This window comes from Kogia breviceps, chromosome 19, assembly GCF_026419965.1.
Source record: "Kogia breviceps isolate mKogBre1 chromosome 19, mKogBre1 haplotype 1, whole genome shotgun sequence".
NCBI classification, from domain to species: Eukaryota; Metazoa; Chordata; class Mammalia; order Artiodactyla; family Physeteridae; genus Kogia; species Kogia breviceps.
In genome coordinates this window covers 21,087,180-21,198,709 of record NC_081328.1, presented here as the reverse complement: position 1 = coordinate 21,198,709, position 111,530 = coordinate 21,087,180, and the positions used below count along the sequence as shown (strand labels likewise).

Below are 111,530 nucleotides of genomic sequence, written 5' to 3'. Positions count from 1 at the left end.
CTGCTAGGGATGATAAGCAAACATTTCCTGATATCTTGGAGCCTGCAATCTAATGGGGGAAACACATTAAACAACTGTTATAAACTGTGTTAAGTCATGAAGTATAGGTTGCCAAGAGTGTCAAATTAAAAATTGACTTTACAGTACAGTCAAGAAAGTTTTCCCCACAGATGGTATTTTTTGAGCTAGAGCTGATGGATGGGATGAGGAGTTAGTGTTTGTGTGTCTGCGGAGTAGAGGGGCATATGCTGGTAAGAAAGGGGGTAAACAGCAAATATGACTATTTTACTTATTAGTTTACTTCGATTTGTTATATTGATGATGGCTAATTTGGTATTTATGTGGCATTTTATCCTTGCTAACTACAATCAGTTATATTTGGAGGTAATCTATTATTGAAAGAAGTTTCCCCCTAAAAAAATCAGTCTATTGAATAGTTATATAGCTATAAAAACAAAAGTCAGATTTTATTTTCAATTAAAAAGGAAGACTTGATGGACTTCCCTGGTGGTCCGGGCGGTTAAGGCTTCAACTTTCAATGCAGTGGGTGTGGGTTCAATCCCTGGTCGGGGAGTTAGGATCCCACATGCCTCAAGGCCAAAAGAACAAAAATGTAAAACAGAAGCAATATTGTAACAAATTCAATAAAGACTGAAAAAAAAACCTTGAAATTTAACCAATAAGATTATAGTATGTAAATTAAGCATGACTAGGAAAGGTGATTGGTTTTCCTGCTATGTCACAGTGCTAATCCTACAACTTACCTGTTCAAAGCATTCATAGGAGGCTGAGAGGCTCTAACCATATTGTCCTCTCATTTAAAAAATAGTAATTTAGGGCTTCCCTGGTGACGCAGTGGTTGAGAGTCCGCCTGCCGATGCTGGGGACGCGGGTTTGTGCCCCGGTCCGGGAAGATCCCACATGCCGCGGAGCGGCTGGGCCCGTGAGCCATGGCCGCTGAGTCTGCGCATCCGGAGCCTCTGCTCCGCAGCGGGAGAGGCCGCAGCGGTGAGAGGCCCGCGTATCAAAAAAAAAAAAAAGTAATTTAAAGTATTTGATGACTTAGTGAGCATGTGTCTAATTGGTCTGCTGCTTCTTGTCCTAGGTCTTAAATATCTCTGTTAAGTTTGTCTCCCAGTTACAGACATTGAATCATAACTAAGAACGAAATGTACTGTGTGTTTATTCCACCTCCTCATTAGGAAAGTGATGTAACAGAAAGCTAATAAAATTGCATTAATAAAAACAGAGAAATTAATAAGAAAAAAGACCATTCTGACTTGATTTTAGTTTATAGAAGAGAAAGAGATCATTCAGTAAAGATTTACTGAGTTCCAGTGTGCCAGATATAGGTCCCAGGGGAAACAAAAGAAAATAAGACCCAACCCTCAAGGAGCTTACATTTTAACTTGTGGATCTTATTTTTCCTTTAAAATTTTTTTTAGTGGGGAAAATATACCTCTGTTTTTGACAGAACACAACTTCCCACTGTCAGGTCATGAAAAAGAAAACCCAATTCACAGATACTCAAATCTGGACAACTGTGGCAATTTAAATAACATCCTGCTGTTGATTTTGCTACCACATAAAACTATGTGTTTATTATAGTGAAAACAACAGTATGTATTCTAATGAATTTTCAACTGTCAATTTTGAGGACAGAGAAATGAGGGGGAAAGAGAAGAAAGGAAAAATATAATCTAGTCTAGGACCTTATCCTGTGACCTTCAGAAAGTGACTCATTCCCATGCCTTTAATTTTACACAATCAGAAACTGGGGATGTCTACCACATATATATTAATAGCTTTGTGTTCAGAAAATGACAATTTTTATTGAGCACCTTGTCCAATAGGTTGTATAAATTATACAAAAACATACTTTGCTCCTTAGGAATTTGTATATAGTCTATGAAGATAGGCGTGTAAGGAACAAGTCAATATTCTTTTCTTTTAAACCCCGGTAGCTTGGAGACCAGTCATATCTCATTTATGTCTGAGTTTTGTGCTTGGCTTGTCACACATTGTGGACCTCCCAGAGAAGAAAAAGAATGGTATTTTGCTGATAATTTACCACATCTCCATCACACCAACTGTTCTTTATGAGGTACCAGCAAAATGTCTTCTGCTGTTGATTGCCTGCTCTTTCTTGGCCTTTAAAATTCTTTAGCCTTGCCCTTCACATTGCCAATATCGAAATTTTAAAAAGGCAACAACTGGCTTTTTTATGCAATCTTTTATTTTGTCAATTAAAGGTAAGCTTTCTGAGGCAGATACTTAGTCATGAAATATTTGCTGCAGCACTAAATATTATATTTGCTTAGTTGAAGATAGACCAATAGCGAAAAAGAGTGCCTGCTCTAAAATGAAGATACATACTTAAAACATCTAAAAATTGTTTTACAGGGAAATAATTTTCAAAGCAGTTTCCCCTCAAATGTTGGTTTTATCACATTTGTAGTGCCCAGGCTACCTCCTTGAAAAAGAGCAATTTATCAAGCAAAATTAGCTTTTTAGCCTTACAATAAGTACTTATTAAATACCTATAGTATGTGAAACATTGTCCAAAGATACTAAGCAGTGTGCTCAGTGGATCTAAAAGACAAATCCAAATCAGGGAAAGTAATCTCAGATGGAAAGAGACCGTTGTGGTCTCCTCATTTTGTTACGTTTTATATCTGGGTTTTAATGCCTTTTCTAACTTAGATTTAAACCCTCAGGGTGAATACTCTTTGCTAGTACCCAGTGTGTACTCAGTAATGAAAGTTATTAAAGTCAGCACCTATATATTGAACTTGTCATTTTCAATGTCCTTTACCAACCGTCATCCAAAGTAAGTTTAAAAGGTATAAAGTAGGCACATTAACTGACATAGTCTTTAGAGGAGCACCTACAGATCTTAAAAGCCACAGTATTCTTTTTTTCCTTAGAAGCGTTTTACATAAAACACAAGATTCTCTAAAAATGTGCAGATTTTGGCTATGTAGTCTAACTTGTCAGAACCTATATGCACATCCTATATGCCTGTTGAATTTAAGCTAAGGACCATACACCGTTCTGCTCTCCTAACATGGCCAAACACATAAATACTTACTGGATAATCACACCTTTGGGACTAAACAATGGTTCTTCCAGTTTATTATGTCACCTAACAGTGACCACACAATGTCGAAAGTCAACATGGCTAAGGGGTTGCATTCGCACTATTTGTTGCAAATCTCTACGGTTTCATGTGGTGACCAAAATACTTTTTAAAGATCAGTATCACAGCTCTAGCCTATCCTACCAGGATTAGTTAGTTGTAAGAGCAGCAAATGTATTGATCCTTAAAATCGTGACGACTTTCATAGGCACAATACTTTCCAACAACTATATTGGCCTCCAAAGCCTTCAGGGTAGGAACCGAGTTCATGATGGCACGCCAGTGTCTTGACAGCAGCTCTGCTTCTCAGGAGAGGGTCAGAGGGAAGGGCCTTTGGCCAGCACCAGCACTTTGCCCAAGAGAATCGGTGTCCTTTCTGAGCCTCTAAGTTAATATTAACCCAGTCCAAGAAGTTTCTCTGCCCAGGACGCTATACACAAGCCACTCTCCACGTAGTATTCTATTTGTCTCTAGTGTAACAACGACAACAAAAAGCTGTCAGCACTTAAATATTTTCTGCCCCCTCGGCGGGATCGCGACTCGAGTCTGGGAAGCAGTAATGCAGGGGGCTCCTGGTAGATCAGGGGTCAGGGAAAGCGGCGTCAAGGACCCTGAGTTTGTCCCTTAGCCCCCAGATGCACGTCTCCACTCCCTCACTCCCACCTTTTGCTCTCACTGATTTGGAAAGCCTCAGCTCCTGCCCACTTACCCAAGTCCTCATTGGGCCCCGACCCTCGGATCGGCCCGGAGAGCGGTTTCCAGGCCCGCGCAGCGGAGGACTGAGTTTAGGCCTACTCATCCCTCCTAGCAGCCCTATTTCGTATTTATTTGAGTAGCTTGACTCGGTGGAGGGTGCCGGTCACGCGTTGGACACAGCCTGGGGAGCACCCCACCGGGGAGCACCCCACCCCCTCCGCTAGGGCTTCGAAAAAGGCGACTCAGGAGCGTGGGTCTGGAGTCTCGCGAGAGGAGGCGGGGCCCCCGCCCGGCACTCTCGGCCCCTCCCTGCCCCACCCTCCCCACGTCCCCCGCCTTCCCTCCCCCACTCCCCGTGGCGCCAGCGGCTGACTGAGCCTGGAGACGAAACGGCATTCGGAGCCGCGCTCCCGCCCAGGCCGGCCCTGACGCGGGCCTTGTCAGCCGGTAACGGGGAGCCGAGGTGGGGGTCAGGGAGGCGATCACGAAAACGGAGAAGGTCAGAACCGGGAGGCCTCCTCCGAGAAGGGCTAAGAAAGGGTCTGAGCCTCCCACCTCGGACTCCGCAGAGCTGAGGCGGGGTCGACCCCTCCCAGGGGCGGGGTCGCGCTGGGCAACTGCAGCCCAGGGGACTCACTGGGCGGGGCGCGCCCTAAAAGGGGGAGAAGGGGTCAGCTGGGGGCTGAGGGCCCCCGGGCAGCGGGCTGCGGGCAGTGGAGCGGAGGCCGGGGGTGGGGTCCTAGAGCCAGGACTCCGCTGACGGGCTAGGGAAGCCCCGGGGCCGGCGGGTCCCCTTCGCCTCTCCTTTGGACCGAGACTGGAGGCCGGCGGGGTGGGGGTGGGGGGTGGGGAGGGAGAGCGGCGCGACGGGGCGGGTCCCGGCGTTGCTCGGCGCTGATTGGCTGAGCGCGTGTGGAATCGGGTGATGGGAAACGCAGTTCAGATCTCCCGTCTCTCCTGCTCCTCTCCCTCCTCCCCGTGGCGAATGTGCTGCGCGGCGGCGGGTGCTTACGCTCGCGGGGTTTGGCTGTTGCAGGCAGGAGCTGGGAGGAGGCGGCAGCGGCAGGAGCGGCGGCGGCGGCAGCAGCTGGGAGGAGGTGGTGACGGTGGCAACGGCAGCGTCGGGGACGATGGCGCGACTTGTGGCAGTGTGCAGGGACGGGGAGGAGGAGTTCCCCTTCGAGAGGAGACAGATTCCCCTCTACATAGACGACACCCTCACGGTGAGCGGGCCGGGCCGGGCCAGGCTCGCCGCTCCCCTGGCAGCTGTTTCCCCTCCTCCCCCTCCCCCAGGCCGAGCGCTGCGCACTGGAGAAAGAGTGTGTTGCAACTCCTAGGCGAGGCCTTCTCTCCGGCAGGCCCCGCAAACTCGCCTTTGCAGTGGGTGGCTCGCTAACCTTTGCGGGGCCCCAGGCTAGCGCTCCGTACGCACTTTGAGCCCCTCTCCCCAGCTCCCCTTCCTTTTTCCACCCTCTAGCTTCACCCTTTGCCTTTAGCAGACGGTGCTTTTGCCAAAGCACGCGCCTCGGAGACGGGTTGAAGGATATTGGGCGTCAAGGGCCTATCCCTTACAGAAACCACCTACCCTCGGGGAGGCTTAATTATCTGGAAATGTCGCAGCTGCACTGCTACCTGTGTATTTTCTATCTTAATACTACAGCTCTTAATAAGCATAATTACTGAGGGCAAAGTGACATGCTCTTGCACAGTAAAGATTCCACTAAAATGATCTGATTTCGTTATAGTCTCAATATGCCCGTACATTAAAACTGTTCGAAACGATTGTATTGCTAGGCCATGACTCTTCAAAATGGGCTTTCTTGACATTAGTTATTCTTTACAGGGAGCCTTTTCTAAGGAAGCAAAGTGATTGAATGTGTAAGAGCATTGTAAAAAGCTGATTGCTCATCTTGAATGTCAAAAGCCATTTCTGAGTAGTTTTCCTTTTTAGCGTGGTACAGCATTACAGACCCTCTGCCCTGTGTTGCTGTAGTATTTCCTTTAAAAGGAAATGTTAGAAATTTGAATTGAATCTGAACAGGAAATGAGTGCAGTTGCTTGCCACAATTTCTTAAGAAATGAAATGAACCTTTTCTGAGTATCTTGAAATCTGCGTTTTGATGATGCTGAAGCTTTGGATTATACATTTGCCTGCTTTGATAAGGTGTCTTCATCGTAACACCTTTGGCTTTTTTCCTTTTCAAAGTCAGTTGATCTGTTTTGTTCCTGAATATCTTTTTTGCAAATATCTACTGAACTTTTTTCAAATTTTGTATAAAATGCAAGTCATTGTAGAGATGCCAGTCTGTGCCTTTCTGTTTGCCAGTCTCAGTTAAGACTTGATTGAGCTGCAGTACCTTTAAAAGGATTAGAAGAGCTATTGAATGACTTAATTTGTTAGAACTTTTTAAGTGAAAGCATCTATAATTATCCAAGTGCATTTTTTTTCATGGAAAAAGGTAGAATGATTTGGGCTGATATAAGGTAAATAGAATTTGTGTTGATGAATTAGAAAGTGTACTTGTATGCCTTGGTCATGATTTCTGCACTTTTTGCATTAAAAGTATAATGGACTTGTATTTCAAGTAGTTTTTAAAAAAAACTAACACTGATCAAATTAAATGATGCATTTCTCAGTTTGAAAACTAATATGAGTTCATGTGTTGATATTTTCTTTCTTCTCTCTCCCTCCAACACAGACACTTTTCTAGAGCACATAGTTTGGTATCAACCTTTTATTATTGTCCCAGAAAGCCTTTGAAGTTTAAAAAAAAAAAGTTCTGTGTGTTTGGACATAAGATTACTATTGAGTGTATACTGTCAAAACAGGGGAAATCAAACATAAGTTTGAGTATTAACAAAAATTTAAAAGACACTGATTCTCCTTATGCTCACATAATCACCTTTAATGTGAATGTAGCATTGATATATCCATCATGTAGTGCTTTAAAATAGTCAACTCTGGGGGTTTTATACTCTATTCTCTGTACAATGATGAATTTCCAAAATTTTCCAAAGAAAAAGAGGTAACCTGCCCTGTGATTTGTTATTGTACTTATTTCTCTAGAGAAGGTGGGATTGGACTGACCTGGTGGTTTAGTTTCTTTTTTATTATATTGTGGACTTGTGACCCAGGCAAATAAAATTTAGACTTACTCAACTTAAATATCTTAAAATAGCATTTTATTTAGGAAAAGGTGCAGTTTTTCTTTACTGTGGAAGGGTTTTTATCACTGGGGAATGAGTGGGACTATTTATTGCTTTGTTATGGAACTTATGCATGGTCATTGAATGCTGGTTAGTGAAAAATCTTGTCAAGAATGCATCATATTTAGGGAAACAAGTTTCAGAACCATTCTACCAAACACTACTTAAAGGAACAATGTAGAGCAAACACCTGTTGGGGAAGAGGGAGGGGAGAAGCCTGCAGCAGAGGGTTATGCACGGGTCCATTATTACTTTGATGGCATTGTCACCCTGAAGTTAACTTTTGGTTTGGTCTTTGTTCCTAGGGTCCATAGGTAATACACTGAGGAAACATTGTGTGATCATTATTTCAAGTAGTCTTAGAATCTTGTTAGCTTCTAGATGTTAAGTCTAGTTGTAATGTTTACAATCAGTTAACAAATATTTATCATTTTAGTAACAGAAGCTGAAACCTCTAGCCTTAGGTAAACTGGGCGATTTTAAGCTGGATTTGTAAAATGAAATTAACAAGCTTGTATGTGAGGAAGTAGCCTCCTCTTTTATGTGGTATGTTGTAGCCACATTTAAAAGACTCATATGGCAGTTTAGTGGGTTTGAATACTTGAGTACAATGCTGATGTAGGTGTATTTCAGAAAATCTCAAATAAGTAAACTGGTGGAATATTCAGGAAAGTGGTATGCTGTGTAGCCAAAATGCTTTTCAGTGTTATTAGAATTATAGAATGACAGGTGGACAGAATACAGATTTTATTTTAAAAACATCTTTGAAGAATTAAGATTTTTAAAGTATTTTTAAAGGAATTAATAGTCAAAATATATACTCCTTATAAAATAATCTTGAAAAATAATTGCAAAACAAATGAAACAAATTATCCTTAACCCTACTTCCCAGAGATAGCTAAGAGTATAGCAGCATTTGGTGTAGTTCCCATCATAGACACACACAGATGCAGAGTTGGGATGTATCGGTTTCTGTAACACTTTATATCTTGCTTTTTTTCTCACTAAATGTAATATTGAGAACATTTTCTCTTGCCATTCTTAAACAGCTTTAGTGGCCATGTAATACTTTGTTGTGTGACATTCCATAATGTAATCATTCTCCCTTTGTTGGACATAGAGGTGGTTCTAGTTTTTACTATAATACTCTTAAGAATATAAATCATAAATCTTTGCATTAACATTTTTTTTCAGGGTTTTGGAGGAAAATTACTGTATCAAAGGATAAAAACCTTTTATAAAATTCTTGATGCATACTGTCAGATTGCTACAGTATTTCTAGAACACAGTTTACCCTTCTAATTCAAACCAATCTAAAAGGGACTAGAAACTCTGATAAGGGTTTTTGATTGAGACTTAAAAAGATTTTAAAATGTAGCATATCCTTTTGGGGATTAGGTATTTAGCATCAGTTAGAAGTTTAGTATTTATTGTTTGCTTTCAACTCTTGATTAAATATTTAATTTACCAAAGGTGATAGATGTTGCAGGTGGCTGTGAGGATAAGGAAGTAAAAAAATAAAACTAAAGGGACAATGATTTTTAATAAATACAAGCTTAGTATTATTGGGTTAGAGCTTGTGAGAATATGCTAAGAACAGATTATTTGTGGTCAGGAGAAACCAGGACAGATACTTAAGAGTGAAAGTGGGTAGTGGATTCAATAAACTTTATAAAGCAGTAATTGCAGGACAATGACTTGTTCTATCTTTGGCTAGCTAGAGATAGGCAACCTCATCATGAAGCCAAACACTAATGATTCCTCTGTGAGACCACACCTGAATACTTTACATGACTCTCTTCCTTTAGGTAACCTAGAATCTGAAGACTAAGTCAAGGAAGTGGTTTTAAAGAATGGGGAAAAATAGTGCTGCTATCCTCTATCTTCCTCTTTCTTTTTTCCCTTTTTCTTATTGTGGTGTCATCATTGAAGAGCATATAGTGATTAGCCAGTAAACAGCAAGGTAAAAAGCCATTGTCCTAAGTGAAAGGCAAGGACAGTAATTAGTGTGAGTGCAAAGTTTCTAATCCGGTGGTATTGAGTATGTACAAGAGAAAATTTAGTGTTATCCAAGCCAGTGAAACCCAGGAAAGATGCAGTAATAGACCTGATCTTGACGTATATCTGTACTAGTTAGGTGAAAATAAAATGGCTGGAAATGAGGGGGTTTTTTGGTTTTTTTTAATATTTTAACCCTGTTTATAGAGGGTTTTTTTTTTTTTTTGGTACGCGGGCCTCTCACTGTTGTGGCCTCTCCCGTTGCGGAGCACAGGCTCCGGATGCGCAGGCTCAGCGGCCATGGCTCACAGGCCCTGCCGCTCCGCGGCATGTGGGATCCTTCCGAACCGGGGCACAAACCCGTGTCCCCTGCATCGGCAGGCGGACCCCCAACCACTGCACCACCAGGGGAGCCCCCTGTTTATAGACTTTTAAAAAATGATTCCTAAAGTAGGTATCCGTTAACTTTTATATATATATATATATATATATATATATATATATATATATATTTTTTTTTTTTTTTTTTTTTTTTTTTTTTTTTCGGTACGCGGGCCTCTCACTGTTGTGGCCTCTCCCGCTGCGGAGCACAGGCTCCGGACGCACAGGCTCAGCGGCCATGGCTCACGGGCCCAGTCGTTCCACGGCATGTGGGATCTTCCCGGACCAGGGCACGAACCCGTGTCCCCTGCACTGGCAGGCGGACTCCCAACCACTGTACCACCAGGGAAGCCCTGTAGACTTTTTAAAAAGGATTCCTAAAGTAGGTATTATCCATTAAATTTTATATACACACACATATATATATATATATATATTTTTTTTTTTGCGGTACACAGGCCTCTCACTGTTTTGGCCTCTCCCGTTGCGGAGCGCAGGCTCTGGACGCGCAGGCTCAGCCGCCATGGCTCACGGGCCCAGCCGCTCCGCAGCATGTGGGATCTTCCCGGACCAGGGCACGAACCCGTGTCCCCTGCATCGGCAGGCGGACTCTCAACCACTGCGCCACCAGGGAAGCCCTACATATATATTTTAAAGGTCAGCTGGTAGGCCTCAATATGTTAGGTGTATTCTTTGACCTCTGCTTTAATTTATTTCTTCTATAAATTTTATTTATTTATTTATTTTTGGCTCTGTTGGGTCTTCGTTGCTGTGCGCAGGCTTTCTCTAGTTGCGGTGAGCGAGGGCGGGCTATTCTTCATTGCGGTGCGCGGGCTTCTCATTGCGGTGGCTTCTCTTTGTTGCGGAGCACGGGCTCTAGGCGCACAGGCTCCAGTAGTTGTGGCTCGCGGGCTCTAGAGCTCAGGCTCAGTAGTTGTGGCGCACTGGCTTAGTTGCTCCGCGGCATGTGGGATCTTCCTGGACCAGGGCTCGAACCTGTGTCCCTTGCTTTGGCAGGCAGATTATTAACCACTGCGCCAACAGGGAAGCCCCTGCTTTAATTATTAAAACAATAAAATATAGTTGATCAGAATAAAAATAATTCACTTCCACAGAGTCAATTTAGGATTTCACCTGTGAACTGGACTGGAGAGACCTTGATTTGGTAAATTGAGTAGCTTTGATTTTAAAGTAGTATAGGTAATTGTCTCAGTTTTTTTTTATGGTGGCAACTAATATGTGGTGAAATGGTGTATATTTGTATCAAGCATGTGGAAATGCAAATCAAGGTATTAGTTGCTTAAATGGTAGATGTGGAGTGACTTGCAGTGTTCTGTTGAGCTATGTGGCTTTAAAAGTTTATCCTATACCTTTTTTATGACTTGACAGTTAATTTCTTTGTGTTTTAAACCATGTAGTGATTCCAGAGAACATAATGTGAGTTAATTGCACTATTCTTTTTTCAGTCTTCATGGGCCAGGATTTCTAATACCAGGATTATTAAGATGACTAGATGACCAGTTTTACTTTGTACTGTTGGCAAAGTTAATATATGACAGTGTTTAGAACAATGGCTAGTATGCATAAAGCTACATTAAATGTCTTTATTATTACCACCACCACTGTTTGGATATAAGACAACTCTGAGAGGGAAAACTGAAGAGAAGTTGATTAACCTGAAAACTGGATAATTGATCCTAAAATTGTGAGATAAGGACATGTAGTCTGTATGTATGGAAGAAGAAACTTCCAGAATAGTAAAAGCTATTGAAATGGAAGCATGCCTCTGAACATGGTATAATGAATATAGAATTGTAAACAAGGAACAGTAGCTCTTTCCCCGGTAATAAGTGGTATATGTGTATTATAATACATTTGGGAAAGATAGGAACATGTAAAGAAAAAAGTCATCTATCTTTTCACTGCCTAAAGATAGCCACATCTAATATATTATGTATTTTCTTTTTCTGTAAGAAAATATACACATAAAAATTTGAATCATATTGTACATGCAGTCTTTGAGTCTGTGAAATACAGCGAAGTCTTCTGGATTGTTGAATCGGTGTTGCATCATTGTCCATCCTTAGTATCCACTTGTCTTTCTAGTTCACATATCCAGTAGTCCCTTCTTAATAAATAAAGAAAAGGTCTTATATCTTTTGCTTACATTTGCCTTAGTTTGGTCCTCAGTTTACTGCTAGAACAAGCATGTTTTTAGGCTCTCATTTCTAATGTGGAGGGGAAAGAATGGTCACTTGATTAAAGAAGCAGGTCTTTGTGGTGCTGGTTGGTGAAGGGAGGAATCTTTCTAAGATCACATTCAGGTGGGTGGGGTTTTTTCGTTTTTTGTTTTTGCCTCAAATGGTCTCTATCCTGACTTCACTCTTTGGGTGTGTTAGAGTTTGTGGCCCTTGTCATCTGGAAATAGAAGTTTGTTCTAGCAGTATGTTTGATATGTTTAACAATGTTTTAGTTAAGATACAAATGTGTTACTTTATTTCATTGTTTTGAAGGCATACTTTTTTTCCACATTTAACATCTCTGAAATTGGTATGCTGCTTTCGTTTGGTGACATCTTCCAGTTATAATGGCTCTTTCCTTGTGGTACATAACTAAGGTACTTCGGTGGTGTCACAAATCAGTGAAATGTGCTGATTACTAATTCCCATTATCTGACATCCTGAGACATCCTTAAGCTTTATGTATCCCTCTTCCTCTGGTAGTGAATTTTGATAATTGAATATCTCAGTGTATTTTTTTCTGTTCACGATTAGAGCAAACATTTACTATGTGCTGGGTATATTCTGAGTGTGTGTGTGTGTTTGTGTGTGTGTGTATAGTGAAGTCATTATATATATAATCATTTACATGGTAAGATTTATTGTATTCTGTAGTTGAGGAATAACTGAAAATATCAGGATATTTAATGTAAGATATCAGGTTATTTCACTTATTAAGTGCTATTATTAGCCACTGCAACAGACATTTTAAAATATAATTTAATCCTCACAACCCATTTGATGAGAGATATGAAAAATTATTATTTAATCTCATTTTACAAATGAGGAAGCTGAAAATCAGACAGGTTAAATAACTTGCCCAGAATTATGACATAAATTGTAAGTGATAGAGCTGGGATTTGAATTCAAGTCTGCCTGACTTCAGTGCCCTTGCTTTTAATGACTATACCATTTCTAGCTTTAGATACTGTAACTTGGATTTTTTTTTTTCTTTTAACTTTTTGGTGCAGGTGGGAGGGAGCAAATCGGGCTTTAGGGGTCTATTTCTATCCTAGGAGACTATAAAATAGTCTGTATCATGTGCTCAAAGAGGATAAAATAATTAATTTTTATTCTTTTGCATATTAAGATGGTGATGGAATTTCCTGACAATGTGTTAAATCTCGATGGGCATCAAAATAATGGTGCACAACTAAAGCAGTTCATTCAGGTAATAGTTTTAAAAATTAATGTTTTAAATGGTGTGTGTGTGTGCGTGTGCGCATGTGTGTGTATGTATGTATGTGTGTTTTTAAAAGTCATTTAAAATTTTACCTGTAAGTATTAATTTTGTTTTACCTACGACTCTTTAGGTCTTAAGATTGCAGTGAGGTTGCTTTCTTTTACTATTGCTCCAGGTATATTTACATACCTGTGATGTGAAAGATTTGATGGTGGTGTGTTATCATTTTATGTCTGTAAGGCTTTAATTTCACCAGTTTAAATTTAGTTTAAATTTAATTTCCCTGTTTTTAGAAGGTAGGGCAGACAACTTTTCATTGAGAACTTCGTTTTCTTCTTTAGTAATTGTTTTGTTCAGTAAAAAAAAATTAATCTTGTATAGTGAATTTTCTGATTTTTATTTGTTTTTTAATTTAATTTAATTTTTTATTGAAGTATAGTTGATTTACAATGTTGTGCTAATTTCTGCTGTACAGCACAGTGACTCAGTTATACACATATATATGTTCTTTATATTCTTTTGCATTATGGTTTATCCCAGGAGATTGGATATAGTTCCCTGTGCTATACAGTAGGACCTTGTTGTTTATCCATTCTAAATGTAATAGTTTGCATCTACTAATCCAAAACTCCCAGTCTTATTTAATTCTTAAACAGTGTGATACTTTGTAAATACACTATATATGATCAAGATAAAGGAAGATAAATGGTTACTTTATTTCAAAATTCTATTTCAACTTTTGGAGAAAACTTTGAATTAAAGGTTAATAGTAAATGTGAGAATATCCTTTATGGGAGTTATCTTACTTTCTCATCTGTTTTTTTTTTTTTTGTAAATTGGAGGTATTACTTGTAGTATAACCCTAACTCCATCTAAATAGAAGTTATTTATGAGTTTTGCCCATTTCTCTGCAGCTTTGGTTTTCAGTCATTTCTCTTCCTTGTCATAACCAACAGATAACATTCATATGCACCAGCATTTTAGTTACTCACTGCAGGCTCCTACATAGGTAAGATAGGCCTTGTTCTCTCCTGCTAATCCATGACACACCTGCCCATACCTCCAGGTTGAGAATTGCTGCTCTACATGATCACTATCCTTACTTGACTTGTGTAGCTGAACGTAGTGTGTTGCTAAAGGTTGAGAAAAAGACATGGTAAAGCTGCTTTGTGTCTTTATTCTTTTCTCTTTTCTTTCTTTCCTTTCTAAAATTTTTTATTTTAAGTGAGAGTACTAAGCTTAATGCACATTTGACAGGCACTATATTTCCACATGCAGGGCTTCTTTTTGCTATGCTGGGTCACAGACTGCATAGCCCTGGCATCCTAAGTGGAGTTTTTTATACCCTAGATTCTAAAACAGGGGGATTTGTGGAGCAAACTCAGTACAGCATGGACAAGGCCGACTGCCTTGCCTTACTGACTCAGTTGCAGATAGAGATGGCAAGCCCTGCCCAGGCTGTACTCACTGCACAAGGATAGGAACCAGAAAGAGTGGTGAAAGAGTCATTTCATGTCTTTCTTACTAACTCCTCTTTATTTTTCTTTCCCTCTTCTCTCAGCGACATAGTATGCTTAAACAGCAAGATCTAAGTATTGCCATGGTGGTGACATCACGTGAAGTCTTGAGCGCACTTTCTCAGCTTGTCCCTTGTGTTGGTTGTCGTCGAAGTGTGGAGCGCCTCTTTTCCCAGCTTGTAGAGTCTGGAAATCCTGCCCTTGAACCCCTGACAGTGGGGCCCAAGGGAGTCCTATCTGTAACTCGAAGCTGCATGACTGATGCAAAGAAGCTTTATACATTATTTTATGTACATGGGTGAGTATAATCAATTAGGAAACAATGAGTTTGTTAAATTTTTAAACTTGGTGACAGTGGCAGCTTTTTTTCTAAATTTGGTTGGGGCAAAGCTTGAGTCCAGATTCAACACTTTTATTGAGTAACTTCTCTGTGCCAGTGACTGTAAAGTTTCTTTTCTCATGTGGGGAGAGGCAGGCAGTAAACAAATACATAATTTGTCAAGGATGTTAAGTTACAAAGACAAACCAGTAAGGGAGATAGACGTTGAGTGGGTAGAATTCATATGGAGAGTGGTCAGGGAAGGCCTCTCTGATAAAATGACATTGAATGTAGACTTGAATGAAGTGAGTGAGTGAACCATGTAGATATCTGGGGGAAGGCAAAGAAAAGCAGCAAGTGTAAAGGTTCAGAGGTTGGAGTTTTCCTGGAGTGTTTGAAGAACAGCAAGGGAGCCATTGTGGCTGGAGCCAGATGAATGAAGGGAATGGTAATAAAAGATGAGGTCACAGGAGTACTAAAAGGCCTAATTATGGAGTGCCATCTTGAGGCCTTTGGTTTTTTTATCTCTGAGATGGGAAGATTTGGGAAGGTTTTGAGCAGAGGAATACATGGTCTCCCTTGAAGTTTTGCTTACCATCACCTCTGTGTTGAGAATAAGTAGAAGGGTCATGGAAGGGTGGAGAAACAGGCTTGTTTAATAGTTCATGCAAGAAATAATAGTGACCAGTATAGTGGCCACGGAGATATTGAGAAATGGTTGGATCCTGGATATATTTTGAGGAATGAGCCAACAGGATTTTTGGGTAGATTGGATGTGGAGGAGGGCATCAATGATGATTCCCAGATTTGGGGTCTAAAGAGCAGGACAGATGGTTTCCATTTACTGAGGTGGGTATGACGGGAGGATGGAGGAGCAATTTTGCAGAACTCACTTTTGGATGTGTTAATTTGAGATAGCAGTTGGGCGTCCAGGTAGAGCTCAGAGAGTTCTGGCCTAGAGATATAAATTTGTGTCATCAACATATATATGGTATTTATATGTATATTTAAACCCGTGAGATGAGATGTGATCACCAAAGGGTAAGTGTAAATAGGAAAAGAGAAGAGGTCTGAAGACCAGACCTACTTAGAGGTGGTGGTAGAGACTTTGGATTTTTACTCTGCTTGAGAAAAGAAGCCTTGGAGGGTTTTTGAATAGAGAAATAACATAATGTGATTTTTGCTTTGAAAAGATGACTCCAGCTGCTAAGTGAAACAGTGTAAAGGCAAACTGTAGAAGCAAAGAGACCATTTGGGAGGCCAGCTGTTGCAGTTGACTAAGCTAGAGAGGCAAGTTGGACAAGGGTGGTAATGGTGGAGGTGATGAGAAGTGATTTGATTCTGAATATATTTAAAAGTTAGAGTTGACGAGCTTTGCTGATTGGATGGATGCAGGGTTTGGATAGTTAGCCTTATGTATTTCTATATTTGCATAAAATTTCTGTTGAAGGCTCCTTATCAAGGATAGTGTATGTTTATTTTATTTTATCTTTTATTGTTTCCTTTTTTTTTTGGCCGCACTACATGGCTTGTGGGATTTTATAATAGTTCCCCGAGCAGGGATTGAACCTGGGCTCTCAGCAGTGAGAGCACGGAGTCCTAACCACTGGACCGCCAGGGAATTCCCAAGGATAGTGTATGTTTAGATATCTAATGTTTGGACAAGGGAGTATGGCTGAGAGTCAGGTAGCAATCAGTCATAAAATATTTGAGTGCCAGGCACACTGCTAGATACAGTGCAGATGCAGGGATGAATGAGACACATGTAGTCTAGGGGCAAGAGTATGTCGAATCGGGCAGGTCTTCAACGTTTCGATAGGCTGGGAATGGAAAGGGAATATAAATGTACTGACTCTTGGGTTAGAGTTTGATGAGAAATTTTCAAAGTAAGTGATGTGTCTAATACTTTAAATATACTTTTCACTAAAAGGCATAGAGATTTTGAAAATTCTAAAGAAAAGTTAATATTAATCAAACCTTTAATGGTTTATTTTTAATTAGGTCCAAACTAAATGACATGATAGATGCTATTCCAAAAAGTAAAAAGAACAAGAGATGTCAGTTGCACTCCTTAGATACGCACAAACCAAAACCTTTGGGGTAAGTAGAATTGATTATCAGGATGCTTTGTCAGTGTTAAGATTATAAATGTTGATCACATTTGGTAAAAAGAAAATAAACCCTGCTAGTTTTATTTCATTAATTGTTTACACTATAACATAAGAACCATATAATTGGTCAAAATAAATATGTATTCTGGTTCTGTAGGCCTTTTTGCATTGGGACCATATAGGTTTGATTTATTTTTTAAGTTTTTTTTTCCTTGTATTAAATATATTTCAGAGAAAGGAGGTTGAGATCTTTGTGGAAATTTATGTAGCCAGTATTAAATTTTTCAAAGTTGTGGTATCATTTTTTTAATCTATGTAATAGTCATAATGTATAAATTATTTTTCTTGTCTTCCTTGTCTCTAGGTCTCCCTAATAATTTATCAAGAATTTTTAAAAAAATCTTGAATCAGTTATAGCAATGTGAATTTATGTAACTAACTTGCAGTTTTCTTCTTGGTTAGGAGCTACAGTGTCCAAGGCTGCTCTGCCCCCATCTCCTAGCACAGTGTCACAGCTGCCCCTTCAAAATAGCTTGGGGTTGGGGGCGGTAGGGAGAAGCAGTGGAATTTGAAGGGAGTTTCTTTTCTTTTTTTTTTTTTTTTTAACATCTTTATTGGAATATAATTGTTTTACAATGGTGTGTTAGTTTCTGCTTTACAACAAAGTGAATCAGTTATACTATACATATGTTCCCATATCTCTTCCCTCTTGCATCTCCCTCCCTCCCACCCTCCCTATGAAGGGAGTTTCTAAGAAGTAACTTTTGTTTGGGGGGAGAATGGGATGATGTAAAACTATACTTCTGAATTAACTTTAAAAATTAGTTTTTTTGGATATCTCAGTAGTGTTGACACCATTGTTAAATTGACATTTTCCACTCTGGTAAAAAGACCTGGATGACCAGGTGGTGGTGTGTTAATAGTTAATAATCCTTTTTTTTTTTTTTTTTCTGTACTCAGGAACAAAAAAGTGAACTTTTATTATGAAAACTGTCAAACACATAGAAAAGTAGAGAGACTATACAAGGACCCTCTTACCCCCAAATACCTTCACCCAGACTCAGTAGTTATCAAGATTTGCCACATTTATTTCATTTGTTCACCTTTTCCCTTGCTGAAGTATTTTAGTATATGTGCTGCTGAAGCGAGCACTGCTGAAGTATTTTAAAGCAAGTTCCAGGCATCATGTTATTTTACTACTACATATTTCCACATTCATCTCTAAATACAGTGATATTTTCTTTCATGACAGTGCCATTGTAACACCTAACAAAACTTTTAACTATAATAATCTAATACCCAGTTCATACTCAGATTTCCCCAACTCTCTCTAAAAGTGTCTTCTTACACTGATTTGTTAGAATCAAGATCTAAACAAGAACCACACATTATATGATTTCTAAGTGTGAGAACTCTGAACCCAGTAAAGCTCTACACAACCTAAAGTGCTTATCTAAGGATAATTATTTTATATACCTGATTTACCAATATCTTTAAAGAATTTCTGACTTTCTGAATGCAGAATCCATTCTGATTTTCTCATTAGACAGTAACCTTTTCTGAATAACCTGTTGACTAAAGCCACAGAGTAGTATGATATAATACAAAGGCTGCCTTCTGTGTTTTTGTTATGAATATTCTTCATTGAGCTGAAAAGCAACAGCTACCCCAACATCTTAAACATCTGTGCTCATTGCCACCTTCCTTCAAAGACCAGTCCTTCCACTTTTGCTCCGGATTCCAGCTCTTCTCTTTTTCTCCCTGACTTTGCTTCATCAATTATCTACTTTTATTAAAAATTGACATACAGCTATGTTTTCCTATATTTCAGCTTAAAAACAAAAAACAAACCTCCACAGACTTCACATCCTGCTTCAGCTCTAGCCCCACCACATGGGAATACAAATGTTTTGGAAGGTTGTTTGCTGAGTTATGCAGTCAGGGTGAATGGAGTTAGTTAAGCAACACCTCCTAAGGTAGCTTCAGTTATTCCCACATGCCATGTGGATAGCAGGCCAGAGAGTATAGTCTGCTTAGCCAAGACTTCTCCTTCACTTTGGATGGTCACTGCCATTCTATGCTACTACGACTTTTCTTTTTATATTTTCCCTGTGTTGTTCCCCCCTTTCTCTCTTTAGATTTTCTTCAGGGGAAAGTGTAATACAGTTAATTAGCTTTTAGCCTAATCAGTAGTAACAATCTAGTTCAGTCTTCTTGAGAGTATTCTCACATTCATGCAAGTAAACCCAAGTTATTGTCTGTCTGGGAGTAAGTGTGAGGTCTGAAAGAGAGGTCTAGGCTAGAGTTGTAGGTCTGTAGCTGATGAATGATATACGGTTGACTCTTTTTTAAAAAAAATTTATTTATTTATTTGGCTGCGTCGGGTCTTGGTTGTGGCGCATGGGATCTTCATTGGGGCATGTGGGATATTTTGTTGGGGCGTGTGGGATCTTCATTGTAGCACGCAGGCTTCAGAGTGCCTGGGCTCAGTAGTTGTGGTGCGCGGGCTTAGTTGCCTTGTGGCATGTGGGACTCTTAGTTCTCCAACCAGAGATCGAACCTGCATCCCCTGCATTGGAAAGCAGATTCTTAACCACTGGACCACCGGGGAAGTCCCTACAGTTGACTCTTGAACAGTGCAGGGGTTAGGAGCACCGACCCTCCACGCAATGGAAAATTTGAGTGTAACTTATAGTTGGCCCTTTGTATACGTGGTTCCTTACTATCCTCAGATTCCACGAACTGAAAATTGTGTAGTACTGTGGTATTTACTACTGAAAAAAATCCGTGCATAAGTGGATCTGCGCAATTCAGCCTCATGTTGTTCAACTGTATAAGATCACCTAGAGGAAGAGTAGAGTAGTAGAAAGGAATGCTGAGGAATTCAGTTTAATGGTAAAAAGAATAAGCCTAAAGAAACTCGAGAAAGAATCGCCAGAGAGATAGGAGGAAGCCAAGGGAAAAGAGTGTGGGGCGGTGGTTGGTAAGCTATGTTGAAGGTTGCTGAGTTATCAAGGACCCAAAAGTGTCTGTTGGATATAGCAACACTGAGATAATTGGTGATCTTGATGAGCATGTCTGTGGTTGAATGGAAACAATCTAGATCAGCATGGGTAGAAAAGTGCATGCAATGCAAGGTTGTAATGGGTTAAACTGTGAGTGGAAGGTGTGGGAATAGAACAAGGAAATGAAAAGACTTCCTTTTTTAGAGAGCTTGATCTTGAAAGGAAGGAGTGATATAAAGACATTTGGTCTGGAGAGATTATGGATAAAATGTTGGTTTGAGCTGTAGAATTTTTTTTCAAGCTTTTTTTAGAATAATGCTTTCACATTCTGATGGTATAATAATCATTCCCCAGCTCTGATTTCATGAACCTTTTCCTCAATAATGAGAACTTGAGTTTGAGAGTTACTCAGTTTTAGGTTACGGATCACTCAGGCATAGAAAATTGCAAATATGGGAGACGAGAATAGAAGGATATAACATGCAAGGCAGAGCAGGAGTTGAGGTTTTTGTTTCAAAAATCAGGAACATTGATCCTTGGCCTCAGCCCTTATGAGATGGGAGTAGGGAGCTGAATTGTACGTATGACCTTATAGGGTGGGCAGGGGGTTGAGAGATACTTACTTAGCTATATAGAGTAGGTTAAGTAAAGATTCAGAAGTTTTTCCATCTCAAGTATCCCAGGTAATGAATTTCTAGGACTGTAGTGAGACCCTGCAGAAGAGCAGGCAGGAGCCAGTTGTTCACAATCATGAAAAATCAAGAAGACTATCATTGAATGGAATATAGAAACATATTTCTCTTGGAATGCACATCTGCAACAAAGCAAAATGCATGACCAGCGCCACATTGCAACCTGTGGGGGAGGGAGAGTCTGGGAAGTTTTTAGTAAGTTTTTATAAAATTATTTGTATAGTACTTACTACTAATTTAGGCTGTGTAAAGTGTTCATCTTAGTATGCTATTTTTATTTTAGTAAATATAAAAATTTATTTACTATAATTAGATTAATCTGTGACTTTCCCAGTTACTTGTAAATGTGAAGGTAGATAAGAATTTTGTTGCCATGGGCTAGCTATAAAATCACATTAAGTAGATCAACACTTGTTAGTATTTTCAATTTGTGGAAGATTGATCCATGTTTATAGGTGAAAATATTTAATCTTTGTTTTTCAGCCCTTTTGACTTTAAAACATTCCAAGTAGATTTGCTCATAAAATGCTTAGTATGTTAACCAGTTACTATCTTGATAAGTGTAAATGTTGTTAAATTATATCAGGTAAACTTTATAGTTGAGCAGAAAGAAGTTTTTGTGTAAAGATATGAGCACCTGTCTAAGTAACATTTTAATATGGTTAAATATGTAATTATATACAAATTTGCAAACTTATCCTGCTAATATCTTAATGTATTAAAGAGTTTGTGATTTTAATTTAGACTATAGAAATTATTCCTTCAGATTATCTCAGTGTCACTAAGCTTTGTACTGTACTGTACTACAGTGAAGGGAGCAGTAGCAGTGTCAGTTCAGAGAAGTTAAGTACAGATAAGAGAAGTAGTGAAGACCACAGGAAGGACAGCAAGTGTAGGATCATTTTCCATTATGGACCTTTCCAGGGAACAGCCAGGTAAAATCAAGCAATCCTTTACTCACCTTTTTTGAATGTTTTACCCTTGTATATTCCTTCTTCTCACTAAGATTTGTTTCTTTCTGCAGAGGTTGTTGGATGGACGTATGGGAACTAATGTCCCAAGAATGCAGGGATGAAGTAGTTTTAATTGACTCTAGTTGTCTTTTAGAAACACTAGAAACGTATCTGCGAAAACACAGGTAAGTCCAAAGATCATCATGGTAGTTGGAAGGTGCCTTAGCTGTCAGTCTTCCAGACTGAGCTGTCACTGACCTTCTTCACATAATAGTACTCCAGCCTTCCCGTTAATACCTGACTTGAGGCGGAGTTTAATGTTAGGGTAGGCAGTTCCTTTATAGGATGACTCTCGGTGTTGGCCATCTTGTGTTAGGCCAGCATTTCCATTTTTTGTAATTTCTACCTGTTGGTTCCAGGCCAGCCTTTCAAGAAACGCAAAATAACTGTAAATCAAGTAAAGTGTACTTAATCACTGTGGAAATTCTAGTACTCCTTGTTTTTATGATAGAAGCATTTCATGATGTCATTTTTCAAAATTAAAGTTAAAATAGCAGCTATTACTTAGTAATATTTTGAATTATTTTTCTTTAATTGTCAAGACCTAAAAATAGAGTTGGAATTCATGTGCTTCCTGTACTATAAAAGTAACTTCAGATTTTTCTTTTTAGAATACTACTTTACAAAGGAATTTTCTAAGTGTCATTAACATTTGGAAATTCGTAGGGAGGGGAGAGTGCAGTAGGAAAGGAAACTGGTAAGGGAGCCATCTAGAGATGGCGTTCTTGGCGGGGGGAGTTGTACTGTTTTCATATAAATTTGTCACATGTCGGGTTTGTGGTTGTGTGTTCTTTGACTTTGGGAGAGATATACACAATTACTTTGGGGATACTTCTAGAAAACATATGTAAATAATAAAAACTGGCATTATCAAGATTGATGTTTATATGGCAATGAGCTAATGACTTTACCTGCATACTAAGTTTATTAAGTGTTTTTTTTTTTTTTTAGAATTACAAACTTTCTTGGTTTTTTGCCTTAGTTGATTATACCCAAGAGAGTAGAGAATATGTCAATTATTTGGAGTTTGGGAGGGGGATTTTTAACCGTAAAACATAAATGTATAGGTCTGTTGTAGATTCCTTTCTCTCAATATGAATTGATCCTTGTATTCAATATGAATTGGTCCACACAAGATAGCTTTTTTGGGTGATAAATTACTAGTTACTATAGCTAATGTTTTGGAATTTCCTATATTAGTTTTAGATATTTCCTGTGTTTAGGGGGCAGTAATTTATAAGAAAGGTGGAGTCCATTTTATAAATATGTTAAGAATGAGGGGAGAAGTATAGTTAAGAGAGCAATTAAGGGAGATTGCATTGAATCTGGGTTCTACTGATTATAACTTTGTACAAGTTACTTTTCTGTGCCTCAGTGTTTTTCTTCTTTAAGACACAAATAATGATAGAAATGATCTTAAAAGGATTTATTATAAGATTAAATTTGTCGTGAGGATTGATGATACATAATAAGGATCACTTAGAACAGTATCTGGCACACAGTAAGCACATCAGTGAACCTTTGCATGCCAGATTTGCAAGTCCTTGTTAATCTTGTGTATCTAGTTCTTGTTTTAGGTACAGGTTGAGTTTTTGAGGTACAGTGAGTTGAAAATGATTTCTAAACGTCTGAATAATGGACCTTCTTGGCACTTCTACTTTATTTAGGGGACTTCTCTGAGCACTTTATAATAAAGATTTTATAACATTATTTAGCCAGTTAAATATTATGATAGTACATTATTAGAAATGAGGTGTTAGGAAACTGAAACCTCTGAATTAAGAAAATGTTTTTTAAATTTGTGTTCAAGCTTACTTTTGAAAACAGGAAAAATCACTTTCATTCTTGTGGCTTACATATAAATTTTTAAATTGCTGTTTATTTATGCTTATGTTACTCATGATTACGTACAAACATATTAGACTGAAGATTTAAAGCAGTAAGATATGCGGAAAATATTTCAAGTTTCATTATTGGTACTGTATGACATTTAACCATTTATTTACTCAAAAATCTAAACTTACCATTATAGCTTGAAAATGTGGAAGTATTTTTATTTCTGTGTCCGTGACCATTTCTCCCACCAAGGGGAAGATTTTTTAAAATTGTGATAAAAAAACATAACTTATACTTGCCCTCTTAACAGTTTTTAAGTGTTCAGTACAGTATTGTTAACTGTTTGCTCATTGTTATACAGTGGATCTCTAGAATTTTTTCATGTAGCATGACTGAAGCTATACCACATCCATTGAACAATAATTCCTCATTTACCCCTCCCCTCACCCACTGCAAGCCACCATTCTGTTTTTTGTTACTTTCAGTTCAGTTACTTTATATAACTCATGTGAGTGGAATCATGCAGTATTTGTCTTTCTGTGTCTGACTTATTTCACTTAGCATAATGTCCATAAGGTTCATCCATGTTGTAACAGATGACAGAATTTTCTTCTTTTTTGAGGATGAATAATGTTCTATTGTATGTATATACCACATTCACCTGTCAGTGGACATTTAGGTTGTTCCCACATCTTGGCTATTGTGAACAGTGCTGCAGTGAACATGAGTGTGTGCAAAAAGCTCTTTGAGATCCTGTTTTTAATTCTTTTGTATATATTCCCAGAACTGGGATTGCTGGACTATATGATAGTTCTGTGTTTAATTTTTTGAAGAGATGCTATACTATTGGATTGGCCAAAAAGTTCATTCTGGTTTTTCTGTACAATGTCATGGAAAAACCCAAATGAACTTTTTGGCCAACCCAATATAATATTTGCCATGCTGGCAGCACCATTTTACAATCCCATCAACAGTGTGCAAGGGTTCCAGTTTGTCCAGATCCTTGCAAACACTTGTTATTTTCTAATTTTTTGATAGTGGCCATACAGTGGGTTTGAGGTGATATTGTGTGGTTTTGATTTGCATTTCCATGATGATTAGTGATGTTGAGCATTTTGTCATATGCTTATTAGTTATTTGTATATCTTCTTTGGAGAAATGTCTATTCATGTCCTTTGTCCATTTTTTAATCAGGTTCTTTTTTTGTTTGTTTTGTTATTGAGTTGTAAGAGTCCTTTATTTATTCTGGATGTTAACCCCTCATCCAGTATATGGTTTGTAAATATTTTCTCCACTCCATAGGTTGTCCTTCACTCTGTTCATTGTTTCCTTTGCTACACAGAAGTTTTTAAGTTTGATATAGTGTGATTTGTCTCTTTTTTCTTTTGTTCCCTGTGCTTTTTTTTTTTTTTTTTTTTTTCTGTATGCGGGCCTCTCACTGCTGTGGCCTCTCCCGTTGCGGAGCACAGGCTCCGGACGCGCAGGCCTAGCGGCCATGGCTCACGGGCTTAGTTGCTCCGCGGCATGTGGGATCTTCCCGGACCAGGGCACGAACCCGTGACCCCTGCATCGGCAGGCGGATTCTCAACCACTGCGCCACCAGGGAAGCCCTCCCTGTGCTTTTGATGCCATATCCAAGAAATCATCATCTATTCCATTATTATGTTTTCTTCTAGGGGTTTTATAGTTTCGGGTCTTAATGTTTAGGTCTTTAACCCGTTTTGAATTAATTTTTGTATATTTGTGTGTCTATTTTTTAAGCATTAGTGAAACATAATGATTTAACTTGTCAGCATTATTGCCTCTGTTTACAAAATGGGCTTAGAGCTTCCATTTTAACATATATTCATTTCATTTCACGTCCATCCTTAAAGAAGCCTTCTGCAATTCCCATAACTAGAATTCAACTTTCCTGTGTGCGTGCACACACCCACACACGCACACACGCACACAGTGGACTACTACTCAGCCATAGGAAAGAATGAAATGATGCCATTTGCAGCAACATGGATGGACCTAGAGATTATCATACTAAGTGAAGTAAATCAGAAAGGCAAATACCATATATATTACTTGTATGTGGAATCTAAAATATGATACAGTGAAACATTTACAAAACAGAAACAGGCTCACAGATGTAGAAAACAGAAACAGGCTCACAGACGTAGACAAATTTATGGTTACCAAAGGGTGAAGGGAATAGAGGAGGGAGGGATAAATTAGGAGTTTGGGATTAGCAGATACAAACTACTGTATATAAAATAGATAAACACAAGGTCCTGCTGTCTAGCACAGGGAACGATATTCAATATTCTATAATAAACCATAATGGAAAAGAATATGAAAAAGAATATATATATATTTATATATCTGAATCACTTTGCTGTACACCAGAAGCTAACACAACATTGTAAGTCAACTATACTTAAAGGAAAAAAAGTAGTCCATTATATATCTGGTGTGTATAGCGGGGGTGGAGTAGAGTAGAGGGACCATGGAGGGAGAGGTGAATCTTGGGAAATAAGGCTGGAAATAGTAGATTGGGTAAGAGAAGTCACTGAAGGCCTTAATGGGTTTGAACTTTATTCATAGACAGTGGGGAGGTTTTTAAGCTGAGAGTGAGGTAATGAGATTTGTTTAAAAAAATTATTTTGGTATGAGAGATGCATTAGAGCTAGTAAGAGTGGAAGCAGGGAAACCTGTTAAGAAGCATTTTTAAAAATTGTCTAGGCAATTGAAAAGAATTGACCTTCAAGAGAATTTTAGAAAGAATTGATACCAATTGGCTCCACCCCTAAAAGCAGGACCTAAGGAGGAGTTGGAATTGACTGAGGTTTCATCCTGGGTGACTGTGTGAATGGTGATTTCTTTTTTTTAAAATTTCATTTTATTTAATTTATTTTTTAACATCTTTATTGGAGTATAATTGCTTTACAATGGTGTGTTAGTTTCTGCTTTATAACAAAGTGAATCAGCTATACGTATACATATATCCCCATATTGAGTGGTGATTTCTTAACACGGATGGAAGGGAACATAGGAAGGGAACCGTGTTGCCCTTGGTTTTGGACAGCAAATTTAATGTGTTGCCTTTTGGACATCTGTGTTGCTGCCCATTTTTTTCTGTATGGGTCTGGCCCTCAGCCAAGGACAGAAACTTGGGCAGAGCTGTAGAGTTGAGAGACATGTTGACTGAAGCTATGGGAATAGATGAGCTCATCTGGGTAGATGAATCTAAATCAAAGAGAGCAAAATTTCCTCATTCCACGACAGCTGATCTTCTCAGAGTTATGAATATTGTGAGCCTGGCTTTTTCGCCAGACCGAATTCTTCCTTATTTCATAAATTTAAAAATAAAGAAACCAAGCTTTATTCTTTTTTCTTTTCTGATTGAATAGTGAATTGTATGTATATGATATGTTACTGTTGATTTTATTTGCATTTCTTTGATTACTATTGATGCTGTTTCTAGTGGAATATATTGCCCACCACCTTAAGTTACTTCTCTGTAAATTGCTCGGTTGTAGTCATAATTCTATTATTTGTGAGTTATTTTCAATTGTTTATAAAGTTGTATTTTTTAAAAAATGGTTTCTAAAAAGAAAACTTTTCTACATCCTTCTCCATTCACATGCTCTTCTGTACTTTTACCACATTATGTACAGTCAAGTTTAAACCACATTTCTACATATGTGTTGTCTATATTATGACTGAGTGTTGAGAAACATGCATTTTCTTTTGGAGGAAAGAATTTCACATTTTGGAAGTTACCAGTAAAGTAAAACTTACATGTACCACTTTCCCATTCTTTTTGGCCTTCCCACCCCACATACTTAGCTAGTGATGTATTAAAATGTAAAAATTTGAATCAGGGTTTACTGGCTGAAGATACCAACTATCTTCAGAGGCTGAAAGGAGAGGGATCCTAGAGTCATTGGTTGGTAGCGTTTCTTGTTTTATTTTCTGACCTGCACAAATAGCTCTTGAAGTGAATATATGCTAGTCCTTGACAACTAATATTTTCTGGCCATGTATTTTACGCACTAACAGATATTTATCTGCCTCATTCTTTGGGGCCCATGTGTTTCTCTAGTCTAAAAAGCATTTGCAAATGGAGATCTAGCTATACCCATGTAATCCCTAAATGTGTATTTACCTTATTGTGTATGTTTTCAATGTGTGTATGGAGGCTTTTTTTAATGCTCTATATGGGAGGGGGGGAGTGTCATTGTCTAGTACACTGTTATATACCTCATGAAATAATTGCGCAGCCCGTTCTTAATTTTGAGGTTTTTCTTTTCAACAGGTTTTGCACTGATTGCAAAAATAAAGTCCTCCGAGCATACAATATCCTTATTGGTGAACTTGATTGCAGCAAAGAGAAGGGCTACTGTGCTGCACTTTATGAAGGCTTGCGGTGCTGTCCACATGAGCGTCACATACATGTTTGCTGTGAGACAGACTTCATTGCACATCTTTTGGGTCGTGCTGAGCCAGAGTTCGCAGGAGGGTATGAGTATGTAATTTGCTAGAATGGGCTATCTAGCGCTTTGCTTCATTTTATCCTTCCGCCTCAGTACATATGATATATGTATAAATTAAAGTGTGCCTGTAAAGATTTTGCTTTCTTTAAAATACGCATTTAGTTGACTGAGTAGAAAAAGGGAGAAAATGTCGATCAGTTGTCTGCTCCTTGTTGCTTGAAGTAGGCAGGCTTCTTTTGGCTTTTATTATTATATATAGCTTATCATTTTCATTTGAAAATGATTAGAAGGGATTTTTTCCCCCTCCATCCATGCATTTCCATGTTTAAATTTTGTTTATAATGATGGTTTTTGCATAGGAAGTGAGATCTTTGCAGCAGGGGGTTAAGAAATACTTTATTGAATGTAATTCATGAACTGTGTATATTATTACTAAATTATATAGGAAGCTAAAATTTTATCTCTGGCTTTGTTGTAGAAAGAAAATCAAAAAAAATGTTCACAATAAATTGAACCTACCTCCCCTTGTGTTTTGTGTATCAACTCTCATTTGAGTGCCTACTTTCTGCTAGGCATTCAGAATACAAACACTTCTTTTATCACTGAAGTTCATGAACACTTCTACTGAAGACTGGCCTAGAGGGCTTTTGCCCATGATTGAATCACTTTGGTATTGTCTTTCTCCTCAAAAAAAGAACAAAAACCAAAACAGGCATTTGCTGTAATTGGAAGATGAACTGTCATGCCTACTTGAGCTGGACACTTAACATATGATGACTTCTCTGTGCTCAAGAAAACCTCTCTTTAGGGCCAGTTCCTGAATTACCTTATGTTTAGCAATATTAAGGCTGAGTTCTACCTGCATGTGTATTTCTCATTGGTTTTATACGTGTGTGCTCGTGTATTTATACATACATTGAGTTTGAATGTATAACTGTCTTGTTATTAGTTTGTTACTAGGCATGCAGACTGTGTTTAAAACCTGAACTTGCACAGGTGTTATCCATCTTTTACTGTTTCAGCTTAAGGGTATTGGGAAATATGTGTGATTTATTCTCCTTTATAGGAGAAGAGAAAGGCATGCTAAGACAATAGATATAGCTCAAGAAGAAGTTCTGACCTGCTTGGGAATTCATCTTTATGAAAGACTGCATCGAATCTGGCAAAAACTACGGGCAGAAGAGCAGACGTGGCAGATGCTTTTCTATCTTGGTGTTGATGCTTTACGCAAGAGTTTTGAGGTAAGAACAGTGGACTGCTTCAGTGTCCAGATTGCTTAGTTAAGTTTGGACTGAATCTTAATGTTAATCACCACTCTTACCTTGCCTTAGCTGTGATCTACTGGTCATGGCTTTTGGGGGGTTAGGAGAGGAGTTTGCTGGGGAACTGAAATTTAGAAGTTGTTTACGGATTTTTTCTTTGTTTTTTAATCCCGTTACTCTGCCAGCCTTGATTTTTAGACATTCTGAGAGCAGAAAACTGAAATTGATGATTATTTAATGAGAAGCTGCTATGAAACATAACTGTTGACAAGTTACAAGCAACCCAAAAATAAGCATCAAAATTAGAAACATTTAATGAGTCCCAGTTTGCCTGCTTCTTTCCAATCGTATGGAGTAAATGGTGTCTGAATGCCATGATATAAGAGCTACTTTTTAGAAGCACACTGAAGGCTCTTTATAATGCTGGTATTGGGTTTCATGCTTGTCACTTGGTAACATTATTTTCAGTTATACTCTGTAGAACATAAATTTTTGGCTAGTGAATATTTTGTTATATTCTAGGGCATGGTTGTAACTCTTTAACTGGTCACCAGTCCTTTTTGAAAATGGTACGAAAGCTATAAACCCTTTTTTCAAAAGCCCATCCATGAACTTTAAACACTGTTCTGGGGAGTCTGAGATTTGTGCTAGTTTTTGCTAAACAGATTTCTTATTCCTTTTCTCTTTGAATGTTTGTGTCTTCAGAAACTAGATCATTTAATCAGGTTAGTCTTCTCATTGTATGAAGAAATAGATGAATGTTTACCTTGCTGTGTTAAAATTCTGAAATTTGAAACTAGAATATTTCTGGTTTGAAATTGGAGTATGTGTAAGTCTACCTTTCCCATAGGAATTAGTTGTATATTCATTTCCTGAGTAGATTTTAAGACCGTCACCATTTAAGGTATTAAAATTTAAAATTCTTTGTGGTGACTGCCTGACAAAACACAGCAAAGTAAATATTCATCCATTTCTTCATACAATGAGAAGACCAACCTGACAAAATTGCAACCAGTTTCTGTGTGTGTGGTATCATTTAAAATTAACCAGTGAGAATTTCCATGGAAAATAAAGGGAAGTTTGGGCCAGTATTCAGCCTCAGCTTTGTTTTATAATAGATGACTGTGGAAAAAGTGCAGGGTATCAGTCGATTGGAACAACTTTGTGAAGAATTTTCAGAGGAGGAACGAGTAAGAGAACTCAAGCAAGAAAAGAAGCGCCAAAAACGGAAGAATAGACGAAAAAATAAATGTGTATGTGATATTCCTACTCCCTTACAAACAGCAGATGAAAAGGAAGTAAGCCAAGAGAAGGTAGTATTTCTTGATATTGACTCATAAATATATAGCTTTTTTCTAGATTTCAGCACTTTTACTGTGCTTTCCCAGAATGTGGCTACTTTGGCTTCTTTATTGGCTTTTTTTCTTACTCTAATCTGTATAAGCGAAAATCTTTAATGTCGTGTGTTTGCTTTCTAGAGACAATGTTGGCTAGTTAACTTATTACATGACCTTAGTATTCTGCTAGATCATAGTCCAAATGTGAAAAGTTAACTCCATGCATGACCTAGAGCAGTTCTCAACTTTCAGTCTCAGGACGCCTTTGCATTTTTCTGTTTTGTTTTGTTTTTGTTTTTTTGGCCGTGCCACGCAGCATGCGGGATCCTAATTCCCCTACCAGGGATTGAACCCAGGCTCCCTGCATTGAAAGTGTGGAGTCCCAACCACCGGACTGCCAGGGAATTCCCTCCTTTATATTCTTAAAAATTAGCGAGCCCAGTGAGCTTTTGTTTATGTGGATTATACTTATCAGCATTTACTGTATTAGAAGTTAAAATGGACAAATTTAAAGTTATTAATTATTCTTTTAAAAATAATAAGCCCACTATATGTTAAAATGAATAACATTTTTTGAAAAATAACTAGAAAAAATTGAGAAGGGTGGCATTAATTTGTATTTTTGCAAATCTCTTTAATATTTGGCTTAAAAGGAATCAGGTAAATTCTCATTCAGTCTGTTTGCATATGTTGCTTGGTTATAGCATGTGAAGAAAGTCTGACTTCACCCAGATATATATAGTAGGAAAAGGGAGGAGTATTTTAATATAAACCTTTTCAGATAGTTGTGGATATTCTTCTTTGGCATTATAACTTGACAGGTGGTAGTTTCTTAAAGATTAGTTGCAGTGTGGCACCTGACACCTTACCAGTGACCTTTTCATACTTTTAAATTAAAACCCATTGGTCTGTCTTGGCACTTTGAATAGATTTTATTTATGCATGATTCTGTAACATCATGCATTGGTCATTTGAAAGATAATGGTTCACTGAGTTATGCAGATCTTTCCAGATATTGACATTCATTATATAATATCATATAATCATGTTAAAACCACTACTCATCTCATCAAAAAGGTCTTTTAAGTATTGGGAAGCTTCAAGTTCATTGTGCTTGTGTATGCAAGTTTTCAAAATTCTGATTGTAGTTTGAAAGTTTGAATTTTATCAATGACTGTCCATTTTTTTCCTTGAAGAGATGGGCTGACTTCATTCATTTTTGAGAAAATGTCTTTTAAATATCCAAGTCTGAATAACCATAATTTGTCTCTTATTCTTTCTTTCAAGTGAAATTGATGTTCCAGGAAAAAGCAGCTAGTTTAGCTTGCAACTTAAACAGTTGCACAAGTACTTTTACTTGAGACAACCATTATACATTGGTATGCATCAAAAGTGCTTTACGCATTCTTCCCATTTATCACAGTAATGAAAAGACCTCTACGCCATGAGTTTGTATTTAATAAAATTCGTATTTTTACTGCTTCATCAAAGACATTCATAAGTGAAATATTGTTTTATCTATTTATTTCCTGATGAGAGTGCTTGACAAGTAAAGAATACAGTGACTGTTAGTACACACTTTGGTTGCCTCTGCCTTGGTTTGTGCTAAAGAAACTTTTCCCACCATTGCTTTTATATTATCAGTGTAAGTGTCAAGACAATGAAAAAGGCAAATCACATCTCAGTGTTATGATGAAATTGGTTTTGACCTAGGGGAACCCCTGGGGTCAGCAGACTGCACTTTGAGAATAGCTCTCCTAGACTTCCCTGATACCATTAAGTCTTAACTTACTTTTGTTGGTTCTTGGTCTTGAAATGAATTAGTGATTTTTCATGAGAATAATTTTTTTCAATTTTTAACCTTGTAACTCCTATCTTAGGTTAAGGAAATTAAAATATAGCCATTATGAAGGTAAAGCTTTTTACTATCTCTTAATATTGATCCTTAAAGGAAACAGACTACATAGAAAACAGCTGCAAAGCCTGTGGCAGCACTGAAGATGGTAATAGTTGTGTAGAAGTAATTGTTACCAATGAAAATACATCATGTACCTGTCCTAGCAGTGGCAATCTTTTGGGGTCTCCTAAAATAAAGAAAGGTAAGTAAATAGTTGAAAAAAATTAACTCTTAAGTTTATTCTTTTTTTTTTTTAAATATAAGAGCTTTTAGAGATCCTGTAACCTAGAATTCAGGAACTGCTTTACAGCCCTAAGAATATCATAAAATTTAGTCAGACACTTAGTATTTCCTTTTTCTTTATGGTGTTTGATTTGTTAAATAATAACAAAATCAAAAATTGTAAAGCTCCAGTCATATTTTCATTATTTGATGCACTTTTTACTTTCAGTAAGCCATCAATTTTGAAATTTTTCTGTGGTCCCCACTTGGTTCACTCTTTGTCATAATATATTTATTGGCATGTTAATTGTAACTCTCACTTGATTTATTCTCAGGCTTATCGCCACACTGTAATGGTAGTGATTGTGGATATTCATCTAGCATGGAAGGGAGTGAAACTGGTTCTCGGGAGGGTTCGGACGTTGCCTGCACTGAAGGCATTTGTAATCATGACGAACACGGTAGGTTCAGATTAAGCTTCCCAATTATTTCTGCTACATGGCTGATTTAAACACCCAAATAAGAGATTATTGATTTCTGCAGGTGATGACTCCTGTGTTCATCACTGTGAAGATAAAGAGGATGACGGCGATAGTTGTGTTGAATGTTGGGCAAATTCTGAAGAGAACACCACCAAAGGAAAAAATAAAAAGAAGAAAAAGAAAAGCAAGATGTTGAAATGTGATGAACATGTAAGTGTCATAACTTGGAATCCTTAAACCTTTGTTCTTTTCCTTGGAGTGGCAAGTGTGCAGCTTAGCTGCTAGGATTTTTTTTTTTTTTTTAAGAATGAGTACCTATGCAGTTCCATTGGTTGCTCATCTTGTGAATTTATATGCATGTGTGTGTCTGATGTGGTCATTTGTCCAACCGTCGATGTGAGTCATAAATCCAATTCATTCTTTTCATAATAGTTTTTAATCTTTTAGCTCTGTAATCTTGAGCAGTTTGCTTGATCTGTTTTCCCATCTGTGAAATGTAGATAATAGTCCCTGTCAGATTAGGTTCTGTGAAGATGAAATGAAATTATATTGGTGGGTTAGCATAGTGTTTGGTGTGCAGTAAATGCCTAGTAACTGTCAGCTGTTGCTGTTATTCAGTATTCCTGCTAAAATCTTAACACACTCTCAGGGCATTTTTTTTCTTTAAAAAATAGTAATTGCTATTATTCCCTGCCTTTTTACCTGAGAAATCCTTTTGCTGTGGTTTCAGATCCAAAAGCTTGGAAGCTGTATTACAGATCCAGGTAATCGAGAGGCCTCAGGAAATACCGTGCACACAGTGTTTCACCGTGACAAGACCAAAGATACACATCCTGAAAGCTGTTGCAGCTCTGAAAAGGGTGGGCAGCCACTGCCTTGGTTTGAGCATAGGAAAAATGTACCACAGTTTGCAGAACATACAGAAACGTCGTTTGGTCCTGATTCTGGAAAAGGTGCCAAGAGCTTAGTTGAACTCCTTGTAAGTAAGCCTTGATTATCTTTTTGTGGATAACTGATTGTTCACGGGGTAGATGTGGGAGGGAACATATTTGAGGGTTTAACGTTGGGAATGGGAGGAGGCTTTTAAGCAGTTAAGAGCAGTATTTCATTATTTTTTGGTGACTTCATTCCTGCGCTTCCACTTAACAACTCCGGAGCACATTTCCTCGTCTTCCTTTGTCTCAAAGGCAGAAAAGATTAGTTGGGAGGTGGGGATAGAGTTAGTATTATGTCCAGGAGTCTGACTCCTTAACGAGGGTTATTATAAGCAAACTGCCTTTCTGAGTGGCAATTTATGGTAGCCACCCTTCCAGACCAGGAAAGAATATAGAATCTGAACTAGAGCCCACTTTCTAGGTTACTTCCTTTAGGTGTCATGTAGGATAAAAGCATATAACTGAACTTGGAAAATCTTTTATTACTGACTCCAATTCTTGATACTTTAGATGAATTATACCTGATTCCAAGCGACCCCAGTGTATAGTTTGTGTGGGACTTGGAGGAGGGGCAAAGAAGGAGAAGGATGGTATCTTTTCTGTAGTCATGGGATCCCAAGGGAACCAAATCCTTTAGAATATTAGCTTTTTTCTTTTTTATATGGTTGTAAAGTTTAATGGTGATGCTGTGTATTTCATAAGTTTAAAAAAGGGTATATTTTACTTAATAGAGTAAAAAGAGATAGAAGTTGTAGAGATAAAAGTTTCAACATAGAACCAGCCAGAGATAAGTCAGGTTGTTTAAAATTTGGTAGCTATTTGTAACCATCCCTAATCACTTTTGAAGGCTGAAGTGTGTTGGGAGTCTGCTTGTAGGCTTCTAGGACAAATTACAGATCCAGAGTTTTAAACCAAGTTGAGTTGCCTTTTATTCTTACTTAGTACTTTCTAAGACAGAATGACATTATGCTTATCCTGTAAACATTCCAATTAAACTAAAGGTTAGACTGCTTTAATTTTTCTCTGTCCTCCATCACCATAGCATTTTGCATTCTTAATTTAAGTCATAGTCTTAACTACTGCTTTAATTTGCAGGATGAGTCTGAATGTACTTCAGATGAGGAAATCTTTATCTCACAAGATGAAATACAGTCATTTATGGCTAATAACCAGTCTTTCTACAGCAATAGAGAACAATACCGACAGCATCTGAAGGAGAAATTTAATAAATACTGCCGCTTAAATGATCACAAGAGCCCAATTTGTAGTGGCTGGTTGACAACGGCTGGAGCAAATTAAATAAATAAAATAGCTCTGTCTTTCAATGAAACACTCAAGATGACTACTGCGCCTTCTCTTTCAAAAAAAAACTCTTAATTTAGTGACCTATGGCAAAATTTTATCTTAAATCAATGTGATTCTTTCTTGTTTTGGGAGACGGTGGAGGTAACCTCCTTAGTTGTTCTTTCTTCAGGCTTGTGTCTTTAGTTGTGTGGCTGCGCAGGCCTGCCGTATGATTTAAGCCATCCCTTTTCATTAAATGTTTCTCTTCCTGTGAGACTTACTAAAAAGCAACTTAGTGGCAAAAAGTAATGTTGTACTTATACTTCTGTACAGAAATGACAATGAGCTGAATATATGGTTTTACAAAGTAGACATCCACTTGCGAAATATTTGGATGTAATGTTAAAGCGCAATGTACAAAATTTAAAATAAAGAATATTTATTAATATGCATAGTAAAATTTGGTGTACATGTTTCTGCTTAATGTGTGGCAGTATTTTAATTTGCCACCTGTGGTCTTGGTACTTGGCCAGTGTTGATGTTAGAAAGGATGAAGAGCAAATGAGAGAGATACAGATTGCTGAAGACAAAATTCTTCCCTTCGTCAGAGTTGACAACCGAGAAAAGCAGTTTCCAGTCTTTTGTTTTGAAAGAATAAGATTGCTGCGATACCTTTAAGTACTGGCTAGCATCTTACTTCCTCATGAGACTTTTAATTGCTGTTATTAATAAAATTCCCTGATACATAACACAAAGCACCTTAAATTCAGAGGTTCATATTGAACTAGAAGAATGAGAACAAAACTTGGCAGAATTTCGACCAAAGATTTCCTGATAAGTAATTACTCAGCATGTAGAGAACTGGGAGCAGAAGGCCGCACTGAGAGCCAGCCACGCTGCAGTCTGTGTAAGTGCCTGTTCCTTACCTGCTTTCCAGCAATAAGGCCACTATGGCATTACACTTGACTGCTTTCACAAGCTGTCTGTGAGTGCTGAAGAAGGAGAGATTCCCCTAGGAGTAGCATTTGGCTGCCATTTAAAAGGCTGAGTCAATAATTCAGTAAACTCATGTGCTTAGAGCTTTGTGTCTACAGGTTGATAATACTTGGTGGGCAGCAGACAAATAGTGGGACGGTCAATACCTCTGCGGTGGGGATGGAGTGAATTTTATAGGCTTTCTACCACTTAATCAGACTTCTAATCAGATTTCAAATGGGCAACGGCAGAAGCTTAGTGAGATTTAACTTTTGTAGTTGGTGGCATTTTTTTTGATCCACCGCTGAGTTGTCTTTTCAAATCTAAGTGTTGTTATAGGGATTGGGGCAAAGATAATGTGAGTCATTCCTTTCTGACTCTGGTTTGCCTTCATCCTGGAATCCATAAAAAATGACTAAGGGTCTCCCACAGCCCTCGGCTCTGAGCCCAAACCCCTCTCCACCACCTGTCGCAGTCAGGTTCTCTTGAGATCCCTAAATTAAGCAAGGGCTGGTTTTGTTTTGTTTTAATCTTTGCCCCTAGGGCCAAACACAGGAGTGCTTGTTGAATGAATAAACCAGCCACATTCACTGTTTATTCCATTGCTTGCAGTAGCAGGATTCCAGTAGTTATGCAGAGATGTTTTCTCTTTGGAAGGATGGCTATATAAAGAATGCAGAAGTGAGGCAGTTTTCATGCTTTGATGGAATATCCTTAGTGGTCAGAAAAGCAAGTTCTACTTTGGACAGAACCAACAACCTAAGAAGAGACAAAGGAGAATGGAGTGAAGGCAGTTTAGGAGCACATCCCCTGGCCTAATACTGGACTGCTTGCCATCAAGCCAGGCTTCACATTTGTCTCAGTGTAGTCTATAAAATGAAAGTGTTAATAGGTACTATCTCATATGGCTCTTAGGCATATTAATATATTTAAAGTGCTTATAAAAGTGCCTGTCACACAGTAAGCGCTCAATAAATGTTAGCTATTGCTTTAATCTCTTACATACACCGTGATACATTTGCTCCAGTGGGAGTGGGAGGGCTTAGGAAAGTTGTAGACTGTAGGCCATTAGGGACACAACCCCCCCAATACACGTGTACTTAGGGGTTTTTGCATTTTTAACCATCAGTTCTCCTTGGTTAGTAAGGCCAAGGGATCAGGTAGGGTTGAAAGCCCCCTCCCAAGGTCACCCAGCGTTGATAGCTGGGACACTCAGCCCTTTCTGAGCTGAATCCTTCCCATCAGCCGCGGGCTAGTTTAGGTAGGCGTTGGAGTCACCTTAAGGGCCCTTAATTTCTCTTCCTGGCCTTAGGGGTCAGAAACAGGGAAGGCAGACCGAGCAGGAGGCAGGAGTACGTACGTGCGTTCTCGGGCCTGGTGCAACCCTCCGCCAAACTTCGTTTTCCTCCCTGTAGGGTAGGAGCTCACCAGGAAAGCAGGACCGTGAACTCCCAGCACCCTCCGGCCCTGTCCCGCGAGGAGCGGTTTCCTCCCGGTGCAGACTGGGCGGGGCCGGAGGGGGGCGGGGCCGTGCCCGCGCTTCAGGCGCAGGGGGCGGGGTGGTTAGGCCGCTGTTGGTCCTCCGGTGGGATGTGGCCGTTTGCGGAGCAGCGGAGGGTTGAGCCGGGGGCGGAGGCAGGCCAGAGTGGAGGCAGGTCCAGGCGCAGCTCTGACTGGGGCAGGTCGGCGGCGGTTGCCGCGGTGGTGACCAAGAGAGTGGCCGGGCCCCTACGACCCGGGGCGGAGCTCTGCGATCCAAGTGCTCGGCTCCCCAAGCGAGGTGGGCGGGCGGCTCGGGACCCTGGCCAGGGCCGGGATGGAGCGGTGGCGTGACCGGCCGGCACTGGTGACGGGAGCCTCGGGGGGCGTCGGCGCGGCCGTGGCCCGAGCCCTGGTCCAGCAGGGACTGAAGGTGGTGGGTTGTGCCCGCACCGTGGGCAACATCGAGGTAAGGCCCTGCTGGGGAACGGGTCGCTCTGGGTGGCGTCGTTTCTAACGGGCTAGGGTCCAGGTGGGGGATGGGGAGTGGTCGGAGCCAAGCTGTCACGCTGCCCTCACTTGCTCGCCACCCCAGGGTCACTTGCAGCAGGCTCAGGGGCAAGAGAGACGTATGCCTAGGTGGAGGGGAGGCTGTTTTTGGACCCCTCAGGGCAGGACTCCACCTTCGTTTTTCAAAATCCAGTCTTTTAAGGAGCCTTTTCTCCGGACAGCCTCTACTGCAGTATACCAAATCTCTGACTCACTGGCATCTTTCTCCTCCCCGTCCTGTATGCCCGGGTTGGCTGAGGAAGGGAGAAGCCAGAGATCAGGCGCTAAGCCAGGGAGAAGGAAAGAAAGCTTTCCCGCCTCAGTGGCTAAGTTGGCTACTGGATTGCTTCCTCTGGTCCCCACAAAGCCAAGCAAAGTGAGCAGGAGCTAGAGGTTTTGATCACGATCATTTTCACCCAGGACTGCGAGTGGGGTTGGGGTGGGAGTGGAACTTTTCTGAAGAGGCTCAGCTCCATCTTCCCCTGAAATGTGAGGGTTAGCTCCTACCCGATGGACATAAGGGACGAATGGGATATATAGGTAGACCTTTCTTCAATCTCACTGTCCCAGGTGGGACTGACTAGGTGAAATAGGGCGTTGAACATGTGAGCCCTGGGGGGACAAAGCATTGTGCAACTGAACCTCCTGGTTCTTCTCTTAACGTGGGTTGGGAGCCCCAAGAGTTGTGAGCAATAAGAGCTCAGAGAAAACTGAAAGGAAGTCGGCTATGTTGGAGCAGGGAGGAAGAATACAAGAAATTTCCGTCATAGGATCACTTTGGATTTGTCCCTGGCAAGACCCCTCTCAGGGATTGGGCTAGTGCTTAGCTTTATCTCCACCCTTGCTCAAAGTTCCTGGGCAGGGAGAGGGTGAGGAGGCCTTGGGTGGGGGCAGAGACGGAAGGTGTACCGGAAGGAGGACGGTGTCCCTGCCCCCCCGCTGCTGACCAAAGGTGCACTTTATAGCCTCCTAGACAGTCCCAAGGTCACCTGGCTATACTTTCGCCCCGCTCTGCCTCCTATCCTGAGGCGCTCAGGGCCCAGCCCGCACTTTGGAGCCTAGAGGATCAGACCAGGGATTAGACCACTTGATTCCCTAATTCTAAAGCCACTCTTGCCTTCTCTTCCTACCACCTCCCGACCCCAAACCAGACAGGAAAGGGGTCCCTGAGCCCAAAGGAGATCCCCAGGCTGATCAGTCAGCGCCAGGGTATCTCCTATGATGAGGGAAGCATGGCTCTGCTGTGACGGGACTGACATGATTTCAGGTCTTTTTTGTTTTGTTTTTGGTTTTTTTGGTACGCGGGCGTCTCACTGCTGTGGCCTCTCCCGTTGCGGAGCGCAGGCTCCGGACGCGCAGGCTCAGCGGCCATGGCTCACGGGCCCAGCCGCTCCGTGGCATGTGGGATCTTCCCGGACCGGGGCACGAACCTGCGACCCCCGCATCGGCAGGCGGACTCTCAACCACTGCGCCACCAGGGAAGCCCTCAGGTCATTTTTGAGGATAGATGAGGACAGGTAGGGCACAGAAGGCAGTGACAGGGAGTCCCTCCATTCTGGCTTTCCTGCAGGGCTTTGAGTCTGGAGGAGGAAGGGAGAAGTTGCATGCCAGGGGAGGGGAGAATTCCAGGCTTCTTTGTCCACAGTCTGCTTTTATGGATTGGTTGATTCACTCATTCATCGATACTAAAACAGAATTTCAGTTCTGGCCTCCTACAATGAGAAGCCCTATCTCCTGAGGTGGTCGTGAGTAGGTGAAATCAGGTGAAAGGGGACTTCTGGGTCCCTGAGGACTGTACCTCTTAAACTCTTGGAAAGTTCAAGCGGAAAAGAATTTCCTAGGTCACCTGACCCAGCCCTTTACTCTCAGCTTGGTCTGGGGGAAGGAAGGTGTTCCAGGGCAGCTGGCCAAGCCAGCCTTCCTCTAGGGCACCCTGCACCCGCCAACCCTCTCCCTCCCACACATGTACATAATCACCTTCACGAGGCTCAGGTGCCCCAGCCACTGGCCTCCAAGGCTACCACGTAGCTTGTTTTCTTCCTGATTCTGAATGGCAGCTTCCCTCATAGCCATCTCTCAATGGCCCACCTTTCTCAGATCTTTCTCTCTCAGGGATCCTCTTGAGGTCTTGAGGACCCTGGCAATGCACGGGGGTACCCAATGTCACCTGCCACCTGGCTTGGCTCATAGTGTCCAGAGAAACTTTGGGGTGGAGGGTGGTGCACCGTGGGTCAGAGAGAAAGAATCTGTCCTGACTTCCTGACCCTTTCTATAGGCGGAGTGAGGGGAGACCTGGCAGTCGGGCTCAACTGAAAAGTACGTGTGAGGACTCTGAGCCAACTGGCTGCAGTTTGTGGAGGGAGGGTGACAGTTTAGATATAAGCCCTTCTGGGAGGGACTGGATGGAGTGACGGGAGAGAAGAGAATGGAGGCCCTGATGTAACCAGCTCAGGGACTCTTGGTACCAGCAGAAGCAGCAGGGGTTTGGGGGAGGCTTGCATCTCCCCTACGAGCGGAGGGGTGTTCCTATTGGGAGAGAGTCAGAAAAGAGATATCACTCCATTCCCAGGATCCCTGGGGCCCTTCTCTGACACGCTCACAGCCCCAGCCCTTCTCCCCTTTTAGACCTGAAGACTCGAGTTTATCCCTCAGGTTCCTCCATGGATGATCTCAGCCTCCCCCTCCCTCCCTCAGGGAGCGCTCTCACCACCACCACCACCACCACCACCACCCCCGGGACTTTGACCAAAGAGGACGTGCTTTGGGGATGGGCACTGCCAACATCTCTGTGGCTGCAAGGCGGCCGCCAAAAGCGAGAGTTCTGTGAGCAGTGACACCGGTGGGAGGCGTGGAGCGAGCAGCTCGCCTCACTTAGACCCCTGTTGGGTTTCATAGGAGCTGGCTGCCGAATGTAAGAGTGCAGGCTACCCCGGGACTTTGACGCCCTACAGATGTGACCTGTCAAATGAGGAGGACATCCTCTCCATGTTCTCGGCGGTCCGCTCTCAGCACAGCGGTGTGGACATCTGTATCAACAACGCTGGCTTGGCCCGGCCTGACACCCTGCTCTCAGGCAGCACCAGCGGTTGGAAGGACATGTTCAATGTAAGGGCTGCGCAGGCCTGTGGCTGGGGGTGACAGGGATGGGGGAGAGGCTGGGAGAAGAGCGGGGAGCCAGGAGCCAGGAGGCTGCTGGGGATAGACATCTACTGAGAGGGGCCTTCAGTTTCCTACCTGGGGCACTCTCTCCTGCTTCTCCTCCCCGGAAGGAGAGAGAGTAGATGAATGGCCATACCTTTTTCATTCTTCTTTCCTGTGAGCCCCCGGAGGCAGTTCTTAAAGTCTAGGCTGATTTCCTTCTATCGGAAGAGATATGGATAGGGGAGAGAATGGCTGTCGGTTGAACGTCCCCAAGTGTCAGCACTGTGCTGAGTGCTTGGGACCATGGTCTTACGGGAAGAAAAGGGACAGAGAGACAGGAGATGAAGAAGATGATGATCTCACTCAGCCCCGCCAGTAACTATGTGGCTTCAGGCAGGTAGTTACGCTGTCTGAGCTTCAGTCTTGTCACATTTAATTGGGATGAAACACAGCTAGACCATCAATATCTGGGGTCACAAACTCCAGTGTCCCCTGGGGCTGGGTAGGTACGTAAAGGAGGGAGGCGGGTCACATGGGAAAGCACATGGATGTCTGGGGGTGGCTGCGCTGCAGTCTGGGCAGTGCGGGCAGATCCTACGACTTCTCTGAGAGCAGAGGGGACCTAGATTTTCATGTGGAACCTCACCCCTCCCATTCACCAAAACCTCAGCTCCCGGAGGGCAAGGAGTTTGGTCTATTTTACTCTCTGTCATAGCCTCAGCCTGCAGACACTCCACAGATATTTTTTGAATATATGAAACCTTCCCATACATATTGGAAGTGAATTTTAAAATGTTTCAAAACCACGTGTGGACCAAACACAGCCTTCAGGACATGGGTTTTCAACTTCTAGACTGTATTGTGAGGGAACATTAGGGTATGAAAATATCCCGAGAAGTTGAAAGCATTGTGTAAATGGGATGCTTCTTTCCCCTCACAATCCTTTTCACATGTTCTCACAACAGATTTAGCACCTAACAGGTGCTTGGGCCCAGAAATATGCAATGAAAGTTGAAACAGTAAACGGGAAATGAAGCACTGCCTTTGCCCTCAGAGTCTTCTGGGAGATCCGAGGTGTGGTTGTCACCTGCGGTAAAGGAGTCTTTAAACCTGGACCTCAGCTTACCCATCTGTAAAGTGAGGCACATATATTAAATCCCTAAGACCCTTTTCAGCTTGAACACTATGTAATTCTCTTAGGATCGTCTTATGAGGCATCTCCCAGTAGAACCACATCATTGAACACACAGGGAACCCCTGACCCCTGTACCTAGGAGAATCCACTCCCCTGGCCCAAGGGGATCTGTTTCTCTTACTCCATCCATCCGTCCTCAGGAGCTGAGTTCTCTGCCCCAGAAACCCACATTGTTAAGAGGACCAGAAGCAGGGCTGGAAACCTCTTATGTCCTGCCGTGAATGCTGGGGCAGGTTTACACCGAGAGTATTTGTCCTGATGCCTGGCTCTGACACCCGATAACGAGAAACAAGTATCCCGGCTGGTCTCCTCTCTTCCCCAGAGGAGAGAGCGAAGACCTGCTGAGAGCTTTATCGCTGCTTGTCCTCGTGGGTGAGGCTAAAGGGGTGGGGCTGGGCAGGAGCTTTAGAGCAGCGACATTTCTTCAGGCCTCTGTTCCAGGAAGGGCAGGGATCTGGGGTCACCGCTGCCAGAGGAGCAGGAGTGGGAGGGGGCCAAGGAAGGCAGGAAGCCCCCATGCCCTTGGGACGTCCCTTGCCATCCTGTGTCAAGTTACCTCACCCTCTGAAGAGTCTCTGTGCCTAGTCTTACAGATGGAACAGATGTTAAAGGAAGATGTGGAATGAAGGAGGATCAGGCCTTCTCCTCTCCACTGTAGTCTCAAGGGAGGGACAGGAAAGGCACAGAGAGTGGGTAAGATGGGGAGAGGCTAAGATCTGTCCTGAGGAGAGAGATTTTTAAAGTCTTTTGGGGAAGGATTTTAGGCTGTTTAGGAGAGAGGCGAGCCAGTGACTCTGTCCCAGAGAAGAGTAGGGCATTTGGAGAAGAAAGGAGATGATTCCCTTAAGGTAGAGCTCCTGCTGTTTGCACAGGAGACGGCCAAGATAGGGAGGGTTCCTGGGTCAGGGGTGCGTTTGGGGGGCACGGTCCAGGGAGAGGTGCTGCCTCTGCTGTCAGCTGGGGCTGGTGGCTTGAGGGGGAGGAACCTAAAGCCAGGTGCCCTGTCCCCTTCATTGGTGTCTGGTAGGACCTGGACTCTGTTTTGGATGCCACCCGCCCCGCTGCCCCAGGGTGCTCTGTGGCTCCATCACCTGCTCAGATGGGCCCAAGCTGGAGACACCCCATTGCCCCTCTGGCCTGCAGGTGAACGTGCTGGCCCTCAGCATCTGCACGCGGGAAGCCTACCAGTCCATGAGGGAGCGGAAGGTGGATGACGGGCACATCATTAACATCAACAGGTGAGGCCGGTGGCCGAGGGCTAGAGTTCAGATCACCACGCACCCTCCGGGCTGGGTGATCTGCTGCGGCTCATTTGACCTCTTTGGACCTCAGTTTCCTGGGTGGTAAAACAGGGATTTAACACCCAGTTAATGCCCAAATGGCACGACTGTGGTGAGGGGAAGGATAGTATGTGTCAAATGCCAGCCCCTAGTTGGCTGGAAGGGGGTAGCTCAGTCCCTTTGCATCTGAAGCCTGGGGGCTCTCCTGGGACTGAGGTTCTCCATTCCTCAGGCTGCAGCATGAACCTCACCTCGTGGCACAAAGACTGCACAGTCTCTGACCCTGGGGAGTCCCCGGAGACGTGGCCTCTGTCCCACAGATCTCCCGATAGAACCACATCAGCGAACACACAGATGAAATCGAGAGAGTTTTGACAACCTGTGTGGACTGGAGAGTGAATGCTGTGGTCGCTGTAGGGAGGTCTTCTAGGAAGAGTGGGGCTCACAGGAGCTGCTTGAATTACAGAAGCTGGGCCAGTGGCCGGGAGGATGGCCTCTGGAGGTCCCGTTTAGAAGGCGTCCAGGGGGTGGGGTTGGCTGGTACAGCAGGGGGCACTGCTTCACTCTCTCCTTTCCCTTTCCCTCCCTCCACCCAGCATGTCTGGCCACCAAGTGCCACCCCAGTCCGTGGCCCATTTCTACAGTGCTACCAAGTACGCCGTCACTGCGCTGACAGAGGGGCTGAGGCAAGAGCTTCGGGAGGCCCAGACCCACATCCGAGCCACGGTGAGGCGTGGCCTGGCCCTGGTGGGGGTTGGGAGGCACAGGCCCGCTCACCCCACACACTCGCGGCCCGGGGGCCCCTGTCCTGGCTGTGTGCCGCCAGCCGCGGCGGGTCCTCAAAGTGCAGCAACAATCGACGAGAGGGGGTAGGGAACTGAACGCCCCAAGGTATGGGATCAGAAGGGCACAAGCAACTGATGGTTGCAAGGCAAGTTTAATCACAAAGCGTAGCCGTATATATACCCCTAAAGCAGGGAATTTGCTTAGTCATGACTTATCGGCATCAGCTGGTTGATTGGTTTCTCGGCTTCTCCCTCAAAGGCACCAATTTCCCCTCCAGGGTTGCTTTTCCTAGCTTTAGGGAACAACCAGGGACTCCCAGTAACTGAGCAGGTTCCTGGAGCGATTTGGCCAAAGGCCATCTCCTTTTTTACGTTCATACCATAAAGTCCAGGATGCATACCAAGGAGAGTACAATCGGGCCCTGAGGTTTATGAGGGTCTTAATGGCGCCTTCCTCAGAGGGCAATGCTCGCCACAGCTGTGCTGCTTAGCTCCCGGGTCTGTACTAGGCCCACATCTACTGGGCTCTGTTGCTACTTGCATGGCCTTGCTCAGTACCTGAGTTCCCGCATTTCTTGGACTTTGAGGTGGGAGGTGGGTGGCCTGAAGGCAACATGGTGGGGTGAGACTGAGGGAAAGCAAGGGATTGTGGGAAACCACGGCTGGAAAGTGGGACTCTGGGCTCTTCCCTTGAAGGCTGTATGACCTTGGGTGACTCGCTTAACCTCCCCAAGCCTCAGTCTTCTCATCTGTAAAATGGAGATGATAATACCTCTCAGGTTATGAGGTTTTAAGGGACACCACTTTGTAAAACCCACCTGGCTTATAGTAATGGCTCTGTAGCTGGTAGGAATCATTCTGATAATCTCCAGTGGCAGCTTTGGAGGGAGGAGGTGGCTGCTGGACATTGGGCAGCCATCACTGTGAAGCTGGGGCCCTTTGGCTTCCATCCTTTCTCTGCAACCTCCCCAAGGCCTGGCCTCAGACTAGGGCTCAGCTCCTGAGCAGGCTGTCTCTGTTGGCCCAGTGCATCTCTCCAGGAGTGGTGGAGACACAATTCGCCTTCAAACTCCATGACAAGGACCCTGAGAAGGCAGCTGCCACCTATGAACACATGAAGGTGGGGCCCAGTGAAGCCATTCACTTCCTAAATGAAGGCAGAGGGAACCCTGGCCTTTAGATCTCACCCTTCTAGCCAGCCTGTCGCCCCTCCTGCAGGGTGGTGGTGGGAATGGGGGTGCTGGAGAGGACCTCAGTGGTGGGAGGGGACTTGGATCCATCCTGCCCTCATCTCACCCCTTTCCCCTGGTGCTCTCAGTGTCTCAAACCTGAGGATGTGGCCAACGCTGTCATCTATGTCCTCAGCACCCCGCCACACGTCCAGGTGAGTCTGGCCTTGGATGTCCATCCCCTGGAGGAGCCCAACCGTCCCCAGAGGAGAAGAGCAGGGAGGCTTTAAGGGTGTGGGGAGAGCATCCTGGCTTCCTCAAGCCTCGTGCCTTCTGCAGATCGGAGACATCCAGATGAGGCCCACGGAGCAGGTGACCTAGTTTCCTGTGGGGAGCTCCAACTTCCCTCCCTGCCCCTCAAGCCTTGGCACCTGCCTCTGGATTCGGGGTGTTGATTTCTGGACCCTTGGATTCCACTTCCTTTCCCCACCCCCAGCAGGGGCTAGAAAACTTGTTTGAGGTTTCATATAATCTTGTCGAACTGTTTCCTGAATTTGAAAAATGGGCAGAGGGGAGAGGAGGTGGTGTCCCTGATTGTTTTCCCTGCTGATTCATTCTTGGTCTCTGTCTTGGGCTCCTTGGCCTTTGTTTGCTGTCTTTGGTCTCTTCCCTTTGACCTGGGAAAGGGACTGTGGCCAAAAGTGGGGCTTTCCCCTATCTTCTTGCACCCCACCCCCATCCCTTCGGGATGAGGCGGCAGAGGGAAGCCCTCACCTTCCATCTGAATGGCTTTCGGGGCTCTGGGCTTCCTCCTTTCCCTGCATCCCACCCCCTACCCCATCTATTCCCCGTCCCAGTTCTCCAGCCCCACTGTGGCTTCTCAGCCCCCGGTGGGGTCCTCACTCCACTCTATGGTAGCAGAGTACAAGGGCCTGCCTCCCATGTGGGTTTCACTGTGATCATTAAAAAAGAAAAACTGCGACAACCTGCCTTGGCTTCAGAAGTGTCTTTCAGGTCTTCCCCCTTCCCGTGATCAGGAATGGTTGTGTCTCAGAGTTTCTTCCAGGAGAGTGGGAAGGTGGGTGGATTGGGGGCATCACTCCTGGAGTGTGGATTACCTTTGGGCTGGGTCTTGAAAATGGGTAGGAGTTTGCCTGCCAGAAAAGAAGACAACAGGGCTTGCAAGGCGGGGAGGCACGGAAAAGCATGCAGTGTTGTGGGAACAGCACAGAACTTAGTGCAGGAGTGAGGTGGGGCTGAAAAGGTAGCTCCTTGCCTGGATCTCCCGGGGGTCTGAGTGCTGAACAAGGAATCTGGCCACCATTACCTGTGGGCCAAGGGCATCGTTTGGTTTGTCAGCAGGTGCAGGTCAGGCACAGAGCTGTCACTTAGAGAATTAGCTCCATGGCACAGGAAGTTATTGGTGGGGTCCTGCTGACTGGTACCGATGGTTTGACAGGCAATGGAAGTGTAGAGGAGGGGCTGGATGTAGGAGAATCTTTTGAGGAAAGTCACCAGCGCCTGGTGGAGGATGGGATGTGGGGAGGGAGTCACCATGACTAACCAGGTTGAATAGGAAAGCCAACACATCCCCTTAAAGTGTTCTTTGCTGACTGGGAGGTGGAGGTCGTCGCTCAGCCGGCCCTGCAGGGGGCGCTGTGGGAACGACCTGGCCGCCGGGCATGCGCCATGCGGCTCCGGGCCGGGGTCTGGGCCGTCCGAACGCGGAAGCGGAGTGGCTCACGTGGGGGCCGGGAGGGGCCTGTCTAGGTTCCGCGGCCGGGTTCTGGCCAGCACCCGACTGGGAGTCCAGGCCTTTCCTGTTTCTGAGGGGGTGGGCCGGGAGCAGCCTTCGGGTCCCCTTCACCCGCTTTCGGGGCCTGGGAGCGGGCCCCGGCGGGGTTGACCACTCCTGAGGACGCAGCTGGGGCATCGACCATGGCACTGCTCTCGGCCGTCGGGGGCGCGACCTGGCATTGCTGCGGTCGCCTCCTCACGCGTCCTTTCTCCCAAGCGGTGGGGCGTGGAGAACGGCCCGGCGGGGAGGAGCTAAGCCGCCTGCTCCTGGATGACCTGGCGCCGACTCCGCGGCCGGCCGGGGGGCTGGAGCTTCTGTTTGGCCTGTCCCCGTGTCTCCTGGCTCTGCGGGCCGCCCGCCGCCGCGTGGCCCGGCTCCTGCTCCAGGCCGGTAGGTCCGGGCTGCAGGGGGAGCGGGCCGAGCTGCTGCGCGCGGCTGAGGCGCGGGACATCCCGGTTCTGCGGCCCAGACGGCGGAAGCTGGACGTCCTGTGCCGCTACCAGGTCCACCAGGGCGTCTGCATGGAAGTGAGCCCTCTGCGGCCCCGGCCCTGGGCTGAGGCCGGGGAGGCTCGGCCAGGAGACGACCCCCAGCGGCTGTGGCTCGTCCTCGAGGGGCTACAGGATCCCCGGAATCTTGGGGCCGTGCTGCGCTCCGCTCACTTTCTCGGAGTGGATAAAGTCATCACCAGCCGGAGAAACAGGCATGGCCTCCCCTTATTCCCCATGTGCCCCAATTTGGAGGCGCAGCCGAGTTCCTAAGCACCTTGATCCTTGGGTGGTCCCTCAGCCAGGCCTCCCCAACGCCAAAATTCTCACCCCTAACTCTTGGGGGCTGGGGGGAGGGCACGGCACCGGGCTTGAGATTACCCAGCCTCATACGGTGGCATGGGGAAACCTTTCAGCTGCCCGCTCAGTCCTGTAGTCAGCAAGGCCAGCGCCGGGGCTATGGAGGTGATGGACGTGTTCTCCACTGATGACCTGGCCGGTTTTTTACAGGTAATGGCGCGGAGAAGGAGGGGGGGCGGGGTGTCAGTAAAGGAGAAGAAATGAGCCAAGTTAAGTCTCTCCAAGGGCCCCCAGCTAGCAGCTGATGGACTAAAGGGAGAGAAGGGGGCGTGTTGGTATCGCTTCCTTACATCCTTCTAAATCCCTTTAGGAAGAGAAAGATCCGGAGTTTTAAAAACCACACATGGGGGGCTTCCCTGGTGGCGCAGTGGTTGAGAGTCCATCTGCCGATGCAGGGGACACGGGTTCGTGCCCCAGTCAGGGAAGATCCCACATGCCGCGGAGCGGCTAGGCCCGTGAGCCATGGCCGCTGAGCCTGCACGTCTAGAGCCTGTGCTCCGCAACGGGAGAGGCCACAGCAGTGAGAGGCCCGCGTACCGCAAAAAAAAAAAAACAAAAAACCACACATGGTGGGTTTTCCCTGGACTTCCCTGGCAGTCCAGTGGTTAAGACTCCGCGCTTCAAATTCAGGGGGCGCGGGTTCCATCTGCGGTTGGGGAGTAAGATCCCACAGGCCCCGCGGCGCGGCCAAAAAAACCCAGAAAGCACACACGCACGGAGCAGAATGTGATGTTAGGGACTTTTACTGCACTCCCTTCCGAGGCGTACATCTTTGCTCCTCCTGCGAGTTTACTCAGTAGCCTCCCTGACCAGTAAGTAGGTATTCAGTAAATGCTCAGCTGTGAGGAACAGGTGGCTCCTGGTGCCTCCAGAAGGGGCGCGGCTTGAAAAGCAACCTGAACAGGGACTAGTCTATGCCTTTCCCCTCATTCCTCCCACAAGCGAAGAAACAAAGAAACAAAAGAAACCCTCAAAACCACCACCACCACCAAAAAAACCACTTTGATATCTAAGAAGGAAGGGGCAAACCTAAGTATTAATAAAACCCCTCTCCTGGTCCATACACATTTTTCTTCAGTTGTGCTTCCCTTGCTGGACACAAGGGGGCATCCTCTCCCAGGGCTCCCAAGTCACAGTCCTTGGATCTCTTTTCTGTATATATTCATTTCTTGTTGGTAGCATCCAATCTGATGGCTTTAAATGCCATCTCTATTCGCATGCCTCCCAAACTTGTATCCCTCCTGGATCTTGCTCCGGAACCTCATATTTGCATATGTAGTAGCCTGCTCAACAGCTCTTTTGTTCTGTCTTATCGTCATTTCAACAAGATTTCCAAATGTTGTTCCTGTTCCTTTTGCAGACTTACCCAGCTCAGTTGATGGCAACTCCTCCATCCCTATAGTTGTTTAGGCCCAAAAACCTTGACACCCTCCTTGTTTCTTCTTACTCTCACTCAGCATGTCCCACCTGTTGGCATATCCTTTTGTTTTTACCTTGATGTTATTTCCACATTCTCACCATTTCTCACCATCTCCACTGTTACCACTCTGGTCCAAGCCACCATCATCTCTAGCCTGTATCATTGCAGAAACCTAACTGGGCTGCTTATTTCTGCTAGTGGCTCTCAACATAGGCAGAGTGATTCTGTAGAGACATAAGTCAGACCATGTTACTAGTTCTCTGCTCAAAATCCTTTCAAAGCCTTTGCATCTCTCAGAGTAAAAGCCAAAGGCCTTGCAGTGGCTTTTGAGGTCCTACCTCACGTGGCCCTTTGTTTCCTCTCCTGTCTCAATGGCTCCCTTTCCACTGGCCACCTTGTTCTGCAGCTCCTCCTGCATGCCAGGTAAGCACCCACCTCTGGGCCTTTGTACTTACTGATCTCTGCCTAGAATATTCCTCCCCCAGATGTCTACATGGTGCTCCCTCACCTCCTTCAGGTCTGCATTCAAATGTCACTTCAGTGAGGCCTTCCCTGACCCCCCTGCTACGAGGCTGGGATTTGGGCCTGTTTTGTTCATTGCCTTATGCGAGTGCCTAGAACAGAACCTGCCCGTTCTAGGTGCTTAATAACTATTGACTGAGTCTGGTGGCTCAACGAGAGAGTGAATATATGGGCAAGGCCGGGTCTCTGATGAAGGTTTGGTGAGCTAGAGCATGATTTCTTCTTCCCCGTTTCAGGCCAAAGCCCGGCAGGGCTGGCTCGTGGCTGGCACGGTGGGCTGCCCGGGGCCTGAGGTCTCCCTGTCTTCTGAGATCCCCATCACTAGTTGCTTGGAGTTCCTCTGGGACCGGCCTACTCTTCTAGTGCTGGGTAGGTAGATGCCCTTGCTTTTCTGTGCTCAGACATGCATTTTCTGAGTGCCTGTGTGAACAGCTGGGGCCTCCCTAACCCTCTGACCCCCGTACGCTGCAGGGAACGAGGGCTCTGGTCTGTCCCGGGAGGTGCAGGCCTCCTGCCAGCTTCTCCTTAGCATCCTGCCTGGCCGGCAGCTGCCTCCTGGACTCGAATCCTTAAATGTCTCCGTGGCTGCAGGTGAGTCTCCACTCCCCTTACTTCTCTCCCTTTAATCACACATGTACGGCTGGTTCATCCTAAACAAGTTTCTCAGTCTTTCTGTGTCTCTGTTGCTTTATATGCCAAATGAGGAAAATACCTACATCCTCTTGAGGATGAAGTGAAGGAGTGCCTGGCACGTGGTCCCTCCTCTTCTCCATCCTTGTCCTTCTGTCTGTGCAGGAATTCTTCTTCACTCCATTTGCAGCCAGAGGAAGGGTTTCCCGGTGGAGGGGAAGAGAGAGCTACCTCTTCAAGACCCCCAAGATCCCTCGGCCTCGTCTGAAGTGCCCAGAATGGCTCGGCATCCAGGACTGTCCTCGGGATGAGAAAAGGAGAGGCAAGACGGGGGTTGACTTGGACCGTCCGAGGTGTGTGTGTGCTGTGGGGGCACACACATTCACACGCTTGAATGTGCCGGGGTCTCTTGCGTTCTTGCCTGAGTGTGTGCACCCAGGCCCATGTTTATAAACTGCTCTCCCAGGGCTGGGAGCTTTGTGGTGGAGACCAGAGGAAGTTCAGTTTCCCCTTTTAGCTTTGGACTTGGAATTGGAGATGGCAGCTTGTTAATTTCCAGGCTGTGCTGGGACAGAGGGTCTCTTTCTTTCCAGGCCCTGCCTGGAAGTCAAGGGGAAGTTCACACATCAGAAGGAAATCAAGCAGCCCAGTCCAGGGGTCCTCTTCCTCTTGGACCAGCGTGAGAATGTAGAGGGAAGCCCGGGGCTCTCTTGTGGGCCAGACAGGTGCAAATCTAGGCTCAAACCCGACCCTACTGGGGCCTTGTGCACATGGCTTCATCTTTTTGTGTCTTGGGGCCCTTGTCTCCACCTCTCTCACAGGACTGTTGTGAGAATCCAATAAAACATCACCTGGTATCCAGCAGGCCCTCAACCAGTGAGCCATTATATCTGATTTCTCCATTAGGTGGCAGCCTCGCTCTTTGGTCCATAGTCTTCGGGCCGCTTTCACAGCCACCTGGGGAGATTCCTGGCTGTGGCCCTCCCCCTCCCCACCCCCAGAGGCAGGGGACTGATTAGCAAATACCTCCCATCCTACTGGCCCACCAGTAACCCCCATGGGTGAGTCATCAGTCAGTCTGCCTCTGTGGAGGGACCAGAGCCAGAGCCTTGGCCTTTGATTCTGGGAGGTGGTGAGGACCTCGCAGCATTGCTGTTTATTGTACAACCCAGACAACTCTGGTACTCCTCCCCCAGGGTCCCACAAGTGGAGCAGAGGCCACTAGGATAAGTAACTTAGAGCAGTGTTGGCTGCACATTGGAACCACCTGGCAAGCTTTAAAAAACAAGTGGCACTGGGGACCCACCCCTCCCAGCCTGATGTAATTGGTCAGTGTGCAACATGAACATCTGAATTTTTAAAGCTTCCCAGGTGGGTTTCATGTGCAGCCCAGACTGGGAACCACTAGTTTTCTCAGCCTCAGCAATACTGACATTCCGGGCTGGATAACTGTTGTGAAGGCCTGTCCTGTGCATTGTAGGACGTTTAGCAGCATCTCTGGCCTCTGCCCAGAGGCCCAGATGCTGGTAGCACCTTCTCCCCCTAGTTGTGACAACCAAAAATGTCTCCAGACACTGCCACGTGTCCCCTGGGGGACAGAGTCGCTCCTAGTTGAGAACCAGTGCTCTGGAGCATGGATCTGGAGCACAGCAGCCCTAGGGGCGGATCCCGATGCTGTGTGACCTTGGCCATTTCCTTACCCATCTGTGCCTCAGCCCCCTTCTCAGTCAAAGGGGGATAATCATACCTTTTTGGGTGGCCGGGAGGATATAGAGGGTGATAGGAACTCAGTGCCTTACACATCATAGGTGCTTGGTAAGTAGTACTGCCCTTTTCTCTGTGGAATGGATTTATCTTGGAATTCTAATGGTGATGCCAGTTTAGAAAGACATTTGAATTTGTTTTAAAAATGCCTAAGATGGCTTTAAATTCAAAGTTATTCCTCTCAAGTAGGAGGAAGAAATCCCTTCATAAATGCCATAGATCTCCATTGCCTGGGTCCCCCCTTGAGCTCTGTCCCTGACTGCCACGTGTCCATCTTGGGTGTACTGCACCACCTCCCATATCCCTGCTGCACTCTTGACCAAGAGCCTAGTGTGGTTTTTAACTGTGACTGTGCCTTAGTGTCCTGGGATCAGGGAGTGGGTGGGTGGGGGCATCGCTTTAATAGTCCAAGTGCCCAGAGGCACCAGGCTGATTGGATCGGCATCTCTGGGGAAGGTTCCAGGCACCAGCATTTCTTAAGAGTTCCCCAGCTGATGCCAGCATGCAACCAGTTCAAGAATCACTGGCTCTCAAACCACCCGCAGGTGTCCAGCTGCTTCCAAATCATTCACACCTATGCTTTTGAGTGCATGCCTGAAAGTTTGGGCCAAGCAACCTTTCACCTGTCCCCAAGGTTCTTCAGAAGATGCTGGATCCAGCCCTGACTCTGTGGCTTCCTATCTGGATGGTGTCTTGGTCTCATCCGTAAAATGGGGATAGTGCCATCACTACCTTCTCCAGCTACCCCCTCCCCAATAGGGAGGTTGTAAAAATAAAAAGTATTCTGTAAACTACAGGGCTGTGCACCCCAGGACTGGCACATGATAATGCAAACCTGGATGTGAGGGTTCAGTTCATGTGTCAACCTGACTGGGCCATGGGGTGACTGGATATTTGGTCAAACATTATTCTCTGGTGGTTCTGTGATGGTATGTTTGGATGAGATTAGCATTTAAATTGGTAGACTGAGTAAAGCAGATTGCCCTCCCCAGTGTGATGGGCCTTATCCAATCAGTTGAAGATCTGAATAGAACAAAAAGGCTGACCCTTCTGCAAGTAAGAGAGTTCTCCCTGCTTTTTGGAACTGAAACATGGCCTCTTCCTGGGTCTCGAGCCAGCTGGCCTTCAGATGGGGACTACATCATCAGCTCTCCTGGGTGTCTAGCCCCACCCTGTAGAACTTGGGGCTTGTCAGCCTCTATAATCACATGACCCAATTCCTTATAACATACATAGTGTGTATCTATATGTGGATGTGTATATATATATCCTATTGGTTCTGTTTCTCTGGAGAACCCAGACTGATAGACGTGATGAAAACAAACTAAGGTGTCCTGGTGGTCCCCTGCATCTGCAGGTACAGAATTTAGTTCTGCTCTCTAGAACTAAACCCAGCATGGAACCTAGAAGTTGGGGTTTGGTGTCCTTGGGGTCCAGAGCCCCCTCCTTCCCACGGACTCCTCCGCGGTGTCTGGAACCCTATCTAACTTGCCTTGGGCCTGCTGTTCATCAACTTTCTGATTCCCAGTGGTCTGGGCCAACTAGAGGGCCACTCCCCTGGGCAAACAGCCGGGCCCAGGTGGCTCCTCCCTGCTTCACCCCCTGGGCAGCAGGCTGGCTGTCCTCTGGGAAGACAGGTTCACTTGGACCAAAGGGAACTGAGGCCGTAATTACCTGCCAGGTACACACAGGTGTGTAGTTATGTCACGCAAACCAAGCACTCCCAAGATGAAGAAAATGCACCTGAGGCCCTAAGGCCGGGGATGAGGCCTGATTCTCTTTGCACGTGGCCTCGGGTGCTGGCTTCATAGAGGCTGCTCAGCTCAGCAAGCTCAGTTAAAAGCCCACGAGCTGGGGTGGCTGTGGCCGTGGGTATGAAGGGCGGCAGGGTCAGGATGCAGCCAGAGGAGAGCATAGTGGTGGCTGAGAACATGACCTTGGCTGTTCAGCAGTGTTTGCTTTTGAGTTCCAAGTCTGACACTTGCTAGTGGTGTAAATGTGGACGTGTCCTTTAACTTTTCCAAGCCTTGGTTTTCCTCATCTGTAAATGGGGACAGTAGTGCCCACCTTGGAGGATCATGGTATGGATCATTATGAGATTGTGCACGTAAAGCCCTCAGCCCCATGCCCTCAAACTTCAAGGTGTTCTCACAGCGCCTGGGGGCCAAGAGGTCAGGGCACGGGGCTCTGCCCTCCTACCAACCTGGCCTCAATTTCCCCATAGGCTCTAGGGCCCCTTTCAGCTGCAATACACAATGGTTTACCGCCAAGAGCAGAGGGAGTTGGGGGAGGGGCGGGGGTGGAAATGACATTTGCAGGACCCTCCTTTGTCAGGGTCCCCCAGCCAAGAGGGGACAGGTCTCCGAAGGTTGGTGTTCCCAGAGCAGCTCAATTGTGGCCAGCACCCCTGCCCCCTCCAGGGCTGGCATCTTTTTCTTTTTTTGGTAGGAGGTTAAATTGCCAGTACCCTCCCGGAGGCTGGGGTCCTAAACTCGACCCCCCTCCCCACTCCTGCAGGGCCAGGCGCCAGGGAGCCCCACAGTTTGTCAATGTAATCAACCTTGAGGTCTCTGGCTTCCACAGGTGCAGTTAGCATGCCCATCTGCTAATCCCTGATTAATGATGTTTACAAACATGGGACTCCACTCTCAGAGCTGCTCAGCCCCTCCCTCCTGGGCCGGGAGGCAGGGGTCTTCCTAGCATCCTGAGCCCACTACTTCAGGCCTCCCCAGCCAACACCCCTCTCCATCCCCTTCGCCAGGCAGTGAGCAGAGCTGGAGGTCCTTCCTCAGAGCCCCCTGGCCCAACTCTTACTGCACACAGATGGAAAGGAGACCCAGCGAGAGCACCCAGGGAGACCCGAGGCTGGGAGGCCTGGGATCCTGCTCTTCTTTCTTCCCAGTTCTGGAACTTCCAGGACACACGGTGTTGCCTTTACTCACCAGGCCGGCTCTAGCCCCGGGGCCACACACACATACCTCCCTTCCGTGGAGGTGTGGGCCCGTCCCCAGTGCCCCAAGGATTGGGCTCCCCAGCCTCTCCCCAGACACCCCTCCCACCTTCCTGCTGAGGACTTTGTGGGTCTGGTCAGAGGCCCATTGGCGAAAGCATTAAGAACACACTTTTCAGGGAACTGTATTCAATGTCCTGGAATAATTCATAGTGGAAAAGAATATGGGAGAGAATTTGCTGTACAGCAGAAATTAACACAACATCGTAAATCAACTCTACATCAATTAAAAAAAAGAAAAAAACCCCCACACACTTCTGAATCAGACAGTCCTGGGTCCAAATATTGGGTCTGCCTCAGGGGCCAATCACTTAACCTGATTGAACCGTAGTTTCTTCATCTGTGAAATGGAGATAGGAACAGTGCCTGTCATAGAGGTCGTTGTGAGCGTTAACGATTGGATGTATAAAAAGGACTTAGCACGGTGCCGGCGACACAGTAGGTGCTCAATAAATGTGAGCTTTTTTATGTCAGTGAAAGTAATGACAATGATAAGAATAATGATGATGATGATCAAAGGAGGCATCAGAAGCTACAGAGATGCCCAAGGAGTCCCCCTCTCAGGGGAGAAGGGCAGGTCCCAGCTCATTACTGGTGGGGGCTGGGTGGAGGTGTCAGATTGGAATCACTCCTGGCTCTATTCGCAGCTTCTCTGTTTCATTAACACCTCCCTGGTGGTCTTCAGCTCATCCTGCTGGGGGAGGTGCCTCCTAGAGCTCCCTGCTCCCCACTCCTGGGTCTGTGTTCAGACCCACATACAGAGTTTTATGTGGGAGAGAGGTGTCCACTGGCTGGGAGGCTGTCACTGTCCCCTCCCCACAAGGTCCTGGGGGCCTGGTCAGGGGGTGTAGCACCTGAGGCTGCCCCTTCCTCTCCCCTCCCCCATCAACCTCTCATCCCCACTGCATCCCAGCCTGGCCGCTTCTTCCTTCCTCTCCAATCTCCCTTGACGTGACTCGGTGTGAACACAGCTTGATCTTGGGTTCTCATCCTGACCCACCTCTTCCTAGCTTGATGACCTAAGGCAAGTCGCCGTCCTCTAGGACATTTATTCAGTTCTGTAAAATGGGGACACGATACTCACAGCCTGGTAAATTGTTAAACTCTCCACAATGGCAGCCGTTGTTGTTATTTTACAGGGAACAGCTGCTCTCAGATTGATCATTTTAAACTGCAGGACTTTGTTTAGCCAACTGGGGTAGGGGAGCAGGGCCAGAGCCCTGAGGACCACTAGGTTCAAAGAAGCAGGAAAGGGCGTGAACTTTGCCCCAGTTCATTGTCCCAGTTTCCTCCCCAGACTGGGAAAGGGAGTGGGGCTGGTCATTGAATTGGGACCGGGAGATTTATACCTCGGGCTCTGGGAAGGCTGCTTCTAAACAAGGTTCCCCTCCGCTACACTCCAAGAAGGATTCTTATGGAAATGCCTGTCCTTCGCCCCCTGTGTGCCCTCTCTGTCACAATATTCCATTTCAGAGGACACCCTTCACCAGCTGCGGTGGGCCAGGAGGAGGGGCTGGGCCCGGGCTTCCCAACCCGCCCGCCCCCAAACCCAGCAGTCTGGCTGAACTTGGCCCCTTCTGCGTTCACCTGCCACCTCTGTGCCCCTACCCTGGTCCCCCTCAGACACCCTGCTTTTTGCTGAGGTTTGTGGGTGTCAGAAGGGAGACTCTAAAAAGTGGTACTTTTTGTGGTTTATCTGTCACCTCAAAAAAAACGTCAGTGGGCTGAACAGTTTCCTTCAGAAAGAAGAAAATGAGACACAAGTCAGCAAACGAGGGAGACAGTAAGACAGTGGGCTTGGTCCCTTCTTGCAAGCAGCCTTACAGGCCTCCTGGTCCCTTGTCCCCACAGGCCTCTGCAGACACTAAGCCCCTCCCACTGCCTAAGAACACCCACTCCCCTCCTTTAGACTATGGAGCCGGAGTTAGTTAGCTGTACTCCTTTTGTATTCCCGGGTCCCAGCACAGGGCCAGGCACATACTGGGGGCTTAAAAACCATGAATGGACAAGCAAATAGGTCCTGAGATGGGAGACTAATTGCCTCCCCCTCCTCTTCCCTATGGTGGGGTGGGGGGCAAATCTCTCAGCATGTTTCCAGCTGGCCCTGACCTTTCACCTTTCAGAGGAGGCAAGATGCAAATGGTCCCCCAGCCACAGCTGCTCTTGATTCTCTGAAACAAAGAAGCTAATCGAGGGCTGAGGGGTTGCTCTGTAGAACCCCTCAGCCCTCAGCCCTGCTGAGACCCATCTGCATCCAGGCCTTGCACAGATGCCCCTTCCGTAGATGGGGGTACTAGCTGCAGGTCAGGCACTGCCAGGGGCTGGATCTTGTTTAAGTCAGAGCCCTGAGACCAATACCACGTACACAACAGTCTCGCCATGGTGAGTATGGGACCCGCAAGCCGTGTGCTGGCAGCAGGGTGATGATGATGATCATGATTATGATTATGATGGTGGTGGTGATGGGGCGAATGTTTATTATGTATGTGCCACACGTGCTAGCAGTTTCACATGCCTCATCTCCTTGAATCCTCATGCTGCTTTGGGGTGGGCACTGTTACTACCTTCGGTTTATAGACAGGAAATAGACCCTGAGGGGTTGAGTAACCGGCTCAAGGTCCTGGTGTGGCAGTCCGCGGAAGGGTTTGGGAGGGAGGGAAGGAGGGAAGGAGGGAAGGGAGAGAGGGTGGGGAGCTGGGGTTGGCAGGAGAGGACCTGCAGCCCAAGCTTCCGCTAGGAGGCTGCTGCTCAGGAGGCCAAGCCACATCTGCACACAGCCACCCTCCCTCCCCCCAACACCAGGCCCCTCCCCCATGCAGCACCCCACCCTGTCTCCCCACTCCACCTCTTCCCAACCATCTCGACAAGCTCTGAGTGGGTCATCCCAGTGCAGGAGCACCAGCTCCCGGCTCAGTTGTGGGTGTTATGCTCAGGCTGGGAGGCCAGAGTGACAGCTCAGGGCTGCTGTGGGTAGCACGTGTCCTAGAGACACCCAGACTTGGGTTGAAATCCTGGCTCTGCGCCCACATCTAAAGGCTCAGGCCTTAGCCGAGTTTCTGAACCTCTCAGCTTAGCTTCCTCCCTGTAAAATGGTGGCCCAAACTGGCTTTCTCCCAGGGTTGTGCTGGGGCTTGAGAGAAAATGCCCTGGGCACCAGGTAGGCCTTCAGAACTCTTCCTTGCCCCCCCCCCTTCTGTCTCTCTTGGGGGCTTCCCTCTGTGTCAGCCTCTTTACCCTTCTTAGCTCAGGGTCTGGTCCTTCCTCTCCTCTCAGCTCTGCCTCTGTTTTCCGATGATCTCCATCCTGTCTGCCTGTCACTGGGGGTCCCTGTTACTGCTCCCTCTCTGGGGCTGTGTCTCCACATCCTGTATGTCCCTCTCTTTTCCTCTTCTCTGGCTCTACCCTGTAGGGCAGATCGATGGCAGCCGCTAGTTATCGATTGGGGTGGGCATCCAAGTGTGGCTGCCGGAGGCCAACATTGACGGACAGGATCGGTGCCCAGGCTGATGCAGTGGTAGTTGAAGAACCTGGGGCTGCAAGGCAAGAAGGGCTCCCACCTCTCCTGCCAGGACCTGGGAGTGGGAGTCCTTAAAGCTGCAGACCCTGCCGCTAAGATGGGAATAGAGGGCGGGGCAGAGGGCCTCTGAGGTCAGACAGCCAAGGCTTAGCAAGTATTTAACAAGTATTTATTGAGCATCTACTATATGCCAGCTGGGGATACAGCAGTGAGTGAGTCAGCAAAAATCAGTAAGTAAAATTATATAGTGTGTTAGGCAAGAAATAGAGCAGGGAAAGAGGGATGGAAGTACAGTTTGGGGGAAGGCTCCATTTCGAATAGTGCAGTTAGGGGTAGGCCCCCTTGAAAAGGGGACCTTTATGCAAAGACCTGAAGAAAGAGAAGGGGTGAGCCCTGTGAGAGCACTCTGGGCAGTGGAAACACCAAGTACGAGCAGAGACCCTCTGGTGGGGGCAGGCTCGGTGTGCTCTAGGCTCCCAAGGAGGTTGGTGGTGGAGTGAGAAATAAGGAGAGCAGGAGGAAATGGGTGGGAGGGAGAATGTGGGGTGGGGGTGGGTAGGCACGTGCATGGCTGGGGGTGGACGGTCAGTCCAGGGCTGTTAGCTGCCCCAGCTCCAATCTGAGAGGCCCGAGCAGCTCCCACACGAGGGTAGCTTCTAGAATATGATTCTGATGCTCCAGCCATGCCCGGAGGTTTTGTTTGTTTGTTTGGGGGTTTTTTTTTTGTTCTTTTTTTGTTTATGTTTCGGTTTTCTGTTTTGGTTTTTAACTGAAGTATACTTGGTTTACAAGATTGTGTTAGTTTCAGGTATACAGCGCAGTGGTTCAGTGATACATATATGTGTGTATGTATTTATATTCTTTTCCCTTATAAGTTATTACAAAATTTTGAGTATAGTTCTCTGTGCTATCCAATAGGTCCTTGTTGATTATCTAGTTTATATATAGTAGTGTGTGTATGTTAATCCCATCCTCCTAATTTATCCCTCCAACAGTGACCACGTTCGAGGTCCTTCACTGGTTTTGTCAATGAGATAATGCTCACAGCAACCCTCTCATAAGAATCTCTCAGTCCTTGTGGAGTTGGGGAGACTGAGGCTCAGAGACATTTGGCAGCTTGCCCCGGGTCATGCAGCTAGGAAACAGCAGAGCTGGGACTCAAACCCAGTTTTGTCTAATTCCAAAATCTTTGCTTTGTCCTTTTTTGCTTACCACCTTAACCATTTTTAAGTGTACAGCTCAGTAGTTAAGTATATTCACATTGTTGTGCAAGAGCTCTGCGGATCTTTCCGTCTCACAGAATTGAAACTCTACAGGCATTAAACAACTTCCCATTCCTCACCCCACCACCATTCTATTCTGTTTCTGTGATTTGACAACTTTACTCATATATGTGGAATCATATGGTATTTTTTTTATGACTGGCTTATTTCATTTAGCATAATGTCTTCACGGTTCATCCATGTAGCATGTGATAGGATTTCCTTCCTTTTTAAAGGCTGAATAATATTCCATAGTATGTATATACCACCTTTTGTTTATCCATTCATCGGTTGATGGACACTTGGTTTGCTTCCATCTCTTGGCTATTGTTGAATAGTGCTGCCATGAACACGATGAGTGTGCAAATCTCTTTGAGGTTCTGTTTTTAGTTCTTATGGATATACCCCTAGAAGTGTGATTGCTCGATTATATGGTAGTTCTGTTTTTAATTTTTTTTGTGTGTGTGGTAACGCAGGCCTCTCACTGCTGTGGCCTCTCCCATTGAGGAGCACAGGCTCCGTGGCCACGGCTCACGGGCCCAGCCGCTCCGCGGCATGTGGGATCTTCCCGGACCGGGGCACGAACCCGTGTCCCCTGCATCGGCAGGCAGACTCTCAACCACTGAGCCACCAGGGAAGCCCCGGTTTTTAATTTTTTGAGAAACCATCATACTGTTTTCCACAGTGGCCGCACCATTTTACAATCCCCCCGACAGTGCATGGGGGTTCTGGTTTCTCCAGATCCTCACTAACACTTGTTATTTTCTTTTGTTTGTTTGGTTTTGATAGTAGCCATTCTGATGGGTGTGAGGTGATATCTCACTGTGGGTTTGATTTGTGTTTCCCTAATGATTAGTGATGTTGAGTGTCTTTTTTTTTTTTTTTTTTGGCTGCACCAGGCGGCATGTGAGATCTTAGTTCCCCTACCAGGATCGAACCCACGCCCCCTGCATTGGAAGCACAGAGTCTTAACCACTGGACTGCCAGGGAAGTCCCTGAGCGTCTTTTCATATGCTTGTTGCCATTTGTAAATCATCTTTGGGGAAATGTTTATTCAAGTCCTTTGCCAAATTTTTAACTGTGTTATTTTTTTGTTGATGTTGTTGAGTTGTAGTTCTTCATATATTTTGAATATTAATCCCTCATCAGATAGTGATTTGCAATTATTTTCTCCCTTTCTGTAGGTTGCTTTTCACTCTATTGATTTTGTGTCCTCTGATGCACAGAAGTTTTACATTAAAAATTTTTTTTTAATGTTATTTTTATACAATTTTTAAAGATTACTTTCCTTTTAGAGTATTACAAAATAGTGGCTATATTCCCTGTGTTGTACGATACATCCTTGAGCCTATTTTACACCCAGTAGTTTGTACCTCCCACTCCCCCATTCCTAGACTGCCCTCTCCCCCCACTGGTAACCACTAGTTAGTTCTCTATATCTGAGTCTGCTTCTTTTATTCAGTATTCACTAGTTTGTTATAGAAGTTTTAAATTTTGATGTAGTCTCATTCATCTGTTTTTTCTTTTATTGACTGTGGTTTTGGTGTCATATCCAAGAATCCATTGCCACTCCTCTCTTCAGTCAACAATTCTGCTGACACCTTTGGGTGGGTGGGTGGGAGGGAATGGGGGAGGACAGTTTGCAACAGTTGAGGGAATGAGGAAGTGTTTAGCCAGGAGAGCGGAAGCAAGCACGTGGGTGTCAGTGGTAGGAGCAGTGGCTGTGGTATTCAGATTACAGAAGCGCTTTCATGGAGCAGAGCAATTACCCAGAGGGCAGGATTGGGCCCAGTAGGAGGCTCAGGGAGTCAGATAGCAGCTCAATCTAACAGGATTCCAGAGGTTGAATGGGGGTACTTTGGAGGTAGTGAGCTCCCTGTCACTGGAGGAGTGCAAGCATTCAGATGACCTCTCAGGCAGGATGTGGCACAGGGGCTTCAGGCACATGATGTTAAGGTTGTGTTGATGGCCTCTGATCCCTTCTGTGATTCAATGAGGAAGGAGGGAACTTCAGGCTGTGGGGTGGGGTAGACAGGATTCCACCTGACAAGTGTCCTCTCTTCTGTGTCTGGGGAAGTCTTGTAATTTGGGGTTGAGCTGTGGAGGAGATTCCCTGAGTTCCCATCACCCTGGAGCCTGAACCCAAGCTCTGACCTGGATGGCCCAAGGATCTTGGAGTCCTGGGCTGGAAGAGGAGAAGAGAGGTGAAGATGTGGCACCTTCATCGCCTGCGAGGTGCTGCTTGCGAGCTGAATGAATTGAGGGAACACAGATTTCAGGGCCTGTCAGACCTTGGTCAGGTGCTGCCTTGGGCACTTGCTGCCTGGGTGGCTGTGGGCAATTTCTTTAACTTCTCTGATCCTCACTTTCCTCAGCTGAGCAAGGGGCCATTGCCTCTCTCGCAGGGTTTTCTGCAGAATGACCGTAACAAGTGCCTGAAGGCTGGCTGGTGCTCAATAATTGCCTTTCACCACCCTCCAGAGCCAATGACCTTGAGTGGGCTGTACAACCACCACCTTCCGGTGCTGCTTCCCACTGTTCTTGGCCTTGGCCAGCCCCTCTGACCCGGGTGGACCTCGGTCCCTCATTCCTTCTGAGGCTGGGAATCCAGACTCCTGGATCCAGATCCAGAACCCAGCCTGGCCATTGCAGACACCCAAGCCGGCCCAGGGGCCCTCTCGGCCTGGTTGGGTGGGGCTGGATGGCAGCCTCATCTCCCCTCTGTTGGTCCTCTGTCAATGCCTGTCCTGACGGCTACTGGCCCTGGAGCCTCCTCAGGACTGGCTGCCCAGTCCCTCCCAGCGCTGCAAGCTGTGCCTGGGCCCATCTCCTTGTATGTTGCACCCAGAGATCCCCCACATAACCCCCAGCCCAGCACCCCCCATTGGGGCAAAAAATCAAATCTCATTAAAGGCCATTGATTTTCCTGCAGATTTGCTGCTAGTACACTTTGAGGATTCTTAAGAGGGTGAGAGGACTGGAGAGCTGTCTGCCAGAGCCCCCAGCCCGCTCTCGCCCTTCAGCACAGCAAGGTTCTGGATATGCCACTGATTTCTGGGGAGTGAGTATTTCTCTGTCTGACTACCCCCATCTTCCTACAAGGCTGGGGCAGAGGGGTGTGTGTTTCTGTCTGTGTATGTCTGTCTTTGTGTGTCAGTGTGTGATTTTGGGTGTCTGTGTGTGTCCCTGGGTGTCGGTGGTGTGTCTCTGTGCATCTGTGTCCATTTGTCTCTGTATCTGTGTATATATCTAAATGTGTGTGTGTGTGTGTGTGTGTGTGTGTGTGTGTGTGTTGTGTGTGTGTGTTTGCATGACTGCAGCAGGGGATATGACGCTTGGCTGGCAGTTGAACTCTTGATGCTCTGCTGCCCATGAACCAGCCAGCCTGGGGAAGGGACTTGACTTGGGCTAAACCCAGGATATGGATCTGGATCCTCCAAGGAGCCAAGGGCTGGAAGGGCTCTGAGGCAGGCGTAGGCTTCCTTGCCCTCTCCTACCTACCTACCCCTACCGCCCCTTTGTCATCTTGGAAATGGGACACCTTGCTGGCTTTGTTGGGGTGTTAGATTTGCGGTTTGGGGGGCTGGTAGAAAAGATTCACAGCCTGATATTAGGGGGCAGTGCATGAATTCTTCCCTCCCCTCCCTTCCCCCTGAACTAAGAGCCCCAGGTAAATGTTTAGAGTTGAATGGACATATATTCACCTGGTGAGTCTGGAGAGAGTGGATTAGGAGAGAAGGTTGGGCAGGGAGGGTGCCAGGGAGAGGGTGGGCACAGAGGGCATTCCTGTCTGCCGGGGCCATGTTTCTAGCACAACATCCAACATCAAGGATGGCCTCAATGGGGATAAAGGTCACCCAGGGGCCCTTTGGCCTTCATGGGGTGAAGTGGCTTATGGCCTGACTGTAGGCTGGACCATCGGCCTCTAGCCCACCTGCCAGGGGCAGAGGTCAGCCGTGGTGCTGGACTGGCCTTCTAAGCCCTGGGACATAGCTGACATGCCCCAGCGAGCAGCCTCGATGGGGCCTCCTACACATTTGGGGGTGGAACGGGCCCTGGGTGTGTGCCCTCAATGAAGCCTCACCAGCCACCTCTGCTCCAGCCCTGCACAGGCATGTCATGTGAATTCGCGACATGCGTGTGTGTTCTCACCACGGCCTCTGCCGGGAGAACTGGGCGGCTCTCCGGGTTCCAGAGACAGGCCAGATTTATGGTGCTGGGAGAAATATTTAGGCCCAAGACAGTTTGGTTGTGTTAATTATGGAAATCTAAAGATAATCTATATTTAATGCTGAATTTTGTCAAATTTGCTAAAGAATTAGGGGAGCATGTGCAAACAGTGACACTTCAATGAAGAACAAGGTGCAATTAAACTCTGAAATTTACAGTGGAATAATTGGAGAGCATGACAAATATAGTTATCAGCAGCAACTAATTAGGGGTGTGCTCGAGGTTTCTGGGCTTGATTAATCTCACCTAGATGCTAATAAGTTTTGCTGGGCAGCTGATACCCTTTGTCGCCTCCTACTTTCCAGCCTCTCTCCAGAACACTTGGGGGGCAAGAATGTGGTCTCCATCCCTGGTACAGCCTGGCCTGAAGGGGACAATGGGGGCACTGGAGCTCCTCTGCTGAGACCTCTCTCCTCAGCTAAGGATGACCTGAACGCTTTGAGCCTCCCCTGCTCAGGCATCCTGGGGTCTCGCTGGTTGGTAAGTTCTTCTTGGTGTCTCACTTGAGGCTTGTTGAGATTGAGGGAGAGAGGTATTGGAGGTTGAATATTAGGGTCTGCCTGAGCCTCGGTGGGCCAGATTTGTTCCCTCACTGTTGACATAGTCCGCCTCTCACCTCTGCCTCCTACTCCATGCCTTGTGGGAAGGGGTGCTGAAGCCCCCTTCCCCCCAGATAGATTCCATGTTGCACCCTCCTCCTTCCCTCCCAGGTGTCTGCTAATCTTCCTTGCTGCTGATTGTGGCCAAGGCTTAGATCCACTGATTCAAATTTAGGCCTGAGCTGGCGCTCTTACCCGGCTGGAGTGTGGCCAGCGCCCTGGGCATTGCTGCCAGGCTCAGCTATGAACTAGAATTGTCGGCTTCCTCTCTGCCTCTCACCCTGCCTCTGAGTCTTGTTTCCTGCCTAGATGCCTCTCTGAGACCTGCTGTCCTTGTCCCCCTTCAGGGGCCCACCCTTTCCTCAGAAGTTCTCCTGTCTGCCAGGTCCCCCACTCGGGGTCCCCCAGGGCTGGTGGGGCATGGACCCCATCCTGGGCGGCCCCTCTGCTATTTCCTGCCTTTACTCATCTGGCACAGGACGACAGGGACTTCGATCGGTAGCCTCAGATGAGGTTGGCGCATCTAAACCGGGAAGTTGGGTGAACTGTGACATTCTTTGTGAATGTCCTTGATACGCCAGAACTCAGCATGAGTGTGTGTGAGCGTGTGTCCGTGGGAGGCTGGGATCCTTCTTTGGAACAGAGAGAATTACTTCAGGGAACTTGCCCCACAGTCACGAGGACCTGGGGTGAAAGGTGAGGAGCTGAGCAGACCCTCAGTAAAGGGGGCTCCCTCCCTGCCCCCACTCCGACCCCCCTTCATCTTTCAGGGGACTTACATAGCTCTTCAGTCCATGTTGGGGCCCCGACTGAAGGAGGCCAGAGTGGGAAGCAGATCCTGGAGCTTCACCCTCTCCAGCACCTGCCTCCAGGCAGGGAACCCACGCAGCTTGAGGCCTGTGTGCAGTGGTTTAAAAAGGGCTTGTAAGGTCTCCAGTCAGGCCATGAGGTGTTAACTTTTGTTAATGGAAGGAGGTGGCTCCCATAGCCTTCTTGCCTCCACTTCCTCTCCAAATGATAAGACTAAAATGCAAATCAGATCTTTCCTGTCCTGGCTCAGAAATCTTCAATGGCTCCTCCTTGCCTCCAGGATAAAGTGCAGACTTCCTAGCCTCAAGGTCAAAGCTGTCCACAGTCTGCCTCAGTCTGGTTCCTACGTCCTCTTGGGCCCCTTGAAGTCCCTTTGCTCTACCCCTTCCCCTACCCAAACCCTCTTCCCCAAATCCCCGTGGCACCTGACAGTCTGAAGGCTTTTATTGCAGGCGGTTTCCACTACCTGAAATGTCTTCCTTCCTGCTCCCATCCCCAGGTCCACTTTCTGGGAGACCCAGCTGAAGTCTCACTGCCCCTGGGCCCCACAAATCCTGCCCAGATGCTCCCTTTGAACCTGTCTGTCCCTTCCCCACCCCCGTCTGAATTCCTTCTGGTTGCAGTTGTCCCTTCTAGCTGTGTCAGACTCCTCCACCAGGGGGCAATAGACGCCGCGGGCACAAGCCAAATGGACCCGCCCCGCCCCCCACCCCCCAGCCCTGGCTGTACCCCTCCTTGGGCCTACCTCTGCTGTGCTGTCTCCTGGACTTCAGGGCTGGAGGATTTGGGGGCAGGGCGTGTTTTGTGCCCTTCTCTGCAGAGCTAACACCCTTTGAGAGTTGGATGAAAATGACAGAACTAGCTTCTTAATTTGTTTGTACAATGGGGCAAGTTTACCAGGCACCACTGACGTTCTGGGTCCCCAGAGCAGGCCTTTGTTGGCCCATTTTACAGATGGGGAAACATGTCTTTGTCATTGCTTAATCTTTCAGAGTCTGACAAGTCACAGATGCAGAATGCATTGGATAAACCGAGGCTCAGAGCAGATTTGCTGAGGGTAACGTGACCTGTGAGGGGGGGAAGACTGGGGCTCAAACCCAGGTGTCTTCAATTTCTAGGTTAGCAACTTTTCCTCCACACCAGTTTTTCCGATCATTCAAGATTCTGGTCCAATCCCTCCCTGTCAGTGTCACAGCCCCTGTCTCTGAGGCAACTGCAAATGGTGCCTCAGTCTTCATACTCCAGCCCCCAAATCCTCAAGTGCTGTGTGTCTTTGGACAAGTCACTAGCCTCTCTGACCCACAGCAATCTGTGAAATGGTCAGGTGATGCTTATTCACTACTTTGCAGGGTTATTATGGGATGCAAAGAGATGATGGATACCGAGGCCCCTCTCCCCTAGGATGAACCCCCTGCGAACCTGCGCTGGTACATTCTCCCAGGGACTCTTGGTTTGTCACTGGAGCTGGGAGGGGGAAGAGCAAACACCTGCACGTCTCATTCAGCCCTTCTCTGGGGGGAGAAGAGAGGTCTGGGGGATCCTTCCTCAGGAACCTCCAGCCCTTACAGCTGCTGGAAGTGATAGGGCTCCGTTGCCATGGCAACTCGGGCCAGCCGCCGTTGACCTCACTTAGGATGATTACCTTTCAGCAAATAAAATAATTGTGTTAATAAAGAGGCTGTTCGCCCCCTCGTCCCCCACCCTGCTTTGGCCCATTCCCCATTCCCAGCCTGGGGTAAAGAGAGGCCTCCCGGACCCAGTTACCGCCCGCCTGTGGGACGCCTTATTTGTAGATAAGTTGTTGGCCTAGACCCTGACTGGGTTTTAATTTTTCCTGTTTTAAGCATCTCTCACCCTCCCTAGCTTACCCTCAGCCTCCTTGCTCCGATGTCTCTGTTGCAGAATTGAGATGACACTGCTCTTCCTGTTTTCCTTCGAGGTAGCTCTGAACACCAAGCGGGCCTCCCAACTATCAGCATAATAAATTCTACTTTATTCTACTTTATGGAGGGCCTGCTGGGTGTTACATGCTTTACAAGTACCTCCAAATATGTCCTCTTTATTCCCTATCAAGTCAGGAGCTTCAGTACCGCTTCACAGGGGAGAAGACTGAGGCCCTGGGAGAGGAAATGTTTGTTTGGACAGGGCTGGAAATCTGGGTTCGTCTGGCTCTCCTCACAGGTGTGGCCGTTTGGCCTGGGGACATTCGGTTCAGCTGCTGGTTGATACGCACCATTGGCTTGCCACCGGGCTGCAGAGATGGACACGCCCACAGAAACAGATGCAAGATGCATGTGACACGTGCTCTGAGACCAAGAAAATGGCGGGGACCCAGCTCGAGGTGGTGAGTCCCCGTGGGAGATAAGGAAGACGAGACTGGCCAGTATTGAGCCTCTGGTAAGTGGCTGACGCTGCCGAATGCCTCAGGTCTGTCATCTCACATGATGCTCATTACAACCCCATTTCACAGGTGAGAAGAGTAACGCTCAGAAAGTTTAAGTGAATTTTTCAAGGTCACATAGCTGGTATGGAGCAAGGCTTCAAACCCAAATTTGCCTGACCTCCCTGCCCTTGCTCAGTGCTTCTTGACTTTATCAGCCAGAGAGAGGGAGGGGGATGGGGGAGGGAGAGGGAGAGGGAGAGGGAGAGGGAGAGAGGTGAAACATGGTTTCCATATATTGTTCATTATATGAGGCTCTTGTTCAAAATAAAGAGGGGTTACCAAAATGGTGGCTAGCACTTTTCACCAATGAACAAAAATAATGCAACATGATTAGGCTGTTGGAAAGCTCATTTAAAGCCTTACAGTAATTATTAAATCAGGGCTTTGTGGGCAGTGCTGTCCTGTGATGGGGCAAAGCTTTTGAATTGTGAGGGGGACCATCCTCACCAGGTTCTGGGGTCTCTCTGTGACTGGAGGAATAGTGTCACAGGACAGAATGTCAGCAGGCTGGATTTGAGGCCCTTGGGAAATGAGTCCCAGGGTAGAGACCCTTCCTAGTCTTCACCCGTGCCCCCATGAGAGGCCCTGCTCCAGACAAAGTGAATGGACAAGGCAGGGCCAGGCCGGGGCCGCGGCGCCCGCCGGGCACACTAGGTGGCGCTCTGACATCGGTCAATCCTCGGAGCTCCTGGCTGTGCTGTGGCCTGAGGGCCTGGCAGGAGTGACTTTGAGGGGGAAACAGGTCACCCTGGACCTGACGCCGGCGTTAGGGCTAGGCGAGGGGCACTGGAGAAGTCAGAAGCCAGGCTCGGGGTCAGGAGCACTGTCCCTCCCACTCGTGACTCCTGGTCATCCACGGGGCCCCAAGCGGTAGGGACTGGAACAGTGGCAGTGGGAAGGACAGAGAGACCAGAGGTGCTGTGTGGGGATGGAGGTCAGGGGGTGAGGCCGGAGGAGCCCAACCGTGTAGGGGGGACCCTGAGCTGGGTGTCCTGTCATTGACCGCTAAAGCCCAGGGTTCTAAACCCAGGGCCCACCTGGAGGTGGGGTTTGCCCACCTTACCTGCCGTTGGAGCCCAGGGCAGGTAAGAGGCTGGGGAGGAAGCGGTATGTTTAAGTCCTCCAGCCTCTATGAAAGGAAGCCTTGAGAGGACATCCCTGGTGGCTCAGTGGTTGAGAATCCGCCTGCCAATGCAGGGGACACGGGTTTGAGCCCTGCTCCGGGAAGATCCCACATGCCGCGGAGCAACCAAGCCCGTGCGCCACAACTACTGAGCCCGCGTGCTGCAACTCCTGAAGCCTGTGTGCCTAGAGCTCGTGCTCTGCAGCAAGAGAAGTCACTGCAATGAGAAGCCCGTGCACTGTAATGAAGAGTAGCCCCCGCTCTCTGCAACTAGAGAAAGCCCATGAGCAGCAACGAAGACCCAACACAGCCATAAATAAATAAACAATTTTATATTTAAAAAAGAAAAAGGAAGCCATGAGAGATGTTGGCAAGGGAACAGCTTTGCTCCCAGGGCAAGATGCAGGCACAAGACCACAGGCCTTGAATTCAAAGGTCTGTTTAGCTGTGTCCTAGCCATGGGACCAGGGGCAGGCCACTGAGCCCTCTGCTTCATTCTTCGTGAAATGGGCATGATTCTCAGAGTTGTTGGGTAGCTTAAACGAGACTGTGCACACAGAGGTGCTCAGTGTGCCCGGGTGAGCTGTCCCTCTTGGCCGTCGGTTTGCAGGAGTGGCATCTTGCATCCTTTCCTTGGCTGAAGACCCAGTGAATTCTCAGTGATGTTGGTTGATTAACTCCTGGGGTTGGAGGCAGCTGGAGTTGGCAGGGTTCCAAATGGGCCTTCATACCTTACCCCACGGGGGCCCATCCCTGAGAGACCCCTGCCCGCAGATTTTAGCGTCTTGCCTGTTTAGGAATGCACCCCTTAGAGCTGGGCCTGACTGCTCCACGTATCTGTCCTGTGTCTCTCCCTGTGCAGGCCCCTCACTGCGTGTCTGGGGCTCTGTGGGATCTAGAGAGAAAGGGGATCCCCAGCACCCCCTTGGGGTAGAAGGAAGTAAAGGGGCCTCCTTTCTGGTAGTCTGGTTGCCTCCTTTCCTCAGCTCTGGCACAGGTGGGGAAACTGAGGCAAGGGGGAGCCATTGGATCAAAGCACAAATCCCTGAAAGCTGGTAGGTGTGGAGAGGGAGGTGGCGGATTAACTTCCCAGCCGCCTTGCGGGGCCTGTGGGTTCTGTGACCCTAAACTCCTGGGGGAGATGGCGTCAGAGTCTGGCTGGAGCCGTGCAAGGAGCCAGGAGAGAGAGGGCAGGAATGGTCCTGGAGGAGAAGCCAAGGGCAAGGGCAGTGGGGGCAGACTTATTCAGTCAATAAACATGCTGCAAATGTTCAGTGGCCCTTAGTGGGCCACGCATTGTCACAGGTGCTGGGGATTCAGGGGACCCACCCCGGGGAGGGTCCATGGAGTCAGGTGGCTTGGGGCTTGGCTCCAAGTGGCTTCCCCAAAATGCCTAACATCTCTAAGCGCCTGTTTCATCGTCTGTGAAATGGGGAGATGGGGATAATAATAACATCTCCCCCATGGGACTGTGTGAGCGTCAGATGCCTGGAAAGTGCTGAGCACCAGGCCGGGCACTGAGTGAATGCGAACGACTATGGGATTGTCCGTGTTATCATGGTCACTAGCTCTGGAGAGTATGACCTGGATTCAATTGCTTACCTTCCCTGAACCTTCCTCATCTAAGAAATGGGTTCAAAACATCTGCCCTGCCCACCTCCCAGGACCCTGTTGTGAGGTTTAAACCAATTAAGATAACACATGGGGAAGGGTCAGTTTATTTATTTATTTATTTATATTTATTTATTTTTGGCTGTGTTGGGTCTTTGTTGCTGCACGTGGGCTTTCTCTAGTTTTGGCGAGCAGGCGCTACTCTTTGTTGTGGTGCGCGGGCTTCCTATTGTGGTGGCTTCTCTTGCCAAGGAGTGTGGGCTTCAGTAGTTGTGGCTCGCAGGCTCTAGAGCACAGGCTCAGTAGTTGTGGCGCATGGGCTTAGCTCCTCCGCGGCATGTGGGATCTTCCCGGACCAGGGCTCGAACCTGTCTCCTCTGCATCGGCAGGCGGATTCTTAACCACTGCACCACCAGGGAAGCCCAGAAGGGTCAGTTTAAACTGTGTGTGTGTGTGGGGGGTGTGTGTGTGTGGGTGTGTGGGTGTGGGTGAGTGTATCAGAGACCCCAGCATTTGTGCTCTATCTATCCTGCAGGCCACCAGAGCTCAGGTAAGCCATCAGATGGCTGCCTGGTACCTGGCAGTTCGTGTCAGTTCGTCTGTTCCTGGAGCCCTGGGGCTGGGACTGAGGTGGGGGTGGAGATGTGGAGATGAGGGCCAGGCTGAGAATTGCAGCATTTCTCCAAAGGCCTAGGGAAGTCGAGAGAGAAATCTCAGAAATTGAGTGAGGATGAACCCCTGTCCCCGCCCCAGCTCTGGGCTGGGGCCTGGCGGGCCTGTCTGCCGAGGTCAGGGGGTCCTCCCCCAACTCTGTGAGCATCCTCTTCTGAGTGAACCTCCCCCTCCGCCCACTAACTTCCCCCTCCAGGCCTAATTCTTGCTGCCAAATTATAGAATGACCCAGGGGTGCATATCAATAACACAGTGGGGCTCTATCCCAGAGGTGTTCGATGTTTGCACCTCCCAGCTCCTTATACCCATGAGAAGGTGCCTGGTCACTTTCATTAGTGCTGTTAGTGCTTGGGGCTCCCGAACCCCCGCCCAGCCCGCCTGCCCAACAGCTGGCTGAGTGCTGGAGTTGGTCAGGGTTCAGCTTGGATGGGGCCGAAGAAGCAAAGAACTGGTAGAGGAGTCTGAGAGCATTAGGATTGGGGGCAGCTCCCTCTCCCCCAAGAAATGAGCTGTAAGAGGCAGTGTGGTAGAGTAGGAAGGACATGGGTGTTGGCGTCAGCCAGTCCGGGTTCCAATCCTTTACCTGCTGGGCAAGGTGGGGTGGCAGAGTAGGATCTACCCCGTAGGGTGGAGATGCAACTTTCAGGGGGTAACCTGTGTGACGCGTGCCTTAGACTGTGAATACAAGCTTCGCTGATGGGGTCAGCTAACTGGGATTTGGGCGATTTTGTGCCTTCCCCTCCCCCTGCCCCAGTTACTTTTCTTAGCTCATTGATTGATTGATGAGGTGAAAGGCATCATGGGGAATGAGCAAGATGCCGTTCAGGTGGGGGATCCGGTGTGAGTGGCAGAAAATCCCAGAGTGTATTTCCTTTCCGAGACGGCAGAGAAGAAAAAGGGCTTTTCTGGTTGGGAGATTACCTGGCCTCGTGAAGGAGGGAGTGCTATGGAACTCCAGCTGGTGGAGAAAGAAGGGGGTGCCTGGCGGAGGGAATTAGCGTGGGCAGAGGCCTAGAGGTTGAAAAGCTGGGGACACATCCACCAAACTGCAAATAGGCTGCTTTCCTAGGGCAGAGGGCTAGTGAGATGAAGCTGAAAGGGCATTGTCCCCAGTTCCTGGATCATTAAAACAGAAGTGGAATGCTTTGGGAAGAGAGTAGGAGGCTGAATTATTTGGATACTTACTAAACTGTTCTGTCAGGTCCCTGCATTGGAGGAATCTGCTCCGTCAAGGTGACCCACCTCTTTTTTTTTTTCCCTTTCCCTCCAGAATGGAGGCTTAAAAAACAACAGTGAAGGAACATGTCTCCCAAAGAACATCCGTTTCCCTTCTCTGTCCTCCTCTCCTTCAGCTTCACATTGTGTCTTTAACCCCATTCCCACTCCTTGAAGAAAGAAGGTGGTGCAGGAGGAAGATGGGGGTAGGAACAGGTGGTCCCCAAGCTGTCCTCACATAATACGGAGGGACAGCCTAGCATTGGAGATGGCCGGGGCCACATTTCTTCCTTGGGCCACCAGGGCAGATACACATCAGGGAGGACCCTGTTCTCTCCCAGAAATACTCGGGTCGAGTGATTTACCTTAAACCAGGCTCACTACCCTCTTCGTTCTTCAAACGGATACCCAAGGAAGGAGATGGTGTTTGGGCAGCAGAGACAGAAGAAGGAAGGGGAGGAGGAGGAGGCGGTGGCCAGCTGGCAGAGCTGCTTTATTTCTTGCTCTGGAGCAGGCTGGCAGAGCCTGTCCCTAACCGACAGCAGGCAGGAGGCAGAACGCCGGCTACCGGAGGATGCACGGGGCCCTTTTCCCTCCCTGCTTCCGGCTCTAGCTCCCTCCCTCTCTCTGCCTTTCTTTCCCCCTGTCTCCCAGGTGGCTCCTTAGGCTCCTTGGTGCTTCCTGAGAGCTGCACGGGGTGGAGATGATTTTTTGTTCCTTCTCATTTTAGACGGAGCTTGGGATTTCTCATGCCCAGCCACTGAGTGTGGCTTTGGTCCTCTTTGGGGGCCCAGGGGGTGGGTGGGGAGCCCACACTTCTCTCTCCCTCTTTTCTTCCAGAACCCAGCCCATCCAGTCCCCCACAGGGAATCTTCAAAGCTCCAGAGCCCCTCCTCCCAAACCATGTCCTGTCTTTTTTTTTTTTTTTCAGTACGCGGGCCTCTCACTGTTGTGGCTCTCCCGTTGCAGAGCACAGGCTCGCGGAGGACGCGCAGGCTCAGCGGCCATGCCTCACGGGCCCAGCCGCTCTGCGGCATGTGGGATCTTCCCGGACCGGGGCACGAACCTGTGACCCCTGCATTGGCAGGCGGACTCTCAACCACTGCGCTGCCAGGGAAGCCTTGTCCTGTCTTTTTTCTTTCTTTTTTTTTTCTGTGTTTTTTCTTAAATGGACTTACTCCAAAAAGGATCTAAAGAACTTTAATTTTTTTTTTTTTTTTTGGCCATGCTGTGAGGCTTGTGGGATCTTAGTTCCCCAGCCAGGGACCAGGGATTGAACCTGGGCCCTAGGCAGTGAGAGAGTGGAGTCCTAACCACTGGACCACCAGGGAATTCCAAGAGCTTTAATTTCTAAACGTTCACATTCTGGTCAGTTCTTTCTGGATTTTTACTGCCTTCGGGGGTGTTTTGTGTTACCTGAAAGGTCTGGAGGTTTGGGACCTGATTTAACTCTCCCCCGACGCCATGAGCAGGGGCGCTGATTACCTTTTACAAATGGAACAACCTAGGCTTATGAACAGCATTAACCGATGAGGTCGGATTTGAACCCAGTTCTCCCCTGCGCTGGTGCAGGGCTCACTCCCTCTGGATTTCCTGCTTTCACCTAACACCCACTCATGCAGACATTTTCAGGGTGGCAGAGCCCACTGTCTTGTCATTTTAATGACCACGTGGCGTCCCATCGTGTTGATGGATCATCACCTGGTTTGGTCACTCCCTCGTTTGCTGGGTATGTGAGGGATGTCTAATTTCTTACTGTAATAAATGCAGCTGCCGTGAGTATTTTGCTCAGATTACTTGCCCTGTCGTCTTCATCCTCAGTATGTTCCGTGACTAGGTTCAGGTGCGGCACCTGGGCTCTGCCTCTCAGCTGGGGTCGCACTGGTTGTCAGTCCTTGGTATCTTGACTCAGAGCATGATCGATGCAGAGAAGGATCCAAGCACCTCTTGTGGTGGATTTAGATTCACCTCCACCCGGAAGAGGTTACGCCACCCCTTTGGGAGCCGGCATACTGGCGCGGTGTAAATTCCGTGTGTGTACACGCAGCACGGTCTGGATTACTTCACCACTACATAGCCACCAGCACACCAAAACCCAAGAGCTGAAGGACCCAGAGAATAAACCTGCCTCAAACATTGGCCGGGGAATTGAATGTTAGCCAAATAGCCAAGGTCATCAATAGCCGGATTAACACGGAACTACTAATGCATTTCCCCAAACAGGTAGTGAGATTTAGAGCCTGAGCGTGGGTAAGTGGTAGAACCATAAAGTTCAGGCTTTAGCCGTAACGCGTCTACACGTTTGGGGTAGAGCATACATTTTATGAACAAAGTAGGTAGTATGAGAAAGTGCAGTCAGCTACAGGAAGAGACCCTTATTTCAGTTCCATTGGAAGGGAGGTCGGTGGTTCAGGTGGTGAATGGGTTTGGGAACTTAGATGGCCCTCCCAGGGTGTGAGGCTCTTCTGAGCTGGCAAAGGAGGGAAGCAGAGGGCATTGGTCACTGCAGAGGGATGAGGAAGGGGCAGATCATCCCAGTGCAGGGGGAGGTGAAGGCACAGAGCAGGAAGGGACGTGCCTGGGGTCAGGATTGGACTCCTGTGGAGTTCCAAGCCTCCGAGCCAAGCTGCCTCCTGGTTTTGCAAAGCATGGATATTAATAAGGGTGATTAGTAATCATGACGTGTGAATAATAAGGGATGGTTAATTGTCCTGGTTATGATGAACAGCAGTCACTGGGAGAGGGTGGGGGAGTTGGGACCCCCGAACACACACACACACACACACACACACACACACACACACACGTGATCTGTTCTTTGTTGCTGCTTATGAGACCACAGAGCCAGCAAGCTTAAGGGTTATCAATATTTAAAAAAATTGAAGCTAATAAGGCAAATTTCAAAATTCACTTAACACGTTCTCAGCAGAAAATTTGGAAAATACAGAAATATTAAGGAAGGAGACAAAAGCACTATAAATATTTCGGTGTACATCCTTCCAGTCTTCTATGTGCACACAAATATAGCCATAAGCTACATGTAAAACAAGACATAAATAGGATTATACTCTGCACAATATTTGATAACTTGATTTTTTTTTAACTTACAAATACTTCTCCTGAACTTTCCATGCTGTCAAATAGTCTTTGAGAGTATGCTTTTTTTCATGAGGGAAAAATATTTTGGGCAAGGGGGAGCCCATTAGACAAGAAGCCCATCCTTTCCAGCCTCCTCCAGTTGGAGAGGCTGGGGTTCTTCAGAGCTACAGGAGGGTGGTACAGGGGTGGGGCAGGGTCACTCAGTGGGCCTAGTGAATGGGGAAGTGGGGCAGGGTCGGGGCAGGGCTGCTTCAGAACCCGAGCTTGATGGAGGAAAGTATCTTCTGAAAACATATTTTTCTTTCATACTCAGTTGAGGATAGACAACAGCCAGAATCCTCCATCGGGTATTGATGCCAGTGTTATTATGTGGTCCTGGAGACGTCTGCCCCTCCGAGCCTCAGCTTCCCCATCTGTATGTAAAGGAAACAGCCCTTACCTCCCACCTGCCTCCTGGAGGGCTGAGACACAAGCCCACTTGGGATGTGGAAGAGTATTGACTCCGGGGCTCCCATCAAATGGAAGGAGACAGAGCAAACCTCTGGGTATAGAGAGGGAACCACCCGTGTGACCTGAGGGAAGTCCGTCCTCTCCTCGAGGCTGACTTTCCTCACGTGTAAATTGCCGAGCTGCACCTGCCAGTCTCTAGCATCCTTAGAGCCTTCAGTTCTGCACTCCGACTTCCTCTGATAGGCTACACTGGGTCCTGCTGTGGACCTTCTGGACACCTGGCTGGTGCCAGGGTACAGGAGGGTCAATGATGCTGCTGCCTCGGGGGCTCTGTTCTTGGGAAGAGCTTAGAGCTGGAGCCATAGACCCTCTGTCTCATGGCTGGACTTCTGTGAAGAGAACATCTTCTGGTTTGATAGAGATGAGGGATTGAGTGTGATTTCACTCTTCCTAAAAATGGGAAAGAAATCACACGATAGCGAGTGTTGACCTGAGCTCAAGGGCTTTCCCACGAACCCCAAGAAGCCTCAGCTCCATAGAGCTCTGAGGCCAGCTGCCTCTGCCTCTGCCTCTGCCTTGCTCGGCACACCCAGTGTTCATCGGCTGAGTGTGTGTTGGGGGGGCTACAGGACCACTGGCACTTCCATACTTGTGGCTTTGTCAGTATTCTTCCGAAATTTTCATTCACTCACTTATTCATCCACTTGATAAATGAGAATTATCCACATCTGTTTCCTGAATAACACTCCTGCTACCAACACGCTTTGTGACCGTGGACAAAGGGCTTCACCTCTCTGTCCTCAATCTCCTTATCTGTAAAATGGGACTATTATAATGGTCCCTATCTCATAACGTTGATGGGAGGAATAAGATGAAATTGTAAATGTAAATTGTGCTTAGAACAATGCTGGAACATAGTGCTCAGTAACTCTTAGCTATCATCATCATCATCGTCGTCACCATCACTACACGACTCCTGTTATGTGTTAGGTACGGGGTAAAGGGATGACTGAAATCACAGAGACCCAGGACCTGCTCTCAGGGAGCACAAAATCAGCTGCGGGAAGTCATTAGGTCTGGACAGGGTGCTCTGGGAGCGCAGAGAAGGGAGCGCCTCCCGGGTAAGATTTTGGCGAGCTCCCCCCAACTCCACCTCCTGCCTGCTTCCAGCTGTGGCTCCTACAACATGTAGCCCGTCCCCGCCAAGACCCAGCCTAGCGCGCAGCTTCCTCCCGGCCTTAAAAAGCCAGGCCAGCCCCTCCCCCAACCCTCAGCCCCCAGCCCACTTCGGCAGCACGCAGGCTGTTTGGAGAGGTGACAAAAAATTAAAATTAAAGCTAAATTAAAAAGAAGATTCCCATTTCCTCTCCCCATCACACTTTCCACCTTAATTTTATCGCATCTTCCTTCTCGTTTTATTGACTTTCAGCAGCATTGCCACAAGATATAGTGTGGAGCAGGAGGGGAGGTAATAAATGTGGTACTGCTCTGGCCTCCAATTAATGCCACCAGGGGGTGGGGGCCGCCGGGGGAGAAGGGGGCCGCCTCAGGGTGTGAAGCCCCGGAGGAGAGAAGCGTAGAATCCACAGAGGTGAGGGCGGTTACCCCAAGGTGGAGGCGATGGTTGCTTCTGGCTTTTGTCCCCTCCCTGGGCCCGGTTCCTGGTGACCCAGAGAAAAAGAATTACGCTGAACTGGGCTAATCAGCCCAGAAAACAGAAATCAGAATTTAGTCTCCTTGGTCTGGCTTTACAAACAACTCCAGAATTCTCCCCTCCCCCAAACTCCACCCATATTTCCTGGGACGAAGATTCCCCACCCACCAAACAGATCTTTATTTAATTTTATTTTATTTCCTGCTCTGTTGGTGCAAGGCAGCTTCCCCTCCTCTCCCCACCCTCCCTCCTTCCTTCCTCTATTTATTTTTTTCTCCCCCCCAATCTCTAATATCATTTTCACCCACCCACAGCGACGCTGCATGTTTGTAATTTTCTTCTGACCCTAATGGCTCCGGTTTCCCCTCAGTATTTAAGCGGAACAAGACAGAGGCAAGTGGCAAATAAACAGCGGTTCCTATTTACGCTGCCAATTTCGGCCAATGGTGGAGAGGCTGCCTTGAAATTAACTCTGCCGCTGTCTGCTGCGGAGGAACGTCCGCCAGGGGCGGAGAACAGCAGGCTCCCTGCCGCCCATGACAGCCCCTCCCGGTTACCCGCGGGGGTTGTGCAGGGTGGGCGGGTGGCCGTGAAGAGGTGGTCCCCAAGGTGGTGTTGTTGGGTTTTTTTTTAACAGACCCCTCCCCTTCTTGGCTTTGGCCCTTCACCTCTGGGCCAGTGGTCCTCCCTCTGTGGTCCCCGGGACCAGCAGCGGCACCGTCGCCAAGGAACTTGGTCAGATTCTCCAACCATCCCAGAACTACTGAATCAGAAACTCTGCGGGCAGGCTTCAGCAATCTGTGTTTGTAAAAAACAACTTTATTGAAGTATAATTCACATACCATAAAATCCACCTTTGGAAAGCATGCCATTCAATGATTTTTTTTTAGTAAATATATGGAGTCGTGCAACCATCACCACAACCCAGTTATAGAACACTTCTACCACCCCAATAAGATCCATGATGTCTGTTTACAGTTAATCCCCCCCCCCCAAGCCCTAGGCAACTACTAATCTACTTTCTGGCTGTATAGATTTGCTTATTCTGGATGATCTTTTGAGTCTATCTTCTTTTACTTAGCATAATGTTTTGTTTTGTTAACAGCTTTTTCACATACCATACAGTTTACCCATTTAAAGTGTACAGTACAATGGCTTCCAATATATTCACAGTGTTGTGCAACCATCACCACAATCAATTTTAGAACGTTTTCATTACCCCAGAAAGAAACCCTGCACCCCTTAGCTGTCACTTCCAAATTCCGTTATCCCTCCAACCCTGGGCAACTACTAATCTACTTTCTGCCTCTAGTAGATTTGCCTATTCTGGACATTTCATATAATGGACTCATATAACATGTGATCCTTTGTGACTGGCTTCTTTCACTTAGTATAATGTTTTCAAGGTTCATCCATGTTGTAGCAGTGTAAAAGCAGTTCAGTCCTTTTATTGCTGAATAGTATTCCATTGTATGGATAGGTCACATTTTGTTTATCCATTCACCGCTTGGTGGACATTTGTGTTGTTGCCACTTTTTGGCTATCATAATAATGCTATGAAAATTCTGTTCAAAAAATTCTGTGTGCATGAACACAGAATTGAATCTGATCGTGCTAAACTTGAGGACCACTGGTCTGGGCTTCATCCCCCATCTCTCTTCTTGATTGTTCCTTCCCTCTCCATCCTCCCACATCAAGCCCCGTGTGTCCAGTCTCTACCTTCTTTCGTTCCTTGAACAAACATTAACGCAGCACATACTGTGTGGGCCACGTCCAGGTTATGGTGGACTCGAGGGCTAACCAGAGGTCAGAGTACTAGTGCTTCTCACCGTCCTTCCCATATAAGCTACTTGCCGGGAGCGTGACCGTGGACGCTTCCTTAACCTCTCACTTTCTCGGCTGGTAAAGTGGGTGTATTGCTGGCCCTCAGGGATCCCCAGAGCATCACTGGATGGTGCGGATCCATCCGGTGAATAGGGCTCCCTACCCTCTACCCTGCCCCTTTTCCACTGATTAAGGGCACCCAGTAGGTGACTCGGTCGACCTTAGATCCCTCTCGTTTCTACATCCTGCCCTGTCACTGGCTCCTCTCCAGGGCTGCCTTCCCTTCCTGGAACCCACTGTCCCCGCTTCCCCACTGCCTCCGCAGCCCGCCTCCAATACCGCCGAGGCCCAGAGCGCTCCAGGCTTTCCTTCCCACCCTTCCCAGGAGTGGGTCCCGCTTCCCAGGAGGACCAGACCTGGGGAGACTTAGGCCCTGGGCTATCCACAAAAATCTTTAAAAATGCAAGGTCTTTTGATGGACACCAAGGGGGGAAAGTTGGGGGTGGGATGGGATGAACTGGGAGATTGGGATTGACATGTATACACTAATATGTATAAAAGCGATAACTAATAAGAACCTGCTGTATAAAGAAATAAATAAAATAAAATTCAAAAATAAAAGACTAAATGAGAAAAAATAATGCAGGGTCTTTTGGAATCAACGGGTCCAGTGAGGCCGGGCCCAGGGCCCGCCGCGTCCGCATCCCATCCTGGGGCGGGGCCTGTGTACCCCCAACTGCCCGGTGTTTCAGGAGCCCCTGCTTGATGCCCAGACTCCCTCTCCGAATGTGAGAATGTCCCATTCTCTCCGTTGTGTGAAAGCAGCCAGCGTCCCGCCCGCCCGCCCGGGACGACGTTCCTTGGGGCGCCCCCTAGGGCACCCTCTCGGCCTCCACCGGCGCGCTCCACTGCCCGGGTGCCTCGGCTCTCGCCCCTCGCCCTTCGGTCTCCTTTGCTCCCCCTCTCCTTCCCCTGTCGCTCCCGTCTAGGGGGGTCGCTGCCCCCACCCCCAGCACCCTCTTCCTGCTCCCCCCTCCTACTCCGGGCCACGAAGGGTGCGCTCGGGTCCTCACCACTCGCGCTGCCCACCCCTCATTAAAGCTGCTTATTAGCGTGTTTGTTTTTATTGGACGCACAATAATCATAATGGGCGCCGGGCGCGCTAATTACAGCTATGAATATTCATAAGCGGGGGCGGCTCTCGGCTGCGGGAGATGCGCCCGGGGGACTGGGCGCCGGGGGAGGCGGGGAGGGGCGCTGCTCCCGGGCGACCCGGGGTGCCGCGCTGGTCCTGAGGACCTCCGAACCAGGAGGATGGGTGGGATTGGGGCCTCCAGCCGGAATCAAGAGGTCCTCGGAGCCCACAAATCAAAACACCAGCTGCAAACTTCCCTCCCGTGCTGTTTCTTCTTTTCCTTTCCTTTCCTTTTTCCTTTACTTTTCTTTCACCTTGACTACTTGGCGAAGTATTGATCTCTAGTGGGGGATTTGGGATCTAGAGACGGCCCCACCGCACAGTGCGGGCTCCGCAGGGCTTCCTACTTCCCAGGACTCCACCTAGGTCTTCCCGGCGCCTCGGTTCTCTCCTCCCCTCCCACTCTCTGTTATTCTGTTATCCGGTCTCTTTTTCTTTGTTTTCCCACGCACCGTTCTCTGCCAAGGAAAGTTCCTGTTACACCAACTCCTGGCGGGGACAATTGAGTTGGGTGCCATAAAGGGAAGCGTGTGCCTTGTGAATTAAGAGATTTAGTCACTTGTGGAATGACTTTATTTTATAGCTACTTCCTCCCCGACTGAGTGATGTTGCATGCATTGGTTGTATTTATAACTTAATAGCTTTTCTCAATTTTATTATACTTTTTATGATACTTGTGGCTTTATGGGACTTCATAATTTTTCTCAGATTCATTAAATCCAGCTGAGGGTGGAGCTAATGCCAGGAGCAGGTACCAGATTCCAAGATGGCAGGTGAGCAGGTAGGGTGCCACCCTCCCCATCCCCTGTTCCCCTCAGGCAGTCAGCATTTTGCTGACTGGTGGTCGTGGTGATGGGTCTGTGGGGTCATCTTGGCTTAGTTTACTCCTCTGAGACCTGATATTTCCAAGAGAATCTGCCAGAGAGACAAAGCCCCATCCAGAGTCGTCCCACCTTTGGTCATGTACTGCGTCTGATGTGGGCTTATCCTGGGCCCTCTCTCATTCTTTCCAACACTAATTCCTAGAACCAGAGACACTTCCAGCCCAGATGTCCAACCTCTTCATTGAACAGATGGGGAAACTGAGACTCAGAGAGAGGCTGTTACAGAACTAGGGACAGGCAGAGCCACATCTCCTCACTCCCAATCGGGGCCTCTTTCTCCTGCTCTCTGCTGATTCCTAGCAAGAGCTTTGGACACTCTTTAGCTTTGCCCCCAATTTCCCTCCTGCCCCCAGATTTTATGTCCTGTTAAGAACCTCAGAGGGAGACAACAATCATAATAGTTAACATTTACAGAGCACATGCATTATGTCCTTTAATCTTCACAACAGCCCTGCTAGAGCAGCTGTTAGTATTTATCTCCATTTTACAGATGAGGCAACAGAGGCGCAATGAGATGAAAACATTTGCTCAGGTTTGCTCAATATGTGGCTGTGCTGGGGTGGAGAGACTCAAGGCTTTTATAGTTTGCAGTGACCTCATCCATGCAGTCAAAGCTAAATGGATTATTTGCAACTTTTCCTGATGCCTTTCGTCTCCAGGAATCCTGTCTGTTGGGAGGTGGTGGGTAGGAAGAGCAAATAGTCTGGAGGATGAACCAATCAGAGTACGGGCTCTCAATTCCAGGACCATGATCTTGGTTGAGGGAAGGGATGGGAAGGCAGAGGTGGGTCAGCTGTGGGTGGAGAGGTTGGTGGCTACCAGTGCCTTCCCCCAAGTGTCTGTGTCACCCTGGCCACCTCTGACACCCAGGAGGGTAGCAGCTACTCTTTGTTAGACGGATGCCTTTGAGTGCTAGTCCCCTGCCCTGCTCAGACTCTCCCTATTGGCCTCTTCTATTTCTGAGGTTCCAATACATTTAAAAAGGAAGAAATGCCCGAAGGATCGCAGAAGTGTCATCTGATTTACATTCCACAAGTTAACACTTTTAACTCACAAAAGACAATGCGTATAATTGTGCCTCTCACAAAATCATTTCAAGACTGAGAGAACTGTGAATGTAAGATAAGCTCCACACAGCAGGCTTTTTGTGCCCAGTTTTGTTCCCTGCTGTAGCTGCAGCCTCTAGAGCGGTGCTTGGCACACGGTAGGAGCCTGAGAGCCTTTGCTGCTTCTCTGAGGAGTGAATGGTGCACTCCGGGCAGTGCAGGCAGATGAGACTCCAGTTTAAAGCTGCAAGAGAAACACCTTTCAACACTGCTGGAGCGGCCCTGTGGCTGTCAACATAACCCCATTTGGAGATCATAACAAAAGTGTAAATTGCAGCCTTTGGTGGCTGTAGGGCCAGAGTGCTGTGGTCATCCTGCTCTCCTCCCTCCCACCTCTTGCCCCATGGTGCTGCCACACTGCTTTCCTTCCCAGCCTTTCTTAGGATCTGCCCCCCGCAGGGAGTCTTCCTGGGCTCACCTTGCCAACCCATAACCTCCGGACCCTGTTGCTTAAAGGCCCCGTCCCATTCAGAGTCTCCTGGACCCTTGAGGCTGTCGACCCTGGTTGGAAAGGAACCCTGTAGTTCTTGCAAGGGCCTCTTCTGACACCCAAGTGTGCCTCTCATTGCCACCAATAGTGACTCTGTCTTGTCTGTGTTTTCATTTTTTTCCAAGAATATGGTGATGAAAATTTAAATTCCTTTAAAAGTGTGCTTGGGGGCTTCCCTGGTGGCGCAGTGGTTGAGAATCCACCTGACGATGCGGGGGTCACGGGTTCGTGCCCCGGTCCGGGAAGATCCCACATGCCGCGGAGTGGCTGGGCCTGTGAGCCATGGCTGCTGAGCCTGTGCGTCCGGAGCCTGTGCTCTGCAATGGGACAGACCACAACAGTGAGAGGCGCGCGTACCACAGAAAAAAAAAAGAAAAAAATTGTGCTTGGATTTATTGTAGCTTTGGGTCATTGGGCACTTTTCTCAATTTACAGATGTTTAGAAGTAGAAACCACTAGTGTGCTTGCGAGTGCCTGGGTTGGTGGAGTGTCGAGTAACTTTGGGATGCTAAAAAAGATCCTTGGAATCTGGAGAGTTGGACACTTCTCTGCTTCAGAGGATGTTATCTTGTTCAGTTTACAACCCATCAGGTTTACCACTCACGTGGCATGGTGGTGGTGTGACAGGTGTCTGCTCAGAAAGTGTGTTCAATTTCTCAAATAAAACTGGCAGGAACAAGCTCCCTGAAGGCAGTGGTGGGAAGGGTGTGGAGTCAGGGAGCCTGGGTTCAAATCCATGCTCTGCTTGTTAACTAGCAAGTCATCTTGAGCCAAATCACAGCCTCTCCAAGCCTCAGTGTCCTCACCTGTAAAACAGGTGAAATAAAAACCCAGTTCCCTCAAGGGGTGGCAATGACCAGGAAAAACCTTATAAAGTGCCAAATCCGTTGTCATGGCTGTCACCACCACCCTTCAGGTCCTTAACGTGCAGGCAGTGGGCACTCCTCAAGCGCCAGATGAAATAGGAGACACGGAATGACCAGCCACACAGAAAATAAAATGTTCCTCTGGCTCCCACCTTGAAGTTCCCCTGGCTTGAGTGAAGGCTGTGCCCCAGGCTCACCCTGCTAGGGGCCTCCATTACAGGCCTCAGGTACAGGGCCCTCAAGATGCATTTGTAATTTTTATTGTTATATCTTTTAATTTTATTTTGCTCTCCCCGCTGTCTTGAGCAGGGGAGATAGGGAGCTGGTATTTATGGCTGCTCCTGCGACCTACCTCTTGGAATGTATGTATCAGTTAATTTAATCTCCCCTGGTTTTATTTAAACTGTTTTTCCTGATTCACTCTCTTCACTCTCCATCCACAACCCCCCCCTCCCCTCTCATCCCAGCCTCTTTTTTGTGTCTGTTTCTGGGCTCTGTGGCTTTTCTCCTTCCTTTCCCATCTTCTTCTTCCTCCTCCTCCTCCTCCCCTCCCCCGTTCCCCTCCCCCAGTCCTTCTGCCTGGCCTCTGGCCTGGGCCTTTCCATTCCCGGGTTCCAGGAGGGTGAAGAAGCCTCTTACACTGAGGTTGCTACAGTGTTTTGTTGGCCCCTTTCTCTCTCCCTCTCTCTCTCTCTCTCTCTCTCTCTCTCTCTCTCTCTCTCTCTCTCTGTGCCCCGTTGCCTGATTGACATTTACAAATTACCCAGCTGAAAGTGTTCAATCCCTGACCCGCCTGTTTCTGTTCAGCAATGAGTGAGATTTGCAAGCATTTTGTCATATAATTACTGCAAATCCCTTGAAAATTTCCACAACAAGGCCAGATGAATGGTAATTTGGGGGCCTCCATCTCCCAGTCGCCTCGCGGTTGACGTGTCATCTGAGGCCAGAAATGCAAACCAGCCCCCAGCCCTGTGTATTTATTTATTTATTTATTATGGAGGGGGGTGGTCGTTTTATCTCCCCCAGAGATTTCTGGGAAAAACTTGTACGGCGCAGACATACACACTTCTCCACCTTCCTCTTTGTGGTGCGCGTGATGTAAAATGTTTAGATTGGGAGATTTATTTGCTTTACACGGGTGTATTTGTGCTGATTTTATTGTATTGACTAGGCGCATTTTTCCTGCGTTCCACTACAGTTTTATTGTGTGCCAGTCTCGGGCATACATCACCTGCATTGTTTTCTGCAAAAATTACGCCCCATTTCACTGTGTGTTGATGGGGCTTCCTACATTAGTACCTAAGTGGGGAGATTTGCTGCTGCCCTAGCTGCCCTGCTGTCTGGGGCCGCCCCATCTGGGCAGCACCCGGCACTTTGGCCTGAAGACACAGGCACCTGGGTTTCTGTGCCTTGAGGACCCTGGACCTGGGGAGGGGTATGGACGATGGAGGGGGTGGTTAGGGTTGGCTGGGTGAGGGCGAAAAGGTCAGCAGTCATGGGGTTGAGGGTGGAAGAGGCCACAGCTAGGCAGTAGGATGAAGAGGGAATGAGGTCACCAAAGAGGGGGACCCTGTTAATTTGTTTGCTTCCTGCCAGCATTTGCTGGATTCATCCCTAGGGAGCATTCATGGGCCTTTCATGGTTTCCCCTGGGGACTAATGAGCGTGACGGAGACCCTGAGTCCCACACTTACCTTAGGCAGAAGGTTTGGCTGACATCTCACGGCATAGTTGCTCTCCCCACTTTACAATCGGGCGAATGGTGTCATGGAGACACGCGGTCACTTGCCTTGGGGCACAAATTGAGCAAGTGGTGGGTGGGGATTTGAGCTGATGACTGCCTGACACCAGAGCCTGCTACTTACCCTTTGGGAAAGCCCAGGAGGAAAGAGGCATGTACCAAGGATGGTGATTTAAGGCAGGGGAGTTAAAGCTGGGAAGACTCTTAGAAACCATCTAAACTGCCTCCCCAAAGATGGGGAAACTGAGGCCTGGGAGGGGTCAGCAACGTGCCCAAAGCCAATGAGTCTGTTGACAGTCAAGCAGAGGAGCTTTATTTTCCTTCTCCTGGGACTATTTAAGGGGTTGGGGTCTGATTTGGGTGTCTGCCTGGCCTGCCTGTTTCCTCCGTGGTGTAAGTTTCTGTGAGTGCGTGTGTGAGTCTGTTGTGTATGTGTGTGTCAGGCAGAGGGCAGGAGGAGTGTGCTGTAGCCTGATCTGGCGGGTAAGATGGCGCGCCTGCGTTAGGCTGGGCTCTCGCTGTCCCCCAAGGTGGCGGTGGACTTGGCCTATGGCCTCACTTCCCAGTGTTTCCTGAAGCCGGCTCAGTGTTTTGTGTGTGTGTGTGGTTTTTTTTTTTTTTTGTTTGTTTTTTTTTTTTTTTTTGCGGTATGCGGGCCTCTCACTGTTGTGGCCTCTCCCGTTGCGGAGCACAGGCTCCGGACGCGCAGGCCTAGCGGCCATGGCTCACGGGCTTAGTTGCTCCGCGGCATGTGGGATCTTCCCGGACCAGGGCACGAACCCGTGTCTCCTGCATCGGCAGGCGGATTCTCAACCACTGCGCCACCAGGGAAGCCCCTGGGTTTTTTTTTTTGCGGTACGCGGGCCTCTCACTGCTGTGGCCTCTCCCGTTGCAGAGCGCAGGCTCCGGACGCGCAGGCCCAGCAGCCATGGCTCACGGGCCCAGCCGCTCCACGGCATGTGGGATCTTCCCGGACCGGGGCACGAACCCGTGTCCCCTGCATCGGTAGGCGGACCCCCATCCACTGCGCCACCAGGGAAGCCCCCGGCTCAGTGTTTTACTGGGGGCTCTAGGATAGATTTGGGTCTGCCCCGTTCCCAGAACTTCCACAGTCACCTTCTCACTTATACCCGTGCACTGTGTCTGGGTAGTCGGCGCGCACACAGGAGAGGCAAAGAATTGATTTCAACATCTCAGCCCTTCCCTCACTCCATACCACTTTAAAGAAAAACCCCAAAGATTATATAATTAAATTTAAAAATGTGTCCTCTAATAAACTGTCTTTCCTCATGGTAAAGTCCTATTTTTGAGGTAGAGGCTGTAATATCATATCTAGAAATGTTTTCCTTTGGGTATTAGCCATCTCTTTCACTTAATTGTTTCTACCATCATATCGTGTGCTCAGAAGAGCAGCCCCGGGGCTTCCCTGGTGGCGCAGTGGTTGAGAGTCCGCCTGCAGATGCAGGGGACACGGGTTCGTGCCCTGGTTCGGGAAGATCTCACATGCCACGGAGCGGCTGGGCCCGTGAGCCATGGCTGCTGAGCCTGCGCGTCCGGAGCCTGTGCTCCTCAACGGGGAGAGGCCACGGCAGTGAGAGGCCCGCGTACCGCAAAAAAAAAAAAAAAAAAAAAAAAAAGAAGAGCAGCCCGACCCCCAGGAGGGTCCTCTGGAAGGAAGCAGCTGAACCGCAGAGGTCGGGGCAGGCTTGAGGCTGGGGCAGTCTGCCCAGGCCCAGCTGGCTCCCAGCGACAGCCCTGGGAGAAGCTTTGCGCACAGGGACCCCTGCAGGTGGGACAGCGGAAGCCGCTGCTCCTCAACCCGGAGGCACGGGCATGTGCCTTGCCCTCCTGCACGTACATGCGCATGTGAGCCAGCCCCACGTGCGCAGACATGCTCACACCCACACACATAACGAATATGTAGGCAAACAAACCGCCACGTGCAGACGCCAACTCAACTGTGTGAACGAATGCATGCAGGCTTTTGCACGTGGTGGGCGCTGCTGGCACTCGTGGGTGTGCAAACTGTATATATAAAACTCTTTCCATCAAACTGAAGTCAGCCTGTGGTTTCAGAGTCAAGAGACCAGGTTCCAGCCTTCTCCTCCCAGCTGTGACTCTGTGTAACTTAAAGCAACTGCTTCCCCTCTCTGGGCCCTGCTCTCTCTCAGTAGAAGATATACCGGCCCCAGCTCTCTGTAAGTCCTCCTCTCCTCCTGGTTGTTTGCTTATCTCTCTCAGGGTTTTTTCTCAGAAGGAGGCAGGAGGGGTCTCTCCCCATCCCTGACCTCCAGTCCCTGCTCTGTCTCGTGCACTCAAGGTACCCACACTTCCTCTGACCACTCTTGGTCCCAGAGGCCTTTCCTCCCCACATCAAGAGCCCCCTGGTGTCCAGAGGAGAGTCCAGTGTGGGCCACAGCACGGGAAAGTAGGCAGTGGGTGGACTGACCATGGCTCTCCCCTCAATAGCTGACTGTCAAGGGCATGACCAGATAAGCCTGAAATTTGGGTCTGGCTGGGAAGCTTTAAGGGGTCTCCTGGGTGGCCCCACCCCAATCCTGAACCTTTCTTCCCTGCGCATGTCCATGCAGTGTCATGGCAAAGACAGCTCATCTCAGCCAACTTGGAGCAGCAATGCTTCGGGATCAGCAAAGGCTGAGGGGATGGGGCGGCAGACGGGGAGAAGCAGGAAGGAGGAAGAGAGAGGCTGCGGAGGAGGCCATGCTGGTAGAGAACAGTGGAGATTCTCTACCCCAAGGACACCTGTGCCTCCCCTAGGGCGAGGCTCTTGACTCAGTTTCCCCTGACAAAGCCAGAAATGGAAGTAAAAATGTTTGCAGTCAGGTATATGTGTTCTAGATGGATTTACATAGCATCTCCTTATCTCCCCCTAAATTAATACCCTCCGTGGTTAGTGGGGAGGAAGAGGGGAGAGCAGGGTGGTAGCCAGGGGCAACCCTCCTCTCCATCCCTCGTCCTGAGTTAATGCCGCTGAAGAGCTCTGCATGGCCAGCGAATCACCCACATAATTATCCCTGGAGGTAATGGGCTTGGAGAGGCAGGGGTGGGGGGGTGGAGCTCAGGATGAGGGGTTTGTTGAAGCTGGGGTAGCAGAGGGATCTCCCCCTCCGTGGGAGGTGGGCAGGGACAGGATGTGGGTGCTAGGCAGGTGTGGGTCCCAGCTGCCAACTCCCCATCCCCCACCCCATGTCTGCATTTCCCAAAAGAATTGGATTTGAGGGTTGGGTTTGTCTTCTGTTGTCTAGCTGGAAACCTGGTGTGTGTGTGTGTGTGTGTGTGTGTGTGTGTGTGTGACACAGAGAGAGAGAGGGGGACAAAGCTTTCTAGTTTGGGGAGCGGTAGGAGAAATAGAGGAGTGGGCAAAACTAGGTACAAGAGTATTGTGTTAGGTTCTCCTCCTTCTCTTCACACTGAAGTTCTTTCCTTGGAGGAAGGTGTGTGGAGGAGGGGTGGAGGGGTGTAAGACCCCAACCCCCTTCCTGGATTTAGGAGGAAAGCTGTAATCTAGGTTTACAGCTTGCCACCCTCACCCCCATGAAACGTCTTTCTTTTTTTTTTTTTTAATTGAAGTTGATATACAATATTGTGTTCGTTTCAGGAGTACAGCATAGTGATTCAGTTTGTTTGTAGATTATATTCCATTTTAGGTTATTACAAGATATTGGGTGTAACTCTCTGTGCGCGACACATTTCTATTTAGAGTTTAGAGGGAGGGTGTGTGTGTGTGTGTGTGTGTGTGTGTGTGTCAGACAGACAGACAGACACAGAGAGAGACAGTGAGGTGGTGAGGGGTTACGCTGAACCAGGCTTCCCTGGGAGGTGGGGAGGATGTGATCTTTGGGGATGGAGCTAACTTCTGGGCACAGGGCCCCAGATTGCAAGGCGAGCTTGGGGAGCAGGTCCAATGGCTGGTCTGTATCAGCGTCTGGATGCTTCTCTGCCTCCCGCCAACCCATCCCAGCTCCAGCACAAATTTGCATTTAAATAGAGATTTTTTTTTTTTTTTAATGAGAAGGACCCAAGGGAGCCCCCAGACTATTAAGTTTTCTTCTGGGGGCTGTGTGGATCCTTCTTCATTTGCCCCTCCACCCGAGCCTCCCACCCCTCCTCCCCCAACCGTCATATTATTCTGCGGCCATATATTCTGAGGGCCAGATGAGGCTCTGGCTCTGACAATCTGAGGGCACTTGTGGGGACAATGGGGCCGGCGCTCCAGGGAAGATAGAGGACGCGTAGTGCTCGACCCCTGATACCTCCTTCCTCTTTGTCTGCCGAGGTCCGAGCACCCCACCCTCGATTCTTTAATCTCTCTCTGCTGGCCCTGGGGAGTGGAGGGACCTGTAATGGGAGTCCGGGCTGCTGGCCCCAGGCTGCAGGCAGTAGTGGCAGAATTCATGTTATCATCATATTTGGCAAAGCGTATTCATTAGGTGGCAGGAGACCCACTTTGAGTCCTGGCTCTGCCATTCCCATGCTGTGTAACCTTGGGCAAGTCACTCAACCTCTCTGAGCCTTGATTTCCTCATCTGTGGAATGGGGATACTAATAGCTCCTCCTTATGGGTGAGTGTGAGGTTGAATGAGGTAACTTGTTTAGCACAGTGCCTGGCACAGGTTAGGCCCTCGATCAAACTGAGAAGACTGGGTAGAGAGAGATTTCAAGGAAAGTGTCTTGATGCTGTAGTGGAAAGAGCAGGATTTAAGTCGAGAGACCAGGGTTGCTTGTCCTGCTTCCTGGGGAAGCTGTGAGCCTTTTCCATCTATAAATTGGAGATTCTGAGTTAAAACTCAAAGGGCTCTTGTGAGCATCAAATGATACAGCCAGGACTCGGGGTCCCTGGCACCCAGTGGGTACTCAGTAAGGGTCAGTTCTCCTCCACTTTCCCTTCCACAGCGAGGGCAAGCCGGAAAGGTGTTTCAGGGACTTGGAGAATGTTTGGGAGGACTGGTGGGGGGAGGGTATTGGGGTGTCGGGGGGTGTCGAGGGGGGATCAAAGATCTGAAGCTCTGGGGGGGGGCTGGGGGTGGCCCCAGATCACCCATCTGGGGAAGCTCGGGGATTGAAAGCCCCAGATAAAGGATGCCAGCTCTGCCCTGCCCTGCCTTCTCCCAGACAGCCCCTGTTGGGGGCTGACACAGCTTTGTGTGTGTTGGGGGGTCATGGATATGAGGGTGTCAGTGCACCTGTGGCCGATGGCTGAGGAGCTTAGGAGGGAAATTGAAGGAGAAAAGGTCAGCTCCGGGGGGCTCCCCCTATACCTCTCCACAGCTCTCATCACTAGTTCTGGGAGAAGGAAATGAGACATGACAGGTCCCTGGCCACCTGGGATGGGCTGAGAAGGGAGACAGGGTGGACAGGGGATGGGTGTGTGTGTGTATGTGTGTGTGTGACCTGTTAATCCTGATTCACTCCTCGCCCCCAACCCTGGATGCTGGCGGGCCCAGATCAGTCCCGGCATCTCAACTAGCAGAGTGACAGTGACAAGTTCTTTGATTAGAAAAGCCTCCATGGTTTGATCCCTCACTTCTTCCTCTTCTTTCTTTTTTCCTTCCCTTCTCTCCCTCTTTCTCTTTCCCTTCCTTTTTCTCCTCTGTCTGAATTTCTATTTCCCTTCCTCTTTTTCCTCTCTTTTTTCATTTTTAAGGAAATAATGTCTCCTAGACACAGTTGAAGAGCCCCTCCCTCAGGGCCTGGCTAGCCCATGAGGTGCCTCTGTAAGAATTAGGAAAAGGCGACCCCTCCGTAGGGCCCAGGGCAAGGCTGGTGGAAGGCGCTTTCTGTGAACAAAGGCCTCCTTCCTCCTGGTGGACACGACCTCCTACCAGGTGTGTCTTGGCAAGTAGAACAAAGGCTGGACTTTAGCCGTCGCCGGCCCCCTTGGGCAGTGAACAACCTGTACTCCCATATGGGGCGGTCCTCCACCCCTAGCCCCACCCCTCCCTCCCACCTAGGGGCTCCATCTATCCTGGCGCCGTTGCTCATCCTTCACATCCATGTTTTTGTATTTTTAAATATTTCTTTCCTTTTCTGGGCTCCTTCAATTCCTTCCTCCTCCTCCTTCTCTTCCCAGAACAAGTCTTATATGCAAGTGTTTTTGCACTTCTGCTTGTGTCTTTATGTAGCAAGTATAGTGCGTGTACATTGTTCTTTCTTCACAGGATGTGTGTCTTTGTGTCTTTCTCTTAGGGCTTGGCACATAGTAGGTGTTGAAAATTGTGTGACTGGGTTGTGTGTCCACGTGTGTCAGCTCTCTGGAGCCACCCCAACTGTCCGTCTCCTCACCCGAGCTTAGAAGGGAGAGGGAATTAGAAGGGGAACCCCACAAGGTGGAGGCTCTGTACCCTCCAATCCCCTCTCAGTCTGACACCCAGTCTTCCACAGAGCACCCAAGAAGGGCAAACTGAGGGCCACCTTGCCTTGCCTGCAGTGGCCTTTGGGGTGGGCCCCCCTCTACCCCACTTTCTAGGCTTCCCAAACCCTCCAAGACCAGAGCTGCTGGGGCAGAGGCTGGGGAGGGAGTAGATTGGAGGGAGCCTGAGGAAGCTGGGCAGGGGCTGGCGGCCCCTGGGACCCCTTTCCACGAGGACAGAGGCGGCACCAGCTGCTCCACAGAAGAAATATTCCCCAAAGTCTGAGTGATCGTCTCGTATTTTAAGTGGCCCTTATTTATCACGGTCCTCCTGGGCTCCGTTTCGTGGCAAATGATGATAAAAGACAGCAAGGGGGCGGGGCACGGGGGCTGTTCCCGGCTGGCCCTGCAGCTGTTGGGGGTGGCAACACCAGGGGAGGTGCAGACAGCAACACATGGGCACAGCGACACACACACACAGACACACCAACACACATGCACAGTGGTGTGCACACAGAGATGCAGATGCAGACACACAGGGCCAGACATGCCAGCAACCTCACACACACACGCACACGCACACACACAGATTCAGCTACAGCAATGATATGCCCACAAATGCTGACCACACACACATATGCGGAGTGACACCCACAGCTGTGAGCATACACGTAGTCTGATCTATGCCCAGGGACACACATATACCAACACACGTACAGTGACAGACACAGACACATGCCAGCACATACTCACGTGACACGCACACGTAGGCTCCCCCAAACAAGCCTGCGTCACATGCCCGTCCGGGGTACTTACTGGCTTCTCCTGCCCATTGTGCCCACATACCCTTGACCTTCAGCGTGTCTCCACGTGTGTCTGCCTTAGACGGCCCCGACATGTGTGCTCCCAGATTAAGTGGCTTTCTCTGCGTGGCAGCCGGCACACAGATGTGTACTCCTCTCCAGACACACGTATCCACACATGTGGATGTGCAAGTGCACTCATAGTCCAACTGAAGAAAATGAACATCAACCCTTACCTCATACCACACACAGAGATTCAGTCAGAATGGATCACTGACCTAAATGTAATATGTGGAAACAATAAAATTTCTGGGAAAAAAACGTAAGAGAAGACCTTCACGACCTTGGGGCAGGCAGAGATTTCTCAGGAAGAACACTCATAACCTGGAGTTGCGTGGCTTGGAGCACAGGCTTTGAAATAAAACCTCTCTTTGGTTCCTGTGTTATTACATAACTGGCTGCCTTTACTTTGGTAAGTTACTTGCTTTCTCTGACTCACATGTCTTCGTACACTGAAGGTATCCTACTACCTGCCTCTCTGGGTACCTGTAAAGTCCAGAGGACTCACGCATGTAAAATACCCTTTAAAAGTTGTGATGCAGCATACAAAGATCAGCTAAACAGAAAAATAATCAGTTTTGTGTGTTGTAATTATTCTCACACATATACCTGGGCACACCTTCTGAGCAGCAGTCCATAACCCCTACACCTCCCTGTCTTCTCAATCAGGGGAGCCAGGGCTGGGGGCCGTGTTGATCATCCCCCGGCCCAGGGAAGCCTCCCCTCACCATACTCATCCCTCACCCTTTTCCACATTAACTACCCGGTTGCCAATCAACCTCCCTCCCCAGCCTCAGCCCATTAGTACAGCTCCCTGGGGGAATCTATTTTTTAAAGGTTATTAGCAGATTATTGGTTCTTTATCAACCTCAGGCCCCAATCTCCAATCTCCCAATGAAGCCACTGTTGCCTAATCAGATGCACTTGATAATCTTGGCATGAAGGTGGTAGAGGGCCTGTTGGGGGTAGGGGCAGCTGGAAGGAGGGAAGGGTTAATAGCACTGCCCCACTGCCACCCCTTCGGTCCTCAAATAGCTGAACTTCTGTATGTTGTAGTTTTCAACTGCAAATCATCTTTAATAGCAGACATCACGGGATGGCTCATTACATTAAGCTATTTTTCATGCTATCTCCTGTAATATCCTTTAATCCAATGCGTTTCAAATCACCTCGGGCTAAAATAAGAGACATAGCGATGTAATAGCCTAGTGTATTAGTGGGTTAATTGCCCTGTTGTACTCTTTCTAGTAGCTATCTCTGGAATGACTTCTATATTAATTGTAAATTGCTTAATACATTTAACTCCTTGCCACCGCCCCAGCCCCTAACGAAGGAGGCCACTACCCAGTTGCTTGATGGGAGTGTGTGTGTGTGTGTGTGTGTGTGTGTGTGTGTGTGTGTTTTGTGGGCACTCTTTTCCAACTGTGGTTCCCCTCTGTCCTCTCAGCCGGAGCTGGCAGAGCAGGCTTGGAACATACTTCTCAGCCTAATGAGGGAATGAGACAGCATTTATTGAACACCTGCTATATGCCAGGCCCCGGCCGTGGCCCTTTCACCAAATGCTGTCTCCTTGAAGCCTTATAAGATCCTGAGTAGTGGCAGTAGTCTCTCCAGAGGTCATGTGACTTGTTCAAGGTCACAGAGCAAAACCACAATAAAGCTGGATTTGCATCCAGACCTGAACACTCCTCGAGCCATAGTGCCTGAGAACAGGACAGGACCCAGGGGTTTTGAATACTAGCTCAGCTGTGGTCAGCAGGATCGGGGGTGCGGAGGACACACTCCTGGTCCGGAGGGGAGAGACACAGCCTGACGGGGGAGACAGAAACCTCTACTCTGGGGAGCCGCCACTCTGATGGGGGGACAGATCCGCTGCCAAGGGGAAGCTCTCAGACAAATGGGGGATACAGCCCCTGTTCTGGGGAGCACCCAATCAAATGGGGCTGTCTTGGCGGTGGGGGGTGTCTCCGGTCTGATGAAGAAAGCACAGTTTCTGTCCTGGAGGAACCCTCGGTCACATGGGGGAGACACCAATCTCACCGATCCACACAGAGGAAGCAGAAATAGGGTGCAAGTAAATGAAATTCGAGGCACAGCGAACGGACACAGCAAACAGTGTGCTCAGAGCAAAAGGGCAGCATTTCGACCCCTGCTGTGCCCAGCGCCTCACTTCCGGATTGGGGCGGGACCTAAGCGCGGGCCCGGTGAAGGGCGGGGTCAGCACCTCCGCTCCCTTCCGCTGTGCTCATTTCCCCCTGGATTGACCCTTCCCGTGACTGGCAGGTGGGGGGCACCTGAGGCAGGGCACGGCCAGAGACCTCCTCCTCGCCACCGTCCTGGTTCTCTGCGCCGACAGCTCCTCCTTTTCCAAACAGGGCCCCCGTGACCTGCGTGACCAGGACTTGGCGTCTCTCCTGTCTCCCCCTCCCTTGTCTTCGCACGGATGGACAAATGGAGATTCCCCCCCCCCCCGATGTAGAGGAAAGGAAGATCCGGGAGGGAAAGATCAAGGAGGGGAAAGAAGGGAGCAGGGCTAATGAAGCCACGTCACAACAGAGCCACAGAGATGGGTTAACTGTTTACCGCCGTCGGTGAGCACCTGCGCACCTTCTCCCTGCATTGTCAGTGACACCCACAAGGCAGTTCCTGCATCAGAAACGAGTCCGCCTGTGGACCCCCGGCACAGAGCGGGTTAGAGGGACCCAAATGTAAAGTTGCAGCTACATAATGAACGCCTCGCCCGTTTTCCGTATTCCCTCCGTCTGCCACAGAAAAGTGAACTTGAGGTTCTTGGTGAGTTTGGGCCGGGACCCTGTGGCTGCCTGGTCCCGGAGATAAGTCCTTGGGATAAAAATTGACAGAGAGACAGAGACAGCAGGAAAGAGGAAGGCAGAGGGGGCGCAGCAGACGAGGCCGGGAGCCGGCCCTTCCTGGTCTTCTTGGCAGTGCGGGGCTCCGAGCCCGGGTCCTAGGCGGCGGCGGCGGCTTTGTTGGCGGCCGTCTCCGGGAGCAACCTTGAGCGCGGGCGCGGAGACAGTGATTTAGGGGCTGGCATTGAAGCGTGAAGGTAAATGGCCACATTTCACCGTCGGAAGGTGCGCGGGAGGCGCCCGCCCCTTCCCTTCCCCCAAGGCCCCGGGGGTGGGTGTGGGGAGCTGTCGCCGGCACCTCCTTAGATCCCGGCCGAATCCCTGAGTCCCTGCGGCGCCGGAGGAGGGATGCCAGACGCCCAGCACCTCCTTTCCCGACCCGTTGCTATTTGGGGAAGCTAAGTGCTCTGGGACCACGGAGGAGGGCTCCCCTGTCTCCGGTCCCAAAGCTAATTCAGGAGAGAAGTCGAGAGGCCAAGGCCCAAAGCCCGAGGACCTGCGGGACTGTCTGCTTGCCAGGAGGGGGTGTGGGAGGCACCATCTCCTTAACTCCTTACAGGGGTCCTGAGGCAGGATCTGCCTTATGCCCACAGTGCAGATGTGGAAACTGAGGCTCAGGAGGTTAAGTGACCTGCTGAAGACCACCCGGCTGGGGAGGGATGAGGAGGCAGGGCCGCAGGTCTGTGGGGACCACCCCCCCACCCTGTGTTCGGCCCCCTATGGCCCCAATACATTGCTTCCAGGAGCTCTGGGGTCTGGGTAGGGGTGGGGAGCTTGTGGGTGCATGAAATGTTGGCATCCAGCAACCTCCTGCTGCTTTGAAGATAATACATGAAAATAATACATGCTCTTCATATTCAAAAAATACAGAAATGTGGGTGTGATTAGATAACCCTTCATCTTGACCACTCTACCCCTTCTTCTGGGCAAATCTTTCTTCCTGGAGACCCCTGCATCGCTCCCACAGTACTGAGCCCCTTGAACCCTCCCGGTTCTGAGTCAAGCACATGTAAGTGGAATGCTGAGATGAGTAATTTGATTCATTTTGTTATTTTGCTGAGAAAAAGAGGGAAAAAGAAAGAGGGCCAGGCTGGAGCTTGTGTGCCTTGCTTGAGTGGGGGCATAACATTGCAGATCGCCCCCAGCCCATCACTGCCCGGGCTTGAGCCACAGAGAGAGGCAGAGTGGGAGGAGGTGGGGGAAGAGTAAGCCCAGGGCACAAGGTCAGGGACGCCTCCAGAGGGTGGGAAGCAAACAGCTCCCTGGCTCCACTTGGGGCAGCTTTGGTCATTTTTATTCATCATAGCTGCTTTTTACTGGATACCTACTAAGTGTTCAGTATACTTTTTTTTTTTTTTTTTTTTGCGGTACGCGGGCCTCTCACTGTTGTGGCCTCTCCTGTTGCGGAGCGCAGGCTCCGGACGCACAGGCTCAGCGGCCATGGCTCACGGGCCCAGCCGCTCCGCGGCATGTGGGATCTTCCCGGACCGGGGCACGAACCCGTGTCCCCTGCATCGGCAGGTGGACTCTCAACCACTGCGCCACCAGGGAAGCCCCAGTATACTTTTAATCATGCCAGCAACCCCGTGAAGTATGTATTGTTACCCCATTTTATAGATAAGAACACTGAAGCTAAGCCCCTGATCTAAAACTCCATTGCTGAGAGGTAGTAGAGCTGGGATTGGACCTGAGTCCTGTTGACCCTAGAGAGATTCTTCTCCCTGTTGTGCACTGCCTCTCTACTTCACTGGGGAGGGGATTGCAGAGGCCCAGGGGGGCCCACCCAGAGCTCAATGGGAAAGGAGGCTGGCATTTACCTCCCTAGTGTGTTTTTCCTAGCGCCAGTTCTCCTACGGAGTCTGGGTCGGACCCCAGGTCAGGGCAGAGGGTAGTCAGGTACTTATTTATTGGCTGTGTTGGGTCTTCGTTGCTGCACGCGGGCTTTCTCTAGTTGCGGCGAGCGGGGACTACTCTTCGTTGAGGTGCGCGGACTTCTCATTGCAGTGGATTCTCTTGTTGTGGAGCACGGGCTCCAGGCGCGCAGGCTCAGCAATTGTGGTTCGCGGGCTCTAGAGCGCAGGCTCGGTAGTTGCGGCGCACGGGCTTAGTTGCTCCGTGGCATGTAGGGTCTTCCCAGACCAGGGATGGAACCCGTGTCCCCTGCATTGGCGGGTGGGTTCTTAAGCACTTCACCACAAGGGATGTCCCCAGGCTAACCTCTTTTCCTGTCATCTACCTTCATGGTGGTGACCAGACCAGGGGTCTGTCCTCTTTCTGGGTCCTTGGCCCTCTACTGCCCCCACCCTGGTCCTGGGCAGGGATCCCAGATTCCAGCTTGTCCAACCCCACCTTTTGACAGATGAGGAAAGGGAAGCACAGAGAAAGGGAGTGACCTGCACAAGTTCACGCAGCGAGTTTGTGACGGGCCTGCCATCTCTGGATGATGCTGGGGAAGGGAGCCCGAGGAGACTCTCCTAGGGCCCCCAGTTTGGAGGGGCCCCGAGAAGTCAGGGGTGCCCCCTCCCTCCTCTTTCCTGGGGTATTGTCAGCTTGAGCACTGGCCACCCGCCCCCATCCCCATCCATGCACCAGGTGGAATTGTCTTAATGCAGCAAATTGTTCATACACATGTAAGCAAATATCTCCTCAAATTATCTCTTATCACCAAACAGGCTGCGATGCTCACTGGTTGGAGGGCCGAGGTTGTCTTTCAATCCGCTGATGATGGGGAGGGGGCAGGGGAGGGGGGCTGGCTGACACCAAAAATAAACCAGCTGAGCAGGGATGGTTGTCGCAAGGGGCAGAGCGAAGTTGTCAGGCGGCGAGAGCGTGTGAGGCGGGAGGACGATAATGTGGCATGACACTTCTGAAATGAGCGGCCCGTTGCCATGGTGAGCAGCCAGGAGGGACCGGCTCTCCGGAGGCTGAAATAAAACACGCTTTAAATGATGTTTGATTAGAATTTAGATCATGTAACCGAATACCTCAGTCCTCCTCTTCCCTGTGCTTTTCTGTGCTTTTCTTCTTTTCTTCTCAATTCTCCCTTTCTCCCCTCCATCCCCTCCCCTCCCTACCGGGGGGCAGACAGATGTATGCACACACTTGCACACACATGCCCTTCTCTCTCTCCTCTCCCCAGTTGTTCTATGCCTTGGCTGGACCTTGTTTCAGAAAATCCAGCTCAGAGAAGATGCCAGGGACTCCTTGGTGGGGTCACAGCGCTGGCCTTGGGGTCCTGGTTTGAGTCTCTGCTGTTCTGCTCTAATAACAGTAGCACTAAAACAATTCACAGGGTCTAAGCCTCTTGTTTATGCCCCTCACAAAACTCTTCCAAATGAAAGCTCATATTTATTCTCACCACAGCCCTTCGCCTATTGGCCATCATACCCATTTTATAGATGAGGCAGCTAAGGCTCAAAGAGGCCAAATGTCTTGTCCAAGATCACGCAGCTGGCGAGATGTGAATCCAGCACTGCCATGGGCTGCCCTTGGGGCTCTTGGGAGGAGCCTGTGTAGGAGGAAGGGAGCAGAGCCAGTTCTCCATCCTCTGGACTCTCAGACCTTGACTTGTCTAACTTGTTTTGAAGTCCTGCTTTGCTCTTGGTCTGCCTGTGCGAACCACCCCAAGGACGGGCAGAGAGGCCCCGCTTGCTTCCAGAGGGCTTTGGGACACACTTTGTGATTTTCTGGCTACGTGCCCCTGCTCTTTTGTTTGGTAATGGACATATGTTATATCTGTGGTGGTTTTTCCAGGGCATGCTGCCCGGGTGGGGAAGACAGCCAGTCCTGGGAACAGAGAGCTCTGCTGCTGATTATCTAGAGTGGGTCATGGAGGGTAGGTTGGCAGGCATGGACAGGGCAGGCAGGGGTGCTCCCGGAATCTCCATTGCTCTTGGTGCCCTGGATTTTCTTGGAGGCCCTGGGGAGGGTATCATCATCCTTCTTCTGTGTCATATGGACATGGCTTGACCCAGTGTCCGTCTTCCCCAGCAGACCAATCCATGTCTCCAGATTTTCTCTCTCACCATCAGCCAGTCCATCCATGCATTCACTTAGCCATCACGTACTCGTTCAGCATCAGCTGTGTGCCAGGATGCTTACTGCAGAAGCAGCCCTGGTCTCTCCACCTTCACAGGTGTGGGGCTTTGTGGGCCAAGGGCAGGTAACCTGGAGTCAGACACCAAACACACACACACACGCGCGCACACGCACACGCACACACACACAGAGTCTCCTTCGGTGCAGAGTGTGAAGTGATCTGATGGAGGAGGAAGCAAAGTGCTCGGGGAACATCAAGGATGGGAGCCTCCCTGTGTAGGGTGGGGGCCAAGGAAGGCTTCTCAGAGGAGGTGATATATGAAGAAAGACAAGGATTTCTCCGAGTGCTCAGACAGAAAGGACAGCCTGGGAGGAAAGCCCTCGATGTGCAAAGGCCCACCGTCCCCAGCAGATTGGAAGCTCCCTGGGTAGGTGGCGGGGGTCTGGGTCTCTCACATCAGACTTTAAGCTTTTGAAAGGCAGAGACTGAGACCCTGGGCACCTCCTCCAAGATGGGGTTACCCTAAGGGTGTGGGAGTGTCTTCTATGTCTTTTACCTTTTCTCCAAATCAAAAGGAATTCATTTCTTTGAATATCCTGTTAGCTCTGAAAGTAGGGGCCCCTCCTTATATGTATAAGTGTCTGGCATCCCTGGTGTCTGGCACAGGACCTGTTATACAAAAATGAGTCAACATTTATTGAGTACTTACTGTGTACCTGGCATTGTGCTAAATGCTTTACACGTGATTCACTCCTTGACGAGCACTTGACCAGCAACAATTCCCTGGTGTTTCAAGGGCAGGAAAGAGCAAGCAGGGGGTTTGGCGAGGAGAGAAGCCATGGATCAGTGTCTGGGGTCCCCAAAGGGAAGAATGGAGGGTGAGAGGTGCACACAGGTCTGGACTATTTAACCAGTCAAGGTTGGGGGAAAGGCCAGAGGAAGTGGGGCCACTGAGATTGACTGGGGTGGGGCAGGGGCAGAAAGAAATGCAGGCTGTGGGGCAGCTATCACCTAGAACCAGGTGTCTCTTTTCCCTCCCCCTCCCCCTTACCCATACTGTCACTACCAGCATTTGAATCCAGCCCTTCACTTGCAGCCCCATAGCCCCTGCCCTTGGCCACCAGTATCCCTCGCTTGGACCTCTGCAGACTTTCTCACTGGCTCCTCACCCCAGGCTCTCCTTCCCCCACCTTCCTCCACTGGCTACCTGTTAGCTGCCTATAACTTAAATTTGATTGCTTCATTCCTGTGATTCCCATGTGCCAAAACCATCACGGCTCCCCACGACCCAGGGGCTACAGCCCGGATCCCCCAGCCTGCTCTCAAGCCCCACCATGATGTGATCCCAGCCTACCTTTCTGGCCTTGCCTTTCTCAACTTGTCCTGTTCCAGATTGGTCAGTTCTTGGTGCCCTTTCTTATCTGCACCTGTGAAGACTCAGAGTGCCCTCTGCAAATGCCCTCTCTCATCCCCAAGTCAAGGCAGACTCATCTCTTTCTTTGTAGGCTCAGCTCAAGTCTTTCCCACTCTTGGGCCCCTTCCCTGACCACTCCTTCCAGAAGGCGTGTATCTTAGTCAGCTTGAGTTGCCATAACAAAATACCATAAACTGGGTGGCTTAAACAACAGAAATGTATTTTGCCCGGTTCTGGGAAGTCCAAGGTCAAGGCAGTGGCTCATTTGGTTCCCTGGTCGGGGAACCTGGGTTTCCTGGCCTGCATATGGCTGCCTTCTCTCTGGTGTCCTCACGTGGTGGACAGAGAGGGAGAGAGAGCTCTGGACTCTCTTTCTCTTCTTGCAAAGACACTAATCCCATCATGGGGGCCCCTCCCTCATGATTTCATTAAACCTAATTACCTCCCAAAGGCCTCAGCTCCAAATACCATCACATTGGGGGATTAGAGGTTCAACATATGAATTTGGGGGCGGGGAACAACGTTCAGCCTATAATAGCATGTCTGTTATATGCAGGTCAGATTTTCATGTTGTCTAATTGTTTCAAGTTATTTCCTCAATTTGACTGTAAGCTCCCTGAGGAGCAAATTTCAGGTGGCAATAATTGTGTGTTGATACACCTGGTAATAATACCTACCTATTACAGGATCCGAAAAATGTTTATACCCAAGGATCTCCATCCCCAATCTTGACCCTTCCTCTGCCCCCAAGTTTCTGTATTTGGCCCTTTTGGGCCTCAGTAGGCATAGTGGGTTGGAAAGAAAGTTGAAAGAAGCCCAGAAATCTTAGAATAATTTCCTTCAGAAAAGGCAGAGCATTCCTCCTGGCTGAAAAGTATAGAAAAGGATAAAAGGCAGAGGGGAGAGCAAGGAGAGCCAGGCACCTGCAGGGGCTGGGTTTGGTGAGGGCTGTGGAGCCTGAGGCACCATGGCTGAGCTATGGGAGGGAGTGGGAGATGGGAAAAGAAGACTCAAGTGTCACTTTGTCTTATGAATGAATGTACATGTCCTTTGAGATGCTTAGTAGGAACTGAAGCTGCATTTCCATCTGTTTTGCTGATGGACTGATGTTTTCTCTGGATATAGCACAAATGGAGACGGGCCACAGATGACCTAGTTGGGTGATAATGCTGTCATCTGGGCACTGCCTGCCCTGGGGCTAGGAGCTACCTTTACCTGTAATGTTTCTAGTTCTCAAAGTAACACAGCAAGGTCGGTACTAGGAATGCCATTTTACTGATGAGAAAACTAAGCTTCAGAGAATTTAGGGACATTGAGGGGAGAGAGAGAGAGGAGGAGAAGGGGTGAATCTGGTCCCGACTCACACCTGTAACCCTTGATCTCTAACCTCAGAGCTGTATCTTAGGATGGAGCCACCATGCTCATTAAGCTCCATGTTGGGGGAGATGTAGGAGGCTCATTAGGCTGGAAAATGATTCTATCAGTTCTGCTGTATCTACGGGGTCGAAGGTGACCCAGGTCCAGGCCTCTGTAGCCTTCAGAGCCCAGATGACAGTGTGATTCGCTAACCTGGGAAAGCGGTCCTATGAAGCCTGAAATGGGAGAGAATGGCAGGGACGGGGGTCCTGGGGAATGTGCAGAGAAAGGGCTTGGGGCAGCTGGAGTACTGACCAGGAGGCCTTGTGGCCAAGGACAATCTCGATTGCACAGCTCACTGTCTCCCTGGGCTTCACGTGTTAGCACGTGGGGCCTCTTCGGTAAGGGGACAACCTTACAACTCAGAATAACTTTATTTGGGGGTAAAAGGTAGGGCTTGGTTCACCACAATACAGGAGGAACACCCAGGGCTTGGAGGTCAGGAAACCTAGGTTCGAGGCCCCCAAATTTGGTGCTAGGGGGTGCCTTAATTTTGCTCTGTGCCTGAGTTTCTCCACTGATAAGTTGTGGATGCAAGAGCCATGTTGCTTGTGTCACATGTGCCACAGAAGTGACGGTGATTGGAGAGGTCGAGTCCACTGTTCACATGTGAGCTGGGTGAGGATGGGGTCACAGTAACTCTTTAGTGAGATGAAGCCTGTGAGGACCAGCCCATCACAGGTTCACCCTTGGCGCTGACAGCCCCATGAGGCGGGGCGTCCATGGTGAGATCTCTGCAGGGACAGGAAGGGGCCCAGGCATGGCTGGAATCTGTGGAAGGACAGAGCCGGAAGAGGGGTCCTGGCAGACAGGGCCTGCCACCCGTGCTTTTCAGGACCCCGTGGGAGAAAGAATTCTCCCCGCCTTTATTTTCTTTTTCACATCTTTATTGGAGTATAAATGCTTTACAATGTTGTGTTAGTTTCTGCCGTATAACCAAGTGAATCAGCTACACATATACATATATCCCCATATCCCCTCCCTCTTGCGTCTCCCTCCCACCCTCCCTATCCCACCGCTCTAGGTGGTCAGAAAGCACCGAGCTGATCTCCCTGTGCTATGCGGCTGCTTCCCACTAGCTATATGTTTCACATGTGGTAGTGTATATATGTCCATGCCACTCTCTCACTTCATCCAAGCATCCTGTTCCCCCATTGAGGCCTCAAGTCCGTTCTCTATGTCTGCGTCTTTATTCCTGTCCTGTCCCTAGGTTCATCAGTACTGCTTTTTAAAATTCCATATATATGTGTTAGCCTACGGTATTTGTTTTTCTCTTTCTGACTTACTTCACTCTGTATGACAGAAACGGAGCAGGACCCTATGGTCCTTGCCCCCCATGTCCTCAGCCTGCCTTTTGTCTGTGGAAGAACTTTAGCCAAAGAATAAGTTTAATCAGAGAAGTGAGAAAATGCAGAAACAGAGGAAAACATCAAAGGAGACGAAATAATAATAGTTTAGTCATTAAGCATAGACAGGGACCTTTAGTTCGCCTCAAGGGCTATAGGTAATATTCTGAGCCATATCCTGTGAGCTGTCTTATAGATACTGAAACCTCCACCAGGTGGAAGAAGTTAACTACATGATGACCAGGCTGTAGCCGTGACATAAGCTGCCACAATTCCGAGAACTGACCTCAAAGAAATGGGAACAAACTGACCCTGGAACGGAAGATTAACTGTACCTAAAACAATCAAGATGACACTGGTAAGACCACGGATGACCAATTTCAAGATGACTGTCAGAGCTGAGTGTACTGTTTCTACGTGTAGCCCCCTCCCTCTGTCTATAAAAGCTCTTGCCCCCTGATTGTCAGGGCGGGGAGTTGGCCTTTGAACAGGCATCCGCCCTCATCCGCAGTTGCCAGCACCCAAAATAAAGCAAACTTTCCTTTCCACCAACCTGGCCTCTTTATCGGCTTTTGAGCGGTGAGCAGCCAGACCCCATTTTCGGTTACACTTCTGTCATCCAACCTGGAGCCTAGCAATGAACACTTCTGCCTCAGAACAACCCTATGTAGAGGGTACTGTTTTCTTTAATTAATTTATTTATATTTGGCTGCGCTGGGTCTTAGGCATGGCCCGTGGGATCTAGTTCCCTGAGCAGGGATCGATTCCAGGCCCCCTGCATTGGGAATGCGGAGTCTTAACCACTGGACCACCAGGGAAGTCCCTAGGGTACTGTTTTAATCCCCGCTTTACAGACGCAGAAACCAGACCAGTTAAGTGACCTTCCCACCATCACAGAGCTTATAAACGGTGGAGTAATGACTCAGTCTCGGATGGTCCAGGGCTTGTACTGTGCTATCCTGTCAGGAACTAATCCCGAATCCTTTATGCTTCAGAGCATGATTCCTCAGCCAAAGGGACCTCATTTGCCCCACATGCCAAGGTACCCTCCCCATTCCCAAAACAGAAGACCTAGATTTGAGTCCCCCTGGCAGCTGCTCCCTGCTTATGTGTTCTTGGGCAAGTTAGCTCGTCTGTAGAATGGGTGGACACACATTTGTTGAGGATCTCTCATGTGCCACATTATTTTCTTTTTTGGCCACACCACATGGCTTGCAGGATCTTAGTTCCCTGACTAGGGATCAAACCCGGACCCCGGCAGTGAAAGCACCGAGTCCTAACCACTGGACAGCCAGGGAATTCCCTCATGTGCCACATTTAATTTAAACCTCACTGCAACCTGAGATTGGCATTATTTCCTCCAATTAACAGCTGGGGAAGTTGAGGCACAGAGAAGTGAAGCAAATTCCCCAAGGAGCTGATATGGAGCTTGGTCTGTCTTATTCTGGAGCTTATGCTCTTTCCACTTCCCCGCATTTCTCAAGTTCTAATCCATAAAGCCTCAATTCCTGGGGGGGTTAATAAGTGTTAATGTGAAAAAAAAAATCCGTGATCAACTCTGTTTAGGGAAGGCTCTTTTCAAAAAGTTAAAGAGGTTATTTGCTGCAGAACTTTTCAGAGCCTTTATTATGCTGGTGTGCCTTGGGGAGTTCCAAGAGGAGAGCAGAGTTAGTATTAACTTCTTTGCTGTGAAAAAGTTAGTTGGGGAGAATCTTGTGGGAGAAGCATTCCTTGGAACTCACTTTGGGAAAAGCTGTACCTCACCCGGCTGCTTCCCTGACAGTAGCAATAACAGTAACACGGTGAAAGAGATCATCATGATCATGTTAGTTTTGCGTCAATTGCAATGGTATTTTTCTGTGCGTGATTTTTTTTTTGCGGGGGGGGGGGGGGGCTGAGCCTTGCGGCACGTGGGTCTTAGTTCCCTGACCAGGGATCGAACCCGGGCCCCCTGCAGTACAGGCGCGGAGTCTGAACCACTGGACCATCAGGGAAGTCCCTGTGCACGATTTTTTGGAGCTGCTTTTCTGCATTCCCCCACCCCCAACCCTCTGCTGATTTAAGCACCCTGATCCCTTCCTTGAGCTCAGGGCACTTCCAGCCCACAGGGGCCTGGGGCTCTTCTTGTGCCTGGGGCTCCTCTCTCCTTACCTCCAAGCCTTTGCCTGGTGGTGCCCCTCAGGTTGCCCTCCCCTTCCGCCCACTCCTCGCCTTGCTCCTGAGGAAAATGAAGGAGGCTTGGAAAGGGGAAGCAATGTGTCCGGGGCATGTGGTGAGATGGGCACCCCGCACCTCCTGCCCCTCTTCCACAGCCCACCTGCACAGGACACCCCTCTTCTGAGAAGCATCCCTGATGGACTCATCCCAGGCCCAACCACGAGCTGTTCTGGTTCTCTCTCAGTCCTTTCATACGTGGTCTATATTATGCACTGCAAAACGAAGTCAGGGCTGTCTTTGGTGTACCATATTTATTTTAAAAAACCAGGTTTGTTTAAAGTATAATTTATAAGCCATAAAATTTACCCATTATCATATTTGTTTTAAAATTGTTTATTATAATTTTTTTTTTTTTTACATAGAGAAAAAAGCACAAATCAGTACAGGGAGTGATGAATTTTTACAAAGTAAAAACCCCTGTGTAATCAGCACCCATCTCCGAAGCAGAACATCTCCCGACCCGCAGAACCTCCCTGGTGCATCCTCCCCGCCACCCCAAGTTTAACACTCCTCACTTCCAATCCCACAGAGAGAGTTGTTTAAAAAATAAACTAACCGGGCTTCCTTGGTGGCGCAGTGGTTGAGAGTCTGCCTGCCGATGCAGGGGACACGGGTTCGTGCCCCAGTCCGGGAAGATCCCACATGCCACGGAGCGGCTGGGCCCGTGAGCCATGGCCACGGAGCCTGTGCGTCCGGAGCCTGTGCTCCGCAACAGGAGAGACCACAGCAGTGGGAGGCCTGCGTACCGCAAAAAAACAAAACAAAAAACTAACCAATCTATCCCTTTCCTTTTTCCTTTTTCTTCTTCCCTCCCTCCCTCCCTTCCTTCCTTTCCTCCTTCCCTCCCTCCCTCTCCCCTTCCTTTATGCCCTCACTCCCTCCTTCCTTTCTTACTGGTTCCACTTCCATATCGTTTATTTGAGGTTTATAGTAAGAGGTGTAACAAGAGAGAAGGTAAATGTCTTAACACAGTGCCTTGGGAGGCAGTGTGAGGTGAGGGTCAAGTTGCTGAAAGACCTGACTCCAGACTGGCCACCGCCAGCTGTGAGGCCTGGGGCTTGTGACAGAACCTCTCTGTGCCTCAGTTTCCTTATCTGTGGAGTAATAATTCGACTGACTCCAAAGGGTGTTGGAAGACTGAATAAGGTATTTTCACCTTATGCCTGCAAAGTGTTTAAGTGCACCTGTGCCAGGAAGCCTGGGTAGAGGTCTAACACATAACTACGTTTCTTCAAGATGGGACTTGTGGACAGGAGATGAGAATCACTGCCATTTGTTGAGTACCTACTGTGTGTTAGGGTTTTGCCTCTCATCTGCGTGGCTGTCCTGCTAGGAGAAGTTATTATCTCCATTTTATAGACGAGGCAATGAGGCCTGAAGAGGTAAATCCTGAAGACGTAAGTTGGTAAGTGTTGCACCTGGAGCTGGAACCCAAGGAGAATGTGGCTTGAATGTCCATGTTCCCAACCAGGGGGCCAGCCTTGTACCAATGTCTCCCAGCTGTGAGCTGAGCACCATCCTCTGCGGGGGATGTCCTTTGCTATAGTCCTGTCCTCCCGGGGACTCAGTGCTGCCCCCCTTTATGAGCTGGGGAAATCCTCCTGGGCCAGGGGTGGGGCTCTGGGGAGGGGATGAGTTGCCCAGGGCAGAGCATGGAGGGGACCACCTGGAGGTAGAGGGTTCAGACTGCCCTGGGTGTGCGCAGTGCCTGGGCTTCCTGGAAGCACGACCGTCAGCCCAGGGAAGCTCTGGGGCCCTAGGCAGGGGTGGCCACTGGGGCGTTGGAGAACAGCCTGCACCCTGCAGAATCTCCTTGTAGGGCCCTGTCCTGCCCGTCAGGACTCATGGGGTGGGGTCGGAGGGCACAGAGCCGGGCCAGGCAGGTCAAGCATGGGGGTGTTGGTGACTCCTTCAGCTGGGGCAGGACTGGGGTGGTGCAATTTGTCCCCTACCCCTGCTGAGTGCTCAGTAAACAGCAGGTCATAGATGGGGCAGATTCCTGCTATGTCCCCTCCAACAGAGGGAGGGCTCAGCAAGCAGAGGCTGTGTCCTCTCCATCAGACTAGCTCCCCAGTTCTGAGGCCCTGAGACCTCCTTCCTGCCCATCTCCTAGAACCAATGCCTCGTGTTATGGCCTCGGAGTGGAGGGCAATAAGGGCACCCACCCAGCCCCCCGCTGGTGCCTCAGCCAGCCCCTCGCATCTCCGTGAGCCTCGAGGGAGCGCTGACATCACCTGCCCTCTTGCTGGCCTCAACTGCCCCTACCCTGACCTCTGGGCTCCTTGGGGCCAGCCCGGACATCTGTATCCATCTTGCCCCAAACTCTGGAGATTCTGACAAATTTCCTTTCATTGCTTGCAGCCATGTTATTTAAAGTAATTAACCTTAATTTATACATTTTTATATCAAACTGCCTTTTAACTTTTAGAACTGCAGGAGCAGCCTTATCCCTGGGCTCCTAATACTTCTCCATTTAATCAAAATTCATCCATCAGGTTCCAGTGTTAAATCATCTTTTAATTGGGAGTTACATTCTGGTTAATAGTTTTATAATTCGCCTCCTCTAATAGTTTTTACCACAGGGATCTCTACTCCATTTTTCCTCACTCTATTATTGAGGGCGTGCGGTTCTGCGGGGACGGCTTCGCTGGGCCCCGCCTCTCTGGCGCCGGCTGGTCGTTGCCTCTTTTGTTCTTGGTGGTCTCATTAATTCCCGAGAAGAGTTCTCTCTCCTGCTCATTACTAGGGCGGAACTACTTTGCTCGTTTCCACAACCTTCGCAGCTGTGTGTCCAGTACCTGCTTCTCTCCAAGAAGAAGCCAGAGTAACAGAAAGGGAGAGAGAGAGAGAGAGATGGAGATGGAGAGATGGGGGGAAACACAGAGAGTGTGGAGAGGAAGGAAGGTGCTGGAAGCCCGTAGGTCAGGCCCACAGCGGACGGGCAGCGGACTGGGCGAGAGAAGCAGAGGAGTTTGGAGATGGATGCAGCCCCAGAACTGGCTCTTTCCTGACTCCTGCTCACCGTCAAACAGCCATGCCCCTTCCACTCGTGAGTTAAAGATGCGGGAAGGAAAGTGGCCCCGCCCGAGACCCAGAGTGGCCAGGCCTGGAGGATTCCTGGAGGTGGGCAGGGAAGTCCAGGCCACATTGCATTCACTCAGGGCGGCTCCATCAGAATTGTCCCAGAGGAGCCAGCGGGCCTCCTGATGGGCAGGACGGGGAGGGCATAGAGACAGCAGGGTCAGGAAGGGGAGAGAGAGGCCAGAGAGAGACAGGGCGGCGGCGGAGAGTCAAGAGCAAGAAAAGAAAGGAGAGGGAAGATAAAGGGGGGAAAAGGGGCAAGAAAGGAAGGCAGACGGACAGCGGAGGGGTAGAGAGGATGGGTCCCTCCTGTCGGGAGCCCTGGTAGGTGAGCAGACAAGCCTGTGTGGGCACATACACACACACGTGTGCACACACATGCTCACACGAACCCACACGCTTGCACAGGCCTGAAACCAGACCTAGAGGCGCCTCATGCAGGGCTGACACTGGGCTGGGGGCCAGGCTCAGAGCCTGTGGGTGGGGATCTCTGAGAAGGCATCCAGGGGAGGTGGGCTGGCAAGGGTGAGGGAGGGGCTGGGGACCCAGGGCGTGGGCTGAGACTGCAGATGTGGGCTTCCATGGGGAAGGAGGACTTGGGGGCTGCCTCAACCCTGAAGTCATGTCCTGCTGAGCCTCCCTCCTCAACACCCTCCAGCTGGTGACTTTTCATCTCAGTGGGTCTCAGCCCTGACTGCATGTTAGATTCACCTGGGGAGTGTTTAAAATCCCAAGGCCCTGGCCCACCTCACACACTGTGGTGGTTTTAAAATATATCTACAAATTCTTTGATGGTTCTCCTTCCAAAGATGGAGTCAAATTCCCTTCCCCCAGAACGGGGGTCCCTTCTAACTTACAAACAAAAAAAAAGGCAGAGAGACAATGTGTGATTTATGATGTTAGGACATAAAAGGCACTGCGGCTTCCTTTTCGCACTCCTGTGGATCACATGGCCAGCTGCCATGTCACAAGGACACTTAAGCAGCCCTACAGAGAGGCCCATGTGATGAGAAACTGAGGCCTCCTGCCAATAGCCATGGGAAGGGGTCGTCTCAGCAGTGGAGCCTCCAGCCCCAGTCAAGCCTTCTGATGATGCAACCCTGAGAGCCACCTGAGCTACAGTCTCATAAGGGATCCTGAGTCAGGACCACCTGGCTAAGTTGCTCCTAGATTCCTGACCCTCAGAAACCTTGTGAGAGAAGAAATGTTGTTTTAAGGTGCTACATGTTGGGGGGTAATTTGTTATGCAGCAATAGATAACTAATACACATTCATGCCCT

General features: G+C 48.2%; 3 protein-coding genes across 30 annotated transcripts; all 3 read left to right on the top strand.

Annotated features, from left to right (window-relative positions):
- The first annotated feature begins 4,157 nt into the window (after positions 1-4,157).
- On the top strand, positions 4,158-35,739 carry GGNBP2 (gametogenetin binding protein 2). 19 transcript variants are annotated; one of them, XM_067022243.1, is made up of 15 exons: positions 4,170-4,505; positions 4,872-5,058; positions 12,791-12,871; positions 14,445-14,698; positions 16,721-16,819; positions 21,337-21,462; positions 21,552-21,665; positions 27,683-27,886; positions 28,927-29,101; positions 30,241-30,435; positions 32,411-32,558; positions 32,914-33,039; positions 33,122-33,270; positions 33,791-34,039; positions 35,091-35,739. In XM_067022243.1, the coding sequence occupies exons 2-15, from the start codon at positions 4,966-4,968 to the stop codon at positions 35,292-35,294; spliced, it is 2,217 nt and encodes a 738-aa protein (XP_066878344.1). In that variant the 5' UTR covers positions 4,170-4,505; positions 4,872-4,965; the 3' UTR covers positions 35,295-35,739. The 19 variants fall into 19 exon arrangements, with proteins under 19 accessions (XP_058903558.1, XP_066878344.1, XP_066878349.1 ...); XM_067022244.1 differs by having other exon boundaries at positions 4,190-4,298; XM_059047568.2 differs by having other exon boundaries at positions 4,190-4,298; positions 27,683-27,892.
- Positions 35,740-37,821: 2,082 nt separating this feature from the next.
- DHRS11 (dehydrogenase/reductase 11) lies at positions 37,822-46,837 on the top strand. Of its 4 annotated transcripts, none has more exons than XM_067020458.1 (7): positions 37,822-38,202; positions 41,178-41,387; positions 43,762-43,856; positions 44,495-44,624; positions 45,711-45,803; positions 46,049-46,067; positions 46,192-46,837. In XM_067020458.1, the coding sequence occupies exons 1-7, from the start codon at positions 38,071-38,073 to the stop codon at positions 46,305-46,307; spliced, it is 795 nt and encodes a 264-aa protein (XP_066876559.1). In that variant the 5' UTR covers positions 37,822-38,070; the 3' UTR covers positions 46,308-46,837. The 4 variants fall into 4 exon arrangements, with proteins under 4 accessions (XP_066876559.1, XP_058903569.1, XP_066876560.1 ...); XM_059047586.2 differs by having other exon boundaries at positions 46,002-46,067; XM_067020459.1 differs by lacking the exon at positions 45,711-45,803 and having other exon boundaries at positions 37,881-38,202; positions 46,002-46,067.
- Positions 46,838-47,518: 681 nt separating this feature from the next.
- MRM1 (mitochondrial rRNA methyltransferase 1) lies at positions 47,519-74,233 on the top strand. 7 transcript variants are annotated; one of them, XR_010838095.1, is made up of 9 exons: positions 47,543-48,353; positions 48,555-48,648; positions 50,677-50,809; positions 50,912-51,031; positions 51,236-51,423; positions 63,556-63,684; positions 65,159-65,333; positions 68,444-68,659; positions 74,167-74,233. XR_010838095.1 is itself a non-coding variant. In XM_067020825.1 (6 exons), the coding sequence occupies exons 1-5, from the start codon at positions 47,791-47,793 to the stop codon at positions 51,379-51,381; spliced, it is 1,056 nt and encodes a 351-aa protein (XP_066876926.1). In that variant the 5' UTR covers positions 47,519-47,790; the 3' UTR covers positions 51,382-51,423; positions 51,664-53,628. The 7 variants fall into 7 exon arrangements, 5 of the variants coding, with proteins under 5 accessions (XP_066876926.1, XP_066876929.1, XP_066876927.1 ...); XR_010838094.1 differs by lacking the exon at positions 74,167-74,233 and having other exon boundaries at positions 68,444-70,165; XM_067020825.1 differs by lacking the exons at positions 63,556-63,684; positions 65,159-65,333; positions 68,444-68,659; positions 74,167-74,233 and adding an exon at positions 51,664-53,628 and having other exon boundaries at positions 47,519-48,353.
- Positions 74,234-111,530: the final 37,297 nt, after the last annotated feature.

Coding starts and splice junctions, on each gene's coding strand:
- GGNBP2 (XM_059047568.2), top strand. CDS start 4,966: ATGGCGCGACTTGTGGCAGTGTGCAGGGACGGGGAGGAGGAGTTCCCC. Junction 21,463..21,551: donor CCTTTCCAGGGAACAGCCAG/GTAAAATCAAGC, acceptor TTCTTTCTGCAG/AGGTTGTTGGATGGACGTAT. Junction 34,040..35,090: donor AGAGCTTAGTTGAACTCCTT/GTAAGTAAGCCT, acceptor TTTAATTTGCAG/GATGAGTCTGAATGTACTTC.
- DHRS11 (XM_059047585.2), top strand. CDS start 38,071: ATGGAGCGGTGGCGTGACCGGCCGGCACTGGTGACGGGAGCCTCGGGG. Junction 43,857..44,494: donor CACATCATTAACATCAACAG/GTGAGGCCGGTG, acceptor CCCTCCACCCAG/CATGTCTGGCCACCAAGTGC. Junction 44,625..45,710: donor AGACCCACATCCGAGCCACG/GTGAGGCGTGGC, acceptor CTGTTGGCCCAG/TGCATCTCTCCAGGAGTGGT.
- MRM1 (XM_067020825.1), top strand. CDS start 47,791: ATGGCACTGCTCTCGGCCGTCGGGGGCGCGACCTGGCATTGCTGCGGT. Junction 48,649..50,676: donor ACCTGGCCGGTTTTTTACAG/GTAATGGCGCGG, acceptor TCCCCGTTTCAG/GCCAAAGCCCGGCAGGGCTG. Junction 51,032..51,235: donor AAATGTCTCCGTGGCTGCAG/GTGAGTCTCCAC, acceptor CTGTCTGTGCAG/GAATTCTTCTTCACTCCATT.